The sequence below is a fragment of the Macaca nemestrina genome, chromosome 2, assembly GCF_043159975.1.
Source record: "Macaca nemestrina isolate mMacNem1 chromosome 2, mMacNem.hap1, whole genome shotgun sequence".
Classification (NCBI taxonomy): Eukaryota; Metazoa; Chordata; class Mammalia; order Primates; family Cercopithecidae; genus Macaca; species Macaca nemestrina.
The window spans coordinates 108,437,114-108,581,292 of NC_092126.1; the positions used below are offsets into that span (position 1 = coordinate 108,437,114).

Sequence of the window (144,179 nt, forward strand, 5' to 3'; positions counted from 1 at the left end):
GAGATGGAGTCTTGCTCTGTTGCCCAGGCTGGAGTGCTGGAGTGCAGTGGCACGATCTCAGCTCACTACAAGCTCTGCCTCCCGGGTTCACGCCATTCTCCTGCCTCAGCCTCCCGTGTAGCTGGGACTACAGGCGCCCGCCACTATGCCCGGCTAATTTTTTGTATTTTTTTTAGTAGAGACGGAGTTTCACTGTGTTAGCCAGGATGGTCTCGATGTCCTGACCTCGTGATCTGCCTGCCTCAGCCTCCCAGAGTGCTGGGATTAAAGGCGTGAGCCACTGCGCCCGGCCATATTCCTTTACTTTCTTAATAAACTTGCTTTCACTTTACTCTATGAACTTGCCCTAAATTCTTTCTTGTGTGAGATCCAAGAATCCTCTCTTGGGGTCTGGATGGGACCTCTTTCCTGTAACACCATAACAGTTTACAAATGCCATGGCAATATCAGGAAGTTACCCTGTATGGTATAAAAGCGGGAGGAACCCTCAGTTCTGGGAATTGCCGGTCCCTTTCCCGGAAAGTCATGAATAATCCATCCCTTGTTTAGCATATGATCAAGAAATAAGTAAGCATAAGCAGCTGAGCAGCCCACACCACTGCTCTGCCTATGGAGTAGCCATTCTTTATTGCTTTACTTACTTACTCTTTTTTTTTTTTTTTTTGAGACAGAGTCTCACTCTATTGCCCAGGCTGGAGTGCACAATCTCGACTCACTGCAACCTCTGACTCCTAAGCGATTCTGCTGCTTCAGCCTCCCAAGTAGCTGAGACTACAGGCGTGTACCACCACACCCTGCTAATTTTTGTATTTTTAGTAGAGACGGGGTTTCACCATGTTGGCCAGGCTGGTCTGGAATTCCTGACCTCAGGTGATCCATCTGCCTTGGTTGGGTTCCCAAAGTGCTGGGATTACAGGTGGGAGCCATCGTGCACGGTCTACTCCTTCACTTTCTTAATAAACTTGCCTTCACTTTATGAACTTGCCTCGAATTCTTTCCTGAGCAAGATCCAAGAACCCTCTCTTGGAGTCTGGATTGGGACCCCTTGCTGGTAACAACTATGGCAAAGGAAAAAAAAATTAAGCTGAAAGCTGAGTCATGGAAGAAGCTGCCTTTCCTTTCATTTCTAAGCAGACAGCTACAGATAAAATGTTAAAAAATTTTCACAGGTAGGTATTCTAAGTTCACCTTATCTTATGTAAAGTGCAGATTTACTGAGCAAAAGATGAATATATAATTGGCTATTCCCCTACCTGCTCCCTTTCTCTCACAACATGTGGATTCAGTAATGTGACCATATCCTCCCTTTTTCTCCTCCAGCCTGCTTTCTTCCTTTAAATATCAAAGCCTTCAAAGTCATCTTCGGAGAAAGGCAGAGACCTGCCTGCCGAGCACCCATCCTTAACCTCGGCAAAATAAACTTCTACACTGATTCAGACCTGTCTCAGATACTTTTTGGTTTACAATTTCTTTTCTTTTTTTATTAATTAATTAATTATTTTATTTATTTATTTATTTATTTTATTTTTTTTTTTTAATTTTTGAGATGGAGTTTCACTCTTGTTGCCCAGGCTGGAGTGCAGTGGTGCCATCTCGGCTCACTGTGACCTCTGCCTCCCAGGTTCAAGTGATTCTCCTGACTCAGCCTCCCGAGTAGCTGGGATTACAGGTGTGCACTACCACGCCCGGCTAATTTTGTAGTTTTAGTAGAGACGGGGTTTCTCCATGTTGGTCAGGCTGGTCTTGACCTCCTTACCTCAAGTGATCCGCCCACCTCAGCCTCCCAAAGTGCTGGGATTACTGGCATGAGCCACTGCCCACCACTTGGTTTACCATTTCTACAGCACATCTTCCAATCCGTTCTATCCATGAGCCTGTTAGAGAGGCTCAGAAAACAATAGACTTGCTAGACACTGGCAAGACTGAAATACTTTGTGGGAACATTTATTAACCACAGAATCTTGAGTCTTAATAAGGTTTTTCTGTTTTGTTTTTTGTTTTCTTGAGACAGGTTCTCACTCTGTTGTCCAGGTTGGAGTGCAGTGGCGTAATCTCAGCTCGCCGCAGCCTTGACTTCCCAAGCTCAGGTGATCCTCACACCTCAGCCTCCCAAGTAGCTGGGACTGCAGGTGCATACCACCACGCCTGGCTAATTTTTTGTATATTTAGTAGAGACAGGGTTTTACCATGTTACCTAGGCTGGTCTCAAACTCCTGGCCTCAAGTGATCCACCTACCTTGGCCTCCTCAAATGCTGGGATTACAGGTATAAGCCACCATGCCCAGCTGAGCTTTAACAAGTTTTTTTTTTGTTTGTTTGTTTGAGACAGAGTCTAGCTCTGTCGCCCATGCTGGAGTGCAGTGGTGTGATCTTGGCTCACTGCAACCTCCACTTCCTGGGTTCAAGTAATTACCTGCCTCAGCCTCCCGAGTAGCTGGGATTACAGGCGCCCACCACCACGCCTGGCTAATTTTTTTTGTATTTTTAGTAGAGATGGGGTTTCACCATCTTGGCCAGGCTGGTCTTGAATTTCTGACCTCGTGATCCACCGGCCTCAGCCTAACAAAGTGCTGGGCTTACAGGAGTGAGCCACTGTGCCCAGCTGAGTTTTAACAAGTTTTTAAATGAGGTTTTAATTTTCATTTTATTTTAAAATTGGAGATACATTCTCAAGGTTCAAATTCAAAAGCTGCAAAAGGGTATACTGTGAAAAGTTTTTCAGCCACACAGACTTCTTCTTGAAGTCACACGCTATTCATAGTTTCTAAATTTAACAAGATTTTTTTCAAATTCAAAAAATAAAAATAAAATGAAAACCTTCCCAAATTCTTAGAAGCCATTTGGAGATACTGACTTTGCTCCAACTTAACTCTACAGTGGAGAGGAAGTGATGAGTTCCTTTAAAGGAGTGGTGCTGTTCGTCCAGCCTGGGGTCACTGAGGAAGGTGTCCTTGGGGGAGGTGGGGGTGGAGCAGGGAGAAAATGTTACTGGGAAGGGGTCCCAACGCAGACCCCAAGAGAGGGTTCTTGGACCTTGTGCAAGAAAGAATTCGAGGTGAGTCCATGAAATAAAGTGAAAGCACGTTTATTAAGAAAGTAAAAGAATAAAGAATGGCTACTCCATAGGCAGAGCAGCAGCGTGGGCTGTTCGACGGAGTATACTTATAGTTATTTCTTCATCATATGCTGAACAAGGCGTGGATTATTCATGACTTTTCCAGGAAGAGGCAGGCAATTCCCAGAACTGAGAGTTCCTCCCCTTTTTAGATCATATAGGGTAACTTCCTCATGTTGCCATGGCATTTGTAAACTGTCATGGTGCCAGTGGGAATGTCTTTTAGCGGCTAATGCATTATAACTAGAGTATAATGAGCAGTGAGGATGACCAGCGGTCACTTTCATCATCATCTTGGTTTTGGCTGGCTTCTTTACCACATCCTGTTTTATCACAAGGTCTTTGTGACCTGTTTCTTGTGCTAACTTCCTATCTCATCCTGTGACTAAGAATGTCTAACCTTTTGAGAATGCAGCCCAGTAGGTCTCAGCCTTATTTTACCCATTCCCTATTCAAGATGGAGTCACTCTGGTTCAAACACCTCTGACAAAAAGCACAGTTGTTATGGTTACTTCCAGCCACCATACTGGGAACACTACATCCCTTCACTATACTCAGATGCATGTCCAGCCCCAGCCCAAGTGACCTCTGGTCTGGCTGCCCTGGCCAGGCAGGCACAAATGCCCAGGGCTGCTCTGCACTTTCCTATTCCCTAGCTGCTGAGCCCACATGGCTCACACTGTGATACTGCTTCTCCCAGGAGCATCTAGGGCTGCGCAAATGCCACAGGATTATATGCCAGCTTGCTGGAGTGGACAGCTAAGTGAGTTTAGAGATGATGAGGAGGACAGCATCTTTGAGTTTGACACAACTATCTAGAGAACTGTCACCTCACAGGAAAAGACAGTCAGCTTGCTGAAGATGAAGAGACCAAGACCCCAAAAGCAGACTGTTGGTGGTGTTTTTTCCTGCTCAGTGCAGACTTAACTAATAGCAGCTACTAAATTCAGACATTGTCATGTATAAAATCACTTCTCCTCATCCTTGAAATGATCTTCTCAGGTAGGTGCTAGCATTCACATTCTATAGTTGAGGAACTTTTGGCCCAGCAAAGTTAGATTGCTTGTGTGATCACACAGCTAGTATTACAGCTGCGTCTCAGCAATTCTGAGATCTTCTTTAGTCTGGGGACATATGTTTCCTAAAAATGAGGGCAGGCTGGCCTTCATATACTGGTGGGGCAAGAGGAACTGTCCTTCTACCCATTGAAAGTTAGAGAATTTGAGTCTGTAAAACAAACTGACAATAGATTGACAGGAGAAAAGTAAACAAATTTATCAACGTACAAGTGCACAGGAACCATACAAAGTATAAAACCCAAAGGAGGGCCAGAGGGTTGAAGCTTAAATACCCTCTTCACAGAGAAGAGGAAAGCGGAGGGTGTAGGCACTTTTAGACAAAGAGTAAATGATTTTTAGGGGAGATTAATAGGCCTGAAAGACAGACAATGACCTGGAACAAAGTTCCTCTGGGCTCTGGGGGTGGTGGTGACAAGTCATGAGAAGGTAAAGGGTGGAACTGCACTGTGAGCAAAGATTGCCTTGTTATGCAGATATAGTCAGCCCTCCATATCTGCAGAGGATTGGCTCCAGGACCCCCTGCAGATACCATAGTCACTGGATGCTCAAGTCCCAGATATAAAATGGTGTAGTACAGTTGGCCCTCTGTATCTGTGGGTTCTGCATCTCGGATTCAACCAACTGTGGATAGAAAATACATACAGCTGACCCTTTGTATCTGTGGTTTTCAATCTATGGTTGTTGAATCTGTGAATGTGGAACCTGTGGCTATGGAAAGCCAACTGTAAAATCTCTCAGGTAGCATCTCTCAGAACAGTAAAAAAAAATCTGTCCAGTTAAGTGTGGTGGTGACCTTTAGCTTCTTCGTTGGTGATTAATCTTCACTGGTTAATGAGATTTCAGACAGGAAATTGAAGGCAATTATGTTTCTTTTGGAAGGACTTCCCTCAGTTAGGTGAGGGAGCTTCAGAGAGAGCCGTCCCTGTGCTTGTGGGGAGACACAAGGGAAGATCAGAGACCTTGATTCTGGGGCAACTTCTAAGGCCTTCCAATTTATTTCAATTCAAAGTGCTCAGCATGCCAAAGCACCATGCTTTGGGGTATCATTTTCTGAGCCCCAACAGTATGTACCCATGTACACAAACATCATGGGCCCCCCACCCCACAAACTCCTTGACACAATGGTGGATGAGTGTCTGATGCCCATTTCTGTGGGTTTGCTCCTGGAACACTCTTAGATGAGGGGCCAAGCCACCCACCAGCAGTGATGCCCCCAAAGGCCAGCCCCCTCACACTGGTTCTCTGCGGCCTCTCAAGGAGCAGCAAACTGCTGACTGTGACACAGCTGGACTAGGACTGAGCCTTAGCGCCCTGCTCTGTAAACCAGAGGCCTAAGGAAGGAACACTGACGTTTGTCATTTTGGATTGTTTAGTAACTCTTCCCATTTTCTAATGGCATTCTGGCTTATTTGGGGGCATTTACACCTGTTTCCCACTATGAGTGCTAAAGGGGTTGGATCGCCCCTCTTCCCAGTCCGGCACAATCAGGGGTGGACCCTATGAGCTAGACTCAGCCAACAAGATATCCTCTTGGGGGACCTGGGCTGAGGACAAGGCTCATTCATTACCGTGGCAGCAGGTCCAGTGGACAGTTCTTATGTCAAAGTGTAAGTAAAAAAAGTTAAAAACACAACTCATACAAAATAGGATGGACATGAGTCACAGAGCTTATTTAATTCATTAGTCAATGAGGGAAGCAGTAAGATGGAAAGCTGGTTCTGAGAGCATATGAAGAATTGGGAAAGGCACACCAAAATAAACATTTTAAGTTGTACGCAAACCTGGTTAATGTTCTGTGGGGTAATAAAGCCATAGGCTACTTTCTATTCAGTTTATGACAATAATATAATCCCAAGAGTTAGAGCTAGGATTCCTTATCCTCCTTCTACAGAGGTTGTAAGACCTATGTGATTTTGGTACTCTCTTTCTCTTTTGATGCTGATTATTCGGCAAATCCCATGTGGCTCTGGGTACTATCTTTCTTGCAAGATGTCAGGGGCACCTAAAAACCTGCCTGGGAATTTTTCTGTGCTCATGGGTGGGTGTCACATGTCATGAGATCAAGAACCCAAAAGCAGAGGACGAGATTGCCATGTAAGACCTCTTGGAACCCAAGGCTTCATAATTGGAACATAGCAACATTTGCTGCCTTGTTTTCCCATGTCTCTAGGTGACTGGATACTTATTATAGAATGCTGGTCGTTATGGTGATGAGAGCTGGGGGAAACCAGGCTGGGTGCACACTGTGAATGAAGGTTTAATCTATGTCATCCTTTGTCACAGGTCATCCTGTTGCCTAGGATGAAGTGTCACATAGTTTGAATCCACATTGCTTGCTGACATCATAGGTGAATGAACTTTTCCAAGATTCTGGAAGCCTATTGTAATTTGTGTTCTCTACATTTTCCTGAGGTCCCAGGGATGCCGTGATTACTAAGCTCTATGGTAGGAGTTGGGGCAAGAGGTGAGTAGAGGTGACCAATGACCGGTGCGCCAAGGTCTTTCCGCCCTCTGAGATTCCAGTCAATTCCAGGCATGGAGTTGTGATTAAAAGAACATCAGATGGCATAAGAATGATACAATGGACTTTGGGGACTTGGAGGAATAGTGGATGGGGGCAAGGGATAAAAGACTACAAATTTGGTGCAGTGTATACTGCTCAGGTGATGGGTGCATCAACATCTCACAAATCACCACTAAAGAACTTACTCATGTAACCAAATACCACCTGTACCCCAATAACTCATGGAAAAATAAAATAAAATAATTTTAAAAAAGATTTAAATATAACCTCCTCAGAAAGGCCTTTCCTGACCACTCAATCTAAGATAGCCACCCAGTTATTCTCTATGTCATTCAGTTTTAATTCCTTAATTAGCTCATGCTATTTATTTTGTAATTGTTTGTTCCCCACTCCAGATATAAAACACATCAGAGCAGGAACCTTATCTTGCTCATTGCTGTATCCCAGAGTGCTCAATAAATATTTGTTGATTGAAGGACCGTCTTCTGATTCAGTCACAGAGAGTTGGGCCATGAGGGAAATAAAGAAAAAAGTAGAAACAGGAAATGAAGAAAATCAGAAACAATTTAATACTCTATTGTGTGTAAAAATGAAGTGACAAGAAGACATACATAAAGGGGTTAAAAGAAGGAGAGAGGAAAAATAAATCACTGTTGTGTTTTGGAAAAACTCTTAATTTAGAGGGAAAGGAACTAACTTTATTGAGCTCCCTCTATGCAGGAAACCTAAATTACCAGATGATGTGGGATTTTTGATTTGTTTGTTTGTTTTTGGAAAGATTTTATTTCAACTTAGAGTCATCACCAAAATTACTTTCCTCATTTTCAACCTTTTCTTAGAAAGAAAAGAAAGTGAGTTCTTTTAGTCTATAGAAAGCAAAACAAAAGCCTATTTGTTTTCATCAAGTGAAATTGTCAAGGATGACTGGCAGTGCCATTCACTGAGAAAGAATACTAGAAGTGTTTTGCAGGGAAATCACAAGTTTCATTTTTAACAGGTCAAAATTTAGATATTTTGAAATATTCAAGTAGAGGTGTTGACAAGATAATGTGATACATCACTCAGAGGAGAGATCTGAGCTGGAGATCTAAATCTTTGATGTGTGGATGATAATTGAAGTCATAGGCATGGATGTGAGTGTCTAGAGAGAAAAAATAGCTTATTAAAAAATGGGGTTTCATGGATGTACCTTAGGGAGCTCCAGTATTTAAGGTTTAGGTGGTAGCAGACAAGCCTTTGAAGGAGACTGAGAAGGAATGGTCAGGAGAATATGGTTTTATGAAAACCAACGGAATATACTGTTTCAAGGAGAAGAATGGTCAGCAGAGTTGAATGCTGCTGAGACACTAAAGAGAATGAGAATTGAAAATGTTCATTCCCTTTAGTGACATTGAAGTCTTTGACCTCAGTGAAAGTAATTTTAGCAGAGTGGAGGTGGAGTCTGAGTCATTTTAACATCCACAGTGCCTTTCCATAGAGTAGATATTTGGTATGTTTTTTCGTTTGCTTTACCATGAAATGTATAATTATGCAGAAGAATGTATAATGTATATGTAGTATTTGAAGAACAAAATGAACCACATTTACCCATAAACCTTTAGGAAACAACTTTAGAAGACGCCTGTGTGCCCCTGCCTGCTTGCATCTAGCTTCTTCATCTGCCCGGGTGGACCACTCTTACTGTCGCAGTAAGTGTTCCCTTGCTCTTCTTTTATAGTTTTACCGCATATGAGTGATTCCCTAAACAATACACTGTTATTTTTACAATATACTTTTTTAGTTTTAACTGGTTTTGAACCCTGTATAAATGGAATTAGACTGTATTCATTCTGGAAAAAAAAAAAAAAAAAGAACCTCAGGTGAATCAAGGGTAGTAAAGTGCTGATCATTGTTGAGGCCGAGTGATGGATATATTACGGTTCATTTTACTCTTTCCTCTACTTTAGTGTATGTTAGAAGATTTCCATACTCGAATGTCAAACAATTTTTGAAAGGTTGAAAAAAGCTTTTCTAAATTTTTATTATTTAAAAAAAATTTTTTTTTAAATTTTTTTGAGACAGGGTCTCACTCTATTGCCCAGGCTGGAGTGCAGTGATGTGATCTTGACTCACCGCAACCTGGCTCCAGCCCAGGCCTCCCCCAGCCTCAGCCTCCCGAGTAGCTGGGACCACAGGCTGCACCACCACACCTGGCTTGTATTTTTTATAGAGATGGGGTTTCGCTATGTTGCCCAGGCTGGTCTCGAACTCCTGGGTTCAAGCGATCCACCCATTTCGATCTCCCAAAGTGCTGGGATTACAGACAGGCATGAGTTACCATGCCTGGCTGGAAAACTTTTTTTTTTTTTTTTTTTTAAGAAGAAAAGAAAAAGGAAAGAAAAGGGCACTTTGAAGATCTTATAGGGTCATATTTAAGTGGTAAAACTTCGGAAAAGTGACTGATCTCAGGCAAACCTCGGGGTATTGTCCAGCCCCTTCCCTGCTTTATTTTTACTCCTTAGTACTTATTACCATGTAACAAACTATATATTTTATTTATTTATCTTACTTATTGTTGGTCTTCCAGCTAAATTACAAGCTTCATGAGGCAGGAACTATTGGTACGTTTTGCTCATCCCCATCCCCAGGCCTTGCAATAGTAATAGTACCTGGCACATGGATAGGTTCAGCTTCACGCAACAGAAACCAATAGTGACATAAACAAGATAGAGGCTTTTTTTTTTTTTTAAAACATAAATATATGCCACTCAACAGTGGAACCTAGGCCCCTATCTCTTTCTCCTTCACCGTCCTGACTGTGACTTCTACCATCAAAATTGCCTCATGATCTCATTATTGATGCCAGAGCTCCAGCTGTCACACACATTCCAGGAAGGAAGAAGAGAGGTGGGGCAAAAGGACACCTACTTTTCAACTGAAGCTGTCTCAATTAAAAGTCTTTCTTGTAGTCCAATCTTGTTTCCAATCACCTGCACAAAGATGGTTTGAGTGCTTGGAGCAGCGCTCACTGTTTGGCTATGAGAGTTCCAGGTCTGCACTCGAGGCCATTATCTGCATCCCAGGACTTCGCTTTAGGCCAATGTCAGGAGACACTTACAGAATGAATATGAAACTGATCCTCTGCTCTCTGAGGAGTGGTCCCTAATTTAGCATTTGCAGTTTTAGTGGGTGACACTGAGTCCCTGCAGAGGCACCAGGTGGCTCTGGATTTGGTCTGAGTAGCTTCAGCTCTTGCCCTAGGAGTGCCTGGGATAGTTTCAGATGAGAAACGAGATCCTGGATGGGCACCCCCCATAGGGTCCCCTTTCTGAAGAAAGTTGTCCAAAGATAGGAAGCTTGTTGGAAATGTCTGGACTCCAGTCCAGAGATCCTGCCTCTTTGTGGGGCCCAGGAATTTGCCTTTTATATAAGAAACCCAGGTAATTTGGACACAGGTTTGAGAAACGACACTGAGATACTCCAGGCCATGGAATGAGATACCAACTGGTGTAGGGCAGAAAACATCTAGAAGCTGTTCTTTCCCACTGAGGCCAGAAGGACAAACATTGCACTCAAGTAAGCCTTGAAGAGGCCTTGAGTCTCCACGGACTCAGGCCCTGCTCAGTGTTGAGTAAAATAAAGGTTAACTCAGTAATCTGATGAAAGCTCTCATGTGGATAAACAGTTCTCATTAGCTTGTTCATTGTCCAATGAGCTCACTTGGGTCTCATTGGTGACCATGGCTCTTTTTGATCATCCATAGACTTTCAGTGACAAATTGTACTTTGGGGTTAGTTAATGCTCATAAAATAATAAAATAAAACAAAACAAAATGAAATAGCACCATGTTACAATGAGACTCAAGATCATTTGATGATGTTTTGATGAACTGTGTTTATATTAAATGAGGGCCCTCGTTTGAAGCTTATTTTCATGTTTGAAAAAATTTTTATTTTTATTTTTATTTTTTTGAGACAGAGCTTCACTCTGTCACCTAGGCTGGAGTACAGTGGCACAATCTTGGGTCACTGTGACCTCTGCTTCCCGGGTTCAAGTGATTCTCCTGCCTCAGCCTCCCAAATAGTTGGGATTACAGGCTCTGCCACCATGCCTGGCTAATTCATACATATATTTTTTAGTAGAAATGGGGTTTCACCATGTTGACCAGGCTGGTCTCGAACTCCTGACCTCAAGTGTTCTGCCCACCTCGGCCACCAAAAAGTGTTGGGAGTACAGGTGTGAGCCACCGTGCCCAGCCTGAAAAAATTTTTAAATGCTGAATGACGCTATCTTTTAGGGGAGACATTTCACTAGTACATAAAAAACAGGACAAAACTATCAAAACCACACAGTGACATTTAGAGTGGTCTCTAATCAGCTTAGAAGAGTGAGATGATGGGGCAAATCTCTTTAGAGGCTCTTTCAGTTGACAAGGCAGGCAACTGAGAAAACAAAATTAGTTGTATGAAAACATGTTTGAATGAAGAGAATTTAGACATCTAAGCAAACATGATTTTTGCATTATGCTGGAAACAAATGCTGCACGCTTTGGAAGGATTTACAATCACATTTAAATATAAACAAACAAACACATAAGAAACAGGGACTGAAGCAAAGATGCCAAGTTGCCTGCCTGTATCCTTTCATCTCTTCTCTCATTCCCCTCCTGCAACTGACCTTTATATTGGCAGAGTCTCTCCAGTGTACCTAGAGATAACATTGATAGAGGTGAGGTGTAATTCAAAGTTGCTGAGTGGGGCTTACAAGAAAGTTCTTTTTTTTTTTTTGAGACAGGATCTCATCTCACTCTGTCACCTAGGCTGGAGTGCAGTGGCATGATCATGGCTCACTGCAGTCTCAACCTCCCTGGGCTCAGGTGATCTTCCCACCTCAGTTTCTGAGTAGCTGTGACTACCGTGCGCCATCATGCCCTCCTGATTTTTTTATTTTTTGTAGAGATGGGGTTTCACCATGTTGCCCAGGCTGGTCTTGAACTCCTGGGCTCATGAGATTCTGGTTCACTTTGGCTCCCAAAGTGCTGGTTACAGAAGTGAGCCACCATGCCTGGACTACAAGAAAACTTTTAATGGAGACAGCTTCAGTTGAAAAGTAAGAGTCCTTTTGCCCTACCTCTCTTCTTCCTTCCTGGAATGTGTGTGTGACAGCTGGAGCTCTGGCATCAATAATGAGATCATGAGGCAAATATGATAGTAGAAGTCACAGTCAGAATGCTGAAGGAGAAAGAGATAGGGGCCTAGGTTCCACTGTTGAATGGCATATATGTTAAAAAAAAAAAAGCCTCTGTCTTGTTTATGTCACTATTGGTTTTTGTTGCGTGAAGCTGAACCTATCCATGTGCCAGGTACTATTGCAAATCCTGCAGATGGGGATGAACAAAACGTACCAATAGTTCCTGCCTCATGAAGCTTGTAATTTAGCTGGAAGACCAACAATAAGTAAGATAAATAAATAAAATAGATAGTTTGTTACATGGTAATAAGTACTAAGCAGTAAAAATAAAGCAGGGAAGATGGATATGAAGTGTGGAGGTCAGGGAAAGGCTTGACATTTTAGAGAGTGTCACCAGGGAAGCCACATGGGATTTCATTGGGGGAAATTAAGGTAACATTTGTGTAAAGACCTAGTAAGAGAGAGAGTCAGGGGGTGTCTGGTGGACAAGCATTCCAGGTGGAGAGAACAGCAAATGCAAAGGCTGTGAGGTCAGAGTGTTCAAGGATAGCCAAGGGCTTGGACTGAGTGGAGCAGGATGGTTGACAGAGTACCTGGCAGGAACTGTTGTGAAACAGGTGATGGAACCAGGACTAGCAAGGCCTTGTGGACCATAGGAAGAACTTTGGCTTCTACTCTGAGTAAGATGGGGCCACAGGCAGGTTCTAGGCAGGGAAGTTGCAAGATCTGCTTTATATACAAACAGAAACACTGTGCTACTGTCTTGAGATGAGGCTGAGGAGGGTGAAGGTGGAAGTACAGAGACTAATTTAGGAGGTGACTGCATCATCTAAGTGAGAGAGGATGTTGGTGTGAACCAAGTGAAAGTAGTGGAAGCAGGAAGAAGGGGGATTCATCATATAAGGGAGAACCATTAAGGTCCCCTATGGACTGGATATAGGATGTGAGAGAAAGAGAGGAGTCAGAGAGAACTCTAAAGTTTTTGGAAGGACGGAGCTGCTGTCAACTCCATTTGGAGCAAACTTGTTTCCTCTAGCCTCCCCACCAATCGGAGGAACAGGTTTGAGGGGAACATCAGAAGGTCAGCTGTGGATATTTCAAATCAGAGATGGCCATTAGATGCCAACTGGAAATCTTGAGCAGAGATGGATACATGGTCAGAATTCAGGGCATAGGTCCACTTTGGGAGCCATTGGGACATGGATGGTATTTAACATCATGGGACTGGAGAAAGTCACCAAATGAGTAAGTGTGGAGAGAAAAGAGAAGAATCTGGGCACTGAACCACAGGGCCCTCTGATGTTTAGAGATTGGGAGAAAAGGGGGAACCAGCCATGGAGACTGATAAGGAGAAGCCAGAGGGGAAGGAGGAAAACCAGCAAATCTGAGGCTGTGGTGGCCAAGAGAAGGAAATGTCTCATGGAGGAGAGAGAGAGAGAGATGGTGTTAAATACTGTGTCAAGTAAGATAAGGACTGAAAATTAAATATGAGGATTCAATAAAACTGTTCATATAAACATTTTAGAAGAGTTCTTGGTAAATAGTAATCATTTAATACATAGAAGGTGGCATTACACACACACACACACACACACACACACACACACACACACACTTGCTATATTAGCCCTGTTTAATCGCATTTTCTGTGATGATGGAGATGTTCTATATTTGTTCTGTCTAATACAGTAGCCACTTAGCCACATATAACTACTGAAAGCTTAAACATGTGGCTAGTGCAACTGAGGAACTACATTTTTTTAGAAGGGGGAAGAATTGTATTTTATTGAAACTCAACTCAAAAAAAGAAATACAATGCTGTAGTGTGCAATATATTCACACAAAGCACCCTCAGGTGCACATTCAAGTCAAGTAAGAACTCCATATCCCTTTTCCTGGTTTTCCTACCCTGGGACCTTAGTCTCTTCCATATACAATCATGCACACTTAATTTGAAAAAGGAAACCCAGTGTATTTTGATGTATTCTTTAGCACCAAATTTAATGAAATTTTAATTAAATAAATACTAAAGTCTAAATAGCCACATGTAGCTGCTGGCTACTGTCTGGAACATAGGCAGTTCTATAGTCTGTTCTGTCTAAATAGACCTATTCTGTCTATAGGCCAATTTACAAATGTTCTTTTTTTAGATGATCAGCCTAATGAGTTTTAGCCAGCTTATAAAGGTGTGGCACAGAAGGCCCTTTGATAGAGTTTAAAAATCATGTGCACAGGTGTGGAAAGTGTGGGTGAGCAAGCAGAGGCCAGCACCCTGAAGAAAGAGGCTGATGGAGTTTAAGACACACTAGGACTCAAATCTTGGTCTGTCATTTAGTTGTGAATCCCCAGACAGGTTGTTTAACCTCTCAGAAACTGCCTCATCCTCTGAAAAGGCCTGGCTACTTAATTTGCCAGAGCCCAGTGCAAAATAAAAACACTGGGTCCCTTGTTCAAAAATTATTAAGAATTTTGAACTGGCAACAGCAGAGACCAAGTGTGGGCCCTTCCAAGTTGTAGGTTCTGTGTAACGCATAGGTTACATGACCACGAAGCTGCCTCCTGGGTCTTGAGGATGCGGGCTGGGCAGTCAGAGTGTTGAAAATGGGAGAGGGAACAAAGGCGAGAGTGTTTACTGCTGCTGCACTGCTGCTGGCCTGGGCTGGGCAGAAGGCTGGGGTGGGGAGCTCTTTTCTTACATCAGTTTCAGATTTTCCTGTAGATCAGAAAGAGAGCTACAGGATCTCTTTCTGAGTCCTTGTAGACTATAGCTAATCTTTTCCTAGGCTTGTTTGTTGGCTGGGTCTTAAATGACCATAGTCTAGCTCTTGCAGTTACCTACTGACATGATTTATCTCTGTGTCCTCACCAGATCTCATCTTGAATTGTACTCCCATAATTCCAACGTGTTGTGGGAGGGACTTGGTGGGAGATAATTTGAATCATGGGGGCGGTTTCTCCCGTACTGTTCTCGTGGTAGTGAATAAGTCTCATGAGATCTGATGGTTTCATCAGGGGGTTCTGCTTTTGCATCTTCCTCATTTTTCTCTTGCCACCACCATGTAAGAAGTACCTTTTGCCTCCCACCATGATTGAGGCCTCCCCAGCCATGTAGAACTGTACATCCAATTAAACCTCCTTTTCTTCCCAGTCTCGAGTATGTCTTTATCAACAGCATGAAAATGGACTAATACGGTAACTTGGTACCAGTAGAGGGGGCGCTGCTGAAAAGATACCTGAAAATGTGGAAGTGACTTTGGAATTGGGTAATAGGCAGAGGTTGGAACAGTTTGGAGGGTTCAGAAAAAGACAAGAAAATGTGGGAAAGTTTGGAACTTTCTAGAGACTTGTTGAATGGCTTTGCCCAAAATGCTGATAGCAATATGGACAATAAAGTCCAGGCTGAGGTAGTCTCAGATAGAGATGAAGAACTTGTTGGGAAGTGGAGCAAAGATGACTCTTGTTATGTTTTAGCAAAGAGACTGGTGGCATTTTGCCCCTGCTGTAGAGATCTGTGGAATTTTGAACTTGAGAGAGGTGATTTAGGGTATCTGGTGGAAGAAATGTCTAAGCAGCAAGCATTCAAGAGGTAACTTCAGTGCTATTTAAGGCATTCAGTTTTAATAAGGAAGCAGAGCATAAAAGTTCGGAAAGTCTTCAACCTGACAATGCAGTATAAAAGAAAAATCTATTTTCTGAGAAGAAATTGAAGCCAGCTGTAGAAATTTGCATAAGTAATGAGGAACCGAATGTTAATCCCCAAGAAAATGGGGAAATGTCTCCAGAGCATATCAAGGGTCTTTATGGCAGCCCCTCCCATCACAGGCCCAGAGGCTTAGGAGGGAAAAAATGGTTTTGAGGGCCAGGTCCAGGGTACCCATGCTGTGTGCAGTCTAGGGACTTGGTGTCCTGCATCCCAGCCACTTCAGCTATGGCTGAAAGGGGCCAATGTAGAGCTCGGGCCATGGCTTCAAAGAGTGCAAGCCCCAAGCCTTGGCAGCTTCCACATGGTGTTGAGCCTGCAAGTACACAGAAGTCAATAACTGAGGTTTGGGAACCTCAGCCTAGATTTCAGAGGATGTACGGCAATGCCTGGATGTCCAGGCAGAAGTTTGCTGTAGGGGCAGGGCTGTCATGGAGAACCTCTGCTAGAGCAGTGCGGAAGGGAAATGTGGGGTTGGGGCCCCAACACAGAGTCCCTACTGGGGCACTGCCTAGTGGAGCTGTGAGAAGAGGGCCACTGTCCTCCAGACCCCAAAATGGTAGACCTACTGACAGCCTGCACTGTGCACCTGGAAAAGCTGCAGACCACAGCCTCAACGCTCACCCATGAAAGCAGCCAGGAGGGAGGCTGTATCCTGCAAAGCCACAAGGGCAGAGCTGTCCAAGACCATGAGGACCCACCTCTTGTTTCAGCAAGACCTGGACGTCAGACATGGAGTCAAAGAAGATCATTTTGGAGCTTTAAGATTTGACTGCCCCATTGGATTTCAGATGTGCATGGGGCCTACAATCTCTTTGTTTTTACCAATTTCTCCCATTTGAAATGGTTGTATTTACTCAATACCTGTGCCCCCATTGTGTCTAGGAAGCAACTAACTTGCTTTTGATTTTACAGGCTCATAGGCAGAAGGGACTTGCCTTGTCTCAGATGAGACTTTGGACTGTGGACTTTTGGGTTAATGCTGAAATGAGTTAAGACTTTGGGGGACTGCTGGGAAGGCATGATTGGTTTTGAAATGTGAGGACATGGGATTTCGAGGGGCCAGGGGTGGAATGATATGGTTTGGCTCTGTGTCCTCACCTAGATCTCATCTTGAATTGTACTCCCATAATTCCCACATGTTGTGGGAGGGACCTGGTGGGAGATAATTTGAATCATGGGGATGGTTTTCCCTATAATGTTCTCATGGTAGTGAGTAAGTCTTACCAGACCTGATGATTTTGTCAGGGGTTTCTGCTTTTGCATCATCATCATTTTTCTGTTGCCACTGCCATGTAAGAAGTGCCTTTCACCTCCCGCCATGATTCTGAGGCCTCCCCAGCCATGTGGAACTGCAAGTCCAATTAAACCTCTTTTTCTTCCCAGTCTCAGGTATGTCTTTATCAGCAGCATGAAAACGGACTAATACACCTACACTCAAGGGTAGAGAAGAGGCCGTGCTGGTTCATCCATATAACTCATGGGATCATTAGGAAGTTCTTAAGGCTGGGTGCAGTGGCTCACGCCTGTAATCCCAGCACTTTGCTGGGTGAAAGCGGGAAGATCACCTGAGGTCAGGAGTTTGAGACCAGCCTGGCCAACATGGTGAAGCCTGTCTCTACTAAAAATACAAAAATTAGCCAGGTGTGGTTGGGCACACCTGTAATCCCAGCTATTCAGGAGGCTGAGGCATGAGAATCGCTTGAACCTGGGAGATGGAGGTTGCAGTGAGCCAAGATCATGCCACTGCACTTCGGCCTGGGCAATAGAGCAAGACTCTGTCTCAAAAAAAAAAAAAAAGTTCTTAGGAAGCCTGAGGCTAGGAGAGAATTGGCCAGCAGGAGGCTGAGTTCCACCTTTCTCATTTCGTCATAAGCACGTTTAAAGCCAAGAAATAGCCTTGTGAACCCCCCAAACAGAACAGTGAGCTGTGGGGTTGGGTGTTGTTTGTGGGTTCCCCAGGACTGGCTGAGGATGCCTTGATGTGGCACTGATTAGATATGATCCCAGAGACCACACAGATGTGAACAGGACTCCCCTCTTCCCTGGGGAACAGAAGTCCATGAGAGGCTGGGTCTGAAGGGCAGGGCAAGGGTAAAGGAGACAGGTTTGGCAGCAGCCTCAGGGCTATAGGTGCTTTGCCCTGTGGTTTTAACATCAGACCCCCAAGTATCCCTGACTTGGGGGAGGAGCTGCCTACACAAAGTCCAGACAAGGCAGGGCATATAGGTGGAAGCAGAAATGCCAATCAGGGTGAGTGACAGGGATGAACCAAAGTTGGGTTCAATATTCTGGACCAGGGTGACTGGAGGAATCAAAGCATTCTAGAGTTAGAAGTGGGCTTAGAAGATTTAATCTTGTGCCCAGGACCAGGTATTGTGCTTCAGTGTCCCTGAGGCCTCCTCCACCTCAAACTTGTGGCGTCTTGAAGGAAAGCAAAAGAGGAGACAAACACTATCTAGGAAGCCCTGGGGTCTGCCAGACTCCTCAGCAGCCCCTCTCCTGACTGTGGATCCCAGGAGAATCCAGTCTCATGGCCTAGCTGAGTAGCAGAGCACTGTGGAAAGGCTATATGATTGCTGCCCTGCCTCTTGCTGCTCTGTGACCTTGGGCTCGTGACTTCACCTTGCTGGGCCTTCTCCTCTCACCAGTAAGCTGAAGATAAGCTTTGCTGCTAGGATATTAGAGGATGACATGAGATAAGGTTTGTAAAACACAGGGCACTTGCCTGACATCTACTTCCTCCTTGCCATCTGGAAGCCTCCAGTATAACACCTGCCTGAAGTCACTGCTGAAGTACGACATGTCTCTGATAATTAAATGTAACAGACATAATTTCTAGGGTACCCACTGTGTTGGACAATGTGAGGCAGATGGACCAAGTACAAGACATGGGCCCCTACCTCTGAAAAAAGTAGCATCTTGGTTAAGCAAAAGACAAGCAAGCACAAGCTTTTTAAATAATGAAACTAATACAGCTACATGCAGAAGAATTATGAATCAAAAGGCCTATTGGGATTTAGAAGGAGAGCTTAGCAGAGTTGGAGGGCTTCCTGGAGAAAATGGGCTCTGTGATAGACTTTGAAGTGCTGGTAAGACATGAAAGGTGGGCAGCTTTTGCTGTGAGTTGTCCAGGAACAATGGCATGAGCAAGGGGTGGGCAGGAGTGGATTCAGAGCCCCACTGGAATAGAGTTCTGAGGTCATGGGTGAAGTGGGCAGAGAGAAGTCTGAAGAGGTAAGGAGGGCCAGGCAGTGGACTGGAAATGCCACACCACCAGCAAAAGACCAAGGATTCTGTTCTAAGGGCCAACCAAGTCTGGAGGCACAGATTTCAGAGCGACAGAGTCACATGATGAAAAAGGACTGGTGGAATAGAGGGGGATGTTGGATGGGAGGAGAAACTAGAACAATCAGGGTGAGTGACAGGGATGAAATGAAGTTAGGTCCAATATTCTGGGCCTGGGTGACTGGAGGAATCAAAGCGTTCTAGAGCTGAAAGTGACCTTAGAAGATGTAATCTTGTATAGCCATTCAGAATAGATTAATGCCCTTCCTGGGTCCATGGCAAGTTCTTCCTCTCTTAGTTCTGTCAAGAGCTGGTTGTTGGAAACAGCCTGGCACCACCCCTTCCCCTGCCATTCTCTCACTTCCTCTCTCACCATGTGATTTCTGCACGTGCAGGCTCCCCTCTGTCTTCTGCCATGAGGGGAAGTAGCCTGAGGCCCTTATCAGTTGCAGATGCTGGGTTTCATGCTTCCTGTACAGACTGCAGAACCATGAGCCAAATAAACCTCTTTTCTTCTTAAATTCCTCATGCTTATGTATTCCTTTATAGCAACATAAATGGACTAAGACAGTACCCTCCCTATGGGGCAGTGTGCAGAGAGAAAAGACCAGAAGACCAAAGACTGAACCTTGAGTCATGAGAACAGGATCCAGGAGAAGGGGCAGTCAGAGGTGGGATGCAGCCCAGATGTGGTCATGGTGATCAAGGACGCAGTGGTGAAGGTGGTCAGTGCTGTCCAAGGGCATGACCTGGACAGCTCTGATCTCCCCAGCCCCACTGAAGCCTATTACAGATGGCTGCAAATTCTTTGACACTTCTCCCACTGAGATGGGGAGGGGGAATCTTTGCTTCCTCCACGTAAATCTGAGTAGGTTCTGTGACTAATGCCCCCATAGAATAGAATGGAAGTTTAGCTGGGCGTGGTAGTGCATGGCTGTAGTCCCAGCTACTCAGGAGGCTGAAGTGGGAGGATCGCTTTAAGCCCAGGAGTTCAAGGTTGCAGTGAGCTATGATCTTACCGCTACACTCCAGCTGGGTCAACAGAGTGAGACCCTGTCTCAAAAACACAACAAACAAACAAACAAACAAAACAAAACAAAACAAAAAAAGGAATAGAATGGAAGTAATGTCATGCCAGTGTCCAGGTCCAGCCTCTGAGAGACTGGCTGTTCTGACCTTTAGAATCTGGGAGCACTCAGTCGTGGAACCCAGCCACCATGTTGTGAAGAAGCTCTGTGCAGTAGTCCAAGTGACCAGGAGTCAAAGCTCCCAGTCAACAGCCAGCACTAACTTAGCTGTGTCAAAGAGCCCACTTGAAAGAGGATTCTAATTGTGCTGCCCAAGCTGAGACCACGTGGAGCAGAGATATTCAGTCCCTGCTGAGCCCTGCTCTAATTATAGATCTGTGAGCAAAACTACTAATTTTTAACTAAATTTTGGGGTGGCTCATTACACAGTATCTGGTTTTCTCGGTGGATTCAATCCGGTGTGCTTGAGTCTCCCCTCCAAGTGCATGGCAGATGGTGGGAGCCATGGGAACTTTCCTCTCACTGCCCTCCCTTTACTTTTGTTCTGGTGGCTGGTGACCCGCACGGGGCTTAGAGATCAACTGTCAGTGATTAGGGTGGCCCTGGGCCTCTATGGGGATTAGGTATTGGGAAAGGTCACACAGGGTGGGGCCCATGTTGCCCCACAGGAACAGAACAGAACAAGCCCTGGCCTCTCAGCTACCCATTGGCAATAGCTTCCATTCCTTCCACTTGCGTACAGGGAGACTTGAAAATCAGTGGTGGCAAGACTCCAAGACTATTATTTTTATTTCCAGACAAAAACATCTGCTTCACACACAGAGCGGCATCACACGAAGAGGAAAGAGCCTGTATCCCAAAGCCCAGCTTTCCGCACCATCCACAAATGAAGACAGCATCTGCTGAGCCCACGCTGAGCCTGTCACAGTCAACAACTGGGAAACTGGGGCCTCTACCGAACCAGGGGACAAGCAGCCGAAGCACTTGAACAGCTTGATACTTGTTTTTTGGTACATTTGTTTATTTAAAAAAGCATAGGAAATGAATAAAATGCCACTAAAAAGTATCTGCAATGAATAAATTATTTCCAGTGAAGCACTGCAGATCCACACACACCAGTCCTCTAACCTTTACCAAGGCCATGTCTGGTGGGCTTGTGCTTGTCTCAGGTGACTCTTCCTTGAGACCTTTCCCTTCTGTGCAATGATCACAGCATTGGAGACCAGTCCTGCATGCGCTGGCCTTCCATGTAGGCATGGCAGACCACACGGATGGGCAATGGGCTGGCATGCAGTAGGCTTCAACAAACGCACTTCACTGTTTCCAGTGACCCTGAAATGTTTTATATAAGTAGGGCCTGGGCTTTAAAGAAAAGAGCCAGGGTTCCTCAGGCTAGGCCCCTTCACTGAGGCACAGCTTCAGAAAATACTGGTCTCAGGAGCCAGCAACTTGTCCAGGAGTTTTGAGCCCTCAGTTGAAGGAAAATGGCCATGTGGTGTCCTTGCAGGCAACAGTGATGTCGGTGATGGTGACAAGTAGCCAGCCCAAAGAAGGCCAACCCCACCTTGGGTGGAATGCAGGTCACCTAGTCCTGCTTGGAAGGGGCTAGGAGGTTGGGGAAAGTCGAGAACGGAGGGCCAGGGCTCCACACAGTGAATTCAAATAAGGACTCTTTGGTGAGGGAAGGAAGCTGCAGCCCTCCTTTGGCCCTTTATGGAGGGTCAGCACCTGGGCTCACAAGCACAAGGGTCACTGGGCAGGAAGCAGACTTTTAGAAGGGAAAGGTGCTATAGGCAACGCCAAGGGCATAATTTAAATATCCTGTCCTCTGGAAAGTGTTCAAGAGGTCTTGCAGTACACACCATTTAGGAGATTATAAAATTCCTTTCATTCACGCCATGTGAACAAGTTGAGGCAGTGCTTTTCAAGGTGAATTCATTGAATACAATGAAGTACATTTATTTTTTGAAGGAAGTTTTTGCCACAGAAATATTGAACTTGGGACTGTGCTGACAAGCTATAGCACAATCCCTCTCCTTCCAGATTGGAGCAGGGGTGGCAAAGCAAAAGTCCACAGGCACTGGGTAGATAACTGGTGTAAATGAGGGTGTGGGGCAGGATGTGGTAGCTCACATCTGTAATCCCAGCACTTTGGGAGGCCAAGGCAGGAGCCCAGGAGTTTGAGACCAGCCTGGGCAACATGGTGAAACCCCGTCTCTACAAAAATTACAAAATTAGCTGGGCATGGTGGTTTGCGCCTGTGATCCCAGCTACTTGGGAGGCTGAGGTGGGAGAATCACTTGAGCCCAGGAGGCAGAGGTTGCAGTGAGCTGAGATTGCACCACTGTACTACCCCCTAGGCAACAGAATGAGACCCTGTCTCAAATTAAAGAAAAAAGAGGAATGTGAGCACACATTGGTCTCATGGTCTACTTACCTGATCAGATTAATGCCAGGGGTTCCTTTTCATTACAAGAAATGCAAGCTGCAGGGGCATTGATCAGTAGAAACAAACACTCAGCCTCATTGTGGGAGGTGATAGGGAGTAGTGTGGGCTGTGGTGACCTGGTGAAGTAGACACCCAATCTAAAGGCAGAGCTGGTGCCCAGCTCCAGCCAGTTGTTGCTGGGTGAGAATGTGAGCCTCAGAATGGCCGGTTCTTCTGATCTGGATTGTTATGGGAATTTTTAAATTTTAAGTGTTAGATTCTGCAAGATAAACAGAACATCCCTGTGGGCCAGATCATTTTGTAGCCTCTCCTGTGGGAGTCAGTGGCAGGAAGGTGTGGTAGGCAGAATAACAGCACCCCAAAGATGTCCTGGTCCTAATCCCCATCTGTGGCTATGTTGTCTTGCATGGTAAAAGGCTCTTCCAGTGTGAGGAAGGATGTTGAGATGGAGAGATTATCCTGGATCTTCCTGGTGGGCTTCGTAAGTCAAAGAGGGAAATGGGAGGGTCAGTGACACAGTGAAGACATGTGAGAAAAGCTTGACCAGCCACTGGAGCCTGGGAATGCAGCCAGTTTCTAGAAGCTGGAAACGGCAAGGAACTGGCTTCTCCTTAGAGCCTTCAGAAGGAGCACAGCTCTGCTGACACCTTGATTTTCATTCAAGGACATCCATTTTAGAATTCTGATCCCCAGGACTGTAAGATAATGTGTTGTTTTTAAGTTACCAAGTGATGGGTTGCAGTGGCAACAGACAACTAATGCAGGGGGCCACTGTCCAGTATATATTTAAACATTTTTAGAGGACGAGAATATTCTCTAAATTTTTCTTTAAAGGTCAAAGTATTGCTGCAGCTGGGAGAATCGCACATGGAAACTTAAGGAAATTTCTCTAATTGCTAGGACTACAGGACGATGGGATTCAAGATGAATTTCCACAATGGGATAACCACAAGCCGACCTAGAGAATCAGGAAGTCTCTTATCAAAGCAGATATGTGTCAATGCTGCTCAAACACACACACCCTTTTCTGGCTGGACAGATTATAAATTATTCCCACCTCCCGGGGGACTGGCACACATTTATCTAGTGGTCGATAGAAGTCACAATGAAGACATCCAAACCAGTTAGCATGAGTTGTTACTAAGTCAGGTGAAGAAAGCTAGGTGGTTATACATTTGATCTCTTAAATGCACAGGACCACCAAATAAATAATAATAAAAAGGCACATTGTCATTTTCATCCTGGGGACCCCAGTGAGAGTAGGGATCTCAGGTAGGCTCCTTGGAATTGGAACTGTTGTCCTGAAGAGGGCAAGCCTCTGTTTAACACTCTGAATCCAGGGCTTGCTGCAACCCTATGCTAGGTGACTCAGGCCTCTCTCCTCTCATTACAGGCTGGCTAACCACACAGCCTGAGTTGAGAAGGACATGAGCTGTCATGACCATATCCAGATGAGAATTCATCATTTTCAGTGTCTTGTGCTTAGAATGAGTCCACTGAGCAATGTGAAGTTGGTGGTGTCCAGGAAAATCTCCTGCTGTTCCTTCTATATAATTCCTCTTCTTTAGGATTTCTGGTTAGGAACACGGATGGGTGTCTCAGTGCCCTGCTTTATGAAACTCAGCAAATTCCCTGGAAGGGATCAAGTTATTCTGCTGGCTCCACAGGCTCCTGAGTGTTCAGCAAGGGAATGTCTGTTTCCTTGCTGTTTACATCCCCGTTGTTGGGGTGGGAGAAGGTGTATGGTTCACTCTCGGACTCAGGAGGGGAGCAAGGAGGCAGCTCTTCAGCGGCCAACTTTGCAGTTGGGGCCCTGGAGCATATGGTGGGTGGGGAGGGAGGGCAGACCCCCATGGTGCCCTGGAACGGCCGGTAGGTGTCCACCTCGGGCTGCAGGAAGGACCCGCCGGAATCCTGTAGCAGATGCCCATACACCATGGTATCCTCGATGACTGCATATACGTGGGAATCATTGTCCTTTCGCCCTTTCTGAAACTTTTTTGGCTGTCTTGGCATCTCGGTATTGATGTTGCCATTATAGACACCCACGGCGGGGCCCTTGTTTGTCTTCTTTTTCCTATTTGGAAAAGGAACAAGACAGAAGTCAGAAAGGAAAGAATCTTAGATGGGTACCATTGCTACGGCCCTGCTAGAGCTTGGATTCTTTAGGGTTCTGACCATGTCTTCCCCAAATCCCTCAAATTGCTCAGCACTTGAAACTGAAACTCTGTCCTCAGTGAACATTTAGAAGGGACCTGATTTTGTCTCCAGTTTTCCAAGTGGAAACAGAGATCACAGGTGGCAGAAGAGTGGTTTAGAGAGGGCACCTCTAACACTATCTGTGCTCAATTCGTTTTTGATAAGATATGTGGTATCCAATGGTGGAAACATCTGACAATCCCTTTCCCCTCCTTTCTACCAGAAATAGGCAGTGTCCCAGCCCATCTCAACCACATCAGGCTCAGTCATGCCCAGGTCAACTTTCCCACAATCTTAGCACTTTCCCATAGCTCATGCTTTCTCTCTGTTTTGCCTGGGAAAAGCTCTGACCATCTAGATTCTAAATGGTGACACAAGAGACTCAAGAGTCCAGGTTGTATCTTAGTTTTCAGCATGAGTTGGTGAGAGGAAAACTCAGCATTAGCAGAGAGACCCAGTGCCTCAGCAGTCACCCCCAACAAAGGAAAGAGCTAAAAAGAAGACAAAATTCAGGCTGCAATGCCAGAGTTCTTCAATAACACCATTAGCATTTGGATTTTAATGTTCTTTGGTACTTGGACCTGCACGGGCATTAGTGCTTGCTGCCACAGAAAACAAAGCTTTGCTCCCCATCTTCATGAACCAAACAGCAAGGAATGCTGACTTTTTAGCTGACCAGTGATGCAAATGGAGGAGATTAGCTCAATTAGTGTAATGGACCATATAAGGCACAGGCTGGCAGTTCATGGTTGTGGACAGGCTCTCTGTAGTTTGCTGAGATAAAAATAAACCTGGTACCTTTAGCTTGTAACACTGAGCCCCTGGCCAGGATGATGGGTTCCTAAGGCTCCTGCCTGAAGCTCTGTAATGTTTGTCCCCACTAAAACTCTTCTCATGCTATCCTGAAACCGACTGTTTATTTGCCTGTCTCTTCAGTCCTCCCACCCCCATAGAAGAGATTGTCTTGCTCATCACTGTCCCCAGTACCTCAATGAATCCTAGTGCCCAGGAGACACTCAGGAAGTACCCACTTAGAGAACAAGTTGGATAGCATCGTCTCTCCTCATTCTCACTATACAACCTGTCCGTCCTCCTACACCAGCTTGGGCATGGATAGGCCTTATGCAAACCTGCCAGCCAGCAGCCTCACACAAGCAAGGCCTGTAGCAAGGCTGGGCTGATGATTCTCAGGCTTAAACTGGAGCTATTTCAAGATGAGGCAAGTGCTGGATCTCTTTCCTTGTCCAATTCCCTCCTGATAAGGAAGCTGGGGCCCAGTGTTAATGCCACGCTTCCCCAGCTGGGTGGGCTATTCCATGCACCCCAGATGGGAAAATTCCCTGAGAGAAACAGTAACATGATGCTTCCTTAAAAGCAGTCCTTTTTCCCCATGTGTTATAGGTACAGCCACTTCTCACGGAGAAAAGACTCCTGCAAGCCAGTCCTTCCTCATCAGCAGAGACATTTGCAGACACTCTTATTGTAGACCAGGAATTTCAGTTGTCTGCTCAGGTCCACAGTTAATTTTTGAAAAAGAATTTTTTGGCTGGGCATGGTGGCTCACACCTGTAATCCCAGCACTTTGGGAGGCTGAGGCGGGCGGATCACAAGGTCAAGAGATTGAGACCATCCTCATCAACATGATGAAACCCCGTTTCTACTAAAAATACACACACACACACACAAACAAAAATTAGCTGGGCGTGGTGGCAGGTGCCTGTAGTCCTAGCTACTCAGGAGGCTGAGGCAGGGGAATCGCTTGAACCCAGGAGGCGGAGGTTGCAGTGAGCTGAGATCGTGCCACTGCACTCCAGCCTGGCGACAGAGTGAGACTCTGTCTTAAAAAAAAAAAAAAAGAAAAAAAAAAAAAGAATTTTTTGACGTTGGCTTTTTGGAAAGTGAAATCATGCTAAGGAAAATAGCTCTCTCTCCCATGACTTTAGTCAGAAATATGAGCAGAATTTATACAGTTTGGTGGCACCATGGACTCTGTTTAAAAAGGTCAACATTTTCCTTTTATAAAATAGAAGCTTGGCCTGGTGCGGTGGCTCATGCCTGTAATCCCAGCACTTTGGGAGGCCAAGGCGGGTTGATCACTTGAGGTCAGGAGTTCAAGACCAACCTGGCCAACAAGGTGAAATCCTGTCTCTACAAAAAAATACAAAAAAATTAGCTGGGCGTGGTGGTGTGTGCCTATAGTCCCAGCTACTTGGAAGGCTGAGGAAGGAGAATCATTTGAACCCAGGAGGTGGAGGCTGCAGTGAAATGAGATCATGCCACTGGCAACAGAGCTTATAATAAATTATATATATATATAAAATAAAATATAATAAATAAAACAGAAGTTGTCCTCCTGAGGGGATGGAAAGAGAGACTGAGGCAGTTAACTGGGCCTTCCTTCCTCTTGGCCACAGGCCTGCCGTCTGTAATATACCTGGAGCCGAATAGACAAGGATAAAGCAGTTTGCTTAAGAAACTGCAGGAGAACAAGCTGGGACAACACACATTCATTCTCCTTAAGGTGACGGAGGGAGTGGTTTAAGAGGCACAGTCTGGCAGAGCCTAGTGAGCATTTTCTTGCCAAGATCACCCCTGCTTGATCAATCTACTAAGCAAACAGCACACTGCTCGCAGGGGACTTGTGCTGAGGCAGCTGCACCATGAACTACAGGTGAAAATGTCACATGTGATTTTTATCCCCGCCTCACCCCCAGGCGTGGATAAAAATCCCAGGCATGGGATTTTTTTTTTCTCCTGAAAGCATGACTCACATCTGGCAATACTGTTTAACATTGATCTTTGGGGGAAAAAATGGGAAGCAAGAAAACAAAGTCAATAATTAACAATCCACCCAGTCTGTGTGATCTGAGGAGGCGTCAAATCAGATAAAGAGAGTAAGAGATTCCACCTACTTCTTTTTCACACAGCAAATGATGAGTCCGAGGGCAGACAGCAGTAAGGCTCCACCTCCCACCACTGTGATGAGGATGACAGTCAAGTCTGTGAGCAGAGACATGAAGAGACAGATGAAGAGGCAGCTGGGGTTAGCTCTACAATGAATTTGAGGCATCTCCAAAAGCAGCTGTCATCTTTCCGAAGGTGGAACGCCACACATGTGGCTCCTTGTGTGCATTTGGGGTGCCTCACATCACGAAGTGCTTATTTCCTGTCCTTTTGGATCTGGGTCAGCCAATAGAAGGCAACTGTGCCAGTTCTGGGCCTAACTTTTAAGAGGATGACAGCTTGCACTTTCTCTCTGAGAGACAGCCAGCCATTATGTAAGAAGTCTGACGATGCTGAGACCACCATGCCGTGAGGAAGCCCAAGCTAGCCATGTACAGACCCCACTGGGGAAAAAAACCAATCTAGTGAGAACCAAAGGCCCTAGACATATGTCTCCAGTAATTCTCCAAGCCATCCTCTCTATGTGTTCAAGGCTTCTGGTTGGGGCCCCAGATACCCTGGAGCACAGATAAGACACACTGCTATGCTCTGTCTGAATTCCTGATCCACAAATTGTGGGTAAACAAAATGGCTATTGCCTAAGCCACCACATTTTGCGGTAGTTCGTTTATAGCAATGAACAACTGAAACAAACTGAGGGACCTACCAGATCGACTCCAAAGGCTACTCCTGGCCTACACCAGGTGTGTTCCACCGATTGCCACAGTCTGTCTTGGAGAAGAGAAGAGCAGAGGAGGATAGGAGAAAGCAGGGAGTCAAAAGTCAGAAGTGAGGCAGCTAAAGGGAGGGTTGTTTCCTTTGTGCTGTCCTTTTCCTGCAGCTTCACAAACGAAAAAGAAAATAAATCAGAGGGGGAACCCTGTACCAAACAGAGATTTAGAATATCTTGCTTGTTCACCAAGAAAGCAAAAGGTGAGATCCAAAGGAAAGAGGAATGGAAAGAAATGACAGAAAGTGAATCTAAGAGACGAAAAAAACCCAGGAGGTAACCTATGAGTGTGGAGAGGTTTTCACTTGTGGCATTTGGCTCCCACCAGTTCTTTTGAGGCTAACCAGTTGTGCGGCTTGGATGGATCCTCAATCACACTGACTCCCAGAAAGGGAAAGGGAAAAAAGCAGCCTCCACGGTCCCTTCTGGTTCTGACACTGTGATGCTCTGTGCCTTCACCGAGTAAAGGGCAGACACGGCCTCACCACAGCCTGTCTTGCCACACCTGCATTCTGTTGCTTGATACCCTTCAGTGGTGCCCACGACTTTGAGGAACAAAGGCAAACTCATCATCCTGGCTTCAAGGCCTCCCATGGAGGGTATTTCATGGATTCCAACGTTTCACTGAGACTCAATAAAAAATCATGTACCTGTCAGACTTTTCAGGTCCCCATATTTTAATTCATGACACTGAATCCCATGGTACTTTTATGAGGTGGCTATTATCTACTCTCTGTGGATGAGGAAGACCACAGGTGTGGAGAGACTTCCCCTATGCAAAAGAGAGATGAATGGTAAAGGATGCTGGCAGACTGACTAAAAAAAATCTAGGCTGGCCAAAAGAATGCAGTTGAAGGGATGGCGTGAGTTCCTTTAGAGTATCAAAAGACCTTATATGCCTCCTCCAGTCTCTTGTGGATCTCTCTGCCTCTGCCATGAAAACAGCCCAGGCTGAAGGATAAGAGACCATGTAGTGTCAAGCCAAGTAATCTCAGTTGTCTCAGATGATCTTAGCTGAGCCTCAGCTTTTTGAAAGCACCAAGCTAAGATCAGCAAAGTCCTCTAGCCAACCTGCAGCTGCCAGCAGGTGCATGAATGACAGAGCCCAGATAAGTCCAGCTCAGACCAAAACTGGGCCCAGATAACGTTGGAGCAATAACAGATGGCTGCTATTAAGCCACTATGTTCTGGGATGGTTTGTTACTCAGCACTATTGATGCAATAGCTGACTGATACATGGACAGCCAGGACTCAATCTGTGTTTCTGACTTGTCTCCAGGCTTGCTCCCTATCCTCCAGCTGACAATTTCCTGTTTATCACTATCCCCAAAGACCCTGAAGGCCCTTACCCACAGTCCTTGGGGTAAGTGTCACCCAGAAGAGCAGGTCTAGCTGCTTGCCGCTCGCGGGGCTGCAGTTAGAAATGTTGACCCAGAAGCTGTGATGGTGGAATCTCGGCTTGGGGAGCGCATCCTCGTCCAGGCTGAAGATCTCCTCAGCCCGGGTCCGCTGCTCCTGGATGATCATGAATGCACGCCCTGTCTGGCACACCACGCCGGTCCGCTCCTTAAAGAAAGTCAGGCAGGCCACCTGGTCTCTGGGCACGCTGATGTTCCAGGACACTGAGGTGAGGGATGGCAGGCCCCGGTCCCAGTTGGGGGTCCTCAGATAGACCTTGCTTTTTGTGTCGGGGGTCACCGTGAAAACGCCTTCCTCTGCAGGAAAGGGAGGGAGATCCAGACAGATGTTTCATTCAGTCAACATGGAGAGGAAAGGGAGCGGTGGGGGAGATGAAGTCCAACTGTCCAGACTGGGGCTGTCTAACAACTTTCTGCGATGATGGAAATTTTCTGGATCTGCACCGTCTGATAGGGTAGCCACCAGCTACACGTCTGCTGAGCCTTGAAATGTGCCCAGCATGACCAAAGAACTGCATTTTAAATTTGTTTCATGTTAATGTATTATTATTAGTTATATTTGAGATGGAGTCTCACTCTGTTGCCCAGGCTAGAGTGCAGTGGCACAATCTCAGCTTACTGTCACCTCCACCTCTCAGGTTCAAGCAGTTCTCCAGCCTCAGCCTCCTGAGTAGCTAAGACTACAGGCATGAGCCACCATGCCTGGCTAATTTTACGTACTTTTAGTAGAGATGGGGTTTCACCATGTTGGCCAGGCTGGTCTTGAACTCCTGAGCTCAAGTGATCTGCCTGCCTTGGCCTCCCAAAGAGCTGGGATTACAGGCATGAGCCACTGTGCCCAGCCTCATATTAATTTAAATTCAAATAGTTACATGTGGCTAGCACCACTGTATTGGTCAGTGCTGGATCAGTCTCAGTCAGAGTAGGTACTCAGGACTTTTGAAAAAAACAAAACAGGCAAACAAAAACCAGGCTAGTTTCCCAAACTGGTGGTTATCTCAGCTTCCCTTCAGAAATGCTCTCAACGTAGCTACTACGTTCATCTACTGCCCTGCTCCAGGGTGGGGCTGGTATAGACTGATTTCTGTTTCGGAGATTAAAATATCTTCAGGTTCTGGGAAGAGTTCTGGAACTGCAAAGCTGAAAGAGCTCCTGACATGTCAACTAATCCCTTCCTTACCTTCAGGAGAGATAAAACCCACACATTCCACACTGATGAGAATGTGTCTTATTTGCAAAGACTCCTTGGAAGCAGTTTCTCTGGTAACCTTGGAGATATCAGGCAGCCTGGACCCACTTTGACCTTATGACCAAAGATTCTTCTCCCTCCCACTCACACCTCGGAGAGTAAGAGTATGAAATAAACATCGAACGAAGGTCTTGGTCAATTTTAAAATGGCCTCTAACTTAATGTGCTTGGAGCAACTTGTAATGGTGACTGTGACTTTTAAAGTCAACCATGTAGAAGTCACATTGTGAGCCATTTAGACCTCATTTATTGCCTCAGAACATGGAGACCACATGCCAGCCTCCCAGGAGGGTCGCGTCTGCCCAGCCGTGCTGCTGGACTCTGGCTCCGGAGACTCACCTCCCTCCCAACGCTCCACCTTCTGGGCTCTCTGCACTGCATTCTGAATTGTAAAAGCAGAGTCATAAAAATGTCTGCCTAAGGATTTTTATGTCACTACCTTAAAAATCCGGGACTGGGGAATATTTGGCTATTTCTCATTTATGTCCTGCCTGCTTCCAAAAAAGACTCAAACCTGATTATGTGTTTTGCTGCCTACCAACCATCGCCTCCCACTGTCAGAAACATTTTTTATTTCTAATCTCAGGAATTTTCCATGCTAGGTTAATGGTAAAGTCAGGATTAGGACTCACTATCTTTCAAATTTCTTGTGCAAGGACCAGCATACTGAGCTATTCCTTCTCTCCAAACTCGTAACTTAATTAAGGTGATCGCAAAACTAAAATAAAACGAACACTTAAACTAAGGGGGCATGGAGATGGGGGAGACCCCCCTTACCTTTGAAATAAGGTATAAAGGACACTGTCAGGCCCTGCCTGGAGGCCTCTTGTCGGAAGCTGGGGGCAAAGGTGCGAAGGGTCACTGAGATGTTCTGCTTCACCTGGATCTGCTCGATAGAGCCTCCCGGGCAGAAAGAGCCGAAGTACAGGTCCTGGCTGGGTATGGCACTGGCCACGAGGTAGCTGAAGCTGGTGTTGCAGGGCTTCTCATGCGTATGCTGCTGCAGCTTCTGGGCTGGCACCAGCACCAGGCTGAGCCTGTCTTTGGGCACCAGCAACTTCCAGGAGAAGTCATGCAGCTCCACAGGCAGGTGGAGGATGTCACTGGGCACCTGGAGTGAGTAGGACTTCCTTTGGCAGTACCGGTGGTCTGTGCAGCCTGGAAGAAGTGGGGCATGCTAGCCATGGACACAGGAGACCACAAGTGCACCCTCCCCAGCTCTCCCGTCAGCCTGAGGTTGGGGGTCTGCATGCTGCCCTGCGTTTCCCTTCCATCTCTATTTTCCCACCTTGCCCTCCACTTCTGGCTCCTCTGTGTACCTTTTGTAGCGGTCCCTCTGCTCTCTCACATTCTTACTGTTTACTAAGCTGGCAAACAAACTTCTGGGTAGTACTCAGGGTCGAAATTTCCTCTCCTTTTTTGCTTAAGTTCTTTCTTCTGTGTATTTGTGTCTTAGATGCTAAGTGTCATGGGGCGGGGCACAGGTTTCACTCCACCCAGACATGTTGCCCAGGAGGCAGTTCCGGGCAGTGGTTGGAGCTGTGAGGGGTGTTGGGGAGATGTCAGTTCGTCTTCTGACTCTGCCACTTCCTAACAGGGTGTTCTCGGGCAGGTTACTTTGCCTCTTGTGGCCTTAGTTCCTGCATTTGTAGAGATGCTAAGAGCACACATCAGAAGTCATGGTAGCCCAGCAGGGAGGTGGCTGTTGGTTTACTGGCCTTCAGTCATCAAACATTTTTTTTTTTTTTTGAGACGGAGTCTCGCTCTGTTGCCCAGGCTGGAGTGAAGTTGTGCAATCTTGGCTCACTGCAACCTCCATCTCCCAGGTTCAAGCGACTCTCCTGCCTCAGCCTCCCGAGTAGCTGGGATTACAGGCACCCGCCACCATGCCCGGCTAATTTTTTGTATTTTTAGTAGAGATGGGGTTTCGCCATGTTGGGCAGGCTGGTCTGGAACTCCTGACCTCAGGTTATCTGCCTGCCTTGGCCTCCCAAAGTGCTGGGATTACAGGCGTGAGCCACTGAGCCTGGCCGATCAAACATTTTTTAAGTGACTAGTGCATGTCTAGCACCGGTAGGGGCTACCTGGATGAAAAACAGAACGAGCCAAAGTTCTTGACGTCAAATCGCAGTCTTGTGTGAGAGAAGACAAGAGGGCAGTGAGTATGGAAGTGGGGGTGTGGGGTGTGGGGTGTGGGGGGATGGGGATGGGACAGGCTGGAAATCTGAGCAAAAGAGGAGAGGATCTCACAAGAGGAAGATTGGAAGGCTGGGCAGAGAGACATAAGCCTGAAAATGGGGCAGTGTGACATACTTCTGAGGGCTGCAGGCTCCACCTGAGGCTGGTCCCAAAGGGATGTGTTGACACTCTGCTTGCCTCTTGGTCACCCTTGCTCACTTGCACTGTGGGTGGGTTTTTTTTTTTTTTTTTTGAGTCTTACTCTGTTGCCCATGCTAGAGTGCAGTGGTGCAATCTCGGCTCACTGCAACCTCTGCCTCCCAGGTTCAGGCGATTCTCCTGCTTCAGCCTCCTGAGCAGCTGAGATTACAGGCACCTGCCACTACGTCCATCTAATTTTTGTATTTTTAGTAGAGAAGGGGTTTCACCATGTTGGCCAGCTGGTCTTGAACTCCTGACCTCAAGTCATCCACCAGCCTCAGCCTCCCAAAGTGCTGGGATTACAGGCGTGAGCCATCGTGCCCGGCCAGATGGGCCTTTTTGATCATATGATTTACAATGTACCGAGGGAACCCCACTAAGGCAAGGCAGGGAGAGAAGAGCTGGTCACAGCCCAGGACAAATACACTAATTCAGGGGCGTACTTATGTTTTTTTCCACATTCATCCACAGACGTGTCAGATTATCACAAAGGAAGGAGATTTTGTGTTTGGAGCCAGATGTCAGGGTGAGGTTGGTGCTGCAGGTCCGAGATTCTAGACACACGAAACAGCCAGGGACAAACTTGCGGCTCTGTTTGACGGGCCGTGGCTCGATGGTAAGTGACGTGGCTCGCTCATTACTCAAGTCAACCACGTAGATTTTATCTGAAACCACAAACAGAAAACAGGCATGAAGCATGGATCAGCAGCAACCACGGGAAACGGCTAAAATTGGTAGAAAACCTCTCCTGAGGAAGAAAAGGGCATATCAGATCATGGATGGATAATGCTGGAAAAACATATTATTAAAGCAACATTACAATAACTATAAAATAAAATTAAAAAGAAAAATAACGGACTTCACTGCAATAAAAACAAAGAGAAAATCATCATAAATGTGGAATAAACACAAACTATAAAAGTTAAAAAAAGATTAAAATATCCGTCTGATGATAGGTGCTACAAATAAGGTTAAAGGACAAGGCACACAACGGGAGAGAGTGTTTGCAATATAGAAGGATTGAGCAGCTCTCGGAAAAGGAGACATAAATGACCAAATATTTAAAATACAGAAAGTTCTTAATGTCACTTGCAATTAGAAAACGCAAGTTAAAACGAAGTGTTACTGTATCCCACTCCTCAGATCTGGGGGAAAGGTAGCTGTCTGGCAATATTGAAAGCCGGGGAGACTACAGGAAACAGGCCCTTTTGTACCTGGCCGGTGGGAGCCTGGAACAGCCTGTTACAGAAACATGGGAATTAGTAAAAGAATGAACTCTTGTCCCTTCTGGGAACCAAACAGTGTGACATGGCCATGTGTGCCCACGTTTAACTGCAGCACTGTGATTGTGGAAAACTAGAGACCACCTTATATTGGAATAGATAAACTATGGGGACATTCACAAATGGAATATTACGCAGCTGTTAAAAAGAATGAGGGAGGCAGGGCACAGTGGTTCACAGTTGTAATCCTAGTACTTTGGGAGGCTGAGGCGGGCGGATCACCTGAGGTCAGGAGTTCAAGATCAGCCTGGGTAACATGTTGAAACCCCATCTCTACTAAAAATATAAAAATTAGCCAGGTGTGGTGGCACATGCCTATAATCCCAGCTACTTGGGAGGCTGAGACAGGAGAATCACTTGAACCCAGGACGCGGAGGTTGCTGTGAGCCGGGATTACGCCACTGCACTCCAGCCTGGTGACAGAGTAAGACTCCGTCTCAAAAAAAAAAAAAAAAAAAGAGGGAGGTTTGAAAACCTAAATATAATATTGAGCAAAACAGCAAGTTGTAGATAATATGTAGAATATGATACAATGCAGATGGTAAAATCTCTCTGTGAAACAAAAATAGCTATTTATGTGTACAGACTTATGTATGCAGGTGAAGAGAAAAAACATCTGGAGAGAAATATGACAAATCTGTGACTGTGGTTACCCCAGAGGGGGAACCTGGGAGTGAAGACAGACTGGGTCGTCAAGGAGGATTTTAGCTTTGCCTATAATATTTAAATTTCTAACAAGAACATATTTACCTATTTCTTGTATCATTTGGAAAACTGCCAGATTACTGGTCATTTAGGTGATTTCTATAATTTTGCCATTAGAAATAAATGAATAGTGCCAGGCATGGTGGCTCACACCTGTAATCCCAGCACTGTGAGAGGCTGAGGCAGGTGGATTGCTTGAGGTCAGGAGTTGCAGACCAGTCTGGCCAACATGGTGAAACCTTGTCTCTACTAAAATACAAAAATTAGCCAGGCATGGTGGCGGGCACCTGTAATCCCAGCTACTAGGAGGCTGAGGCAGGAGAATCACTTGAACCCAGGAGGTGGAGGTTGCAGTGAGCCGGGATCACGCCATTTCACTCCAGCCTGGGCAATAGAGCAAGACTCTGTCTAAGAAAAAAAAAAAGAAAGAAAGAAAAGAAAAAAAAAAAAAAAGAAAGAAAGAAAAGAAAAAAAGAAAGAAAGAAAGAAAAAAGAATAGGGATACCTTTTCAACTCTTCAGAATAGATTACCAGCTTGGTTTATAAAAGAGTCATTTCACTTTTTAATGTTATCCCTAGAAAGTTCTATACCACAGATGCCTGGGGATCAACTTCTACAGAGTTGCTTTTGAATTTCATTCATTCTTTTGTTAAAAAAAAAAAAAAAAAAGCATCAGATTAGGAAGGCACCTGTGCAAAGTGGTGCTAACTTTGCAATTCAAGGGTGTTGGCAATATCACCCATCAGCGCCAGTGAAGGAGTTCAGTTCTAGCTGGGAAAGCTCTGTTTCCAAAGAGGCCTGCTAAACTTCCTTCTTCCTCCTAACAGGAACCATATAATTGATGGAATCGCTCCTTTTGAACTGGCTGCAGGGAAGCTCGGTGTCAAATTAGAAGCACAATTAGGAAAATGTTTTATGGCTGTCATATCTGTTAATTACCTGCCGTAGTTCTTACTATTTCCCATGTAAATTTTGACATCATATCCAATAGTGCTTTAATTAGAGAGACGCCATGTCTAGAGCTGAAGTATATATTCTAATGCTGCTAACTTAAAATATAATTCGATTTAGAAAATAGTCAGCTTTTCAATCACCTAGCCCCACATCCAGCTCATTTCTACTGTCTTTCAAAACTCACCTTCATTGTTACCTCCAGGACACCTCCCCACCCCAAAGCTGTGTTAGGAGCCCCTCTGCTTCTGCAGTCCCAGCTTACCTTTACCAAAGCCCAGCCACACAATGCAGCAGTCTCCCCACCCGCTCTTCCCTCATTTCCATCTTACCAAAGCCATGCATGCACATACTTTAAAGCAGAGATTCTCAGCCTTTATTATTATTATTATTATTCTGGGGGACAAAGTCCCACCCTGTCACCCAGGCTGGAGTGCAGTGGCTTGATCATGGCTCACTGTGGCCTCAACCTCCCAGGTTCAAGCCATTCTCCTGATTTAGCCTCCTGAGTATCTGTGAAACAAAACAGCTATTTATATGTACAGACTTATGTATGCAGATGAAGAGGAAAAAGATCTGGAGAGAAATATGACAAATCCGTGACTGTGGTTATCCCAGGGGAGGAGCCTGGGATAACCACAATAAAACACGCTCTGTTCTATTGCTGCCTATGGATCTTTCAGTTTCAGGCTTCCTACTCAGGAAGATGTGGATTTCCCCTCCTTACCCCACACCCCCTCCACACCCCACACCTCCACAACACAGCACAGACTAGCGAGCACTCACACCACACAATTCCCATTCCCATTTCCCCATCTTCCTGATAGCGTCATATTTTCAGCTAGATCTTCATTCTGTGTTTGTGTAATCGTGACTATGTAATAATATTAACGGTGTTTAGGTAGACTATATTGCATACTATAATTATTTTTCCTTTCTGCATACAATTTTGTGTTCCCTGGAGTGAATTATTGTCATTTTAATCATTTCCTTAGTTTCTATGTACTTATCAGTAACTTGATACCCAAACTCTCTCCCACTTGAATAAATCGCCTTTCAATAAATTTGAAAACATTAGGTACTTCCTCAACTTCTGAAGAACTCTCTCTAGAGTCTTTTCAATGCTCTAATCTAAAGGGGCTGCTCTAGACGCCTGGTGCCCAGATGTGGTCCTGGATCTCTTTCACTGTCATCGTGGGATTCCCTTTGCTTCTCCCTTGGACTAGATCCTGGGCTTCCTGGATCCATCTTTTCTTTCTTTTTTTTTTAAATGTTTACTTTCTTTTTAGGTGGATTACAGCCTTCAGGTGCTTCTCGAGAAAGTATATATGGGGGTCAATTTTTTAAGATCTTGTATGTCTAAAAATGTCTTTATTCCACCTTCACACTTAATTGTTTGGCTTGGTATAAAATTCTAGGTTGGAAATAATATTCCTTCAGAACTTGAAGATCTTGCTCCATTGTTTTGTAATACTCAGTGTTGCTGATAAACTTTATTGCCATGTGGTTTCTTCTTCTTCTGTATAAAACTTTTTTACCTCTTCTCTAGAAGCTTGTGGGGTCTCTGTGTCCCTGATGTTCGGAAATTTTACAAAACTGTGCCTTGGTGTGGGTCTGCTTATATCCATTGCGTTTGGTGGTCCCTTCCAGTTGGCAACTGATATCCATCAGTCCTGGCAAATGTTCCTGAAATACTTTGTGATGATTCCCTTCCTTCTATTTTTTCTGTCTAAAACTCCAACTATTTGGATATTGGGCCTCCTTGATTGGTCCTTGAGTTTTATATTTTCTCTTCCTTTCTATCTTGTTGGCTTTTTCTTCACTCTACTTTCTAGGAGATATCCTCATCTTTATCTTTCAGCCCTTTTGACTCTTTCATTTCCGCTAACGTATTTTTAATCTCCAAGAGTTCCTTTGAACTCTTGGAGATTAAAAAGGAGCTTTCTCCTGCAAGCCCTTTTTAAAAATTACAACCTGTTCCTTTTACATAAATGCAGCATCTCTTCTTATTAACTTGAGAGTCTTGATAGCTGATTTTGTTTTAGTTTTTTCTTCCCCTATAGTCTCTGTTTCCTGCAAGTGGCTTTTCTTCTATTCATTTGTTTTAGTCTTTGTATTTTTCATTAGCCTTCATCAGATGTCTGGGGATCTATACACTGCTCTTATTTAAAGTGAGGCACTAATGCTATTTGGAATAGCTCTGCTTGTTGACTGGGCTTCTCAATAGAGTGATATGGTCAGATTGCTTCCTGGGGAGCCCAGAACATCAATATCTTTGGGTCTCTTCTCTTAGGTTGGTCGGATGCCCTCAGAGAAGAAGTCATTCTCTACCAAAGGGAAGAAACACATCCATGTGTACCAGGGGTGAAGGATGAAGTCTCATGCTCAGTACTTCAATTTTACTCAATCCCCCGTGATCAGCTTAGTACCTCCACCTTCAATGTGACTGGGATCTTTGGTTCAGGGACTCTCATCTCAGAAAAAGAAACTTCTCTCTTCTGTCAGCTAAAGGAAGAACAGTTGTTTGGCTGCTTGTTGTCAAGGAGACCCTCTGGGGCTCCAGTGGCTCTTCCCACCTTAGCCCCACATTTGCCCCCAGTTCTGGAGGAGACTTGCTGCCAATTCTTGAGGCTTTGCAGGATAAAGCAGATTTCTTCTTGGTTTTTCCCACTGTTGCCCTTTCACGTCTGCTGGATCAGTTATCACCTTTCTACTTTACGAAATGTTATATTATTTCCTTTCCATTTCTCTTTTTCCTTGAATTTTATGCTTTTAAAAATATAAAAAAAACTGTACCTTAAAAATGTTTTAAAATACTTTAAAAATGTCCTAAGAAAACCCATTATTGTAGGGTGTATGAAGGGGGTAAAGCCATCTTTAACGGGAAGTCATGATTTTCCTTTTACTCGTTCATCTTTCCCACCAGAATGTGAACTACATGGCTCCACATAACTGGTATATGGTAGAGGTCAATTACAATGTTAGGCTGTTCATCCTCATGATATGCTTGAGAGGGAGTGTGTAAATCAGCTGAGGCTAAATTATGCTGCAACAACAAATGATCCCCAAATCTGAATGGTTAGAATAACAATGGTTTATGTCTTGTTCACTTTACATATTCATTGTGAGTTGGCTGCAGCTCTGGCTTATGTCTTCTGAATTCCAGATCCAAGTTGAAGAAGCCTCTATTTGTGACACAGCAGTCTTGCGACAGAGTTTGAAAACCTGAACCACATGATGAGTGCTGAGGCTTCTCTCAGAAGTGGCAGGCTCACCTCTGTTCACATCTCATTGGCCAAAGCAAACCCACCTGGCCAAGGCTGTGGTCAATGCAGTATCAAGTCTAATCCTCCCTCAGGAGGGGTGGTGAATATTTTAGAACAAAAATGCAATCTAGCATAGTAGGCATTATCACTACCGTTTCGCAGACAGAGAAACTAAGGCTAGGAAGTGGTGAGACTGGCATTGAAGTTGACATCTTCCTGATCACAAAGCCTGTGCTCTTTCTACGATGCTCACTGCTTCCTGAGACCCAACTGCCTCTCCTCTAGCCTGGTGGCTGCACTGAGGAGACAAGAAATTGTGTGGGCCCTGGGACTGGCTTCATGCAGCTCACTTATAGATGACACACTCATGGAAAAACTCTGCCAACTGCCATCCAGTTTCAAGACGATAGTGAAGTTGTTCCTTGATGTGCTGTAGAAGTGTATTAAATGTGTCATGTGCCGGGTGCAGTGGTTCATGCCTGTAATCCCAGCACTTTGGGAGGCCGAGGTGGGCAGAGCCTGAGGTCAGGAGTTCGAGATCAGCCTGCCCAACATGGAGAAACCCTGTCTCTACCAAAAATACAAAATCAGCCGGGCGTGGTGGCACATGCCTGTAATCCCAGCTACTCAGGAGGCTGAGGCAGGAGAATCACTTGAACCCGGGAGGCGGAGGTTGCAGTGAACCGAGATCGCGCCATTGTACTCCAGCCTGGGTGACAGAGCGAGACTCCATCTCAAAAAAAAAGAAAAAAAAATGTGGTGATGCTTGCTTTTGTTCAACAACCGTTCATCAAATATGTACAGAGGGCCTGTTTCTACTTTCAACACTATGCTCCAGTGTTGGTACACACAATAAATAGACTTTTCCTTAGAGAAGGTTGCAATTTAAATGTGCATTAGGTAATACTGTTTTTATTATCTTTTTTTTTTTTTTTTTTTTGAGATAGAGTCTTGCTCTGTCACCCAGGCTGGGGTGCAGTGGCGCGATCTCGGCTTATTGCAACCTCTGCCTCCCAGGTTCAAGTGACCCCCCATCTCAGCCTCCCAAGTAGCTGTGATTATAGGCACTCGCCATCATGCCTGGCTAAGTTTTGTACTTTTGTAGAAACAGGGTTTCACCACGTTGGCCAGGTTGGCTTTGAACTCCTGACTTCAGGTGATCCGATGCCTCGGCCTCCCAAAGTGCTGGGATTACAGGCATGAGCCACCATGTCTGGCACATCTTCATTTTATAAAATACAAATTTAAAGCTTAGAAAGGTTAAGTAGTTTGCCCAACTTACACAGCTAGCTAGTGGGTAGTACCCAACATCCAAACATACCATCTTAACCTTTCCTTTTAATATCTTCCCTTGATTAAAAAAAAAAAAATATTTGCTGGGCATGGCGGCTCATGCCTGTAATCCCAGAACTTTGGGAGGCTGAGGTAGGCAGATCACTTGAGGTTAGGAATTCGAGACCAACCTGGCCAGTATGGTGAAACCCTGTCTCTACTAAAAAAAAAAAAAATTATTATTGTTATTTTGAGACATTTTCACTCTGTCAACTCTGTCACCCAGGCTGGAGTTCATGGCTCACTGCAGCCTCCGCCTCCTGGGCCCGAGTGATTCTCCCACTTCAGTCTCCCAAGTAGCTGGGACCACTCCCTAGTAGCGCATGCCACCACACCCAGCTATTTTTTGTAGAGACAGGGTTTTGCCATGTTGCCCAGGCTTGTCTCAAACTCCTTTGGGCTCAACCAAATGTGCCTGCCTCGGCCTCCCAAAGTGTTGGGATTACAGGCGTGAGCCACCACACCTGGATTTTTTTTTTTTTAACAAATAAATTACACATAATAAAATACACGGATCTTAAGTGTTCAGTGTGATGAATTTGTACAATTTTGTAATATCCATTGTATCGATCACCCAAAGAAAGATCTAGAACATTCTTATCATCTGAGAGTTTCCTTTGTGCTCTTTTCTAGTCAGTTTCCCCCAACTTCCCATCCCCTAAAAGGGAAGCATTTTCTCATTTCTATCACTGCAGATTCTGGCTGCCCTGGAACTTCACAGAAATGGAATTGTACAGTACATACTCTTTTGTCTATGGCTTTTTTTCTCTCCGCAGAATGATGTTTTTAGGGTTCATCCATGTTGTTCTGGATATCGGTCATCCTTTCCCTTGTTATTCCTGAGCAGTACTCCATGAATGAGCATATCACATTTGTTTATCCATTCTTCTATTGGTGATTTAGATTGTTTTCAGTTTTTGACTTTTATGGATAAGACTGCTATGAATATCCTTTTACAAGTGTTTCAGTAGACACATAGTTTCCTTTCTCTTGAGTAAATACCTAGGTGGGTCATAGGTAGGCACTATGCTTTGAATATGGCTTTTCCCCACCCAAATTCATATTGAGGTGTGGTCGGTCCCCAGTGGGGCAATGTTGGGAGGTGGTGCCTTTAAGAGGTGATCAGGTTGTTAAAATAGATTAATCTCTTTCTCACAAGACTAGGTTAGTTCCATGGGAGTGGATTAGTTTTCACAAGAGTCGGCTGCTATAAAGCTAGGCTGCCTGTCATGTTTTCATCTTTTTCACATGTGCCCGCTTCCCTTGCTACTCCTCTGCTACATTATGGCACAGCAAGAGGCTCTCATCAGAAGCTGAGCAGATGCTGGTGCCATGCTTCTTGGACTTTCCAGTCACCAGAATCGTGAGCCGAATAAACCTCTTTTCTTTATAAATTACCTAGTCTCAGGTATTCTGTTATGGCAACACTAAATGGACTATGAGAGTAGGTATAAGTTTAACTTCATAAGAATCTGCCAGCCAATTCTCCCAGGTGGTCATACCATTTGACACTCCCACGAGCACTCCATAAGAGCTCTGTTGCCCTCCATTCTCACCATCATTTGATGTTCTCAGCCTTTCTTGTTTTAGCTATTCCAGTGGGTGTGAAATGCTATTGTGGTTTTACAGTTTATGTTTCTTTTGAAAATTTTTGTATAATAATCAGGTGGACTGTGGTGAGACACCTCATGTCCCAGCTAAAACAGAAGTGCAGTTTATTGATTCTGGGGGCAAGACAGACCTCCTGTTATGAGGAGGCTCTCCGTAATAATCACACTTCACTCCACTTTCTATTTTGCATTTGCACCTCATTCATTAGTCATTTTACACATGTTCTTTCCACATTTCTTTTGGTTGGATCTCAAAATAACCTGAGGAACCTGAGGGGTAGACGCAGTTAATTTCCCTGCTGCCTACAGAATGTTTTCATATGTGGCTTCAGCAGGCAAAACAGGGTGGAAATATGCAGCCTTCGCCTCTCATAGATGGGTGTTTTAAATGTAAAATTACCTATTAACATTCATAAATCTATGGAAAGACAAGACAGATCTTTACTCAGTGTGTTCTGTGTGCTTTGACAAGTTGCCTTATCTTACCCTCACAACATGGGGGGAAGGAGGAATGACTATTGTTATTTTACAGCTGAGAAGGTTGCAAATTAACCGCTCAATGTTCCCTAATAAAGGGGCAGATCTGTGATCTGGACACAGTTTCCTGCCTTGAAAGAATCCCATAGTTTTTCCACAACATTGCAGATGCCTTCATATAAAAAACATTTGAGGCCGGGCATGTGGCTCACACCTGTAATCCTGGCACTTTGGGAGGCTGAGGCGGGCAGATCACCTGAGGTCAGGAGTTTGAGACTAGCCTGACCAACATGGAGAAACCCCATCTCTACTGAAAATACAAAATTGGCTGGGCGTGGTGGTGCATGCCTGTAATCCCAGCTACTCAGGAGGCTGAGGCAGGAGAATCGCTTGAACCCAGGAGGCACAGGTTGTGGTGAGCTGAGATCGTGCCATTGCACTCCAGCCTGGGCAATAGGAGCAAAACTCCATCTCAAAAAACAAACAAATAAACAAACAAAAACATTTGAGCCTGACATTTAACGCCCAACCCCCACCAAAAGAAAACCCTTCACTATTTAATAGTTATGGACACTGTTTTAAAAGCCACACTGGGGACCTTTGAAGGGATTAGGTTACTGACTGATGTTTCATAAAGGCCCCTAGCCATTTTTGTGGTATCTATAGATACACATTTTTTTTTTTTTAATGGACTCCATGGGAATAAGTCAAAGGCCATAATACCTGTCAGCTCTGGCAGGACAAATTCATGGAGCACAAGTTACCCAACAACAACAAAAAACAAGAAGCAAAAACAAATCCAATAATTATTTAAGGTTCCAGGTGGCTTCTGGAGGTTATAAAAGCCAAAAAAGGAGCAATGTATCTGCTTCTACAACCAGCATTTACCCAGAGTGGTTAACAAAGTATCCTGTGTAACACACTGGAAATGCACATCTGCTTTTCATATGTGACTCATGGTCACCCAGAAACCCACCGGTTTTGAAGATAATTGTTTGTTTGGTATATTCAGGAAAGCAAACAGAGTTTCCAAAAGCTAGAAGAGGATGCATAAAACAGTAGGCTAGTAGGCTAGAAGGCTCTCCCTAAACAGCATAATATAGATGGGTAGAATACTGTGTCATAACTCATATAATCATTATCAGCAGGGCCACTTGAACCTTTAGAAATTACACAAAGAGAGAAACAGGCTGCCTGGTGAAAGTGGTAATAACATCAGGCATGACATGGTAATATTGTGCTATCAAAAAAGAAAGGAGAGGGTGCATTGTGGAGCACTTAAAAACAAGATTTGTTTGGTGAACATGAACTGAGCTCTCAGACATCCCTGGTTTGCACATTGTGGGCAGCTGAAGCCATCACTGCTTACAGATGTGGTCACAAATGGCCACATCAGTTATTCCTCAGTTCCTGGGTAATTGTACATGACTCAACTTAAAACACAAGATGTCTGTGGTCAAGCCATGGAAAAATATTCCCTACAGGAGTTCTCTGGGTCTAGTTTGAACCTACCTGATGTTTCTCAGCTACGTAGAGAGAGGACTGATAGTAGATATTTTTATTTTGTTTTTTGGACAATTAGGGTCAAGGTAACATCTGTCTGTTTTTTTTGTAGCCTGGGCCCACTGTGCTCAGGTCCTGCTGTGGATAATGAGGGGTTTGGGCTGGCTGTTGCCTCTTAACAGCTTTCTCCATCCCTGCTGAGGCTCTGGCTTTCTATGGTTTCTCTTTGGCTTGAGAAGGTCTTGAAGCTCTGCCTTTGTTCTTATTTCTGATGCTCTTCTCCTTGTCTGCAACACCCCAAGCAGCTGCTCCCATGGGTACCCCACTTCACTGTATCTGCCTTGCCCCTTCAGATGGGCTGTGGATTCTTATGGTACATCTGGCTCTTAAGCCACTTTGGACAAGATGCTGACTCCTGAGATTGGTGCAACACGGATTTATGCAGGGCCTGGAATGTACCAGAAGCTGTGGTGGGAATAGAAAGAGCAATAAGATAAGATTCTTGACTGGAGGAGTTTGGTGAGATGTAGACACGGGGACAGATAAACCCATGTTGTGTGAAGAATGCAAACCACCCATGTGTGTACTCCTGGGGTAGTGGCTTTGGTCTGGGTAGTTGTTCCCCTGCTTCTGGGGACAAAGGAAGGTCAAGTTAGGGCAAAGCCTGGGTAGGACTCAGAGAGGTGCAGCAGTGAAGGAGTCGAGGGGGAGACTAGCCCCAAGAGGTTTCCTCTAGCACTCACAGGAGAAGCAAGGGCAGACGCTCTGACCCAAAACTCAGTCCCCTCTCCCAGCTTCTTTCTCAGTTCCAAGGCTAAGAAGGCAGGAGCAGCACATAGAGCTCTTCTAGCAGTCATGAGTGGCATACACCATCAGCATAGATGGGGCCTCCTGCGCAGCCTGAGAAGGGCCAGACTCCGCCCAGTCTCCCCTTGGTATTCCTACCAGCCTGCGGTCCTTCCACCTTCACCATACACCATTGGAACTCCCTCTATGAGTGATTTGCTGCATCCTACCAGTCATCTCTGGGCCACAGCCTAATCTCTTTGCTGGAACAAGTGTTGTGTCTTTCTTTTCTTCTCTCTCTTTCTCTCTTTCTTTCTCTCTCTTTCTTTCTTTCTTTCTTTTCTTTTCTTTTCTTTTTTTTTTAAGACAGAGTCTTGCTCTATTGCCCAGGTTGGAGTGCGGTGTGGCCCAATCTCAGCTCACCACAACCTCCGCCTCCCGCGTTCAAGCGATTCTCCTGACTCAGCCTCCTGAGTAGCTGGGACTACAGACATCTGCCACCACGCCCGGCTAATTTTTTGTATTTTTAGTAGAGACGGGGTTTCACCATATTGGCCAGGCTGGTCTCAAACTCCTGACCTTATGAGCTGCCCACCTTGGCCTCCGAAAATGCTGGGATTGCAGTCGTGAGCCACCGCGCCCGGCCCGTGTTGTGTCTTTTCTAACCCTGCATGCCTGCCTTGACTTAGAACCCTGCAGGAAACATTTAAAGAGCGCTCACTACCTGCCAGGCACTGTACTACCTCACACTGTCCTCACAACACCCCGATGAGGACAGTCTTACCACTTCCACTTTACAGATGAGCAACTGGGTCACAAAGAGGTGAAGTGACTTGCTCATGATCAAAGTAAGTGGGGGAACCAGATTCAAATCCACGCAGGCCAACTCCAGGTCATTCCCCTTAACCATGGGGCTATGCTGCCTGCAGTACAAGCTGCCCACAACAAACTTAGCGAATGAGAGAGAATAAAGAATGGGAGCTGGGAGTGGTGGCTCACACCTGTAATCCCAGCACTTTGGGAGGCCGAGGCAGGCAGATCACTTGAGGCCAGGAGTTCAAGACCAGCCTGGCCAACATGGTGAAACCCCATCTCTACTAAAAATACAAAAAATTAGTTGGGTGTGGTAGCAGGCGCCTGTAATCCCAGCTACTCAAGAAGCTGAGACAGGAGAATCACTTGAATCCAGGAGGTGGTGGTTGCAGTCAGCTAAGAGCCAAGGTCATACCACTGCACTCCAGCCTGGGTGACAGAGCAAGACTGCCTAAAAAAAAGAGAATGGGTCAGACAAACGTAGGGGCACAGGACTGGTTTCCTTGGGCTAGCCCTTGAAATTTAGGGTCCACATGGGGGTTCAGAAGATTGAGATGAAGCTGCCCAGAGATCAGAGTTCTCAGGCAGTCCAGCCCAACCTAAGTTTATCCCCAAAGGTATTTCTGCCACCAAGTCCACTCACTCCTCTAGAAACAGTGCAAAGTTAGAGGCCTTGACACCGCTAAACACCTCTCAATGGCAGTTACTGCCCTTTAATCTCAGCGCTAAATCCATATCCTTCTTGACACTGTTTATAGCATGTTTAACAATTTGATTAGTTTTAGAAATCAACCCAGCTGATGTTACAGTTAACAGAATTAATCTGAGCTTCTAAGCAGCATTCCACCATGACCATGGCTGGTCTGGGACTCCTGACCTCAAGTGATTTGCCTGCCTTGGTCTCTTGCCAAAGTTCTGGGATTACAGGTGTGAGCCACCGTGCCTGGCCCCATGTATACATATCTATACATACATATACATACATACATATGGACGTTTCCAGGGCAGCACCAGTTGGGCAATCCCTCTAGTGGATCCCACACTGCCATTTTTCTGATGCTTATCAGCCCTACAAAAATCAGCAGCATGCCACTCCACACTCCCACTTAATTTTTCTGGCTGGCTCTGCCTACTTCCTAGAAGTAAATAATAGTAAAAGCAACAATGAGAATCAGCGCTCTGGACAGCGCCCATCCTCAGCACACATCAGACATGTCCTGGTTCAAGACCACTTGCCACAACTCACTCCTTCACATCATACATGAGCCCCAGGAAGAGCCACTCTGAGTTCATTTTGTATCTTTTATCTCAAAATCTGTACTACACCCCTCAGGGCCAAGACTGGGGTGAGGCAAGCCAGGCACCCAGGGAGCAAAGTTTAAGGAGGTGCTCACTCTCAGGGGCTGACCTTGCAGTTACACAACCCCGGGAGTGGGTACCTCCTCAAATATTGCACCCTGGGCACTTTGCCCCACCCTAGTCCTGGCCTTAACTCCGCTCCTCTATGTTCATGGCATCTCAGCAACATTTGTGGAATGATGTCCAACCTAATTCTCATCACCTTAACTGGGCTTCAGTATGGGCCAGAGCACAGGCTCAGGGCTCAGAGCTTGCTCTGCTCTTGACAAGCTGTGTGATGTCAGGCCAGTTCCATAACCTCTCTGAACTTTCTGGTTTCTCATTAGTAAATGAAGATAATTCCCACCTCCCCTACAGAGTTGCAATAAAGATTAGCTGAGATTGTGTAAGCGGCACGCTTAACCCAAGATGACATGCAGAGTATGTGTCCATAGTAGGGGAGCTGAGCCATAAAACTGTAAGTTCCCATCATCATTGCTGATGGTGCGGGTACATCCTCATTCACATTGCGGGGTCAAGACATAAGATCTAGAACATGACCTTTCAATGCCTTGGTTAAAAACAATTTAGCATCTTGAATGCAAGATTGCTTTTTATTGTGCTGAAATGGAACTACATACCAGGTGTTCACCAACGAGCCTGTCTTACTGCCTAGCAACCCACTTCCTGAAACTCTTCCCGGGTCCAGAGTCTAAGTGTTTCAGAAGCCACAGGCGAGAAACAGGAAGGGAGCCTCACCCCAGGCGGACTACCCAGGAAACAGCGAAGGTGCTGGAGGAGGAAGAAAAAGGAAAGTAGGGCTCACTCACTGCTTTCATTTTGTGGATGTTGGACCAAAACTTGGAACTGCAGCCGGAGGATCCCTGGGTTTTGGGCATCTTGGTCACAGCCTTGCAGGGAGAGGTTGAAGTTCCCCGCCATGTTCCCAGGCTGCTTGTCCTCCAGCTTGAACACCTCGGGGTTGGTGGTGGAGCCCGGGATGTAGTACTCAACCCGCTCCTCCTTCCTCTCGCAGTTGGAGAGGTTGAAGTTGAGGAAGGAGACGCTGGCCCGCAGGTGTGCAGGAATGACAAACTGCCACGTCATGAGCTCATCCTCAGGGAAGCCTTCTGGGTAGTTGGCAGACATCAGGGTTGCTGAGCCTTCACCCTCAAACACAGACTCGATGATGCACAGACCTATTGGGAGTGGAACCCAAACCAGAAAGAATAGGGGGCAATTAGACCCCATCCTGGTTGTCTGCAGCCGAGGGGTGGGGATACAGGAAAAATGACTGCAGTTCTCAGATCCTGAGCAGAGGGTCTGGATACGGTATATTTGGACTCAAGGCAGAGATTGGGAATGCAGACACATCGGTGGTGTGCGAGTAAATATTTAATAAGTGGTCCAGTGGTAAAGGGGAAAGCCCTGACTTATAGCATCTGCCCACTTCCATAATGGATGTAAATACTCCCACCATGGCTGATTTCAAACTACCAACACCAGGTGATTGAATGTGGAGTTGGGTAGTAGCACACCTTTATGTTATTCCCTCTATACAGATACGATGATACAAATAACCCTGACAGCACAGGCAACATTAAAATAATTAGGAAGTGATGAGTTTTGAGTATTTATTATCTTTGTTTTTAAAATAATTCATTTAATCATAAGTTAATTTAATTTTATTTTTTATAACGGATCTGTTTCACATCAGCTCACAAAACGCCTGAACACTTAACAGTCAGCTCTCTGCCAGGCACAGTGGCTCATGCCTGTAATCCTAGTACTGTGGGAGGCCAAGGCAGGAGGATCACCTGAGGTCAGGAGTTCAAGACCAGCCTGGCCAACATGGTGAAATCCTGTCTCTAATAAAAATACAAAAATTAGCTGGGCGTGGTGGCGCATGCCTGTAGGAGAGCTGCTTGAACCTGGAGGTAGAGATTGCAGTGAGCCAAGATAGTGCCACTACACTCCAGCCTGAGCAACAGAGCGAGACTCTGACTCAAAATAAACAAAAACAAAAAACAGCTTTGATGAGCCAGTGTGAGTGAGCTCTGCACATCACTGATACGTTTACAGAAAATGTGAAAGAGATGGAAGACAAAGAAGTCAGAAATGAAGCAATCAAGGTGGGTCTGTGAACCAATCCTTTATCATTTTTCTGAAAACAAGTATCACATGCAAAAAGGATAAAGAGAATCACCCCGTTTGTTTAACAGAGAAGAGGGGGTTCACACTAGGAATGAGTGACCCATGTCATTTATAGAAGAGCAGGATCTTCCTTTATGGTATTTAGATCGAGTCTTAGAGATTTGCTGACATTTGGCCATTTCTGACCTAGAACAATGATGATTTTGTGTGTTTTAATCTAATCAGATAGTGGGGAGGGGCTTGCTCACGTTTTATAGATGAGCGGTTTGCAATGCTGAAGCCGGAGACATTTCTGGGGTGGAACCATGGTAGGTGTAAGGCCATTTTCACTCCTTCTTGCATCTTGATCCGGGACACAGTGCCATTGCTGCAGAAGGTTCCGATCCTGACCACGGTGGCATCGATTCGGCCACTGATGGAGTAAGTGACTCCATCTGGGCAGCTCTCACCTGGACCAATCTGCCTCAGGCGAGGGATGGAAAACTGCAGCTCTAAACCGATGCTCTTATGGGCTTTGACGTCCCAGATGAAAGTTCTGTTGAGGGTAGGCAACAATGATGTTGAGGGCTGAAGCTGAACCTCCCCAAAAGGACATGGGCCCGACATACAGTCTGAAAAACAGTCACAAAAGCAATTTTGATCACAGATGCTCCAAGGCCCCACACCACTCCTCCTCCACCACTTAGCCCCCTGTAGTAGACTCTCTGGGGCTCTGCTCAGGTGGCCTTTACCAGGCAGGGGCACCCAGGCTCCAGGTTCTGTGAGTCTTAGTGGCCAATGGCTCACAGATATACAGATATACCCTCCTTCAGGGAAGTTCCTCAGCTGGGGGGAGCTGCCTTGAACCAGAAAAGCCTGAGAGGTGTTGCAGCCCCTCACGCCCATCCCAAGGGAGAGGTGCTGTCTATAGTCAATAATGGCCTCCTGCAGGAATTAAAAAGTCTGACCTCTTTGCTTCAAGTGAAATAACCTGGGTATGCCATTCATACTCTGGAGCCCCCATGGGGTCAGGCTGAGGCTACCCTTCAGCTAAAACCACATCTAAACTCAGCTACATGCCCTGCTCTATCCTGCTTTCTTCACTTCTGAGACCACTTTCTTGATCAATGACTTAAACAAAAAATCCCTGTCTCAGGCTCTGCTTCCAGGTCACCAGACTTGAGACATCTCTTAACTACTGTGATTTCCAGATTAAGTTCCTGGGGTCCAGTGGGTGAAGCCAGAAGGAGGGCATTTGCAGCAGAGTCTATGCTTTGGGATCTCCTACTTCTCCTGTACTGAGAGAGTCACGATTTCACAATTTGTAGAGCACAGTGCCAAGAACCATCCTTTAAAACTGGTTTTCCCATCAACACATTCATCAACATAGCGAATACATTCTGAACATGCAACTCCGCTGGACGGCTGGAACCTGGCGGCGCCATTTCTCTTCCTGTGCTGCTTTAATGCTGGTATTTTATAACCACTGCAGTTGAATTTCTTTTTTTAAGGCTAACAGCTAATGACATCCTTTGATATATTTGTTTCCTAAGCCTTTTAAAACAAGGCAAGAAACATTGTCATCAAGGAGGAAACAAGAGGAAGGCGAGGGGAAGAAATAGAAAGTAGGCAATGTAACATCAAGGTTTTGTTGTCTTGAGCAGGGGGCATCTGAAAGGTGTGAGGGACTCCGGCCTCCGTAACAATAATTTGTGAATCTTTACTGCCGTTCTATTGGGGTATTTGAAAGTACTGTCCACTCAAAATAGAATTATGGAGAATTTCAGATCAGTCTTAGATGTCTGAGGTCATCCAGACCTCTGATTTTTGCAAAGCAGTCATGGATCCAGGTGACTTGGGCTGGCACTTGCAGCAAGTACACGGCAATCCCAGATCCCAGGACGAAAGCTCAGGCTGTGTTTGGTTAACTTTTTCTTGTCAATGCACTATGCTGTCTAACCAATAACACAGGGTTAGATAACATGGTGACTAAGGTGACTAAAATTAGACTTTGCATGTTGGTAAAGGTAGTACCTATTTTAGGACCTCATGGAAACTTCGATGTTTATATCAAGCCACCTCTTTCTTTCAAAAGCTGGCCTCAAGTGATTTTCCACTCACACCTCCAGTGTGCCCAGGGCAACATCAGTTGGCTCTGGCTAGGTTCTGTACTCTTGTGGGAACACTTAACTCTAGTAAGGCAGTGACTCTTAGCTCTGGTTCTACCTACAACTCACCTGCGGGCAATTTAAAAACTACACATGGGCCATCCCAGGGATTCTGATTTAATTCTATAGCAAAATCTGGAGTCAAAAAGCCCCATCTGCCAACCTCAGCTCTGTCACCAGCCCTGTGACACTGCAAGATCAGGTTATGAAAGCAATTTTTCATGTGATGCTAAGAGCTTTGTTTTTTAGGATGAACGCACAGGTAAGAGTAGTCGAAATGAGCAGCATGTCTCAGAATCTTCTCCTGTACTCTGTCTGGTGCAAACATTTTGAATAACTAAAAAGATTCCTGTCCAGAGGATGGAGAAGTATTATTTCTGAAGTGATTCACAACTCATTTTTCCCAGCAGAGTTCTACTTTCATTAACTCTTTTTTCTTCCTTTTTTTTTTCTTTTTGGAGATGGAGTCTTGCTCTGTCACCCAAGCTGCAATGCAGTGGCACCATCTTGGCTCACTGCAATCTGTCTCCCAGGTTCAAGTGATCCTCCTGCCTCAGCCTCCCAAGTAGCTGAAACTATAGGCATGTGCCACCATGCCTGGGTAATTTTTTTTTTTTTTTTGTATTTTTAGTAGAGATGGGGTTTCACTATGTTGGCCAGGCTGGTCTTGAACTCCTGACCTCAGGTGATCCACCTGTCTCGGCCTCCCAGAGTGCTGGGATTACAGGCACGACCCACCACGCCCAGCCAACTTTCATTAACTCTCATGGAACTATTCAAGAAGAGATGAGAACAGAGATGTCAAATTTTATCTGATGTTTCAGAATGACTGTTCAGAGAAGGCAATGAGGGGCAGGCAGGCGGACCACTGGACCTGATTCAGTGTCTAGATTTATTATGTTAGAAATGGATATTTTCATACGTTGTGAGCATGGGTTTTTACTACATAGTAAGCCATGTGGGCATCCTAGGATTGAGAGACCAATTGCATTCAAAGGGTTGACTTGTGAAATGTGTCATTTGTTACATTTTTCCTTTTTCAAAGTGGAAGTCACTTTACTGGTTTAACTGATTATAAAAGTAATGTATAGTTGTTTTAAAAACAAACAAAAAGACAAGTAGGTGTGGTGGTGTGTGCCCAGCTACCCCAGAGGCTGAGGTGGGAGGATCACCTGAGCCCAGGAGGTTTGAGGCTACAGTGAGCTGTGGTCACCACTGCACTCCAGCCTGGGTGACAGAAAAAAAAAAAAAGGGTGGGGTGGGGTGGGGTGGGGCAGGGAAGTACAGAAAAGTATAAAGAAGAAAATATCACCTGTTCCCCTCTGCTATCCCCTATAGAGCAGTATAAAGTTAGAATTTTGGAGTTTTGGAGTTTATCCTTCAGACTTTGGGTTCTGTATGATTGTGTGTACATGTTTGTGTGCGTGTATGTAAGTGTGCATATGCACGTGTGTATTTAATGGAGTAGCATCAAACTATATAAACCATTGTCCTATTATAAGCTGCATTGTTTTTAATGGAACAAAACTATTTTGGGCATCTTTCTATGTCAAATACACAAACTTACTTCATTCTCTTAGTAGCAACACACCATTCCACTGGTTTCTTAAATACATCAACTTTCTGTTTAGTTCTGTAAAAGCTTCATTAAAATTTTAATTATAATTGACTTAAATTGATAAATTAATATAGGGGAGAGTTTACACTTAAAAATATGTAGTTTTTCTTTTTTTAAAATTTTTTTTGAGACAAAGTTTCACTCTGTCACCCAGGCTGGAGTGCAATGGCATGATCTTGGCTCACTGCAACCTCTGCCTCCCAGGTTTGAGTGATTCTCCCACCTGAGCCTCCCGAGTAGCTGGGACTACAGGCACGCGCCATCACGCCCGGCTAATTTTTGTATTTTTAGTAGAGATGGGGTTTCACTGTGTTGGCCAGGCTGGTCTTGATGCCCAGTTAATTTTTGTATTTTTAGTAGAGATGGGGTTTCACTGTGTTGGCCAGGTTGGTCTTGAACTCCTGACCTCAGGAGATCCACCTACCTCAGCCTCCTCAGTGCTGGGATTACAGGTGTGAACCACCACGCCCGGCCTCTCCTCAACCTTCTGATTCTTTTGTCTTCCATATCAGCCAGATGTTTTTAACACACAAGACGAGCATCACAGACCTGAAGATCTGTAGCTTGTGGGCTTCCGTAGTGCTGCCTGAAGAGCCCATGTGCACAGTGGCTAAGTGCAAAGACTCGAAAGCCAGAGTACCTGGGTTCTTCTCCTGAGCTGCTGCTTACTAGTTGTGCCCACTTAGGCAAGTTCCTCTCTCTGTGAACTTCTCATAGGGCTGTTTTAAAGATGAAACAAATTAAGCTGTGTAAAGCATTTAGAACCCTAACTGGCCACATCGGAGCTAAATTAACTGCAGAGTTTCAGAATAGATCTTACCTCTCTAGCATTAGAGACTGACTTAGCACAGGAAAGACAGGAGGGAGGTGTAGACATTTAAAAGACTTTGTCAAACAGCTCACGAGTGCCTACTTACCAATATTTTTCTGGATCTCTATGACAAAGTGATTCTCAGGACTCTGGCAGCTAAAGGTAAAGAGTATTCTTTCTCCAGGCTTGATGGACAACATGGTTGTATGTCTTTTAGAAATGACGATGTAACAGGGTTTTGCCAGCAGAGTCGGGGTCCCCAGCTTTATAAGAACTGTAATGTTGCTTTCTCGTGGCAGAGCAATCTCAAAAGCTTCTGAAGGAAAGAAGGAAAATGAAGTGAGCAGGATGATTTAGGTCTGCAAACTGCTGTGGCCCCCGACCCCAGTCTGATTTAGAGAGGATGCCCTCTCTGATCACTTTGTTCTTTCCCTCCTTTTCTGAGAAGGAGGATGGTACAAAATGACAGTCCTGACCTTAGCAATCAAAAAGAACCATGACGCTGCCGGCTGGTCACTGACGTGTGTTTCTTGTTTGCGCTATCAATTTTGCTACAAATTGAAAACAGTATACTGCGTTCTAGATGTCTTGAGCAGTATGCTGTTAGATATCCCATCTGAGCAGTATTAAATGACAACCAGAGTAACCACCACACCTTTTCTCAACATGACTGTAGAACAACGTCTACACACAGAAACCATCCGTCATAGGGAGACACATTTGTCTGCAAAGGGCTGCTGTCCCTTGACCTGGGTGCTTTATATGCCCAGCACATACATACATACGTATGTACGTACGGTAGTGGGGACTAGAAAAACATTAGCAGAAATTAGATATAATCATATTGTATCGATGAACTCAGAAAGTTAGAGCAAAACAATGCTATTATCTCAGATTGGGGTTTAGTAAAAACACCTGAGCAAACAATATCAAGCAAGTGAGGTGGGGGTTGATTATTAAACAGAATTGTACAAATGTCAGGGTAGGGCTCTGGTTCACAAACAAGCTTAATCTCCTTCCCATTTGCTTTGCTTCATCGATTAAGTGCTCTTAAACCAAGAAGGGAGAGCCACTTTCTCCTTAGCAGCCACTGCCTCTGCCCTTTCTTGGATTCTGATTCTGAGTCTCCGGGCAGCTGATGGCCTGGGAACAGCGGGTGATGGGAGGATCCTCCGTAGGTGAATCCTGTGGAGGGAGCCTAGGGGCTCACAGTGCCTCTGTAGTACCATGTTCTGGTACAAACAGCTGGTCGGGATCTGTTATCGTGCTGGCACACAAATGGTGCTTGATAAGCAGTTGGTGAATGAATAGCAATCTAATCAGAAGCTTTTGTTTCCCATCTATTCCTTTTTCCCTCTTTAAAAATTTATTTTTAAAAAATCAACCTTATTGACAGTAATTTACACACATTAAAAAGGACCCACTCATTTTAAGAGTTTTGACAAATGTATACACTCATGTGACCACCACAATCAAGATATACAAATATTTTCCTCACCCTCAAAAGTTCCTTCAGTGCCCCTCTGCAGTCGACCTCCACTCTAAGTCCTCGAAAACTGTCAATTAGTTTGTCCTGCTCTGGAACAAATGCAAATGGAAGCCTGTAGTACTTTCCCTTTTGTAGCTGGCTGCTTCTGCTCAGTATGCTTGTGAGATTCACCCACGCTGCTGCATGGGACAGTTGTGTCCTCCTCAGCTCATTTGATCACAAATCTTTTAATAAAAATTGCTGAGTACTATTCCATTGACAGACTAGGCCATGATTTATTTATCCATGCACCTACTGATTGACATCTGAGTCCTCTTCAGTGTTGGACCAGCCATGCACTATAATTTTACCGTAACTGCTAGCCTGCACAAGACTGGATGGACTTCTGCCAGCCGCCATGAGTGAGCATGCTGTATTCCCACAGCTCAGCAGCTGTATGTGATCACACATGTGGATTTCTGTCACCCTCCTCTTGTGCCTCTCTCTCTATCCTACACTCTGCTCCAGCCCCGCTGGCCAGCTGCTCCTTACATAGTATGGAAATTGATCTCCCAACCTGTGATATGAGTGATATGAACTGTAAATATTTCCCCCAGTTTATCATTTGCCTTTTGACCTCACTTAGAATGGTTTTTCAGGTGCGAACTTTGGGCCTCTGTTCTTTCATTGTAAAATGAAGGGGTGGGGCTAGAATAACTCTACACTCCCTGCCGGCTCTGAGTCTATGACCAGTACCTGAGTAAGTAGGAAGCGACTTTGTAACTGGAAGCATTCCCAACTACTGCTCAGAAGTGACATGTCTCTCTGGGCACTAGGGCACCGTCATGGACAGTTTTATGACTGCAAGAATGCTTAAGTTTCCATTTTTGGAGCAAAACTTCTTGTCTTTCTGGCTTCTGCGTGTAACCCTCTCCACCTTAATCGCTGTGTTCAGGCCACCTTTGCCTTCTTTCTTGAACACACCAACCTCTTTCCCACCTCAGGGCCTTTGCACGTGCTGGTCCTGACACCAAAAGTGCTTTCTCTAGAAAAAGCTGGCTCCTTTCTGTCATTCCGGTCTTAGCACAAAGGTCGCATTTTCCGAGAGGCCTTCCCTGACCAGACCTAAAATGCTCCTCCCCTCACTACCTCAGTCCTCCTGAATCCTGTGCTTCATGTCCGTGAGCTCCTACAGGAGGCGGCAGGAACTTGCCTGTATTTTTTAGTGGTAGCCCCAGGACCTAGACAGTGCCTGATCCCCACGAGGAGGCAAAACATTTCAAGCCCCAAAACAGCTCCATATAAAACTATTAGTCCCTGTGTTCTTGTCTTCACTGCATTTAATTTCTCATAGACATACCACCATTCCCACATTTTACTTTGGGCTAATAAATCCTGGCAAGAACAAGGAACTATGAATCTTTTAATTAATAGCTTGAGAGAGAATACATTCTCCGAGGCAGAAGTTTTATTTACTCAAATGCTTGGTCTTCAAGCAGTGTGGTCATTTAGAATCTTCTGAGGCTGAGGAGTTCTTTAAGACGTCAGATTAAAAATGAATCCAGATTTATGTTCAGAAATCCAGTTGCCAGATTTATATCTGAGCTGTATATTACAACTCTTGTGTTCTTTTTCTGTAATCATGAAAACGTCTGTGTTATTTGTAAAAAAAATTCTTGGAGCACCCAGTCTCTCCAAGTTGGGCTAATTTACCATCGAGTGAAGCTGAGTCCAATCTGAGGCTACAGCCCGCCTAGCTATGTTACCAATTTCTTTCTCATTCCCATTTCCCCTTCTGTCAGCTTTTTTACCCTTTATTTAAACATTCCTGCCCCCATGATCATTATTTTAAATCAGTGCTAGACACTAAGCAGAGCTGTACTGCCTGAAGCTAGAGATGGGGAGAGGAGATGGAGCACCAGGGGTCCAAGCAGACTGTGTAGGGTGAGGGGACTGTTTTGTATCTTGACTATAGCAGTGATTACACCTTGTATACAAATGCCAAAATTCATCAAACTGTACACTTAAAATTGATGATGTTTATTTTATGTCAGCTATACCTTAATAAAAAGAAAAAAGTGTTCAAAAGATCATGTTTTTACACAAAGTAGGCATGTAATAAATTAATAAAATAATACTCATTACCACAGTTAAAATATGGTTTAATAATAACTGGGGGGGGGCTAGGTATATGTAATATTTTAAATCTCTTTAACTTAGATTCAGAGAAGACCAAAGTCGATCTCACCAAAATCTCTCCACTCAGTTCTCCTGTGTTGTTTAGCCAGGTTAGTACCCAAAATAATTCTGGGTATATGGCAAGTTATTCTATTATAATAACAGCCAAAGAAAAATGTATAATCTCTCTCTCTTTTTTTTGAGATGGAATCTCACTCTCTTGCCCAGGCTGGAGTGCAGTGGCGCAACCTTGGCTCACTGCAACCTCCGCCTTCTGAGCTCAAGCTATTCTCCTGCCTCAGCCTCCTGAGTAGCTGGGACTAAAGGCACGTGCCACCATGCCCAGCTAATTTTTGTATTTTTAGTAGAGATGGGGTTTCACCATGTTGGCCAGGCTGGTCTTGAACTCCTGACCTCAGGTGATCCACCTGCCTCGGCCTCCCAAAGTGCTGGGTTTACAGGCATGAGCCATTGTGACCAGCCAGAAAAATATATAATCTCTTTTAGAATTTTTTTTCTTTTCTTTTCTTTTTTTTTTTTTTTTGAGACAGAGTTACCCTCTGTTGCCCAGGCTGGAGTGCAATGGCATGATCTTGGCAACCTCCGCCTTTGGGACTCAAGTGATTCTCGTGCCTCAGTCTCCCGAGTAGCTGGGACTACAGGTGTGCCCAAACCTGGCTAATTTTTGTATTCTGTAGTAAAGAGGGGGTTTCACCATGTTGGCCGGGCTGGTCTTGAACTCCTGGCCTCAAGTGATTTGCCCACCTCGATCTCCCGAAGTGCTGGGATTACAGGTGTGAGCCACCACGCCTGGCCTAGAAATTCATTTTTTAAAGAATTTTGGAAATGATGTATTCATTCAACAAACACTTTCTGGGTTTATAATCTATTCTAGTGACACACTTGGTGCAAATGCCTTAATGATAAAAACAGCCAGAGTCCCTGCCCTTAGGGAATTAATAGCCTAGACTAAGGGCTTACGAATGGTCTGTGATAAAGTTCTAAGCCCCAGTAGGTGTAACAAGGACTCTGGGAATCTGTACTAGTCTATGGTGAGACGTAGGTATTTTTTTTTTTTTTTTTTGGTCTATGGTGAGAAGTAGGGATTCACTTCTATTTTTTTTCCATATGGAGAGTCCATTGTTCCAACTCTCAGCATTGAATATACCAGTCCCTCCTTCATGAATTACTAATGCTACTTCTGTTGTTTATATTTTTTATTTAGGGTCTAAATAACCCAGATTTTCATGCAAACTCATTTTGCAATCAAGGAAGATGAAACCTTATGAAGGTTAAATGACTCACTCCTGGTAGATGTTTAACATCTTAATATGTTTCTTTGCCCTGGCTGAGATGATCAACCCAGCACGTTCTACTATCCAGCTGTAGTTTGTAACTATTCTTTGGTGTACCAGACCAGAGAATTTGGGCTTGAGTAATCCCCACCTGGTGTCCAGCTCATAGTTCAGAGGAAACAACTAAGCTAAAGACACATGATAGGCAAAGCTGAATTTAGCTACCTTTCCATCAGGAGATGACTTATAGGCTCTTTTCTAGGGTCACAGCCAAGGACTCATCATCCACATGGCTGTCATTTTTAATGGTGCCCCCCATCCTAAATGATAAATAAGTTAGCCAGAAGGGGTGAACAGGAGCAAGAAGATAATGATTCAACCTTGTACACACTTGAAATATGGGTTCTCTCCTGACTCCCACCAAGTCTACCACTCTAGAGGCACTTATTTCACTGCAATAGAAACAGTGATAAAATCCCCACTGCTTAAGTAGAGTAACTTGTCAGCTCATTTGATCACAAATGCTTAGATCACATCTCTTTCTTTTGCCTCCCCAGGAATTTGGTATTTCATTGGTCTAATATTTCAGAAAATCATTACCCAGGTTCAGAGAAACTCAGAAATGCTCCAGATTCTGGTGTGACTTTGAGGTCTTATGGGCTGAAAGACATCCAAGCTTTCACTATAGCAGTGCGTGGGCTCCCGGGCTTGGCGCATTTGGAAAAGCTTACAAGGCACAGGCTTGGGGTCCTGAGTCACACACAGCTCTTTTCTTTAGCTCTCCTGCCTCCTGACCTCTCCTTATTAGGACACCTTTGTGAGTATCTGCTTCACCAGCTCCTTCCTGGGCAGGCAGGGATGGGGGAAGAATTTCCATTTGTTTTAATCATCATTCATGATTCATCATTCATTAATCACCATATCACACATCCCTGTTATTTGTTCTCCCTGCCATTCTATTTCTTTGCAATTCTTGATTCTAGTAAGGGAAACTAATGTAGGGGAGGGAATTCCATGTGATAAACACCAGGAAGTCGTTTTTCTCCCAGATCTGTCAAATACAGTTTAAAAGACTGGCAAAGTACTGGCAACTCATCTAAAATTTGTAGATGAATTGGAACAAGTTGCCTCAATTCTGGGTGTGGTTGCCTATGGGACTTGGCTCTCATTCACTTTCTCCATCCAAGGAAGATGGACTGAGCAGCTCCCAGCCAGTGCTGGGCTCAGCCTGGGCACCAGGAGATACATATTAAGATGCATGGTGCCCTGGAGGAGTGCCCAGGATGCCAAGGGAGGCAGACTCAAACCAAGAAGTTTGTGGCTGATCCGTCACGGCTTGCATGCGAGTCAGGTTCCACTTTTGGCCAAAATAGCCCTGTCCTCTCTTAGGAAGAGGTCACATTGCAGACCAACATTCCACTCTCAACAAGTCCAGCAACTGGTGTTTCCTCCATCCATGGGGCAGATCCCTGCTTTTCAGACTGAGCATCAGGTAAGTCATAATTTGCTTTTAGGGGCCAGGTTTGCAAAATATATTTCATTAAATTGTGGATGTGCACACCATGAGAGCCTCAGGATGTCCAGCAGACTGGCAAATGTATACCCTACCTCATATCCACCCCGAGGGGACACACACACCATTGAAATGATTTCTCCCAACCTTTATTCCCTGCAGGGAGCAAGTGTTGAATTCACATACATTGAATGTACATTTGCTTGTCTACCTGTTCATTAGACCCAGATAGTAATTTTGGGACACCAGGGAAGTTCAAGGTACTCTGAAGATATTGAGGGTCTGCTATCAACCATCTGGGGGTGGTGGTCAAGGAAGGCTTCACAGAAGGGGCATGACTTAAGATGGGTCTTAGAGAATGGATATGAGTGTGCCAACCAGGAACAGTGAGATGAGTGTCAGGAAGGATAGATGGAAGGAATAGCAGGTGCAAAGATGCCAAAATATGAAAATCGTGGCTTCCTTGGAGCCACTCTGGAGAGTTTGATTTGGCCAGAGTTTTGTTTGGGTGGGTAGAGGAGGCTGGAGAAGTGGGAAAGGGCTTGGTTGTTGGCCATGGAGTTTGGGCTTCACCCACTGGGACCAGCACACCTCAGCAGCTTGGTGTGGTGGTGAAGAGTACAGATTCTAGAATCAGACTGTCTAGGGTCAATTACTGGCTCTACCACTCACCCAGATGTGCCCCCCTTGGGCAAATTCCTTAGCTTCTTGGTGCCTCACTTTCCTCATCTGCAAACAGGATAATAATGAGATTCCTTGTAAGGCCTAAATGAGTTAATACCTACAAAGTGCTTAGAATGGTGCCAGGTGGTCAATCGATATTGGCTGTTAGTATTGTTGATATTATCAATGATAGCATATTACAACTACTACTAGCAGTGATGGGGCACCATTGAAGGGTGTTAAGCAGACAACGATAGCAGCAGTTTGGCTCTGAGTCTAAAGCCTACAGTCCTGTCTGGCTGGGTGGGGACTAGGTAAGGCAGGCAAGGCACCGAACAGGCAAACCTTAAGGAGGCACTCACTGTCAGGGTGGTGCCACTTAAGGAGGCAAGTGTGGGTGCCTCCTTAAATACTGCACACCTTATCTGCCTCACCTAGCCATGGCCCTGGCCCTGATCATTGGCTATTAATAGGCCCTTCTACTTGTTGACTCATGTGACTCCAGCACCTTCACTGAGACTCAGAGAAGTGACCTCACTTCTCCAAGTTTGCTGAGCTCAGGAGGCAACTGGGACATTCTGGTTCAACCCTGGCACCTCTGCAGTCTCCACCCATCCAGGGTACCACACTGAGCTGCCCTCATAGAAGCTGCCAAGGCTGGTCAAGTCACCCAGCAGAAGAGGAGGAACTGCTGCCATTCTTTATTTCCCCCCTTCCTTCCTTCCTTCCTTCCTTCCTTCCTTCCTTCCTTCCTTCCTGCCTGCCTGCCTGCCTGCCTGCCTGCCTGCCTGCCTGCCTGCCTCCCTCCCTCCCTCCCTCCCTCCCTCCCTCCCTCTGTCTCTGTCTGTCTCTCTCTCTTTCTTTTTTTTGTCTACCCTGGAGGTGACAGAAACTGCCATTCTTATTAAGTGAATGCAGTTGTTGGCTGATTCCAAGAAGTAGGGGGTCACCTCCAACAGAATTCATTCTAACAGTGCCTGCTGTGTGAGGGGTGGGGGTGCCAAACTGTCACATCGCCTAACTTGGAGTCTTCCTAGTCCAGTGGACCTGAAGCAGTGAGGCCTAAAGGAATAGAGAGACAACTGGTTTAGACACTCAAAATCCATGTGTCATTGACTTGGCCTGGTCCATTTACAGACTGGTAAATTGAGGTGTAAGTCTTGCCAACAACAGGAAGACCACTGATCTGCCTACCTGGAAATAGTTCATTTCCACCTTCACATAAGAAAGAACTAGAACATGAATTGCCATTTCAAGGGCTAATCATTCTCTCTTGGATGGGAGAAAAACCATTGGAATCTAGACACCAGGCCTGTCTAAATAGCAACAACAACAAAAATTTAATGATTCCTTAATACGAGGCAGCCTCCCTGCATATGTTTATAAGTATTTATAAATCCCTATAACCACTCCATAAAGTAGGTTCTAATATTAATCCCCATTATACAGATGAAGAAACTGAGGCTTGGGCAGTTTAAGTAATGTGCCCAGGCATATATGATTAATAAGAGGTAGGGACAAGTTTTGTGCCCCAGCTCAGCTCTGACCGGTGCCCGGGGCATGATAAATGACTATTCAGCAGAGCTAGCCCCACCTGAAGAATTCCATACACAACGAGGAACTTTCTGATGGTGGTGGGTTGTTCTTACCAACAAAGTCAATCAAGGTAGAATAAAGTATTTCCAAGCTGCTGGCTCTCCAGGATATCAAAAGGAAAATATATTTGTTTTAAATGGTCCAACAAGCATACTGCATTACTGCAAATCCTCCTTCATGTCAAAGTAATTTGAAAGTATAGTTGGAATTTAAGCTTAATATTTAAATTCCACAGAATTTGAAATGTTTGCGGCATGGTTGTTCTTTTGTATTGTTCTTTTTTGGCAGTGCCAGGTGTAAGGTTCTAAGAAAGGGAACTGGCATGGTTCTGCTGCTGATGGCTCCACAGCTTCATCAGGTCTGCCCAGGGGGTGTGGGCATGGGAGGTTAATGTGGCCGAGTTGGTGGCAAAAGAAAAGCAGCCATGATTCTAGAACAAAGTACTGAGACTGAAAGGCCAGCGCCAAGTTTTAGCAGAGAAGCATGCTGTAGAAGCCCTGGCCTGCAGGACTCGCTTCTCTAGACAGCTGTCAGTGAGACTCATGGGAAAATCCGATGCAAGTTTGAGTCAATTTCAACCAGGCTTCTTGCTTGGCTTGGCAGGAAATGCTTCTTCCTAAAAGAGACCCCGACCTGTCGTTCTGGGTATCTGGCTATAAAGCCTTCCATCCACTGGTTTGGAAGTCAAGTAGGACCTGCCAAGACCTGCCAATCCCCTTTCCCCACCCCACTCCTTCCACCTTATTCCCATGGCTGGTTTCAGGGAAGAGCCTGTCAAGATAGCAGGGCAAATCTCTCATTCACCTTCTGAGAAGTAAAGAGATGTGAAATGATGGCTGCTTACCACACGTCCCTAGAAAGAAGCTGGGGCAAGGTACAGCAGTCAGGCCAAGCTGAGGAAATGCCTTCAGGCTACTGTTGCATGTCTGGAGAAAGGGATGGGTGGCAGGGCAGGTAACCATCCCATTCCCCAACCCTAATGGCAGGTGCACCTCCCAACTAAAGATACTGTGCCACAGGTGGCTATAAGAACTTGCCTGCCATTCTACCATTATAGGCTCTCCAAAGGAAAGGACCACATTAAACACTGCAGTGATCAGTCAACACCCAGGAAGGACTGGACATAGACCCTAGTTATCAGTAAAAGACCTGGGGAGTGATCAAGCACAACCTCCCACCCACAGTGGGACTGGGACACAGGACTGCACTGGGAGGTCAGGGCAGGGAAGAAGGCCCGAGGGAATTGGACAAGGGCATGCACAGTGCAGGTGGGAAGTGCAGAGACAACGTGCTGCAAAATGTTGATGAAGGCCGACTCTGGCCACACCTCTCAAGATCATTTTGCCATAAGTTACCCTCCAGGCCAGGTGCTGGCATACAAAGATGAACAAGGCTGGGCTCCGACTTTCAGACTTACATCCAGGGACCTCAGGGCTCAAGAGACATCAGGGTCCCATCCTCTCAGTGAGAGACACACATAGTTCCCATTAAAATAGTTTACTATTTCCACAGCTCTTAGATTAATTATGGAAAAGAGTAAAATGAAGTTCCAATAGCAATGTTAAAAAGAACCATGTGCAGCTTAGTCAATTCAACTTGTTGGAACAGTTTATCAACACAGGGGACTGCGGTGTACATTCATTCACTCCTGACTCTTAATTCTCAAGGTCCTCAGGGAAGAAAATTACATGCAATGATGCAAGTTATTTCTTTTATTTCTTTTACTTTTTTGAGATGGAGTTTCACTCTTTTGCCCAGGCTAGAGTGCAGTGGTACTGTCTTGGCTCTGCCTTCCAGGTTCAAGCAATTCTCCTGCCTCAGCCACCCGAGTAGCTGGGATTACAGGTGCCCACCACCACGCCCAGCTAATTTTTGTATTTTTAGTAGAATGAGGTTTCACCATATTGGCCAGACTGGTCTGAAACTCCTGACCTCAGGTGATCCGCCTGCCTTGGCCTCCCAAAGTGCTGGGATCACAGGCGTGAACCACCGCACCCAGCCAAGTTATTCATTTTCTAAAGTAACTGAACCATTTCCCAAAAGCAATGCTAGCAGTTCACTGTCTCCAGAGCTTATGCTTTGAATCATTTTTCTAAAGTGGTGACAGGTTTGCACAGAACCATCCAAACTCTTCTGTTGCGTTTTTCCCTTTTATGATCAAAGACATGCCATAGGAAAGAGGTGGCCCTGTCTGGGTCACAGTCTGTAGCGAACAGACACATCTGCATATAAACCCCTCTGAGACTGAGGCCATCTTAAGGCTCCTTGTCAGTCCAAAACATGGAGGTTAACATTTAATTCCAGATTGAATCACACTGTATCAGTGGACGAACGGTTTCCAAGAGGACCACAGAGGTAAGAAAGCTGCATAATAACAGACTTTGAACATGGGAATTGCAGAATTAAATAACAAATATAACTCAGCTTATGACCACTGTAAATAATTCATGCAAGATGCTAAAATGCCACAAGGCTACTTTAAATCACATTAACATTTTATGAAATGTTAACAAGATTTATTTTGTTAGACCTTGAAGTGTGAGTCACGAGGACCATGAAAGTCACTGAGGATCACAAGGATGGCTGGAGAAGAATCAAAGGAGTAGATTTAAAAACCCATCTGTATGTACACTCAGGGACACACATGCAAAGGCCCACAGCCCCTCCCTCACCTGCTAAATGTTTAGAAGTTACTGAATTTCCAGTGTCTTTAGTATTCCCCCCAGAGTACCTCATTCCAATGGTCCAACCTTGCCATCAGAGATTAAATAGTTGTTCAAGTTCTTCTGACAAAAAGTCAGCAGGGGGATGGTTAAACAAGAATCCACACAGACAAAACCAACTGTGCTTGTATAAGTCAGAATAGTGAACCTACGGTGGGGAAGGTGGGCAGGTGATTAGAAAGGGGCAAGAGAGAAAATTCTGCAGTACTAGACACACACGCATGACACACACACACACCTAAAAATTATCCAGCTATACACTTAAGATTTGTATACTTTAGTCTCAATAAAACAATTTTTTTTTTTTGAGACATAGTCTCATTCTGTCACCCAGGCTGTAGAGCAGTGGTGTGATCTTGGCTCATTGCAGCTTCAGCCTCCCAGCTCAAGCAATCCTCCCACCTCAGTCTCCTGGGTAGCTGGGATCACCAGCGCAGGCCACCATGCCAGACTAATTTTTTAATTTTTGTAGAGACAAGGTATCACTATGTTGCTTAGGTCTTGAACTCCTGGGCTCAAGTAATCCTCCTGCCTTGGCCTCCCAAAGTGCTGGGATTACAGGCTTGAGGCTGTGTCCAGCCACAATAAAACAATTCTTAAAACTCAGAAAAACCATTGCTAGCTATGTGAAACTTTCTTGTATGCTGAGAAGCTCCTCTCCCGCCATCCTTCTGGGCATACACCAAACCCCTTCTGAGTCGCTCTTTGTGCCTGTAAGGTCCTGGGCATAAGGTCTCATCCACAGATGATTCAAAGTCTCTGCCCTCAAGGTACTAGGTTCTTACAGGGCTTCACAGTTCTTGTTACAACAAATTGTTGTTTGCACAACTCTGAAAATTGAGGAGAAAAACCTGTTGGTCCTTCCTCATGATCTGAACCCTAAGTGCAGTGAGTTATGCTTGGGGCAGTTGCTTACAAGTGTTGTCCCTGGGCCTTGTAAGGGGAGGAGCCTCCTAAGTGTGTCAAGCCTTCCTTTTTAGCAGAGACAGAGTCTAGCATTAGAAACCAATAGTACATTTACAAAGCTAGCCATAGAATTGGAAGGTATGTTTCATTTCTTTTTCTTTTGGTGACAGGGCCTTGCTTTGTTGCTCAGGCTGGAGTGCAATGGCACAATCACAGCTCACTGCAGCCTTGACCTCCCGGGCTCAAGCAATCCTCCCATCTCAGCCTCCTGAGTAGGTGGGACCACCAGCGCATGCCACTATGCCTGGCTAATTTTTTTGTTTTTATTTTTGTAGAGACGGGGGTCTTCCTATGTTGTCCTGGTTGGTCTTGAACTCCTAGGCTCAAGCTTTAGCCTCCCCAAATGCTGGGATGACAGGTGCATGCCATCATGCCTGGCCTATGCTTCACTTCTTTAAAAAAAAACATTTTTTTTTTAATTGTGGTAAAAAAAAAAAAACCCCAACTCGATAAAATAGAAAAGGGAAAAAACACCTATGAATAAACCCTGCAAATATTTCTTTTTGCTTTTTTATTATAGTAAAACATACATACACACACTTTATCATTTCAACCATTTTTAAGTGTGTAGTTCAGAAGCATTAAGCACATTCACATTGTTGTGCAACAGTTACCACCATCCACCTTTGGAATGTTTTCATTATCCTAAACAGAAACCCTGTGTCCATTAAATAATAACTCCCATCTCTCCCCTCAGCCCTGGTAACTAGCATCCTACTTCGTCTCTATGAATTTGACTACTAATCTAAGTGGAATCAGACAGTCCTTGTCCTTTCGTATCTGGCTTAGTTCATTTAGCATAATGTAGGTGAGAATTAATTGCTAATTACTAATTTGCATGCCAATGAAAAGTTGACTGAAACTGCATAGCCTGAAATTTATATATATTCACAGTAATCCCCTGGATTACTGTGGAAGGGAGGGAGAGAAACTTGTTTAAACAAAAATGATGTCATAACTAGAAAACTCAAAAGATGGCAAAAGGTCATGAAAAATAAGAAGGATTTCCCTGATAAGTGAAAAACTGGTTAGCACTTCATGCAGCCCATTGACCACTGCATTCAGAGACCTTACTTTGGTCTCTGTAGGCCACGCACTGAATGAGGGACACTGCTGGGGGCAGGCCTGCAAAAAATGTTCTGATAGGACTGCACTTTTTTGGTGATTAAAAGCCATGTAAGGCTGGGTGTGATGGCTCACACCTGTAATCCCAGCACTTTGGGAGGCCAGGGCAGGCGGATCATCTGAGGTCAGGAGTTCGAGACCAGCCTGGCCAACATGGTAAAACTCTGTCTCTACTTAAAAACACACACACACACACAAAAATTAGCCAGGCGTGGTGGCACATGCCTGTAATTCCAGCTACTCAGGAGGCTGAGGCAGGAGAATCACTTGAGTCTGGGAGGCAGAGGTTGCAGTGAGCTGACATCACACCACTGCACTACAACCTGGCAACACAGCGAGACTCTGTCTCAAAAAAAAAAAAAAAAAAAAAAAAAAAAAGAGCCATATAAAAGAAAACGTTCTTACTTGTCTGAACATAAGCCATGAGCTGCTTAAACTAAAAATAAAGTTCAGTTTAAAATGAGCTTTTCCAGAAGGTTATATCTGGCTATTTCTACCTTACCATTCATCATCCCTCAAAGGATAACACTAGAGACGTGGTAGCAGGGAAACACTTCACTACCAAAATGTTCAGCTCTAGGTTAGTTCAGCCTGTAGTTTTGAAGATCCACTCACTGGGGAGGAGCAAAAGGCAGCAGGAGAAGAGGTTCTATTAAGACAGAGACCTGTTCTGTGGCCCCCATCACCTGACCTCACATGTGTAATCCTCCCTGTCTTGTGTGCCTCATCACTTCAGTCACTTGGCTGGGCCACTAGAAGCCACCTGACCTCTCTGAACCACAAGTTTCCCATCTGCAGCATTTGGCTAAAAACATCAACTGTGCAGGGCTTTTACAAGCATTGGAATGAGACCACATGTGCAAAGCCAGGCACATGGCCAGCCCTCAAAGAGTGATGGCCATGATCATTACCATTCTGGCAGAGGGGGCAGAGCCTCTGTGCCACGGCACCCAGGGGCTGCCAGAATTCTAAGATGCCCTCCAGTGACTCACATCCTTGTAGAATCTCTTCCACTAGAGTGTGGGAGGGATGGGATATCACTCGCCTGATTAGGCTATGTTCAATGGTACTGTTAACTTTAGGAAAGGGAGACTATCCTGGGTGGGTGTGGCCTAATCAGCTGAACTCTTAAAAGAGGCTGGGCTTTTCCTGGAGAAAAGGAGTTGACATGTGAAAGGAATTCAACATAAGGGAGAGTCTCTGTAGCTAGTGTTGAAGACGGGTCCACATAACAAGGAATGCAGGTGGTCTCTGAAAGCTGAGAGCAGTGTTGGTTGAAAAGCAGCAAGGAAAGGGGGACATCAGACCTGCAGCCACAGGAACTGAATTCTGCTACAACCAACATGCTTAGAAGAGAACCACAAGCTCCTGTTGAGAATGTAGCCTGGCCAAAATCTTGATCTTAGCCTTTTGAGACCTTGCGCAGAGAACCCACCCATGCTGTCGTCAGAAGACCTACAGAACTGTGAGCTAACAGGTGTTGTTTTTATGACACCAAGTTTCTGGCAATTTGTTATGCAGCAATAGAAAACCAATACAGAACTCTTGGCCAGGCGTGGTGGCTCATGCCTGTAACCCCAGCACTCCGGGAGGCCGAGGTGGTGGATCACCTGAGGTCAGGAGTTCGAGACCAGCTGACCAACATGGAGAAACCCCATCTCTACTAAAAATACAAAATTAGCTGGGCGTGGTGGCGCATGCCTGTAATCCCAGCTACTCAAGAGGCTGAGGCAGGAGAATCGCTTGAACCCAGGAGATGGAGGTTGCAGTGAGCTGAGATCGCATCATTGCACTCCAGCCTGGGCAACAAGAGTGAAACTCCGTCTAAAATATATATATATATATATATATACTTTTTAAAAGAAGAAAACCAATACAGAACTCTTAATTAGATGGGGTACCAGGCAGGGAAAGATGGGGTTGTTTTTGTGGACCTGCCGAGCTGCTCAAGGAAAGAAGTTTGGACAAATACAAGGTATTGTTTGGGAGGCTGAGCCTCCCCTTCTGAGCTGAATTACCAGATGGAAGGTGTTATATAGATAAGCCAGCCTTTATGAAAATATTAGATCAACAAAGATGTCTAAAACATTGGATTTACTGTAAAACTTTAACATCCAGATACTGGAAGGTGACAGGAGGGAGGCAAATGAGTGGGTCAGAAAGAAGGTGACGATATGGCCAAGAGAGTTTATGGCTGGTCATCTCACCTAGACCTGTGGGCTGAGCAAGAGCCCCAGACAAAAACCAGAGATCAAAGGGCAACCCGGTGGGGAGCCTGGCTTTAAAATCCAGAATCCAGAAGAGGTAGGCTGTGTAGGCACCGGCCAAGGCTGAAGGCAGGTGGGAGAGGGCGACTAGGAATGACGGCAATAATTTAGCAGCTCCCATTTGTTCAGCCTCTGCCATGTGCCGGGCACTTTCTATATATTTTCTTTAGGTAAACTGCTTAAATTCACACTGGGAAGACACACAGCTGAGCTTCAAACCCAGGCCTGCCTGATTCCAAAGCCCATGCACCTTCTGCTCCTTTAAGGTCACAAGCTGGGCAGCCTGGGACCAGCTAGAGAAGAGCAGTGGTTAGAGACGCATTTCAGCTTGTACCATTCAACACCAGCAGCAGAGGAGTGCCAGAGATTTCTGTCCTAAACGCCACTCTGACTGTCTGCCTTTCCCTTTACACTAGTGAAGGGGCTGCAGTGGCTCCAGAAAATGTTCTGTAGGTAGGAAAGAGACTAGCAGGCCTCCAAGATGAGAGTCTCTCAATAGCGTGGGCCCTTCCCTTGGCCTATAATCTTGCCTCTGAGTCCCCCGAACTCTTCCTCATTATCACAAGCCCTGGGCAATCAATCAGGAACAGCACGTGCTCCTCCCTCATCTCTGTTGTCCTCACCACCTCCGTCACTGACTTTACTTCCGATACTTTGGCAGCAATCCATCCTCTGCTTCACTGTGGTCTGAAAGATGACCACCAGCTGACTCACTCCCTGCTCCTTTCTTGCTGTCCTGGAAAGACAGATTGCAGCACCCACCCACGGCAGCCAGGATGTGAGAGGAAGTGACCATTTGGGATGTCAGCTTCCACCAAGTACCCGCTGAGCAAGGGGAGAAACCCATGTTTTTGAGGCCTTAGAGCTACTTCTTTTTTTTGGGGACAGAGTCTCGCTTGGTCGCCCAGGCTGGAGTGCAGTGGTGCGATCTCCGCTCACTGCAAGCTCTGCCTCCTGGGTTCACGTCATTCTCCTGCCTCAGCCTCCCGAGTAGCTGGGACTACAGGTGCCCGCCACCACACCTGGCTAATTTTTTGTATTTTCAGTAGAGACAGGGTTTCACTGTGTTAGCCAGGATGGTCTCCATCTCCTGACCTCGTGATCCGTCCACCTCGGCCTCCCAAAGTGCTAGGATTACAGGCGTGAGCCACCACGCCCAGCCTAGATCTACTTCTTTCTTAACTGCAAAGCCCCAACCTCTTGATCATTCCAGGGGACTTGACTGGGGAGTGTGGGTGTATTGCCATCCCAGGGGCCAGGGCAGCCAACCAGGAATACATCCCTCAGTTTAAACCTTCTGTTTTAGGGACTAGGGATTAACACCATTTCTGTTGCTGTTGTCATGTCCAGCAATCTTAAAGTGGGGAATGGGAGAGCAAACCACACAGCCTGAGATGGCAAACAGGTTTCTGAATGAAGCCCTTGCAAGCGACCACAAGCCAGGTCAATAACATGATTCCACAGCAAACCAGGCAGCCCAGGATAAACAGATCAGCAACACAATGCAGCACACTCCAGGAGATCTTCGGGGCCAGTCAGACACATGCCTTCCTCACCCAGAGGGCCCAGGGCAGCCTCCAGGAGGTGTTATGTCAATGAGGATGGCCATTACAGACCATTCTCCAAAATAACCTACATCAGAAGTACCTTTGGAAGGTGTTATGTCAATGAGGAAGGCCATTACGGAAGATACTATATCAACAAGGATAGTCATGGTGGAAGATACATCCACAAGGGTGACTGCAGTAAAAGGTACTAATGTGGAAGGTGTTAAGTCAATGAGGACAGCTATTATAAAAGATGTTTGGGCATCATAATGAAGTTACAGGAACAAGGACAGTCATTATGGAAGGTGTTACATCAACTAGGATGGTCATTATTGGCAACAAGACAGTGTCAACGTTGGGACCAGCCAGTGATCTTAAGATGAATATGCCAAAAATTCAGGGATATGAAAAACTAAGTTGAGGCACCAACAATGCTGAGATGGGTTTGAGAAGCTTGGCTCCAAAGCACATTGTGTGGGTGGATGGAAGAAAAAAACCAGATGGTTCTTCCTGAAAGGGAGAGCGATTGTGGGGCAGGGCACTTTCTATGTTCCTTCCTTACAGTAGAAGTTGGCCCTACTGCTAACAGCTATTGCCAAGGGAGAAAAAGGAGGCTTGGAACAAAACCCAAGCTAGAAAATTTGGAGTAATCAAGAATTTAATCCTCATTAGACTATATTCTGCTTGCTTTTGTAGGTGATCTCTAGTTATAAATCAGATATTGAAGAATTAACTCTGAATTGCTTCTTTCCAGATAGTGGATCACTTAGCAAGTTGTCATTTCAGAGATGATGGGAGATGCCATTTTAAATATTAAAAAAAAAAATTGTGAGGTTATTGGTAATTAATAACAGAGCTATACTTCTGCTCCAGGGCCAAACTCAGGGTTTTGTTAAGGATGTCCGACAGACCTCAGGCACCAGGAGAATATCTTGTCCTCCTCTTTCTCTTGTCTTGCCTATAGAAGCTTATATTGCAATTCTAATACCTACATCTTTTGCTGTACTTATTACACTGGAAAGTGTCGCAAACCCAAATATGAAAGGCAACATAGGGAAGAGAGTCTTTGTTGAATCAGAGGGTGCCAGCTCTACCAAATACTTTGTAATTTAGGTTTTTTCAAAACATACAAAACAGAACTAGGCCAAGCCCCCCAGGCCATCAATTTGTAGCCCCTGGTTTACATGTTAGAATCCCTTCCAGATGGTGAGTCCTTGGAGAGCAAGGGATAAGGGTGCACAGAGCTAGATGCACAAGGGGCCTCCAATATCTCCAGAATGAACAGAATTTGTTACCAAAATGACCTTGGACTGGGCTAGATCTTTTCAAGACCTTCTAAGAATTCAGGGATGTGAAAAACTAAGTTGAGGAACCAAGAATGCTGAGTTGGGGGTTTTAAGAAGCCTGGCTCCAAAGCACATTGTGTAGGTGGGTGGAAGAAAAAAAGCAGATGGTTCTTCCTGAAAGGGAGAAAGACTGTGGGTCAAAGTACTTTCCTTTTCATGAACCATATTCCTTCCTTACAGTACAAGTTAGCCCTACTGCTAAGAGTATTGCTAAGGAAGAAAGAGAAGGATGGGAACAAAACTCAGCTAGAAAATTTGGGGCAATGAAGCATTAATTCTCATTCCACTATATTCTGCTTTGCTCTTATAGATATTCTCCAGTTATCAATCAAATAATAAATCAAATTTTCTAGGCCTGCTCAGTGCTAGGCCCTAAAAGTAGATAGGGAAAAAACAAAACAAAACAAATCACAGCAAGTTGCTCTTCATGAAAAACTGCTGCAAGTCGAGAAGGCAGTTTTTTGGTCATCAGCTCCTCGATTCCTAGCAACTTAACACTTCTACTCCATCCCTTCTATACAACCAAATTCCTGCAGGAAGTAACTTCAGGCTTTTTTGAAGATGGGGTCTATACTTGAGAAATTTGTTTTAATGCAACAAAAACAGTGAGTCCTATATTAATACCTGGCTTTAAATTGTTTTTATTTTTTAAATATTTTAAAGGCAAAACTACCATGATAGAAGGCAAATCAGTGGTTGCCAGGGGCTAAGGGGTATGGGTTTATTGCAAAGGAATCTGGAGGAACTTTGCAGGGTGATAGAAATGTTATACCATGCACTTGATAAGACCCATTGAATTATACAATTGATACTGGTAAATTTGATGGTATGTATATTGTATCTCAGTAGAGCTGAAAAATACTTTTACATTTAGATAAATAATACATGAAGCACAAAATAAAGTAAAATAAAATGTAAAAAGTCATTCTCTCACCCTTGAATCTGGTTCTGTTCCTATAGGCAACCACTATTACCAGATTTTGTGCACTCTTCCAGAAGTAATCTATGAATATGTAAGTGTGTATTTATATACCATCCCTATTTCATTTTATTTTGCCAAAAGGTTGCATGTCATACATACTGTTCTGATTCTTGTGTTTTTCTCTCTATAATATATCTTGGAGGTTACTCCACATTAGTTTACAGAGAGCTACATCATTCTTTTAAATGGTTGCCTAACATCTCATTGTTTGGATGTAGCATAATTTACCTAACCTGCTTCTAATGATGAGTATTTGGGTTGTTTCCAGTCTCTAGCGACTAGGGCAAGGAGGGGAAGATGCCAGTGGGACATACCTTCCCACCAGCATTCCAGGTTCCTGCCTGGAACTTGAGTTGTATTCCCCATAGAGGCAGAGGCCAGTGAGGCTAGAAGAAGTTATATTGAGGGTTTGGCACCATTCAGGTTGTGGTGAGCTTCTGCAAGATGATCCAAGCATTGTTTACAACTTGAAAAATGTCTTTTAGGCTGGGCACGGTGGCTCACTCCTATAATCCTAGCACTTTGGGAGGCTGAGGTGAGCAGATCACCTGAGGTCAGGAGTTCGAGACCAGCCTGGTCAACATGGTGAAACCCCATCTCTACTAAAAATACAAAAAAAAAAAAAAAAAATTCAGCTGGGCATGGTGGCACGTGCCTGTAATCCCAGTTACCCGGGAGGCTGAGGTAGGAGAATTGCTGGAATCTGGGAGGCAGAGGCTGCAGTGAGTAGAGATCGTGCCACTGCACTCCAGCCTGGGCGACAGAGCGAGACTGCTTTAAAAAAAAAAAAAAAAAAAAAGTCTTCTATGTTCTACGAAGATAAGAATGTGGCCCTGATAGATGTAGCCCAAGGCTGAAGTGCCTGATAAGACTGTCAGAAACTTCCGAGCCAGTTCCAGAATAATCCTCCATCTCTCAGCAGAGATTAAAGGCCAGAGCCCTGCCAGGTTTCCCTCCACGGAGATCTAGCTCTGGTTTCACAGACTGGCAAACTCCAGCCCAGTCTTGGCTAATAACACCTGGTCATGAAGATAGCTGCAATCCCCAGGAGACCACTTGGGTGTTCTCATTCCCATCTCAAGTGTAATTGAGCATGATACTTAAGTTGTTATAAAACTGGTCCAGTCAGTTCCTTGGCTAACAGGAAATTCATGTGTGTGCAGGCACTTGCTCACAAAATATTTTTTAAAACTTGTTCTAGTGTGTTTTAGAATAACTTCATACAGCTTTTCAACAAGCAGCTTCACTTCTAGGAATTTCTTCCACAGATATCCTTACACATCCCCAAAGTCGACTGCACTGGGATAATAACCAAAGCACAATGTGTAGGTGGCAAAAGTCTGAAAACAATCTTAATGTCTCCCACTGGAGACCTGGTTATACAGACTACGATAGCCTATTAATTTTGGCCTAGGTTGTCTGCCTGTTGAATATCTAAATGTTCTTCCTGGACCTGACTCAAATAATCAAAGTGTCTTAGTTTGTTTTGTGTTGCTATAAAGGAATACTTAAAGCTGGGTAATTGATAAAGAAAAGAGGTTTGGCTGGGTGCAGTGGCTCATGCCTGTAATCCTGGCACTTTGGGAGGCTGAGGCCAAGGCGGGTGGATCAACTGAGGTCAAGAGTTCAAGACCAGCCTGGCCAACGTGGTGAAACCTCATCTCTACTAAAAATACAAAACTTAGCTGGGGGTGGTGGCAGGTGCCTGTAATCCCAGCTACTCGGGAGGTTGAGGCAAGAGAATCGCTTCCTAGGAGGCGGAAGTTGCAGTGAGCTGAGATTGTGGCATTGTACTCTAGCCTGGGCAACAGAGCAAAAACTCCATCTCAAAAAAAAGAAAGAAAGAAAGAAAGAAAGAAAGAAAGAAAGAAAGAAAGAAAGAAAGAAAGAAAGAAAGAAAAGAAAAGAGGTTTATTTAGCTCATGGTTCTGCTGGCTAAAAGGTTGAAGACTGAGCATCTGGTGAGGGCCTCAGGCTGCTTCCACTCATGGCAGAAGGCAAAGGGGATCTGGTGTGTAGGGATCACATGGCGAGAGAAGAAGCAAGGGCAGGGGGTTCGTGCTGGGCTCTTTTTAACAACCAGCTCTCTAGGGAACTAACAGAGTTAAGAACTCACTCACTCCTGAGGGATCCACCCCCATGACCCAACACTTCCCATTTTGCCCCACCTCCAGCACTGGGGATCAAATTTCAACATGAGATTTGGAAGAAACAATCATCCAAACTATAGCACAAAGTCATGACAGTTCTCACTAACTGGGGAATTTGTTCTAGGCCAGACTAGTGCACACATCATTTCATTCAGACCACCAGCCAGCCTCAGGGTGCTGCTGTCCCTACAGGTCACACAACTTGCCCAGCTCACCTGGTTAATAAGCGGTGGAGGCAGGATTTGAACCAAGCTTTGACCAACTCCAAAGCTTGTTTGAGTGACGCTATCTCCAAAAAGCTGGAAAGGCAACTCTGAGTCCAGTGAGGTCTTTGGCTCCAGTCCTTCCATTTCTCTGCCCTCCTCCCTCCACCAATTTCCAGCTGGGAAGCTGAGCCCTTTGGGATGTACAGTCTGAGGACATGGGAAACGTAGCAGTAAGCAAGAACTCAGAGGCAAAAGAGAGCCTGGTGTTTGTATCCTTGAAGGTGGCCCAGGATGCAACTCCAGCGAGACTTGTCAGCAGGGCAGTTGATGTGAAAATAGCCCATCAGCACAGGCTGAACCCTCCTGACACAGTGTCCCTGGGCAGACTCCAGCAGAGCACAGACTGCCAGTATGAGCAGCAGTGTGTAATAACTCGTCCCACTATGTTGTTTGGTTTTTGGTGTGTACCTCTCCACTGTGGCTGGTGGTCACTCTGTGTAGGAGTTGAGTGTCTACCTGTGTCCAAGAGATGCCGTGAGTCCTTCAAACTCAGAGGCTTCATCTTACCACCTCTGCATTCTCTGTGATGTCCCAGAAACTGCTTGCCTGCTCTGAGCTGTTCTCGGAGTTAAACATTGCTTTAGCCAAATGTCCTTGTTTGAGATGGCCAGATGTTCCTGCCTTCAGATCAGTAACAGAAGATAAGGCATCTCTTTGGATGCACATGGCATGTGCCTGGATGTACACCATTCTAGCTCAGCTCCCAGCTGGACCACACATTGTCAAGAATTGAAGAAGCCCTCTCATGGCTCCAAGGGTTTTGTGACATGGCAGATGCCAAGGAATTAGGCAGACCCAAAATAAAGACAACAGCCCGACTTCAACTCTATATAACCTTTGGACTCAGGGAGTTGATAAAACTCATTTCTGGAGACTGTATTTACCCAGGAAAGGCAGCAGATTGTCACCTTGTACATTTTTGCATTTGGCACATTTCATCTGGAACCCTTTGATCTTCTGTCATTGAGGGTAGGATCATTTGACTTCATTTAAAACTTAAAGAAAGCTATGCCATCTGTGCTCAGGGAACACTTTTAATTTCCTTTTTCAAGACATTCTCAAATTTATGATTTAAGAATATTCACACCCTGAGGGGAGGCATTTACTGGCCTTGTAGTCCTATTACTGAGCTGGGTTCTGGAGTCATACTCCTGGGGCTGCCAGTTCAGCATCATTACACACCAGCCAGGGAGCCCTGGCAAGTCACGTCACCTCTCTGTGCCTACTAACAGGAAGTTTAGTAAGAGTACTTGTTTGAGGATGGAGAATTAAATGACATGCAGACCTACTCAAGACCACTTCCCCCATTTACATTCTCTCAGGAGAAAATAGCTTCATTTTTATCGTTGAACACTGTAGAACTTATGTTTCATCTATCAAAGTTATTTTTGGCCAAGGTCTATTTCAGAAATGTGTATATTTACATCTCTAACCTCAACACATTCTAAACAAAATTATGTGCAGAAAATCTTAACTTATATTCCAAATACACTAGGATCAAGAATGTCAGGATCTGGCTGGGTGTGGTGGCTCACGCCTATAATCCCAGCACTTTGGCAGAGCGAGGTGGGTGGGCTGCTTGAGGCTAGGAGTTTGAGGCCAGCCTGGCCAACATGGTAAAACCCCACCTCTACTAAAAATACAAAAATTAGCTGCGCATGGTGGTGCACGTCTGTAATCCTAGCTACTCGGGAGGCTGAGGCATGCGAATCACTTGAACCCAGGAGGTAGGGGTTGCAGTGAGCCAAGATCATGCCACTGCACTCCAGCCTGGGCGACAGAGTGAGATTCCATCTCAAAAAAAAAAAAAAAAAAAAAAAAAAAAGAATGCCAGGATCAAGTGAGGACACCCCAAGTGTCAAAAATGTCAACAAAGGGAGGTGCCCTACGTTACTGCACACAAAGCAACTGTTTGCAAACAACCATGTAAATGGTTTGGTAGTCCTCAAGTGATGTCTTACGCACTTTATGCTTAACAGGATTGGTTAATTATATACAGGTATCTTTCTGTGTTTTATCACGCCTTCAGAAACTGTTAGAGGTTTTGTATTGCTGTGCAGTGGATTGTTATAATTTTTCCCACACAAAATAATGAGATGTATAGTGTTGCTTAGTGTCTTCATGCAGAATGTCTGGTTTTCAGGAATGGATTACTGATGTTAATCAGATGCTTATGTGTAAAATCCTCAGAGGAGTGGCTGGCACAGCAAATGCTCAATGTATTGGCTATTACAAGCAGCAGTAGTAGTTAATACTTTTAAGAACTGATGGACCAGATACAAACCCAAGGCTACAAAGAGGTGAGGGAAGGAACTTGGCTCTCCTTACCTGGCTGTCTAGAATGCTGCCAGCTGCCCGGGAGATGATGGGCAAATTACAAGGTTTTGTGAAATAGTTTGAAATAATTTGATTGTGGCATACTTTTCATAATTTAGAATGATAATTAATGGGTATAAACTTTTCTTTTTTCTTTCTTTCTTTCTTTCTTTCTTTCTTTCTTTCTTTCTTTCTTTCTTTTGAGACAAAGTCTTGTTCTGTCGCTCAGGCTGGAGTGCAGTGGCATGATCTAGGCTTACTGCAACCTCTGTCCCCTGGGTTCAAGCGATTTTCAAGCCTCAGCATCCTGTGTAGCTGGGATTACAGGTGTGTACCACCATGTCTGGCTAATTTTTGTATTTTTTAGTACAGACGGTGTTTTGCCATGTTGGCCGGGCTGGTCTTGAACTCCTAACCTCAGGTGATCCTCCCCCCTCAGCATCCCAAAGTGTTGGGATTACAGGCGTGAGCCACCGCACCCGGCCGGGTATAAACTTTTCTTAACCACCAAGGCAGAGAACCCTAACCACTGGTCCCCCACATCAGTGGTCTTATTATCTCCCACTGTCTTACCCACCCTGACCTCAATCAGGGGTCTTTCTGACCAGCAGACTTCTCTCCCTACCCACTTTCCATCTCACCCCATCCCACCCAAACCCAAGTCAGCACTGCCAGGCAAAAACGCAGGTGAGGCTTGTGCTATAAGCCAAGGGACCCAGTTCTGTTTTCTTTCGGCAAAAAAGCACTGGTGAGCCATTAGTACCATCCAGCTAGGGTGGTGCTTCTAAGACTCTTGAGTCTCTACCAACACTGTCCAGATCCTATTTGCCAAATTGGAGGCAGAAAAATACTTCTTCCGTAGATGCTGGTGAAACAACAGTGAGCCTGGGAGAATGTGAGAAACAGGCACTAACAAACTGATGGCTGGAAGGTACACCAGGACAGGCTCTCCACAGGCGACATGGAAATACGCATCCAAAGCCCTAAGAGCCGCTCTACTCTTCATCCTAGCAACTCTGCTTTCAGAACAGGGAAATACGCATCTAAAGCCCTAAGAGTCTCTCTGCTCTTCATCCCAGCAACTCTGCTTCCAGAACACGGAAATACGCTTCCAAAGCCCTAAGAACCTCTCTACTCTTCATCCCAGCAACTCTGCTTCCAGAATATGGAAATAAATGTCCAAAGCCCTAAGAGCCTCTACTCTTCATACCAGCAACTCTATTTCCAGAACTGTAGCTGGACAAAATAGCTAAGAATGTGCAGAACATGGGCGTGGTGGCTCATGCCTGTAATCCCAGCACTTTGGGGGGCCGAGGTGGGCAGATCACCTGAGGTCAGGAGTTCAAGACCAGCCTGACTAACATGGTGAAACCCCGTTTCTACTAAAAATACAAAAAATTAGCCAGGTGTGGTGGTGTGCGCCTGTAATCCCAGCTACCTGGGAGGCTGAGGCAGGAGAATCGCTTGAACCTGGGAGATGGAGGTTGCAGTGAGCCGAAATTGCGCCATTGCACTCCAGCTTGGGCAACAAGAGTGAAACTCTGTCTCAAAAATTTAAAAAAAGAGTGTGCAGAACAACACAGCCAAAGAACACATTCTCAGATATATCAAAATGGGATAATCCAGTTCATACTGTTTTATAACCTCAGCAACATGAGGATAATGGTTCATCCTTTCATGTCATTTTCTAGTCTGCGCTATGTAATTTCAAGTGCCTTTTCCCTGAATAGACCTATTAAAATTGATACAAGCAGCTGACTATTGTTGGACATGTTCTATTTTTAATAAGAAAAACTGGAAGCAACCTAAATGTCCAACAACTGGGGACTGGTTAAAGCCATACAATGGAATGATCCCATGTTTGGTTTGCGCACATGAGCGTGCATGCATACACGGGAAGATGACTGCATCAAAGTGAATAAGGCAGCTTGCCTATAGATAATTTTTTTCATTTTGGTTATATTTATTGCCACTTTTTCTACAATAACTATATGCTACTTAAACCATCTTAATTATTAATTTCCTTCCCCCACATTGATAGTCAGGGAGAACGCCCAGAAGAGTGTGTGTGTGCACATGCAAGGCGTGCAACCATCACAGATGAAATGGCAGCATCTGAGGTGAGCCCTAGGGCTAGCAGGTCTGACTCCAAGTCATGCAAATCTGTGGGGATGTGGGGGAGGAGCTGGGGGAGACTCATCAGCCCTGCCAGTTACACATTCCAGACAACAGCCAGTAGCTCCTCATTTGAATCGGAAACAGAATGAACACCCACACTCGCCCAGGGAGTGTGTACACATCATTTGATCTGTCTGCTCACATTTTTGGCAAGAGACAACGGTGGCAAGATTGGGGTCACTGACCCAGACTCTGGTATCTGAGTGGTTCTTAGAAAGCAACCAAATTGAGGTTTTCAAAAGGCTATGATCCCAATGTAACCAGTGTTTCACTCTTGGAAATGGGGGAGTTGGTGGGGATACCAAAGTCACAAAAACACACGACACCAAGACACAAACTTTCCTTTACTCTTCATCTCTGCAGTGACACCAAGTTCATTTTTACTCTGCTGAATCTTTCTTTGTTAAGAGACTTCACAGATTTATAAAACAAATCCACGGTGCCGGGGCTCTGGCTTTCTGCATCCTTTCAGGACAGTCTCCAGGAATTTCTCAAAGGCCTTTGCCAGTTAGATCCTCAAGACTATATAGGCAACTGCTCCAACCACAAAAGCTCTCAGTTCAGCCTGATGTAGCCTCAAAGGGCCAGTTCCTGAGACCATAGGGAGGAACTTAAGAAAGTGAAAGGGAAAGTTCCTAGGCCTCTACGTATTTATACATTGAACCATGAGACAGGGCTCAGCCAGTCAAGGACTTCCTGGAAGGGACTCCATTGGAGCTACTCGACCAAAATGGCAGCTACCCCAGATCACAGGAAGAAATGAGACCAGAAACAGAGGCTCTCATTATTAGCAATACGTTGATTTACACCCTATTCTTACTGGAGGAGTTCCCCCACTGTTATCACAGAAAGCCAAAAACATCTCAAACAATTCTCAGAGTTTCAATATAGTTCCAAGATTGGCAGGCGCACATTTTTCTCAGCACACATTTACACATATTTTCACTTCCTTTTTATTCTTTTTCTTCAAAGGGAATCTTGAAAATTCAGTCCTAAGAAATTATAGTAAATATTCATCAGCCGGGCACAGTGGCTCACATCTGTAATCCCAGCACTTTGGGAGGCCCAGGTGTGAGGATCACTTGAGCTCAGGAGTTCGAGACCAGCCTGGGCAACATAGTGAAACCCTGTCTCTACTTTAATATATATAATTTATATATACATATATATATAAATCCATGCCATGGTTTAAATGAAGTTTTAAATTTTCTATCTACTATGTAGCAATATGTCGCCTGTTGTTGGAGAATGAACCAGGAAGTATTCCTGGAGCTTATATTGATATTTTACAAGCTCCTGTCTTGTATTTGTAATGATGGTAGTCACCGGGAGGCCCAAATTCAACCTCACTTGTGTCCTTTTATTCCTTAATCTAATTTACACCTGCCAAACACAAACCCACCTTAGATGCAGCAAGGGGAATCAAACCCACACGACTTCCTGGAGAGCTCTATTTAAAAAACACAAAACCTATACTAATCTCGCGAAACCTGTACTAGCCTCACATCAAGTTCTTACATGAAGAAACCAAGTTATTTACTATGTTCTAATACATCTAGGGCCCACAGGGCATTTCCTGGCTGGCACAGGTTGCTGGGACATGGCGGTCCCTTTCCCCAACCGAAACAACTCGAAATTCACACACATCCCCGGAACAACAGCCTCCTGTCGTCAAAGTCCACTGCCAAGAAGTGCGAGGGGCGCGGGAATGTCCAGTCTCTGCGGCGGCGCAGATGCCTGGCGGCTTTCTCTGGGACCCCGAAAAGAAATCCGGGCGCTTTCATTTTTGCACTAATTTCATTTTTGCTCTTCAGCTTTAGGAGAGGGGGGATGCAGCGTGCGGACGGGAAAAAGGGGATCTGGTGGGAAATGCCGACATGAAAGCACTTTTCTTGCACCTTCTCTCTGGACTAGGCGAGGAGGTAGAGGGCGAGCCTGGAGAGGAAAGATCCCTTCCTACACCCTGCCTGGGTGTCCTCAAGAAGCCCGGCAAAGACCCCGGGACCCACGGCGCGCCACCTTGGACATGTCGCCTGGGATCGGCTACAGGGCGCTCCTTTTCCCGCCTTCTCGGCCAGCACCGGGCTCATCTTCCCGGACCGGGAGGCTCCCGGATTGGGGATACTCTCACGTGCCGAGGGCGAGGTTGACTCCAGGAGGGCAAGGCCCACGCACCCGACGCGGCCCGCGCAGGAACCGGACAGTCAGGGGGACCCAGAGCCACAGGCGCATTTTGATTATGCCGCCCCCGCCCCCCCTCCGCACCCTCCGCAGCCTCCGCGCCCAGCGTCCCTCGGCCGCGTCTCCGCCCGGCGTAGGCTGGCTGGCTAGCTCACCACCCCGCGCCACCCGCCTCCAAAGCCCGGCACTTACCTGCCGCGCGCGGCAGGCGCGCCGCACCCAGCAGCAGAACCCCTAGCAGGGCGATAGTGACCCCGCAGTTCAGACCGGCCATGACTTCGGGTCGCCTCGGCCTCGGTGGGGAAAGCGACGGTGGGGAGCGGCGGCCGCAGGCGCCCAAGCCCGGCGCAGCTGCACTCCGCCCTGGCTCGCTCACCTGCGCGCGGGCGGACCGGCCCGAGCCCCGCCCTGCGCAGCAGGAGCGCGAGCTGACCCGGTGCGTCCCTCCTCTCTCTCCTCCTCCTCTTCCTGCGTCAGCGACCGCCTCTGCTGCCCAGGGTGAAGGGCTCCCGGCACCGGGTTGCTGGGTCCCTACCGAGTTGCTGGGTCCCTACTACTCACCATTGCGGCGTTGGGGCGGACTTGTCCCCACCTTTCCGGGCTTAGTCCTCCTTCCCAAGTCTGAGAACGATCAAGTCTTTTTGTCCAGAGTCGCGAAGGTCGCCCATAGAGGAAGCCAGTCTACCTTCCCTTTTCTGTCCAGGAGACAAAGATCATTATGCGCCTCGTTTTGGAGGAGAATCCTATTTGTGGGCTACCCAAGCCCTGGATCCTCTGCTACCTGACTTGGGCCAGAGGTCTATTGGACTTTAAAGCCGGTGGTGGTACAGCTAGTCTTTGCAGGACGGTGAGCCTGCAGCCTACTCCACACACATCACCTGCAGTATTTCCAGACACACAACGTGCCCAAGGTCCCCAGGGTAGCTAGAAAATTGGAGGCAGATGCACCACTTTGTTGAATTGTGAGTAGAGTCGTATGTATGCTTTCCCTGAGCTGCGGATGGAATAGTATATGCCCTTCTCGAGTTGTATTATAAACGGAGTAGTGTCTGCAGTGTGGGCGTGAAGCATTCAGGTCAAACGTTGGGCTGGAAAATGAATGAAAAATGAATGGCGCTGGACTCCTTTTCCAAATCCTTCCAGCCGCAGGTGTGCCACCTGCCTGTCTCCAGAGGCCCTGTGGGTTCTCCTTCCACCCTGCAGGCCATACACCAAGTCCAGGCCACAGGGAGAGATTACCGATGGTTCAGGAGTTCTTAGCTAGCAGACCTGGGTTCTGCCAAAATGACTCCCTGGGACTATTTGTGTTCATGGATAGCCAGAAGGTGGGCCAGAGTCACCCAGAGCAACCTGGGAGGCTTGGGACAGGAACCAAAGCACGTGCGACAGCATCAGTTTACAGTCCAGTCCCAACTTCTGCTTAATTCTTGGGGAGGCTGAGCCTGTCCAGGCTGCCCCAATCCTTCTTGTGGACAAGAGTGGGAAATCATCTCCTAGGAGCGTCACACCTTCTTTCTCCGTGTCCTTAATCATGAGAATAGAGGTAGCTCTGCCCTCTGGGAGCCCATAGTCCATCAAGGGAGGCAGAACTTGGAACATGACCCTGCTCACACCCCCACCTCTGGGAGGGCCTGTAGTGTGAGCTAAAGGGGACCTGAGATTTAATCTTCTAGTCCACTTCTGTCCTTGTGCAGACAGATGGGAAAACTGAGAACTAGAGGGAAGGGAGAGGATGAGAAACAAAGGGAGGCTCTTGGTTCTCCCCCACTGAATCGAGGACAAATTCATCAAGAGAAAGAAATCTTGACAAAAAGCTAAACACTCTTTAAAAATATTTATGCTGACCAGGAGGGTGAAAGCAGATTTGTCTTTTCTCCTCATTCTAAGCAGGTATATATATCCCAGCATCTTTTCCTAGCATCCATAACACCATTGTTTCCCACATAGAGTAACACCCACAACAGTACTAGAATGGCAGTGTATTGAATGCAAAATATCAGAAATATTGCTTGACAAGTTAAGCCTAAGGAGCAAGTTATTTCATTACTATTTCATCTCTCTGAAGTTTGCTTAGCTGTCTTTCTTGGGATAGTTGACACCAGCTTTGTAAAAATGGAATGAGGGTCACTAATTCCCAAATATGAAGTATTAGCGAGGGTTCCAGAAAGTAGCAGCAACAAGAAAGAAGAAAAACAGGGAGGCACTTCAGCATCCTTTGCATGACAGCCCAACTATATAATTGAAGTAAAGATGTCCTGACATACTGTCCTGGTCCTCCAAGTGGAGTGTGAACAAAGCATTGCCAAGGATGGACATGTTTTGTCTTTACAAACATGGCTGAATGGAAGGAGTAAATTTTAAAGGTTATGTCTGAACTGGAAAGCAGTGTAGGTAACTATAATCTAGTGCTAGAGAAAAATGCCAGATTGAAAGGTAAATTTTCAGCTGGGTTCAGTAGCTTATGCCTGTAATCCCAGCACTTTGAGAGGCCAAGGTGGGTGGATAACTTGAGGTCAGGAGTTGGAGACCAGCCTGGCCAACATGGTGAAATCGCATTTCTACTAAAAATAGAAAAATTAGCCGGGTGTGGTGGTGGGCTCCTGTAGTCCCAGCTACTCAGGAGACTGAGACAGGAGAATTGCTTGAATCTGGGAGGTGGAGGTCGCACAGAGCTGAGATTGCACTATTCCACTCCAGCCTGGGTGACAGAGTAAGACTCTTTCTCAAAAAAAAAAAAAAAAAAAGAAGAAGAAGGTAAGAAGGTGAGTCTTAAAACAGACTGTTCCATCTAATTTTGACCTCTTCTGAAAACCTGCAAAGGCTATAAAATAGGGATTTAAAAAAAATTACATAAGCCCACAAAGGTGAGAAGAACAGAGAGAAGACAACAGCAAAAATCACCCTGGAAGCTAGACAGCAGTTGGACTAGTGGTCTCTGCCTTAGAAGCCTGGAGATGGCAGAACCCTAAGCCAGTAGTGGGGAAACTGAGAAGTAACATGATTAACATAGAAATCCTCAAAAAAGATCCTCAGGAAACGGCAGCACAAGGTATTCTGGAACTGGAGGGTGAAAGAGGAGTTAAAACAAGAAAGGCTGGGAGAAAGCTGTTTGAGAAGTACTGTAGTTAGATCCCAGAACCCATCCACCATTACCCCTGTCTGGGCAAAAGTCCCTCATCCATCCAGCTTCCAGTGTTGTTCTTGAGAAATCCAAAACCATTCCCATTTTTGTTATTTTCTGTGAGACCCTTTTCTTGCCTCTAAAGCTGTAGAATCTTCTTTTTGGTCATTGGTTACTGAAATTTCACCATAATGTGCCTTGACATGAGTCTGCCTATATTATCCATCTTTAGATCTTGACAAGTTAGAGGGTTGGTAAGTTTAACAACTTTAGTGTCGTTTTCTGGAGAGATTAAAACCTAGGGATGTGGGCTGAGGGATGCCAGGCATAGCTGAAGGTATAGGAAACATTGTAAAAGTAGGTAAATAAAGGGAAGATATGCATTCTGATATCTTCCTGATATCCCCAGCTGTCTGGCCCCACCTGCCTCCGAGGATGAGACAAAAGGGCTTTATTATCCATATTGGGGATGGAAAAAGTCTTCTTCTGGGGAGTCTGACCAGCACAGGAGGAAAGACCCAAATATATGGACATTTGACCCTCATAAACAGGCCAACCAGCTTCCTACCATGAAGCTTTCAATTGATTAAGCCCCACCAACTTAGCTTTTTAATATCTCATTTTAATTTTAATTTCTATTTATTTATTTTTTTGAGATAGAGTCTTGCTCTGTCACCCAGACTGGAGTGCAATGACACGATCTTGGCTCACTGCAAACTCCGCCTCCTGGGTTCAAGTGATTCTCCTGCCTCAACCTCCCAAGTAGCTGGGACTACAGGTACACACCACCATGCCTGGCTAAGTTTTGTATTTTTAGTAGAGATGGGGTTTCACCATATTGGCCAGGCTGTTCTTGAACTCCTGACCTCATGTGATCCACCCATCTCAGCCTCCCATAGTGCTGGGATTACAGGCATGAGCCACTGTGCCTGGCCAATATCTCACTTTTACACATGAGCAATCAGGATTTCAGGATATCTGAGGAGAGCTTCTAACATAATAGAGTCAAAGCCAACCAAGTAACCAAACTGGAAAAAAAAAAAAAAAAAAAAGAAAGAAGTAACCTGAAAGAGACTATACAAAGAGAAGAAAATAAAAGGAAGCAAAACAAAACAATTACTAACTCTTAGAGTGATGTAGGCAACTATAATTTGGTGCCAGACAACATTCTCTTTATGAAGCAGGAACAGCATGTTATAAAAAAAAGCAAGGCCGAGCGTGGTGGCTCGTGCCTGTATTCCCAGCACTTTGGGAGGCCGAAGTGGGTGGATCACCTGAGGTTGGGAGTTCGAGACCAGCCTAACCAACATGGAGAAACCCTGTCTTTACTAAAAACACAAAGAATTAGCTGGCATGGTGGCACATGCCTGTAATTCCAGTTACTTGGGAGGCTGAGGCAGGAGAATCTCTAGAACCCAGGAGATGGAGGTTGTGGTGAGCCGGGATTGCTCCATTGCACTCCAGCCTGGGCAACAAGAGCAAAACTCTGTCTCAAAAACAGAACAAAACAAAACAAACAAACAAAAACCAATTCAGAGAACCACAAAAGAATTCTTGGAAATGAAAAAAGTGATTGTAGATAAAAAAAATAATAATAAATACACAGAAGAGTTAGAAGTGTTCCCAGAAAGTAAAGCAAAAAGACAAAAGACATAAAAAGTAGAGGGAAAAGTAAAGAAAATTTGCGGTCCAGTTCAGAAGATCCAATATCTGAAAAATATGTTTGCTAGAAAGAGAGAGCAGATGAAACAGAGGAGGCGACATCATCAATAATGTAATTCAAGAAATTCTCCAGGCCTGAATGACATGAGTTTCCAGATTAAAAGACTCATGGAGTGTCCTGCACAATGGATAATATAGGCAGACTCACGTCAAGGCACATCATGGTGAAATATCAGAAACCAATAACAAAAAGAAGATTCTAGGCTGGGCGTGGTGTCTCACGCCTGGGTAATCCCAACTATTCATGAGGCTGAGACACGAGAATCACTTGAACTTGGGGGGCGGAGGTTGCAGTGAGCCAAGATTGCACCACTGTACTCCAGCCTGGGTGATGGAGTGAGACTCTGTCTCAAAAAACAAACAACAAACAACAAAAAAGAAGATTCTGTAGCTTCCAGAGGCAACAAAAGGGTCTCACAGAAAATAACAAAAATCAAAGTGGTTTTGGATTTCTCGAGAACAACATTGGAATCTGGAAAACAATGAAGCAATACCTTCAAAATTCTGAAGAAAGATAACTTCCAAATTAGAATTCTATACCCAGCCAAACTATCAATTAAACAATACGGTAGAAAAAGGACACTTTTAAACTTTCAAGATCTTAAAAAACCTCCAAACCTCCTACATACCTCTTCTCAAGAATATACTGGAAGAAGTGTTCCATTAAAATCAAAAAATGCATGCAACACAGGGAAGAGTGGATACAGGTTTTTTGGGGATAAACATAATCACCTTAAGAAAAATAATACAAAATTGCAAATAGAAAATCAAGTGTGGGGCCAGGCATGGTGGCTCACACCTGTATTCCCAGCACTTTGGGAGGCTGGGATGGGCAGATCACCTGAGGTCAGGAGTTCAAGACCAGCCTGGCCAACATGGCGAAACTGTGTCTCTACTAAAACTACAAAAATTAGCCAGGCATGGTGGCACATGCCTGTAATCCTAGCTACTTGGGAGGCTGAGGCAGGAGAATGGTTTGAACCTGGGAGGCAGAGGTTGCAGTGAGCTGATATGGCACCACTGCACTCCAGCCTGGGTGACAGGGCAAGATTCCTGTCTTAAAAAAAAAAAAAAGGAGAGAGAGAAAGAAAAGAAAAGAAAATCAGGTGTGAAAAATGATTACAGGCCGGGCGCGGTGGCTCAAGCCTGTAATCCCAGCACTTTGGGAGGCCGAGACGGGTGGATCACGAGGTCAGGAGATTGAGACCATCCTGGCTAACACAGTGAAACCCCGTCTCTACTAAAAAATACAAAAAACTAGCCGGGTGAGTTGGCGGGCGCCTGTAGTCCCAGCTACTCGGGAGGCTGAGGCAGGAGAATGGCGTAAACCCGGGAGGCGGAGCTTGTAATGAGCTGAGATCCGGCCACTGCACTCCAGCCTGGGTGACAGAGCGAGACTCCGTCTCAAAAAAAAAAAAAAAAAAAAAGAAAAAAAAAAAAAGAAAAATGATTACTGTGTTTAGACTGAGGAAAGAAATCTCAATGAATTACAAATGGAAAAATATAAAAAATGTTCCAAAATCCAGAAAAAATAACACAGTATTTTTACTGTTAATTGCCTGGTTCAACTCTAAGTCATTCTCCAGGTCATTTTGCCAGATGCATCAGATAAGATGCAACTGATATGTTGAGATGCGTAAGACATGTGAATTCACATGCAGAAATACTCCCTGTCCAGAGAACCATTATAGTTTTGTGCCCTATAAATACAGAAATTCCTATAAATTCCATTTGTGTGAGTCCTATTAACTATAAAGATCAAAATAGTATAGTGCATTCAAAATAATACTGCTGATTACCAATTTGTTTCTTACAGAAAAAAAAGTCCATCATTTTTGATAAGCCATGATGAATTGCATGTTCTGCTTAAAATTTTAGCTTTGATAATTGGAAAAATTTTCCACAAACTAGCTTCTTCTGGATCTGTACATTTCACTTTATTCCTCTTCCTCCACTATGCACATACTCTGGGTGTTGGACACTGTAGCACAGGTTCATAATGTAATACCACCTCTGGCCTTGCTCCTTCTGGTCACCTCACCTTGTGAGTCAGCCCAGTGATTGGGAGGAGTATTCCTGGAAGCCATTACTACAATGTGAGAACAAGCAATGGCTTAACTACACATGAGTGTGACCGTGAATCAAGTAAATATATCCCACCAAACCCTAATTAAAATTAATGTGTGTCTGAGTTAACATCCCTTTAGCCGGATCCCAAAATGCCCACAGCCACTCAATGCTACATTGTATAAGGGGGAGTTTGATGGAGAGAAAGTGGAGGGAGGGCTTTTTTTGCAGTCAAAATACGTGCCTTTGCAAATTTGACAAAGACCTATGACCAGGGAAGCACACTGGAGATTTAACTTCTTGGTGTATTTGCCTCTAGATATATGAAGTACAAATACAGCCCAAGGGAGAGTCAAAGAACTCCCAGGGTGATATGCTGCAGACTTAGAGAGCCCAGCATCCAGACTGAGTCAAGCCATAAACATACGGCCAACTATGCAGGGCCCGGAATTCCATAGCCACCCTTCTCTCCCAGGTGAACAGATGGGCGGAGTTAAATCAAATGGAGCCATTGCTTTTAGTAATGAGATTCTCAAATAATAATGCTGCTTGGTCAAGACCACCCCCCGGCCCCCGACACAAACCTGTGCTCTGCAAATACCCTTGAGCCACATACACCTGAGCAAGCACAGAGAAGGAGCCTGCACCAGCCCTGGATACCTACTTGGCTTTTTACATGAGAGAAGAATAAACGTGTCTTTGTTCAGTTTCCAGCCTGAACCTCATCCTAAGGCAGGCATAGGAGATTTTTCTGGTGCTGTGGAAAATGTAAGGGAGAGCAAACCCATATGATTCACTGCAGATACAGGACCTGACCTAAATGGGTGAGATGGAATGGCTCCGCGACTGTCAATGCGAATTCTGCAGTCAGATGTCCTGGATTCAAACACTGTCTCTTGCCAGGCGCGGTGGCTCACGCCTGTAATCCCAGTGATTTGGGAGACTGAGGCCAGCCTGGCCAACATGGTGAAACTCCCTCTCTACTAAAAATACAAAAATTAGCCAGGCATGGTGGTATGGTCCTGTAGTCCCAGCTACTCAGGAGGATGAGGCCAGAGAATCACTTGAACCTAGGAGATGGAGGTTGCGGTGAGCTGAGATTGCACCACTGCACTCCAGCCTGGGTGACAGAGCAAGACTCCATCTCAAACAAAAACAAATACAAATATTGCCTCTGCAACTTTACTGGCTTATGCCAACTCCTTTCACCTATATGTGCCTCAGTTTCCTCATCCATGAACTGGGTCCGTGAATAGGGTGTTGTAAAGATTAATGAGGTGTTATATATATGTAACACATTTAGCACAGTGCTTTGCACATGGTAAACGCACAGTAAAGTTAGCTGAGATTGCCTGTGTCGTGAGCAAAGGATGAAAAGAGTAGGTATCAGCTTAGTGGGGAGGGAAGCTGTGGAAGTGGAGTGCAGAGTTCTGGAAAGAGAAGGCTACAGACAAATTTCTTCACAGTCTCATTCAAATCTGAAAGTGTCAGCTCCTCAAGGCAGGAAACTGTGTCTGTTTTACTCATCTTTATATTTCTGGAGCTGAAGATAGGGATTGAGTAAATGCTTAACAAATAGTTGGGGAATGAATGAACTCATTAGCCAAGGATGTGTGGATTACCCCACCAATTGGGCCACTGAGCCCAGGGAGCTCTTTGAAACTTGTGACCCTGGAAAGATGAATGCACAGTTCATTTTAAAGAAGGGGTAGGGCCCCTGGTCGAATGAGGTCAGTGTGGCCTTGTTGGGTGTCTATCAGCCTCCCTGGCCTTGTAGGATGGGCCAGAGTCCGGTGGGCCAGGACTTTATCAGTTTGAACAGAGGGCGGAAGAAACACATCTGTCCAAATCAGGTAACTTCCTGGAAACTTTGCTTTCCAGTTATTAAGCAAATTAATAAAGTTAAAGTTCTTTCAGTGCACAAATAGCTCTTAGTGTCACTGTCAATGTCAACTACTGTTTGAAGGAGAAAACTTCCCATTCACAGTTTGAGCAGAGCTTCTTTGTGAGCCTCAAAACAGAAGAGTTTGCCATTGTCTCAGAATGAGATAGAAGTTCCTTGGGAATGACTGACTTTGCCAAGTAATTTGCCCAACGGTAACCACAAGGTATAATTTCAGTCTTAGGATGAGTAAGACAAATAAGAACAATCCTTGCAGAGCAGCTAGTCATGCTGTCGTGGATGGGGTCTGAAAGAACTCAGTTCTGCATGACTCAGGAACTCAGCAGCAGGCAGCTGAGCACCTTCTGAGGTCACCCCAAAGCAACCAGAGGCCTGGGATCCATGCACCATCACCTCCCCAAACTATACCATCTAAGAGGTCAAGCTGAAATGCCCAGGGGCAAAAAGAGAGGAAGAGTATAGCTGTGTACTCTTTTCTTAAGCTTGTGCAACCAGCTCTCAGTAAGTCACTTGCCCACAGGGTAGAGAGGGCCATACCCTGCCCATCCCTGGAGTCTGCACCACCCTCGGATATGATCCATCCCCATGTCAGGCCTCTGCTTGCCAGCCTTGCTTGTTTCTTTTCTATGTGTTTCCTTGAAATTTGGGAGGAACACAGCTTTAGTAGGGATCTCAGGGATTTTCCTCCCCCTGGAGAGGGAATTGAGTCATATCATTGTTGAGCAGGAGGACTTGGAGCTCATCTGGTTGACACCTCCCTGATCGATGCAGGCCTGGGAAGGGTGACACAGTTGAGTCAAATAGAAGGTGACCTTCAGAGCAGAAGCCAGGTGTCCATCCAGTAGTTCATGAGCTTTCCTTTCTGAAAAATCTTGGTTCCTGGCTGAGTGCTCTGGCTCATGCCTATAATCCTAGCACTTTGGGAGGCTGAGGCAGGAGGAGAGCTTGATGTTAGGAATTTGAGACCAGCCTGGGCAACATAGTGAGATCCTGTCTTTACAAATAAATTTTTAAAATTCACCAGGTGTGTGCCTGGTCCCCTTTTTAAAAATTGTGGTAGAATACGTATATAACATAACATTTGGCATTTTAACCATTTTTAAGTGTGCAGTTTAGTGGCATTAGTACATTCACATTGTCTTGCAGCTGTTACCACCCTCCATCTCCAGAGCTTTTCCTTCTTCCCAAGTGGAAACTCTGTACCCATTAAACTATAACTCCCCTTCCCTGCTTCCCTCCAGCCCCTGTCATCCACCACTCTACTTTCTGTCTCTGTGAATTTGCCTATTCTAGGTACCTCACGTAAATGGAATTGTATAATATTTGTCCATTTGAGACTGGCCTACTTCACTTAGCATAAGGTCCTTCAGATTCTTCCATGTTGTCGCATGTCACAATTTCCTTCCTTCCTAAAGCTGAATAATATTCCATTGTATGGATACACATACACAACACAATTTGTTTATCCATTTATCTGTCAATGGACACTTGGATTGTTTCCACCCTTTGACTGTTGTGAGTAATGCTGCTCTGAACCATGGTTGTACAAATATCTCTTCAAGATGCTGTTTTCAGTTCTTTTGTGTATATACCCAGAGTAGAATTGCTGGATCATATAATAATTCCATGTTTAATGTTTTGAGGAATCCCATATATACTCTTTTTAACAAGCATAATACAATGCCATGGTCACTCCTACAAATAAATGAATCATGACTCCTTAATCGCTTTTAATATCCAGTCACTGTCAGGTTTCCGATTGTCTTATCAATGTTATTTTAAAAATAGTTTAGGCCAGGCATGGTGGCTTATGCCTGTAATGCCAGCACTTTGGGAGGCTGGGGCGGGAGGATCGCTTGAACTCAGGAGTTCAAGACCAACCTAGGAGACATTGTAAATCCCGTCTCTACTAAAAACACAAAAAGTAGGCAGGGGTGGTAGTGTGTGCCTGTGGTCCCAGCTACTAGGGAAGCTGAGGTGGGAGGATCGCTTGGGCCTGGGAACCTGGGAGGTGGAGGCTGCAGTGAGCTGAGAATGCACCACTGCTCTCCAGGCTGGGCGATAGAGCAAGACTGTCTCGAAAGAAAGAAAGATAGATAGATAGATAGATAGATAGATAGATAGATAGATAGATAGATAGAAGTTTCATTGTTTGAATCAGGATCCAAATAGAGTTCCTATATTACAATTGGTTGGTATGTCTTTCTAAAAAAAATAAACTTAATTTTGGAATCATATTTACAGAAAAACTGCAAAGGTACTACAGAGAACGCTCATGCACTTGTTCTAATGTCAATATCTTGCATATTGCTGTATATTTGTCAAAACTAAAAAAGTAATATCAACACTTTACTATGAGCAAACTGCAGACTTTATTCAAATTTTACTCCTTTTTCTATGAATGTCCTCTTTCTGTTTCAGGATCCCATCCAGGACCCCATACTGCATTTAGTTATTGTGTCTCAGACTCCTGCCATTGGTGACAGGTCCTCAGGTTTTGTTTTTCATGATCGTGAAAATTTTGAAGAGTGGAGGTCAGGTATTTTGCAGAATTTTCCCTCAATTTGGGTTTATCCAATGTTTTTGTAATGATTAGCTGGGATTAAGACACTTTGGCAAGGCCGGGCATGGTGGCTCACACTTGTAATCCCAGCACTTTGGGAGGCTGAGGTGGGTGGATCGCTTGAGGTCAGGAGTTTGAGACCAGCCTGGCCAACATGGCAAAATCCCATCTTTACTAAAAATACAAAATTTAGCCAGGTGTGGTGGTGCATGCCTGTAATCCCAGCTACTTAGGAGGCTGAGGCACGATAATCACTTGAACCTGGGAGGTGGAGGGTGCAGTGAGCCGAGATTGCACCACTGCACTCCAGCATGGGTGACAGAGTGAGACTCTATCTCAAAAAAACCCAAAAAAACAAAAAAACCTAAAAAGAACTATTTGGGAAGGATCTCACAGAGGTGATGTGCCCTTCTCGTCAGAGTGCATCAGGGGTACATGATGTCCCCACAACATCTCTGGTGATGTTAACCTTCATCGCTTGGTTAAGGTGGTGTCTGTTAGGTTTCTCTACTGGTAAGTTACTAAATTTCCCTTTTCCGTACTCTGTTATTTGGAAATGAGGCACTAAGTCCATGATATGTCTGTAAATCTATTTTAATTTATAAAATAAAGCCTGTATAGAGGGGAACCTTCTCTTTCTATCTTTTCTTTTCTTTTCTTTTCTTTTCTTTTTTTCCTGAAATTTATTTGTTGAGGAAATCAGGTCATTTATTTGTCTCGTACTGTGTCCTGCAGTGTGATGTATTTTACACCTTCCCTTGCCCTCTGTATTTCCTATAAGCTGGTATTTGGAACTGGAGGCCTGATCTCCTTCCTGTTTCACTCCTTCAGCAGGACCACTTCCTGAGTAGAGTTGTGGGCTTCTGTCAGGAGGCTCCTGGTATCTCTTTTTTGTGAAGTTAGCAGCTATTGATTCTCAACGTGTTGCTTTGATTCTAATAACACCTTTGAGTTCCCTTAGGACTTACCTTATCAAAGTACTTTTGTAAGTGAAGACAGCTCATTTTCTCCCCCCATTGCACATAGTATCTTCAGGAAATTGAAGTTACTGCCATGGTAAAGAACACTGTTATTTTATATACAATTAAGAAGAAAAAAGCACTGCAAATTAATCTACAATACAATGCTTTCTTACATTGTCAGTATAATTTTGAGGCAAACTGAAGAATACCAAGGGTGAGTTACCATTTTCCTTTTTAACTAAACTCATAGTTTTATTTTTCCCTCAGTTGAATCTCATTTTCTAGAAGTCAAGCCAACATCAGTGGGAAGCCTCTGCTGATGGATGCCTGGTGTGCTGATGGCAGCCTGTGCAGCATGGGCGTGGGTCACACCAGCTTTCATGGCATGACTTTGGCTCTTCCTTCATCTACCCCACGGATTCAGCAGTTTCTCCTGTCTTTCCTTGCATTGCTTGGTGTGTGGTCTGTTCTTCTGCCTGCTCCTCTGTGACGAGACAGCTTATTCTAATTCTGTGTCTTCGGCATTCTTGCCTAAGTCCCATAAGCACTTGGTTATAGCTTTGCAAGAAAATATAGAATTATAGCCATTCCTCTAGTGACAAATATTTGCTCTTCTCCTATTAAATATCTGCCCCACTGCTGCATTTCCATGCGTCACTGCACCCACACCAACTTTTAGTTTCCTTATTGAATCGGGTTACAATCTTTTTGATGCTATTTTATTTTAGGTTCAAGGGGTACATGTGCAGGTTTGTTACATGGGTAAATTGCATGTCGTAGGGGTTTGGTGTACAGATAATTTTGTCACCCAGGTAATCGGCATAATGCCTGGTAGATAGTTTTTCAATCCTCACCCTCCTCGTATTCTTCACCCTCAAGTAGGCCCTGGTGTTGTTTGTTCCCTTCTTTGTGTCCATGTGTACTCAGTGTTTAGCTCCCACTTCTAAGTGAGAACACCTGGAGACCATGGATTTGGTTTTCTGTTCCTGTGTTAATTCACTTAGGATAATGGCCTCCAGTTCCATCTGTGTTGCTGCAAGGAACATGATTTCATTCTTTATTATGGCTGCATAGTATTCCGTGGTGTATATGTACCATATTTTCTTTATTTACTTCACCGTTGATGGACATCTAGGTTGATTTTATGTCTTTGCTATTGTTAAGAGTGCTGCAGTTAACATACATGTGCATGTGTCTTTACAGTAGAATGATTTACATTCCTTTGGGTATATACCCAATAGTGGGTTTGCTTGGGTCAAATAGTGGTTCTATTTTAAATTCTCTGAGAAAACTTCAGATGACTTTCCACAGTGGCTCAACTAATTTACCTTCCCACCAGCAGTGTATAAGTGTTCCCTTTTCTCTGCCATCTCGCCAGCATCTGTTATTTTTTGACTTTTTAATAATAGCAATTGTTTGATGATTTTTTTTTCACATGGAAGTTTTTAGTTTATTAATCTTCTTGTGAAAAACCCACAACGGCCACAGATAACATCATTGCAGCACCTTTACTCCTTCGGCTTTTTGCCAGCACTAACATTGGCCTTTGCAGTCCTCCTACTTTTTTCATTCTGTTCTTGCGTTCCTTTCGTTGCTTTCTTGAAGTCTTTTTCTTCTCATACAGGCCATGTCTTGCAGGTCTATGTTTGGGTTCATTTTTCTTTGCATAATCCAGGGAATCGTAAATCTTGCCAAAGCCAGTTGTCTTGCCACCACCAAAATGAGTTCTGAATCCAAATACAAAGATGACGTCCAGTGTGGTCTTGTACATTTTGGCTAGTTTTTCCCAAATTTCTGTGTTAGGCACTGTCACCTTCCCAGGGTGAATGACATCAGTGGCCATTTGTTTCCTCTGAAGTCGTTGGTTGGTCATGAACTTGCCAGTGCGGATGGTTACTGTGTCGTTCATGATGGCGGTCTATCCTCAGACAGCCAGGGAAGAAAAAAGCTGGTGATACTTTAAATGGTAATGAAGCTCCATAGCTGTAGAACCAACCATGCACATACTTCAATTGAAGGTGATGCCAATATGAATAGTTATGGTCAAAGGTCGGCACACACTGTCATAACAACCATGTCAGAGATGCCCGACTGTGAAAGGCTGCCCAATTTCAGATGTGTTACAAGTTTTTAGGCCGGGCATGGTGGCTCACACCTGTAATCCCAGCACTTTGGGAGGCCAAGGTGAGCGGATCACTTGAGGCCAGGAGTTCAAGACCAGCCTGGCCAACATGGTGAATCCCCGTCTCTACTAAAAATACAAAAAATTTAGCCTGGTGTAGTGGCGGTCACCTGTAATCCCAGCTACTTGGGAGGCTGAGGCAGGAGAATCGCCTGAACCTGGGAGGCGGATCTTGCAGTGAGCCAAGATCATGCTACTGCACTCCAGCCTGGGCCACAGAGAGAGACTCCGCCTCAAAAAAAAGTTTTTAAAATGTGCATCTTACAATCGATGAAATACAGGTTTCTGGTTATGTGGGTGACGAGAACCCTATTTTGTTTATCTGGGTGACCTTCCCACAGCATGTAGCTCAGTGCTTACATGGGATTTCAAAAATATTTGTTTTTGGAATGAAGCCAACAGTTAATCAATATATATATTTATTGAGCATTTACCAGGAACAAGATCTACTTGAAATGCATATTTGAAAACCCAAACCCATCCCTTTTTCTTAAAATAGTAATTTGATTCTCCTCATCCTTATTGCATTTCTGTAGCTGTTCTTAGCCAAACTGAAGTCTACTGCTATGTCAGTGGGCTTTTTGTTTCTTTTCCGCTTAAATAATAGACGCACCCAACTGGCCATCTTAGATTTTGGAGAGTTGCGCTCCCTCTCCTTGAGGGTGGAGTTTAAGCTTCTCTTTGAATCAGCCTCCTGTGTTTTTCTCCATCTCTTCTTCCCTTCCTGCCTGTGCCCTCGCCTTAGTTCCCACCAAAGGTCTACCTTCTGAGGTCTTTCTTCCAATGTGTGCTTAGTGTTTCTCTCTTCAGATTTAAATACTCCCAGGTTTTGGGCTCAGTCCCCTGTATGCACCCCTGTTTCTTAAATCAGTTTCTTCCCAGCTGACTCTACAGAACATGTTCTTTCTGGGATGCTCTGGTAGAAAGAGGTCTGTGGAAATGCATGCAGCGAACAGCTCATTCCTTGCCCCCTCTTCTCATCATGCATGTAAGTATATTGAACACTCTGACAAGTCCTGTGTTAAGGAGGCCTGTCAAACTCAAAGATTTCCCAAACGCATTTCACCTTGAAGCCTTTTGCCACATTGTATTGATTCAGTGACACTTTCTTCCTCTCACATTTGAACATTTCTGAAATTGGGATGCGTATTATAGCTGATCAGATAAGAACACAGTGGCCTGGTGCAGTGGCTCACACCTGTAATCCCAGCACTTTGGGAGGCCGAGGCGGGGGGATCACTTGAGGTCAGGAGCTTGAGATCAGCCTGGCCAACATGGTGAAACCTCATCTCTACTAAAAACACAAAAAAATTAGCTGGGCGTGGTGGCGGGCACCTGTAGTCCCAGCTTCTTGGGAGGCTGAGGCAGGAGAAAGGCGTGAACCCGGGAGGCGACAGAGCTTGCAGTGAGCGGAGATCGCACCACTGCACTCCAGCCTGGGAGACAGAGCGAGACTCCGTCTCAAAAAAAAAAAAAAAAAAAAAAAAGTAGCTGGGCATGGTGGCGCACACCTGTAATCCCAGCTACTTGGGAGGCTGAGGCAGGAGAATCTCTTGAACCCCGGAGGCAGAGGTTGGAGTGAGCTGAAATCATGCCATTGCACTCCAGCCTGGGCAACAGGGCAAAAAAACCCAAAAAAACAAAAACACTGTGTGTGTTTTTTTCTTCCCTAGAGGTACTTGCAACAGCGGTGTAAGAGACATTGATGGTATTTGAGATGGGTAGGGTATTCATGCTCCATCTGTGGATATTCTTTTGAGCCAGTGATAAGAGTACTCTGTATTAAGAAACCCAGCTGTCAGATCCTGAAGCCCTATCTCTCCCTACTGCATGGCCTTCTTTCAAGGTATTCCTCAGCGTAGTAAGAAGCCCACATTCATAGATCTTGCTGCCTGGCCTCCTCTGCTTTAGACGATAACCTTAACACACCTTTAGTAATGGGTGAAAGTTATAGTCCATTTATGGAAACCGGACCTGTCCATGGTCTAACAGTGTTTAAGGGATCGGCACAAGGCTTATATTCATTCTTTCCAGACCTTTCCAAATTCACTCCACTCTTTTAAGAAGATGTGCTTTAATGGGCTGTTTTAAAAAATAAAACTGACAGTTCTTTTGAGATTGAATTCACATACCATGAAGTTTACTCTTTTGAAGTGTACGACTCAGTAATTTTTAGTATGTTCACAAGGTTGTGCATCAGTGACCACTGTCTAATTCCAGAACATTTTCATCACTTTATAGGCTACTGAGGGAAATCAAAATATTTCACCCCACAATACACTTCTTCGACATATTTTGAGATGGCTGTTCAGAGGGTCTGCAAACAGAAGTAGCCCTGCAAAGCTGTCATTTGTGGTGGAGATTTGCATCCTTAGAGAAAATTTACATTGATGCAACCAGAGCCACCATTCTTTCTACAATCTCAAGATGGTCTATAAACTTCTGCACCCCATGGTGGGGGTTGGGAATGGGTTTGGGTAATCACGCTGTGATTCCCAACCCCCACCATGCACCCTAATACATTTCTATGCTTTTTCTCTTGTTAATCTGCCTTCTGTGAGTTCACTTTTTAGCAAAACTTCAGAGAGCAAAGGGGATGTTTCTTCCTTGGCTCCTATACTGCTTTGTTTTTTTCTTTTTTGGGCTGTCGTTTGATTTTTTTTTTTTGGAGACAAGAGTCTCGCTCTGTCCCCCAGGCCAGAGTGCAGTGGTGTGATCTCGATCTCAGCTTACTGCAACCTCTGCCTCCTGGGTTCAAGCGATTCTCCAGCCTCAGCCTCCCAAATAGCTAGGATTACAGGCATACATGACCACGCCCAGCTAGTTTTTGTATTTTTAGTAGAGACGGAGTTTTGCCATGTTGGCTAGGCTTGTCTCAGACTTCTGACCTCAGGTGATCTGCCCACCTTGGCCTTCCAAAGTTCTGGAATTACAGGCGTAAGCTACCACTCCTGGCCTGAATTTTTCAAGTAATAAAATATACTTGAAGGGTCCAAGGCTAGTCCCAAGAAAAGTGCCAAGAAAGAAAATAGCATAAACAAGAAAGTGTTGGGGAGGAAAACTCATACCACCTCCAAGGGGGGTGAGGGAGATGGGGTGAACTTCATCAGTGTCAGGGGTAGTTTTTTTCTGGGAGCGTTTGTCTGATTGGGCCCCCTGGGGTTGGATGGGGTAGGCCAAACCAATCTCGTGTTTGCTTAGAAGTCAAGAAGGGTCTCCAGGCCAGGGGAGGCTCCACTGCTCCTGTGATGCTCAGAGCACTTGCTGCAGTGTGCTGTTCCCCAGGAGGGACTGACAGGGGAGGTTTACTGAGATGGGCATGAGTCTTGGCATCGGGCAGGCCTGGGTCTGAATCTGCCAATGACCTGCTTTGTGACTTTGCACAAGTTACTTTGCAGCTCTGAGTTTCAGTTCCCTTATTTATAAAGTGTTCATCAGAGTGTCTGTTTTGCAGTATTGTACTGAAGATTCAAGAGAATACTTGCAGGGTACAGATAGAACCCTACAGTCGAGGCTGGAGGATACACCTATACATGACGGCATCATGGCCATCCACAGAGCAAGCCATAAAGCTTCCTTCGAAAGCCTGGAACAGGCGATTTGGGCAGCACGAAGGCCAATTAGGAAAGTGCGGGCTCTGGGAGAGGTGGGGATAGGTTCCAGTGTCTGAAGGGCCATTCTCTTGAGTCAGGACTGGAATTCTTGCTTGTATCTCTACAGAGCGGAGCTCTGGGCATGGTTTGGACGTCACAGGAAGAGGACTTTTAGCTTAGTTCAAGGAAGAGCTGTTTGTCCAAAGAGTTACTTGGGGTGGAGAGAACCATCTCTTGCACTGTGAAAAGTCTGCAACAGATTCTGGGTGACCGTCACCTGAGACCACGCTGGCCTATTCTAAGACACTGACTCTGAGCTGCAGAAACTCACAGCCAGTTGGGGCCAACTCTGGAGCAAGCCAGGAAACACATGATGTTTGTCCATCTTTGAGTTCTCTCTCTAAGGCCCCTGTTCCCTGGCCCACTGTATCTCCCACCAGAGCTGGTCCTCTCTGGGGCTGGCCCTTGTGGGCCATACACACCCTTCCCTTCTCTGCTATACACACTCACATTGCTTTGGTGCCTAGATCTCACCCATCATGAGGGGAATCAACACCAAAATTAATCCACACTGAAGTGTGAGAGACTGACAGGGTCTTATGGCTGTTACTCATCCCACTTCCACATGCCAATATTAATGTAAAAGAGAAATAACCATTCCCTTGGACCTACTGTCCCGTAAGGACATTCCTGCCCAGAAGTAGTTCTCAACCTTAGCCACCCATTAGATTTACCTGGAGTTTCGAAAATATGAATGCCTGGGTCCCTTTGGGATCCAGGGATGGGATTTCACTGGGGGAGGGGAGGACAGCAGGGAGACTGGGCATTGGAAGTAACTGAAAACTTGTCAGGTTGCTAACATGCAGGCAAGGGTGAGGGCCCACAGTGCTGGAGCATCACCCTTGCCCCCAGACACTTTGGGTGCTGCAGCATGCTCTGCTCAGAGGTTGGTGGCTTTTCTCTCTTTGGGGTGCAGGTGTCCTCTGCTCCTCTGTGAAATGCGCTTCAGGGCTCCACTCCCCACGGCTTCTGGTGCTGCCAAGTGTGAGTGGCTAAGATAGTCTCATTCAAGAATGATGTATTAACAAGCCCCACTGGCGACAGATCTAAGCCAAGTCCTCCAATCAGCTGTGTTAGTAATGAGATGAGTTACTGTTCTAAGGGTCACACTCGAAGACCGCCTGCCTTCGAATCTAGCCTACTGTTTGATCTTTACCTTCCATGAGCTTCAGTTTCCTTACATATAAATTGGAGATAAATAACTGCATCTACCTGATAGGGTCATTGTAAGGACCAAATGGGACCAAATCATGGAGCATTGTGCCTGGCACTCAGTGAGTACTTGGAAACATTAGCTATTACTATGAACACAATTTTTTTTAATTAGTTATCTTTGAGACGGAGTCTCACTCTGTTGCCCAGGCTGGAGTGCGGTGGTGCAATCTCGGCTCACTGCAAGCTCCGCCTCCTGGGTTCACACCATTCTCCTGCCTCAGCCTCCCGAGTAGCTGGGACTACAGACGCCTGCCGCCACGCCCGGCTAATTTTTTGTACTTTTAGTAGAGATGGGGTTTCACCGTGTTAGCCAGGATGGTCCCGGTCTCCTGACCTTGTGATCCACCTGCCTCAGCCTCCCAAAGTACTGGGATTACAGGTGTGGGCCACCGCGCCTGACCACAATATATTTGTTTGAGACAGAGTCTTGCTCTGTCACCCAGGGGGAGTACAGTGGTGTGATCTTGGCTTGCTGCAACCTCCACCTCCCAGGTTCAAGCAATTCTTCTGCCTCAGCCTCCTGAGTTGCTGGAACTACAGGCACCCACCACCATGCCTGGCTGATGTTTGTATTTTTAGTAGAGGGGGGTTTCACCAGCTTGGCCAGGCTGGTCTCAAACTCCTGACCTCAGGTGATCCACCACCTCAGTCTCCCAAAGTGCTGGGATTACAGGCATGAGCCACTGCGCCTGGCCGAACACAGTATTTTTATCTCTGTTTCCTGTGTCCTGACTCATTTTTCAGGAACAAAAAAAAAAACACTTGCAGACACTGACTAGCTCAGTCCCTAATGGTGGCAGGAAGCAGCAGGTAGGTGATCAGAAGAGAAATTTCCTATAGCAAATCAGGGCCTGTGATCAGGCCGGCCCCGGCTTGCTACTCAGTTTTACTGACCCCAGCCAGAAGATGGGAAGGAGGAATCAAGGAAGGGAGTGCCCTGGAGGCAGCCCAGCCTCTTGAGTGGAACAGTGATATGGCTTGGATTTGTGTTCCCACCCACATCTCATGTCAAATTGTAATCCCCAGTGTTGGAGGAGGGGCCTAGTGGGAGGTGATTGGATCATGGGGGCAGTTTCTAATGGTTTAGCACCATCCCCCTAGTGCTGTCTTGTGCTAGAGTTCTCTGGAGATCCGGTTGTTTAAAAGTGTGTAGCACTTCTCTTTTTCTCTCTTTCTCCTGCCAGTCACGTAAGACATTCTTGCTTCCCCTTCACCTTCCACCATGATTGTAAGTTTCCTGAGGCCTCCCGACAAGAGGAAACCTGTACAGCCTGCAGAACCATGAGCTAATTAAACCTCTTTTCTTTATAAATTACCCAGTCTCAAGTATGTCTTTATAGCAGTGTGAGAACAGACTAATACAGGGAACTAGTGTCAAGATGCTGGCAGAAGATTCTGAAGCGGTAGAGTTGAGGCCTCAGGAGCCTGGCTGGCCTTCAAGGGTTCCTGCTTCCTCCTGTCATGTGTGTCATCCTTGGGCAGGGCTTTCTGTCCACTCCATGTTCTCCTCGTGGTTCTTAACTCCTCTCCTTGTTATCCAGGACATCTGCTTTATATGCATTTTCTCCATGGAGAAATGGCTCTGTAGCAAAGATTAATCCTGACATAAGTAAGAGACATCTGGAAACAATTGACCCTGCTGATTCTTCTCTTCTCTCCTAGGGCCTTAGGGTTTTCAGTGGCTGTGCTCCAAGGCCTCACTGGGGAGCTGGAGAGGCCCATTTCAGTGGGTGAACAGATGGAGGCTCCTGGGCTGAGTCCTTCCCAGAGGCTGGGTGGTGGCCAGCCATGGTCATGGGCCTAGGTCACTTGTTATTGTGCTGGAAGGACAGGGCTAGGACCGGAGGTCAGGCCAACCCAGGGTCTCAAGACCCATTCCAGGCAGGACCGGTCCCAGCAATAGGCTGCCGTGCTGCAGCAGCCCTTAATTTTCTGAGCTGCTCAGGGTAAGGACATCCTGAGAGGGAGGCTGCCTTTAGAGAATAGGACCATTAAAAGCTCATCCTAAAGGAAGCATCACCAAAACTCCTCAAGATCGTCATGGTTGTTCAAAAGATGGTCAAAGTTTCTTTCTTTTTCTCACTCCATTCTCTCTCTAGCTGTACCCCTTGTCTCCCTTCTCTCCCTCTCCTCCTTCTCTCTCCTAATTGCATTTCTCAGGGTGCCTGCATCTGACTGCCTGTCTGCCATTGGAATGGGCACAGGTGTTGGGGGAGGATGTCTCCACCACAGGTCAGCCTGTGTACCAAGGAAGCGTTTCGGGAACTGGCTTCTCTCCTTCCACCGAAGCCTATGTCACTTTTCAACCAGTGCAGTGAACAAAACCCTGAGTCACACAGGAAGTACAGTAATTGTCTGAGGAACAGTAAGTATCCACTCTGCAGTTGCCAGTGGTGACTACATAGCCCTTCACTGGCGTTGAGCTCTTTATTTTGGGGGGACCGGGGGTGGTATGTGCATATCTGGCTCTCTATTTTATTTTTATACAAACGATAGCATACTATTTGTTTGTCTTGCCCTCAGGTTTGGTTTCTGTTGCTCCTGTTGCTTTCTTTTCCGACATCATAAGCCTCTTGCTTATCTTTCCATGTCTGCACACAGGAAGCAGCATCACTTGTTTTTCACGTCCTATGCATCGAGGCACACTTTCTGCTCCTCTTTGTGCCGCCAGCCGGCCCAGGCCCACAGACGGTAGGACTTGTGCCCCAGGCTGCTGCGTGAGTCAGTCAGGCAGGAAGCAAATGGCAACTTCACTGCAGTGACTGAGGAATGCTTAAGGCGCCGCTGCCATTGACAACAGTGTGGACTGGTAAAAGGAAACAGTCGGGAACTCTGCAGCACCTGTGCCACCGCCGTTTAGTATGACTGTGCATTTGACTAAGTCACAAGAGGCCAGGCCTGTGACTTGTCCGAGGGAAAAAACTACCAGAAAACCAGGTGTCTGGGGTCCCAGTCAGGAAGCTTCGTTGGGTTGGCTTTGATTGTAAACAAACAAACAAAAAGCTTAGTTATTTAAATTCCATTCATGAATCTAGGAAGGAGCTTAGAAATTAGTCTTTTCCACAGTCAAGACCAATTAGTCAACTCTTCTATTGTAAGTTTTCATCATTGTTCTGTTTACCCAACTTACAAATTGCTTTTTAAGTCATAACTTGAAGATTTATTCCTGGCAAATGTTTTTAAGAGCAAAAATTTGGAATCAGTGTAAGTATCCCCAAATAGGATAATGGGAAAGTAAATAAGGATACATCCACTCAATGGAAAATTATGCATTTCTTAAACCGTATGAAGAGTTTGCAATAAAGTGGAAAATACTTAGCTGTTATGTTCAAGGAAAATTATGATGTCTAATTTATTTACAGTGCCATCATAATTATGCTAATTCACATAGGCACTAAAACAAACAAAAAACCCTAAAACTTACATAAAGAAAAATAGACTGGGCCGGGCGCGGTGGCTCAAGCCGGTAATCCCAGCACTTTGGGAGGCCGAGACGGGCGGATCACGAGGTCAGGAGATCGAGACCATCCTGGCTAATGCGGTGAAACCCCGTCTCTACTAAAAAAAAATACAAAAAACTAGCCGGGCGAGGTGGCGGGCGCCTGTAGTCCCAGCTACTCGGGAGGCTGAGGCAGGAGAATGGCGCAAACCCGGGAGGCGGAGCTTGCAGTGAGCTGAGATCCGGCCACTGCACTCCAGCCTGGGCGACAGAGCGAGACTCTGTCTCAAAAAAAAAAAAAAAAAGAAAAAAAGAAAAATAGACTGGAGAGGAACACACCAACATGTTACTTATAGTGATTATCTTTTTCTGGGTGAAATGTGGTTGATTTTTATTCACTTCTCTCAATGTTTCCAAATTTTCTCCACTGGTCATCTGATACTTCCAGAATAACAACAGCACTAACTACAAGATCACAGTTCAAAGAAACAAAGGTCACTGAGATAATTCGACAAGGGGTCTATATCCAGAGCCGTTAATGTAACCACAACTTCTGATCCAGTCATTTATCTTAGGAATCTGTCCTAAGTAAGTAATTCTGCTTTCAGAAAAAGCCCTAGGCAGGGAGATGTTTATTGCAGGGGAAAACTAGAAACCACCTAGATGCCAAACACTGTAAAAATAGTTAAATAAAACGAGGTTCAGCCGCTTGACACCACTATGTATTCATTAGGAAAGAAAACGATGACAAAAACATGCACTGCAACACTAAATACAAAACTCAGCATTCACAATTAAACATGCAGTATGATAACAGGGTTTGTTTATTTTTGTTTATTTTTTATTTCTTTGAGATGGAGGCTTGCTCTGTCACCCAAGCTGGAGTGCAGTGGCGCCTTGTAGGCTCACTGCAACCTTTGCCTCCTAGGTTCAAGCAATTCTCCTGTCTCAGCCTCCTGAGTCGCTGGGACTACAGGCACACGCCACCACACCTGGCTAACTTTTGTATTTTCAGTAGAGACGGGGTTTTTGCCATGTTGGCCAGGCTGGTCTCGAACTCCTGACCTCAGGTGATCCGCCTCCCTCAGCCTCTCAAAGTGCTGGGATTACAGGTGTGAGCCACCGCGCCCGGCTATAACAGAGTTTTAAAAATGCTATAGGTGTTGAAAAAGATACTCAGAGAAGACGAGATGAATGGTTCTTGATGGTGGGGCAGGGTGATGAGATTGTAGTTTCTCTTCTTGATTCAGCATTTTCTGTAATGTACTTGCCTTGCATTTATAACTTTAAAACATAATGGGTAATTGAACAATTACTTGGTTCCAAACTACAGAGTCCAGCAGGGAAGGCTGGTGGAGAGCAAACCCCTTTGTCGGCAGTAGACCAAGAGGGAAGGCTGCATCGAGGAGGGACTGATGAGATCTGACTAAGTCCAGCACTAACTAAGCAGTGAGTGGGTGAAAAGAAATTGCTGGGCCTTGCAGGGGTCGAGGTGGGGAATGGAAAGATAAGGAATACAAAATATACAGTTCTGTGGAAATCACTGAACAGTCAACAGACCACTTCTGATGGACAAACATCAAATTCTGTCAAATCCCACCTACCCTACAGGTCAGGGAGAGGAGAGCTGAGGGCAGTCTCTAGGCAACCTGAAGAGAGGACACGCCCAGTGGGACATAGGAAGCCTGAGTGCAGGGGTCAGCACTGCCAATCTTTAACAGAGGATGCTGGGGTTGACCAGAGCGTCCTGAGGCCACAGTGTCCAGCTCACAGTGCCTGTGATTTGCATTGTCCTTTTCTCTTGAAATTCTCTTCCTCATCCTCCGGCTTCCCCTCGGAGCCCTGCCTTCGTTTCCCCTGCCTGGACGGCACATCGTTTATATGTGAGTCTCCAGTTCGCTGCCACAGCTCAGAATTGATTTTGTTCCATCTGAAAACAGTGGAATATACACCTGTCAGCTGAGGAATGTTTAGGATGTTCCAGATACTGTGCTTGGTTCCCAGTTGTCCCGGGTTGGGTTAGAGCCTGGGTCTGTGTGTTTGTGTTCCAGTTACTTCATGCTGCATAATAAACATTCCAAAATGTAGGGGCTTTATTTTGCTTGCCTCTGTGGTAACAGCTAGGGCAGCCAGAAGGCTGGGGCAGGAATCTTCCAAGGCTTGTTCACTAATGGCTGGTGACTGGTGCTGGCTGTCAGCTGGGACCTTAGCTGGCACTGCTGACTGGAACACCCACGAGTGTTCCTCCCTTTATAGCCCGGGCTTCTTCACAGCATGGTGGCTGGGCTCCAAGAGAGAGAAAGGGAGAGAGAGAACACATCAGACAGGAGGAAGCTGTATTTTCTTTTATGACCTAGCCTCAGAAGTCACACAATGTCACTCCCCTGTGTTTCATTGGTTAGAATCGAGTCACTAAAAGGGACTCATAGTCAAGGGAAGGGGAATGAGACTCTACCATTTCCTAGGAGGAATGCTGCAGACGGGTCTTCAACCCCCACTGTTGGCCTTTGTTGCACGCCTCTTCTTTGTACCTAACATAGAGCCCTGAACAGAATATTAGGCAAAATTGCTGGTTGAGTCAAGTTGCCTTTTAGATTGGTACAGATCTGGGTGCAGAAGATAGATTGGAATGAACCCCCTTCCTTCCCATTAAGTCATTCAGAAACACAAAATGTTTGGAGAAGTCAATCATTTTCTGCCTCCAGCTGCCCACAAGCTTGGGAGTTGGGTAGGTCAAGGTTACTGTCTACATTCTGTCCCCAGTTTCTCTACCCAGGCTGTCCTCCACTGTGGCATAATGTCAATCCCATGGTTTAATCAGACGGGTACCCTCACGGTCTCCCAGCAAGGATGCTGCAGTCCTGGTCTAATCAGATGGGTACCCAGAGCCTTTGCTCAGCTGGTTTCCCCTGCCTGGGATGCCCTCTCTGCTTCTCCCTACTTTCTGTTTTTTTGTTTATTTGTTTTGTTTTTTGTTTTTTGAGACAGAGTCTCACTATGTCACCCAGACTGGAGTGCAGTGATGTGATCTCTGCTCACTGCAACCTCTCCCTCTTGGTTTCAAGGGATTCTCACGCCTCAGCCTCCCAAGCCGCTGGGATTACAGACACGCACTATCATGCCTGGCTTATTTTTAAATTTTTTGGTAGAGATGAGGTTTTGCCATGTTAGCCAGGCTGGTCCCGAACTCCTGGCCTCAAGTGATCCACCCGCCTCAGCCTCCCAAAGTGCTGGGATTATGGGTATGAGCCACCATGCCCAGCCTTCTTACTTTCTCACTCCTATCCAGTCTTCACTACTCAGCTCAGAGAGCTTTCTTGGCATTTCCCTCTCATCACCGCCATTAGCTCCCCAACCTTTGCCTCAGTAAAAAGAAGTGACTAACAAACTTGTATTCCCAAAGCCACAACCCTGCACCCGTAAGGGAGCTCAGGGCAGCAAAGCCAAAGACCCTGGCCCCAGGCAACAAGGCAGAGTGGGGCGAGCCGGACCACAGGAATGACCAAAGCAAGAGGAGGCGGCTCCTTTTCGTGACAGCCAATGCCACCAGAGGAAATTGAAGGATAGATTGATCTCTTTAGAGAAGCATAAAAAATACAAAATTTTATGTGAAATTCCTTAATTTGTAGAGGTTGATAACTTAATTTAAAAATTTAGGCTGCAAATGAATCCCCTGGGCCACATTTGCCCCTCTCTCCCCTTCACAGGTTTTGACTGGAAAGATTTGGGGCTGAGAGAAAGGGTTTAGGGAGGGCCTTGGGGTGTGTGGGGTTTTCTCTGGAGGCTAGAAGCTAGAGAGGGCCAGTGTGTTGAGGATGGAACTTCTGGAGGGTTCTTGAGAGGTCTTGATGCAAATGAAGCTCCCAAACTTGGACTCTGCTCCAAAGGAGGTGTCTACCAGCAGCAGAATGGGGCTTCAGTGGAAGTTGGGTTGAGTTATAGAAAAATAAAACCTTAGGCAGGGCGCAGTGAGTGGCTCATGTCTGTAATCCCAGAAGTTTGAGAGGCTGAGGTGGGTGAATCACCTGAGGTCAGAAGTTTAAGACCAGCCTGGGCAACATGGTGAAACCCCGTCTCTACAAAAATACAAAAATTAGCTGGGTGTGGTGGTGCACACCTGTAATCCCAGCTACTCGGGAGGCTGAGGCAGGAGAATTGCTTGAACCTGGGAGGCAGAGGTTGCAATGAGCCAAGACTGCACCACAGCACTGTAGCCTGAGTAACAGAGCAAAACTCCATCTCAAAAATAAATAAATAAATAAAAATAAAAATAAAAAAATAAATTGGGGTCAGGAGAACCAAGGGATGCCCCAGTGGACGACCTGAGTGCCAAACATTCTTGCCCCCGTTGTATAATCAGCAACCCTGCTTTCTCCTGATGACCGGGGTCCATTACCCACGATGGGATGGTGGCTCTTTTCCCTTCCTGTTTGTCTCTCTGCACAAAGAGCCCAAAGTGGACTGGAAAGCAGCCATAGCTAGGAGTTTGATGGAATCCTCAGAGTGTCGCTGGTGGAAGTGTATCCTCCTCTGGGAACCAAGATCTCTAAACCACAGACCTGTGGGAATGGGACATTGAAACTGATTAATGTCCCATTCTATATCTCTGTGGTTTAGAGATCTTGTCCTGGAAGTGATGGTAAGTGGGGCCACTCAGGCTTTCACCCCTTAATTTCCAGGCGAACCACTCGTCTCAGGGGGTGGAGGCACAATACCATACAATGCCTGCTGACTTAGAGTGTCAGGATACATAGTGCCCTCTCCAGCTGGTGCTTTGGCTGCCTGGCCCTTCAGTGACCATTCCACCTCAGGCTGGCCTCTAGAGGATGAGGATGTGGTATCACCAAGGACCTCATGGTCATTTGCCTTTGCAAAGTAGGTCTCTTTGTCTCAATGCTACATGGGATCCTGTATTGGTAGACCACATATTCTGCAGGTGCTGGTCAAGGTCTGTGGGCATAAAAGGTGAATCCATGTCCACAGTATGGGTTAATTTCACTCAGAGTGAATTGCTGCTCTTTCTAAGGTGGAAGGGGTCAAATGTTGAACTAGCCACTGAAAGGCTGGCTCGGCTCCCTAAGGGTTGTTGCCGTTTCATGGCCTCAGTGTTGGTCTCTGGGGCTGTCAGGTTAGACACTGGATAGTGGCAGTTGCTGCATCACCTTGGAGAGTGGAAGGCTGTGGTGTCCAGCCCATGCACAATCCTCCATCCGTTCTGCCTTGATGGGTGTGAAAGAACCCAGCTCGTGGTAGCATGTGCTGTTCTGTGGTGACTACTCTGTTCATGTACCCATGTGGCCAGTGATGGAGGCTGGGAAAGTCACTCTGACCGTGTGGCTGTTCAGTGCCTTTCCTGTAGTGGGTGCTCTGTGTGGACATTGCTGTGTGATACAATTCGGTGCCCATTCCTGTGGGTCCATCCTCTTGTCTTGCAGGTCATACTCTGTGCCCCTTCCCAAGGGTGCATCCAGGTGCCTCTTTCCCAGCCCTCCTTGGTCTCTTTCTTCCAATTTTTCTCTTCTAGGCCCCTGAGGAACTAGCACAGCCATTTTCTGCTGCTTGCACACTGGTGTAAATTCTAATTTAAGACCACTTATCTTTCTACGGGAAGGGTCTTCTTTCACTGCTGCTTTTCAGGGCTGCCCCTGGATGGAGTTGCGGTCAATTTTTGGCCCTCACCCACAAATTAGGCTGAGCTGTTTGTGAATCGAATGTAGCCTTCCACCCAAGCCACCCAAGCCTGAAGGAGGGAGGGGGTGGTCCTGGTGCCAGAGTGTGCAGATGACACGAGATCTGGGCCATCTGCTTGTACAGGTGACTTGTGCCCTCAGGCCCCGCTTGCACCTGATCTTAGAGGTGCCACTTCCATCTTATGATGGCTTCCTGCTGAGTCTGACCTTCTGCTTTGGTGGATGTGAAAGAACCCAGCTCATGATGGCGGCCACGGCTGTGTAAGGGAGGAAACATTTCACCTCTACTTCTTTAGAGTGTTTTGGCTGGGCCTGAGAATTAAGTTGATATAAGATGGATCGGTAGGAGAAAAGTATACAAATTTATTTAATACAAGTTTTATGTGGCACAGGAGCCTTCATAAGGCAATGAAGGCCTAAAGCAGCAGTTAGAGTTGAATGCTTATGAACTGAATTGAGCAAAGAATAATAACTTGTAATCAAGCAACTAAACTACGTGGGGAGGCTAAAAGAAGGTAAGTGATTTTCACTAGCTTTGTTCAGAATTCTCTCAGTCTCAACTTCTCATCCTTGAGGATAGCACTGTTACTTTCCTTCTAGTATGGGGAGGGCATCTTTCATAGGGGAACTTCATGTGCTTTTAAGAAACAGCATGGAGCCTGGAGTGATATTCTTGCATCTGCGTTTTTCAAGTGCCTTTCACTCAAAGGAGCCGACATGCCAGGGTGGAATACTTTGGGGTGGCATGTTCTTACTTGCTTTAGCTGTGTAGTCACTTTAAGTCCCATGGCCAGGGCCCAGGAGCTTGCTAAGTCCTGTTTTTCAGAAAGTATGTAATTCTCCGCTGCAGATGGCATGGCCTTCCTGCAGAATCCTAGTCAGCTACATTGATTCTTCTATTGAGACTTGTTACAAACTGCAAACAACATCTTTTCCCACCACAGATACCTTTAATACCAGAGGGTCTGCTGGTCCATAAAGCCCAAGTGGCTGGGCCCCTTGGGCTGCCCCTGGACCTGCTGCACGGCTCTTTCCTGCTCAGGGACCTGCTCAAGCTGGCCCTGGGCCTGCCCATCAGTACCTGGTTCCAAGCAGTATTCACGAGTGTGTCAAATGCAGCCTTTGAATCTGAAGAAGCTGACCAGGCATTATACATTACACTTCCTTCTTAGTGGGAGGTACAAGGAGCCATAATGTGCTCCTTACTTAGGAGGGGTGCTCTGGCATGCCTCGGACCCCCGGGCTCCTAAACACTTGCCCAATCTGGTGGGTGCCTGAGTCCCCACAGGAATTCTCTCCCATCCCCTGGAATGCGCATGTCTTATTGACATCTCTAACATGCTAGTCACTTCTTGATCCTCTCTTCCAATGACATCATCTCCTCAGTGCAGTGGATCAAGGATGCTCTGAGGGCTGTCGATGTGAGATAGGTCCCCACATTATGACAGAGGGCAGAGAAGTTAACATAGCCTTTGGGCAAGGTCAGCAATGTGCACTGCTGCCTATCCCAAGGGGAAGTGACTTGTTTCTGATGCCGTTTTCTTAAGAAAATGTAAAAAAAAAAAAAAAGGAAAATGCATTTGCCAGACTATGGCTGCATACTGCGTATGTGAGGCCTTGTTAATCTGCTGTAGCAAAGAGACTACATTTGGCAGCAGCCACTGAGGCTATGACTTGGTTAAGTGTGCAGTAGTTCCTTGTCATCCTCCAGGACATGTCTTTTGTAAGGGACCACCACCTCTGCATCTTTTAGAATGTTTAACAGTAGAACTAATCTTTGCCAGTCCTCCAGGGATGTGATGTGGTCTGGGAGCGGTGGGGCGAGGGTAGTTTCAGGATCTTCCGTTTGGCCCTTTCTACCATGGTAGCTCCCACTCTATAGCCAGGGAACCAATAATGGGGTTTTGCTTCCAAATATCTCCATTAGTGTTAGACATTTAGGGATTAGAGGAATGACCACCAATCCTCTTCATAGATGAACCATGTAGACCTCTGTGAGCTGGGCTAGGAATCCATTTATTACCTCAGAGGTTGTTGTTAAGGTCAAATAAGATAATACAGGAGATGGCCGGGCGCGGTGGTTCATGCCTATAATCCCAGCACTTTGGGAGGCCGAGGCAGGCGTATCACCTGAGGTCAGGAGTTTGAGACCAGCCTGGCCAACCTAAAGAAACCCTGTCTCTACTAAAAATATAAAAATTAGCTGGGTGTGGTAGTGCGCACCTGTAATCTCTGCTACTTGGGAGGCTGAGACAGAAGAATCACTTGAACCTGGGAGACAGAGGTTGCAGTGAGCTGAGATTGTGCCTCTGCACTTCAGCCTGGGTGACAAAGCAAGACTCTGTATAATAATAATAATAATAATAGTAATAATAATAATAATAACAATAATAATAATACAGGAGAGGAAGATTTGTAATATGCAATAAGTGACAGTTGATATTTTTCACTTATTCATTCAACAACCATTGATTGAACACCTACATTGTACTGGACACTGTGCCAGGTGTTGAGGTGTTCAAAAAGGTGTACATGATTCTATGAGGTGAAAATTTCATACCTGTGAGCTGGGATGAGCAGCTGTGCACTGATGCTTAACAGACAGTAAATACTGCACAACTGAGGCAGGACTCAAGCTAGGAAGGAAAACCCAGCACACTAGTAGCTCAAGACCTCAACTCCAAGACTTTGTGACAATGCTTCCTGCTGGTCTAGACTGCAGTGGAGAAAAATGAATATTGCTCAGAAGTTACCTGGAAGCTCTGTCAGGGAGGGGAAATGCACTCTAGGGGGAGATCCTGGGCTTTGGAACCAACTTCTCTGGGCTGGAATCCTGCCACTGCCAGATGAAAGGATTGTGTGCATCCCTGAGCAGGTTACCATGCCTCTGAGCTTCAGTTTCCTCATCTACAAAATGGGTATAATGACTCCTGCTTTGCAGAGTTATAATTGTAAATGAGCTGCTATAAAACATGTAAGTACTTGGCATATTTCCAGATACAGCTTTTCCTGAAGGCACGCTTTGTTTTATCAAGAATTCTTCCCTCTATTCCTCCATAGGGCCCCTTGCCTTTAGGACTGATGGAGCTTTGACCAAGCCCCAAATCAGCTTTTTGTGAGACTGTCAAACCTGGGTCCTCCAGGACTTAATTTTGCAGCTCACTGGGAAGACCCCCTACCTCCAAATGCAGCTCTTCCTCTGGCCTGCATGTGCTTGACATTCCACCAAAGCCAGTTCTTTCCACCTTTTTCATCTCCAGGAAGCCCCTGTCCATCACTGACATCTGCTGATTGTGTGGCACTTGCTTTATCCTGTTCAAACTACGTTTTAGTCTTTCCAATTGCCTTGGGAAGTAAATTGGAGATTTCTTCCAAGGTTACTCAGCTGGAAAGGGAGGAGCTGGGACTTGAACCTAACATTCCCTGTGAAGTTCTCAGCTAGAAGCAGTTTGAGTTCTTAACTCCAGGCACTACTGTGTTGTCTTGTGAGCCACATGCTACCACTCTAGGTAAGGTACAAACAGGTTAATCATTATCCATTAAAAATAAAATATTAAGGGCCAGGCACAGTGGCTCACACCTATAATTCCAGCACTTTGGGAGGCTGAGATAGGAGGACTGCTTGAGCCTAGGAGTCTGAGACCAGCCTGGGCAATATAGTGAGATGCTGTCTTTACAAAAAAATAATAAAAATTAGCCAGGCATGGTGGCATGCCCTGTAGCCCTAGCTATTTGGGAGGCTGAGGTGGGAGGATCATTTGAGCTTGGGAGGTCAAGGCTGCAGTGAGCTGTGATTGTGCCACTGCACTCCAGCCTGGGTGACAGAGTGACACCCTGTCTCAAAAATACATACATACATAAAACATTAAGAGCCCTCCCTCCCAGCACTTTGGGAGGCTGAGGCAGGCGGATCACGAGGTCAGGAGATTGAGATCATCCTGGCTAACACGGTGAAACACTGTCTCTATTAAAAATACAAAAAATTAGCCAGGTGTGGTGGTGGGCGTCTGTAGTCCCAGCTACTGGGGAGGCTGAGGCAGGAGAATGGCGTGAACCCAGGAGGCAGAGCTTGCAGTGAGCTGAGATTCCACCACCACACTCCAGCCTGGGAGACAGAGCAAGACTCCATCTCAAAAAAAAAAAAAAAAAAGCCCCTTCCCTGTGTCTCAAGTGCCCTGTCTACATCATATCTACCCCAGTGTCTCCAGACCTCAAAACAGTGCCTGACCCATAGAATTTTATGAGATTAGATAGATAGATAGGTCACTGTCCTTTATGCTTCAGGCTGTCTGCTAAGTGCTTGACATCTAATTTGTCTTCTTTAGTCCTCCTAGCGGCCTTCCAAGGTGTCTCTGGCTCCATTTTACAGACAAGAACAAGGAGAAGTTGAATAACTTGCCTACATTCATACATTTGTTTGGCAGTAGAGCCTGAAATAGAGCCCTGGACACAGGATTCCAGGGCCTGATCCCAAGCCCTTAAGCACTACGCCTCACTGCCATCCACATGAAAAATAGTCTAGGAAATGTGTATGAGATGAAGCATGGAGAAGTCATTGTAGACAAGGGAGCCAGCCTGAGGACAGGCCTAAGGGGTGAAGCTGCCCTGTGTGTTCAGAGTCACTGGAGCACAAAGCGTGAGAGAGGCCACACAGGTGACAGCAGGGGCGCTGCCTCTGGTGAGAACACCCTCCAGGGAGTGTGCAAGCTGGAGCTTGTGGCGTCATTTGAAAGCACTCTTCTTGGCCCTGCCTTTGAGGAACAGTATCCAGGTTCCAGCATCACCACCAGTCACCTGTTACCACCAGGCCCAACTGCCAAGGGATCGGGCAGCGCTACTGCCTCCAGCATCTGCCTGGGAGGTGCTGGCAGGGAGGGCTGCCTCTTCTGTGGAATGTCTGTGGTTATAGTGGTAATCAGAGAAGTGGGTTTGTGTTTCTGGGTTTAAAAAAACAAACAAGCACAAACAGCTCCTAACCTGCCTGGATCTGGGAAGACGTGAGGGGCACTGTGTACCAGGAACGTGGCTCTGGAGTTACAATCTGAGGAAGAACCCCAGCTTCCCCACTTTCCTCTCCTGTGGGGCTTGGGCTGATCTCTTAACCACCTACTGAAGGTACAATTTCTCAGTTTTTCCAGTTGTAACTTGGCACACACAATACTCTTTGTTGACAGCTGGCTCTAACGGCAGCGGGCACAGCCCCTCTCAGTATCACATAACTTATAATGGTAACTTTTGGCATAACACCCTGGAGGTACTAACCAGTGTGCTCCCCCAGTCTCAGGACAGATTCCCCAGAACCTAGGCCAAGCATGTGGGTACCAGCAATTTTTTTTCTTTTTTTGAGACAGGGTCTCACTCTGTTACCCAGTCTGCAGTGCAGTGGCACCATCTCAGCTCACTGCAGCCTCCATCTCCTGGGTTGAAGCAATTCTTGTGCCTCAGCCTCCCGAGTAGCTGGGATAACAGGCATGTGCCACCATGCCTGGCTAATCTTTGTATTTTAAACACAGATGGGGTTTCACCATGTTGCCCAAGCTGGTCTTGAACTCCTGGCTTCAAGCGATCTGCCCACCTTGGCCTTCCAAAATGCTGGGATCATAGGCAAGAGCCACTGCACCTGGCTGAGTGCCAGCAATTTATTAAGGGAATCTTCCCAAGACAGCCCAGTAAGGGAGGGAGTGGGGAAAGCAAGTGAGGTAAGGGGAAGAAGCCTGGCAAGGGGAAGGTTTCAGAAAGGACAACCTCAACCAGCTCCCTGGGGAGCTCTGGGTTTGTCTCGCCTGAAGGCACAGGAGCTGGTGTTTGTCCCTGACATTAGTCAGTTATTGGCCACAGGCTGCTGAAGGTGGAGCGGGGATGTAAAACTCCCAGACTCTCCACAAGGGCCCGGTGGCTCTGGTGCCCGGGTCTTGGGGGGTCGGTCCCAAGGAGCAAGCACACAGAAGCTGGGGAGGGACCACGCAGCTGTGAAAGGGGTTGGAAGAGATCTGCATGAACCTGAATTTCCGCACTTGTGTTCTAAGGTCCTTCTCCAAGCCCAGGTGACTGGGACCAGGACTCACGACTTTGCCAGAGAGTAAAGTTGACAAATCTTGACGTTTAAGTTTGAAAGCCTTTATCAAGTGTAAGACAGAAGATGTCTGGAAGAAAACATGACCTAGTTTCTTTCCCCAAGATAACTGGCTGGCCTGGGGAAGGGCCCCTTCCCTCAGGGCACCCTAGTTGGCTGGATTTGAGGCCAGGTTGGAGCTCTCTCCAGGATATGAGGATCAGACAGTGTCTTCTGGCTGCTGTTGGGGGGCAACCAGAGAGAAATGATGCTCAGAGGGGTTAGGTACCTTGCCCAAGGACATGAGCAAGTAAATGGAGCAGGGATTTGAACGTGTAACTGCAATGCTTGTATTTGTTATCTATTGATGCATAACAAATTACTCCAAACTGTAGTGGCATTAAACAACAAACATTTACTATCCCACAGTTTCAGTGGGTCAGGAATTCAGGAGCAGCTTAGCCGAGTGGTTCTGGCTCAGGGTCTCTTGTGAAGTTGTAGTCAAGCTATCAGGCAGGGATGCAGTCATCTGAAGGCTCAACTGGGGCTGGAGGATCAAATACCAAGCAGGCTCACTCACACCCTTCACAACTGGAGGCTTTGGTTCCTTGCCACTGTGTTGTTCCTAGGACTGCTTGATTATGCCCATGATTTGGCAGCTGGCTTCCCCCAGAGCAAGAAGCCCAAGAGAGAAAGCAAGTAGGAAGCCAAAATGCCTTGTATGTCCCAGTCTTGGACATCACATACCACCTCTTCTGCACATTTTATTGGTTAGAAGCAAGTCACTAAGGACACCTACACTTAAGGCAAGGGGAAGTAGTCCCACTCTGTAAAGGGAGATGTATCAAAGAACTTAACGGGCTTGTTTTAAAACCCCACAGTCTACACAGCTGCTCCCTGGCTTGCAGGTGGACTCAGGAGTGCTGCTGATTAAGGACCCCTGTGTCATTCTGCCACTCAAGGGGACTCTCCCCTACTCTCAATCTGCACACCTCTTGCCCAGGCCTGGAACTCCTGGCCAGTTCTGCCCTCCAAATCTCCTCTCAGCTTCTCCAGGCATCTCAGTTCTATTTCCAGGGATGGGTGAGAGATGCTCTGAGACCTGTGGGACTTGGTATCTCAGAAGTTCACATTTGTGGAAAAGGGGTTCAATTGGCCACATCCACCAAGCATTGTTGAGGTGTCTCTATAGGGGTGAGGCAGAGTGTCTCTGACCAGAAGATCCAGTCCCCATGAAAGACTCATCCAGCACTCAGCATACAGAACCTTTTATCTGAGGACCAAGAAGTACTTGGTCTCATCACCTCATTTATCTCTCTAGGTTATCTGTGAGCCAGCTGGGAAAACTGGGGCAGAGGTGGCTTTTCCTAACCTTGTTTCAAGGAAGTCAAGCTGGGGCTAGAACACAGGTGACCACTGGCAGCCTCTGCCGAGCCTTCTGCCACTCTGGGCTTTGCACTGGGATGTGGTGGCATGAGGGTTCGCCTTGCGGGCCTCCAGCTACGGCAGCACAGCTGGCCCAGGGCCCCACCCCTGGCTCTAGAATCCACCCCCTGGTTTGTGCTGACATCAAGACGGAGTGCAGCAGGGATACTAAAGCTGCCCCAAGTCTGGAAGCTGGGGGATTCCTCCCTTACCTTTGGCTCAAGTATTCCCCGATGACTTTACTGAACCTCCCCTAGACAGCACAGCAGTCCAGGGCGCTCCTACTCAGCCTTTCACTGGGAGTCAGGGTTGCCAGATACAACACAGGACACTCAGGAAAATCTGAATACTAGATAAACAAAGGATTATTAGTGTAAGTATGGCTCAAATATTGCATGGGATATTCTTATACTAAAAATATTATTTGTTGTTTATCTGAAATTCATATTTACCTGACTATCCTGGCTATTTGACAAATTTGGTGACCCTCCTTGGGGTCAGACTCACACTGCAGCCTGGTCTGCTCCTTCCTACTTTCTGTCATATATGCATTTCCTCCAACAAAATCTTTGCCTGTTTAATCCTTTCTTAACCTCTGTTTCTCAGAGGACCGGGACTAACACAGTGGGGACAGCAGGGCGGGGCGGGGCTGGGCGGAGGTTTGCAATGTGGGCAGGCTTGGCTTACAAACATCCAGTTTCATTAGAGCTGGCATGGTCATGGGAGAGGGATCGTCTTTGGCTGCTCAAAGTCACAGTACTGAGGGAAAGGGGAGATACCCTCCCAGAGTCCAAGTTGGAATGCAGCTTCCCTTCCAAGCGTAAAGAAGTTCTGAAACAGTTCTCTAACTTTAGGATGCCCAAGAATTCCATGGGGAATACAAAGGAAATGCAGCTTCCAGGGTCCGTCCCCTGAGAGATTCCATTTCTGTGAGTCTGGGGATGGGATCAGCAATTTGCATTTTTGCAGGCTCCACAGGTGATTTTGAAACCATCACAGAGAAAATAACTCTGCATATGTTATAAAACTTTCCACGGACGCCACTGCCCATGCTTATTTGATGCTCTCCCCAGCTGATAATTGATTAGTGTTTAGTAGTGAAGGTGTCAAGGCTAGGAGTAAGTTTGCTTTCCTTTCTTCCCTCCACTTTTTTTTTTTTTTTTTTTTTTTGGACAGAGTCTCATTCCATCACCCAGGCAGGAGGGCAGTGGTGCGATCTCCACTCACCACAAACTCTGCCTCCCGGGTTCAAGTGATTCTCATGCTTCAGCCTCCCTAGTAGCTGGGATTACAGTGCACCACCACACCCAGCTAATATTTGTATTTTTTAGTAGAGACAGGGTTTCACCATGTTGACCAGGCTGGTCTCCAACTCCTGACCTCAGGTGATCTGCCCGCCTTGACCTCCCAAAGTGCTGGGATTACAGGCATGAGCCACCGCACCCAGCCTCACACTTATTTTTTGAAGCCTTTCTCTAGGTTAGAAAAAAATGGTTAAGAGTTTTGGTGCCTGAGAAGACATGGTATCCTTTTTAATATCTGATAAAGAGAGCATCATAAACCATTTTCCCCCTTGCCTCATAAGAGGCTCAGTGCAAGATTTTTGTGTAAATTATAGTATTCTTTCTAAATCAGGACTACTTTTCTTTTCTTTATCTTTCTTTTTTTTTCTTTTTTTTTTCTTTTTGTGGAGAGGGGGTCTTGTTCTGTCACCCAGGCTGGAGTGCAGTGGCATAATCATAGCCTCCTGCAACCTCGAACTCCTGGTCTCAAGAGACCTTCCCACCTCAGCATTCCAGGTAGCTGGGACTACAGGCACACGCCATGCCTGGCTCATTTTTTTAGTTTCTGTAGAGACAAGGTCTTGCTGTAGCAGGCCAAGCTGCAGACAAAACCCCTCAGACACCAAGTTAAAGAAGGAAGGGCTTTATTCGGCTGGGAGCTTCAGCAAGACTCACATCTCCAACAACCGAGCTCTCTTGAGTGAGCAATTCCTGTTCCTTTTAAGGGCTCACAACTCTAAGGGGGTCTGCGTGAGAGGGTCGTGATCGATTGAGCAAGCAGGGGGTATGTGACTGGGGGCTGCATTCACTGGTAATTAGAGTGGAACAGAATAGGACTGGGATCTTCACAGTGCTTTTCTTATGTAAATAACTAATTAGGTCAGGGGTCGATCTTTAACTACCAGGCCCAGGGTGTGGTGCCCGCTGTCTGCTTGTGGATTTCATTTCTGCCTTTTAGTTTTTACTTCTTCTTTCTTTGGAGGCAGAAATTGGGCATAAGACAATATTTGGGGTTCCTCTCCCTTATTGCTATGTTGACCAGGCTGGTCTCCAACTCTTGGCTTCAAGCCATCCTCCCGCCTGGGCCTCCCAAAGTGCTGGGATTACAGGCTTAACTCATCCAGCCTGGTTTAAATCAGGATTCCTGACACAAGGAATTCTTGCCTGCTGCCAAGCAAAGGCAGATGGACTTCATTACACTGTTACTGTTCTTCCATTCCAGGCCTTGCTAGTGGATTGTTTCTTTGTTTCTTATTGTAAACAGCAGCCTCCAGTTGTTTCAGAAGTAAGCACTGTAAAAACCAGTCCTCACTTATCTGACACCTGAGAGTTGGAGGTGCTTCCAGTGGATCAGGTTAATCTGTTTCTGTGCTTCCATGGGAGGCTTAAAACTGCAGAGAGGGTGGGGCAAAACAGGTGCCACCCTTGCAGGGAGAGCTGTGTGGAGGTGGGGTGGTGTAACCAGTGTGTTTGGAATGGGTGTTGGCTAATTCTGAACCCAGGCAGGCAGGCGAGGTGAGGCAGAGAAGGAATGTGCTGACTCATGCACTTCTCAGTTTCTCTTAGGACAGAGGGCTGCCCCCAGGTGAGCTGGGGAATCTGGAAAGAAAAAGATGACAGTGGAGCGTAATATGAAGCCTGGGAGAACAAGAGTCCCAGCCACAAAAGTTCAAGGCCTCTTTCATTCTAACATTCCACCAGCGACCGTGTACTAAGGACCTATGAAGTGCAGACCCTGCCCTAGGGGCTGGATCTGGGGCCATCAGGTTATCTGCCACCCCCGACACTCAGGCCATCAAGTTCTTAGTTTTGGATCTGCCTTTGAGGACATCTGCCTGAGGCTGAAAAGATCAGGCTTCTTTCTTTTTTATTTCCCAGCATCTCCACGCAGCTGATCTTCAGTCTCAGCAAGGTGACATGGGCAGGTCACTTGAGCCACTTCACCTGTAAAATGGGTGCTGGGGGTTGGGATGGAGGGCAGTGGGGCTCTGAATCCCACTGTCTCCCCTCTTGTGTGCTGGCGTAAGCTCCTCTGCCTCTGGCACTGTGATGGCTGCACATTCTGATAGAAGCCCGGCGGGGACAGAAGTCCTGTCCCGGGGTGCTTTATGCACCTAGCCCTAAGTACTGGCTCAGAGCCACCTCCAGAATGGGTTAACCCGCTGGGTGTTTGTATCATATTTCTGCTTTTTGTTAAGGAAGTACCAAAAACAGTTCACTCTATGGGCATGTAGTTTTTCTTCCAAACACAGCTCCAGTTCTAAGGGGCTGGGTCCAGAAAGCAGAGGCTGAGTTCTGAGCATGCTCAGTCCACCTTCTGGAGGGGCCCCAAATGGGATTCACCTAAAAGAGAGAGAGATATAGAGAGAGACAGAGAGAGAGCCTCCCTCAAACACTAGACTTCAAAACATGAGGCCAAAAGTGATAATACAGCCCCCTGTATACCAACAGGTTTTTATGCCCAAACCAAAGGTGGCTGGAGGATATTGCCTGCAAAACAAAGCCCTGGCCCAGGTGACCCCAGCCGGCATTAGGGACAGGACAAATTCTGGCCCATAGCAGCTGGAAGACTGTGGGCAAGTCACTGGCCACCTTGGAGTCTTCCAGTCCTCCCAAGTAACATAGGGAGAATTCTGTCTCCCGTGGAGTTGTTTGGAGAGATGCAGATGTGAGTACTCCAGAGACCAGGGACCAGGGAGTGTGTGGTCCTCACTGCTTTCAGCTCCCTTCTGCCTTCCAGGAAGATGAAGATGAGGATCTTGGGACGATATTCTGCAGGGATGATAAGGAGCCATTTGGGGCCCTGCCAGGTGCATTTTTGGAAACTAAATCATAGACACATGAGCACTCTTCAAAAATTACCATTTCAGAACCTGGTGAACTTCAAGGCCCTCTAACTCCACAGTGTGGGCTTGCTTCCAAATGCTACCCACCCTTGTAGGGCAGACAATTTCCTGTCCTTATTGAAAAAGTAAACGGAAACTTACTGAACCGCAGTGAGTGGGTCTCTGAGTCTGTGATTACTTCTCTGACTGGTGAAGGTCACTAATTAGCTAATGCCAAAGCCCACTGGGGCTCCTAAATGTTGTCCTTGTCCTATAGGGGAAGAGAATAAATGGAAGCATGGAGGGGCCTGTCCGGGTCTGCAGGAGAAGAGTGAGCTCCTAGGGAAGTCCTGCCCCTTTGCCGAGGCTCACTTGGTTTCTTGGGACCTGGGTTAATGAGGTCACTTCAGAATGAGAGATTGCAGCTGGAATAATGACCTGAGCTGCAAACTCCACTTTCCAGGTGCTTCTAACCCTTCTTCCCTCTCAAATAAGTGCACTCAGCAACTTTTGTCTTAAAAATGTGGGCATATTCTTATTCCCAGTCACTGGCATGGGGGGAAAGAAAGCACCTTTGCTGGGTAGAGGTGATACTTGGCCTGATGTGGGAAGGAGACAAGCCCATGGACTGTTCCAGAGGGGAGCAGTGGAGAGGAGTGGGGAGCTGAAAGAGAGGTGCTGCCAAGCAAGGGAGGAGTGGGGCATGGAAGGCTTCCCAAACCCTGTGAAGTAGACTTTCTCTTTCATTCCTCAAACTCAAGCAAGATCTAAGGAAATCATGACATGCTGAGTGTGGCTGTGTTTTCCTGTGTGTGTGGAAGGAAGCTGGGGTCCAGCCATGGCCTGTGCATGAATTGACAGGGGATAAGATACAGTAGGAAGGATGGATGAGGGCACTGCTGACCTCTGGCCGGGCCTAGCCAGAAGGACCATCCCTGCCCTCAGGGAGACCCTATCTTGAAGAAGAGAGGCTACTGACTTAATGGCTGCTTTGGTGGCTTTGAGGCTGGGTGATCTTCATGGAGATCTCTATTAATTATGACTTGCCCTTGAAAAGAGAGAAGAAAAGGCCCTTTCCCCCTTGCCCTGAGTTTATGTTTTAAGGGTCTGGCCAGGACTGTAGAGTACCTGGAGGGGCCAGGCAGGGGACTGTGAATGAGAGCCAGGCAGTAGGAAAAGGGAGAGCTGCCAGGTCCAGTCCTGTCCAAGGGGTCACTGCTGCCTATCTCTCCCCAGCATTGTCCCAGGCCCCAGGTTGCAGAAGCGGATTTATTTTATATTTATTTATTGGTTTATTGAGATGGAGTCTCGCTCTGTTACCCAGGCTGGAGTGCAGTGGTGCGATCTCGGCTCACTGTAACCTCTGCCTCCCAGGTTCAAGCTATTCTCCTGCCCCAGCCTCCCAAGTAGGTGGGATTACAGGCACCCGCCACCATGCCCAGCTAATTTTTGTATTTTTAGTAGAGACGGGGTTTCACCACGTTGGCCAGCCTGGTCTTGAACTCCTGACCTTGGAGTCCTGGCCAACCTCGGCCTCCCAAAATGCTGGGATTGCAGGCGTGAGTCACCTCGCCCAGCCAGAATCCAATTTTTGAAGTGTGACTGGACATCTAAATGAAATCATGGGACATGCAAACATTGATGGCTCACTAAAAAAAAATCGTAGAAACAATTTTTTTTTTTTTTTGCAAAGTAAAACTCCATCTGTATCTATCAGTGGTTGAATGGATCATAAGTGTGGTCTATCCGTACAATAGAATATTATTTGGACATAAATAAGAATGAAGTTCTGACACATGCTACAAAAATAAAAACCATTATGAACCTAAAAAAATTATGCTAAGTGAAAGAAGTCAGACACAAAAAGCCACGTATGGCACATTTCCAGTGTAATGAAATATCTGGAATAGGTAAATCCATAGAGACAGAGAGGAGGTTGGTGATTGTCAGGGGCTAGCGGGAGGAGAGGTGGTAGGGTGAGTGTTTAATGTGTAAGGGATTCTTCTGGAGTGGTGGAAATGTTTGGAAGTGGATGGAGGTGATAGTTGCACAATGTTGTGAGTTGCACAACTTGTTGTCACTGAGTTTTCATTTAAAAGTGGCAAATTTTTGGTTATGTGAATTTCACCTAATCCTGCCCCCCAAAAAACTCCAGCTGTCTGCCTCCATTACACACACACACTGGAGCATTCTCTCTTTGCTATAGGGCTCAGCTGGTGAGGAGCCTCACTCAGGCCATGCTTCCTTTCCAGGAATGAGTCCGGCAGTGTCTGTGGCCCAAGTCGGGGATGGGGAGCTGGTTCCAGGGTGGCTGTGAGGTTGGGCACTGAGTGTGGGGGACCCAACAGCATGGGGTGGCTCCCTGTGCAGACCTGCTGTGATGGGCATCTCTGGTCTCTGGGAGCTGCAGTGCCAGGTTAGGGCTGGGGAGAAGCACTTGACAATGGTCTTGGGTAGTAGAAGGAACCACGGTGACGCCTGTGCCCACCAGGGACCAATATTGGCCCTCTCCCTGTTTTCTTGGTACCACACACACTCTGAAATTTTGGTAGAATCCAAAGGAAGTGTGGAAATGACTGCTCCTGCACATCCTCCAGATAAAGGGACACAGAGTCACATTTAGTTTGATTTAGAAAAGAAAAAAAAGTACTACTCCCAGGGAACCACACAAAGAGCTTAGGTAACCAGGGGTCTGCAGGGAGGCAGGAGGGTGGATGTACTTATCCAAGTGTACTTACCTAACCTTTTTTGGGTGAGAAAGACCAACTAACTGTGTAGAGAAAACGTGGGCATGGGCATGGTTCAGGGAATAATTGGCTTAAATAACACGAGCATCCCAGCGTAGGCCACCGTTGGGTGCACTCTTACTAGGGTGGAATGCTGCTGGGACCTGTGGTTTGTCTTTCTTCCCTTCGTATTCACTCCACTCTCAGGTGGGCTCTCTCCTGTGATCGCTAGAAGGCGGCAGCAGTCTCCCATGTCTCTCAGCAGCTGTTTCTGACTCAGCAAAAGGGGCCTTGAGTCTTGTTGTCCTCAGTTCCTGAAGCTATCACTGTGTATCAAGGGAGCCCGGGGCAGCCCGACACTGCATCCCTAGAGCAGGGCTGGTCTCAGCTTTGCTTCAGCACATGGACTGAAACCAGGGGAAAGTATGTGGTTTTCGAGTGAAATTGGGGGATGTCCCTGGAAGGAGGGTGGATGAATGCTTGGTGGTCACATAAGCAACCACAAAGTTCTAGATGGGAAGGCTTCCTGGAGGAGGTGAGGTCTAAGCTGAAGGATAGAGATATCTGGGCCTTGGTGGTGAGACTGCCTAGTCAGAGCAGCATGTGTGCATCTCAGAGGTGAGCCAGAGCATGCTTAGAGCCCAGGGAGTTCAGGATCCAGGGGCACGTGGTGCATGTGGGAGCACGGTGGGAGGGGCTGTTCCCGAGGTCTGGAGAACCATCCTCAAGGCCTGTGTTTGCCAGGCCAAAAGGGCATCAGCTTATCCTGAAGACAATGGGGAGCCATGGAAAGCTTTTCAGCAGGGAACAAATATGGTCAGATTTGTGTGAAACAAAGACCACTCCGGGTGCTGTGGGCAACCCCCCAACATCTGTCATCTATAGAAAGTCATCAAGTCATCCTCTGTTAGCGGCTTACTATACCCACCCTGGGAAAGACTCCTTTAATCTACTGATTTCCATCTACAAGTTTAGGAGTGTTTTTTTTTTTTCTTATTTTAAATTATAAAATATTTTGAACATAGAGAAAATTAGGTACCACTTACTCAGATTTAACAGAAGTTAACTTATTGCTGCAGTTGCTCAGATACTATTATTTTATTTCAGAAATAAGAAGTAACACACATAGACACATTTATCTTCCTGCCTGCCCAGAAAACCACTACCCCAAAGTAAGTTTCAATCTTTCCCATGTATGTTTTTACACTTTTGCTATAAACATCTTAATATGTATACGTAAGTGTGCATTGAACACTTGGTTTTCACTTTTCCTTGAAATACACTTAAGAATTCTGTCTTTCTTAATTGCTTACAGCACAAAGACCAGGTCTTCATGAGTAAGCTGAGATAGAGCATTGACACTGATATTAGGCTAATGTACGCCCACAAAATGCTTTGGCCTAAACTATTCTGAGAAGCAAGGAGAACATCTGCCTTACTTCAAAAGAGCTGTTCATAAGCACAGTCTCCCACTTAATTGCTTGATAGGGTCTTGGCTTAAGCCCCAGAAAGATCAAACAAATCATCCATAGCTCTATCGGAGTTTACCTCTTTCAAGAGAGTCTTGAGTCAGTATTAAGATCTTCTGGGATCTCAGATCTTAGCTTCCTTTTATCTCATTTCCCCTACAACCCCAAGAACACTCCCTTAAATCACCTTGGTGCTTCCTTTCTGGGCTTCCTGCAATAGACATTTTCAAGGCCTGTTTGTGGCAGCCGTACTTGCTGAGACCTTTCAGGCAGGCAAGGAAGACACATCCTTGGAATATGTATCAATTCTGTACAAGATTAATCGCTGTCCTTCTTGGGTAATTAACTTCCCACCAAGCAGTTGTTTGGTCTCCTCAAGGGATAATACCATGTTGGAGCCTCAGAGTTAATCTCCATTGCTGGCAGGTAGGATACTCAGCAGCAATAAGAGCTAGAGGAGTCTGGGTGAGAGGTGAGCCGTGCTGTTGGCCTCTGCTTAGACTCCATCTCTACCACCCTGGCTACTCCATTTATGAGCCCACTGTGCAAACACTGAGTGTTTGAGGACAAAGACTGATGTCTACTGTTCACTTAGTTATTTAGTGCCTATTCTTGTTCTTTCTTTTTTTTTTGAGATGGAGTCTTGCTCCGTTGCCCAGGCTGGAGTGCAGTGGTGTCATCTAGGCTCACTGCAACCTCTGCCTCCCGGGTTCAAGTGATTCTCCTGCCTCAGCCTTCCAAGTAGCTGGGATTACAGGCACCTACCACCACGCCCGATTAATTTTTGTATTTTTAGTAGAGAAGGAGTTTCACCATGTTGGCCAGCCTTGTCTCGAACTCCTGACCTCAGGTGATCTACCCACCTCAGCCTCCCAAAGTGCTGGGATTACGGGGGTGAGCCATGGTACCCATCCTTTAGTGCTTATTCCGCAGCAGATATTCTCTGATGGGCATTACCATGCAACACAGAGATCCTCACAATTTGTGCATACTCTCATAGATCCACCATCTGTCTTTTCTCCAGATCTTGTCCCTGGTCTCCCAATCTTGTTGGTTTAGGCCCCTCATCAACCAGCTCAGCCATTCCTCACTGCTCATGCATGTGTGTATATTCTTATTTCAGGCCACTCTCTTTCCACACAAAGTGGAGGGCCAGTGCCCAAAGCCCGGCCCATTAGGAAGATTTCCTTGCAAGATGCCTTTCGGGGTCTCCCATGTGGGGCTGTGATACCGCAGCAATCCATTTCAACTGGTACCTACATATCAAGCCAACTCACTCATGAACCAAGCTCTGACTTCTCCCATCCTGTGTCAGCAGGTCATAGGAACTTCTTGTGGGGTCAAAGAGGTGGGCGGAGGGAGAGATGTCAGTGCAACAGTGATGGTGCCATGTGGGGCTGCCACCTCATCATGCGTCCCACTCGTGTGCTCTGCCCTTTGTACACCTGATCCTGCCTCCATGGCTTCCATCGTTTGAAGAATTGCTGCTGGGCCTGCCAACCTTATCAACTGGTGGGTCTGACATTACCCAACTCATGACGGGCAGGTCTGGCAACACGGTCATTTGATGTCCCACGGTCAATCTCCCTCAGGGGAGAAGTGGACAGCTTTCCCACTATGGGGTGATGGCACTTGGGCTAGGTCTGATTCGAGTCTCTGATTTTGATGGGGCTGATAAATTAATGCTCTGAAGTTCTACTATTCTTACAGTTGGGTCCTAAGGTTGCCCTTCAGCATGGTCTGCCTTTTGGCTATAACAGATGAGCCTTTAACCACTGCCAAGGAAGCCCTCTGACTTTCACAGTTTGAACTGATGATGACTTGTCCTTGCCTGCTATTTTCTCTCTTTAAAGCACGAATGGTGGTTAGCAAGAGCTGCCCAATTTCACAGTCCTTATAATAATCCTTTTTCCCTTGATTTTTTTTTTTTTTTTTAAGAGATGGAGTCTTACTCTGTCATCCAGGATGGAATGCAGTGATGTGATTGTAGCTCATTGCAGCCTTGAACTCCTGGGCTTAAGCTATCCTCCCACCTCAGCCTCCTGAGTAGCTGAAACTACAGGCATACATTACTGTACCTGGCTAATTTTTTAAACATTTACAAATTGGGGTCTCACTTTGTTGCCCAGGGTGGTCTTGAACTCCTGGCCTCAAGTGACCCTATGGTCTCAGCTCCCCAAAGTGTTAGAATTACAGGCGTGAACCACTGTGCTTGGCCTCCCATATTTTCTTTCTTTCTTTTTTTTTTTTTTTTGAGACGGAGTCTCATTCTGTCGCCCAGGCTGGAGTGCAGTGGTGCAATCTCAGCTCACTGCAAGTTCCGCCTCCCTGGTTCATGCCATTCTTCTGCCTCACCCTCCTGAGTAGCTGGGACTACAGGCGCCCGCCACCATGCCTGGCTGTTTTTTTGTATTTTTAGTAGAGATGGGGTTTCACCATGTTAGCCAGGATGATCTCCATCTCCTGACCTCATGATTCCCCCGCCTTGGCCTCCCAAAGTGTTGGGATTACAGGCATGAGCCACTGCACCTGGCCTGCCTCCCATATTTTTAAAATGCCAGAGCCATTGTATGATCCAGTGCATCCCCTTCCACCTATATCTTATTCCAGTTAACCGCACACGAGGGTCTTTGCCTTTGTGTAGCTAGAGCAAACCAGGCAGAGAAAAAATGGAAGTGATTTGTCCAGTTCACCCAGTGAGTTAAAATCCAAGCCAGCACTAGTAGTCCTTCTGGGCTCTACAGAGTAGAGAGTAGAGGTGGGGCTCTCTAGATTCCAAGAAACATAAACTCCCTCAAACTACCTCAACTAAGAGTGAGCACAGTTATTGCAAAAATCCTCACGCTCAGGAGGGCAGGGAAGCCTAAGATCCAAGCCTAGGAAACTGCAGAACTAGGTCTACCAAGGCCAGATCAGTGTAGAATGCCTGTGGGACCACCATGGAAGGAGCAGGGACTCTCCACTCTAGAGCTGGGGGCTTGCTGTGGGCTTGCCCTCCTCTCTTCCCTCCATCCACTGGCCTTTTCTGTCCACACTTGAGAGCTAGGAAATCGGATTAGCACAACTAATCACTGTTACTGCTGGGAAGAGCTTTTACCATCAGACCACATCCTGGGCATTTGACCAGGCTGCCTCAGCTGTCATCAGACCAAGCAGGAGGCGGCAGAGCCACTGGGTGTGACCAGAGCCCTGGAACTGAGTTGCCTGGTTTTGCATCCTGGCCCCACCACAACAAGCCATATGTCTTTGGCTAAGTCATTTAGCCTTTCTGCAACTATTTCTCATTTGTAAAATAGGGGATGATAGTAATAGCTACCGCACAGGGTTGTTAGGAGGGTTACATGAGTTAAAATTGCTTAAAGCCCTTAGAACAGTGCCTGGCACATAGTCCATAGTCTGTGTTTGCCAAAAGCAAAACACAAACACGTACTGTATGGCAGAGTGGGAGTAGACAGGAAAGTAGAGAAAACCTGCAAAGGGAGGAGAAAACTTGTTAAGGGAAGGTCAGGCTCCTGGAATTGTTTCAGTTGCCAAATTTCTCATTTTCACTCTAGTCCATGTATTTCCTATAGGAAACCTATTTTCTATGAAATAGTCTGAGTTGGTTTTCTTTTTCTCTTTGCTACCAAAAAAAGTCTTTCTGAAGCAAATACCCTTTTTTTCCACTTCCACACATTTAAGCCCCACCCTCACTTTAAAGTCTCACTTGACCCTTCCTTCCTCCATGAAGTCTTCCCTTATTGGCCAAGTCAGGAGTCTCCTCATCCAACCCTCTAGCATAGTCTGTGTCTCCTTTATGCTTCTTAGTGCTTTCTACTTTGCATCATGGGCATTTGTGTGCATACTTTTGCTCCTCTGATAAACTATACAGTGTCTGCAAAGTAAGGCGACATAGGTCAACATACATAGCATCATCAAGAGCTTTTCAATCTATACAAAAATAAAATATGATCCACATCTCCAAACTTTATGGCCACACCATAGATGCTCCTAGTACACACAAACCTGTCTTATTCCACTTTGAAGGCACCCTAGCAGGTTACTATTACATCCTGATATGTTACATATTGTGATAGTATACATTATACACTATTATAGCCTGTTATAGGGAGAGCGGGGCTTCTCAGGCTGCCCTGACACCTAGCTCCTCCTAGGGGAGGAAGAATTGGTAACATGAGTGGTCAGATCCTGAGACATGGATTGGGTGGCAGTTTACCAGTGGGTTGGGTCACTGAGTGTCAGAGGTGAGGGCACACTAGAGAGTTTCCCCTTGCCCTTCCCATCCGCGTGTGGTAAGTATAAATAAGCAAAACTTGTCTTCTCCGTGCAGGCCCAGCCATCCTTTTCTCCTTCACTTTCTGTTCCATGTAGTGCACACAACTTGGCAAGACTTACCTCTCTTTCTAGTCTACTTTCTCCACCTAAGGTTGGAAGCTTCAGATTCGGGTACCTGAGATTCATGGGGAGTCGGGCTGGTGCGTTAGAATCAAGGGTTCTTTTAGGCTTTCTAACCTGAACTGCTTACTCCACACCAGCTTGTACCAGAACTCTGTGCTGGGATTCTCAGTAGGGACACCATACAACTCATGATCCAAACCAGGCATCTTGAGAGTGAAGAGAGGGCCAGTTATTAACATGGACACTGAGAAAATAGGCACAAACTGGGCATGTTTCCGTGACACCAGGGCATATGGTCACCCTAGTTACTGGGTCTTCCTCCGTGTTCATGCAGCACTACCTTATTTCCAATTTGGTTCTCATTCCTTGTGAGTACGGTCCCTTTGATGAGAAATCCCAGGGGTAGAAGAGAGGAATGTCAGAATCTGAAAACCAAAACCCAACCTTGAATATCTTATACATATAATAGACTCTTGATTAATATGGGTGAAAGAATAATGAATGTAGCTGAATTATTGCAAAGTTATATTTAATAATGAAAATAGGGGCTGGCTGCAGTGGTTCACACCTGTAATCCCAGCAGTTTGGGAGGCCAAGGCAGGTGGATCGTTTGAGGTCAGGAGTTTGAGACCTGCCTGGCCAACATGGTGAAACCCCATTTCTACTAAAAATACAGAAATTAGCTGGGTGTAGCGGTGCGTGCCTGTAGTCCCAGCTACTCGGGAGGCTGAGGCAGGAGAATTGCTTGAACCTGGGAGGCGGAGGTTGCATTGAGTCGAGATTGTGCCGTTGCATTCCAGCCTGGGCGACAAGAATGATACTCCGTCTCAAAAAAACACATAATAATAATAATAATAATAATAATAATAATAATAATAATTGAAGTCAATATTATGGCAGTACCAGTTATTAAGAAAAATAACATTTAAAACATTTTTCTTTCCTTTGATGGATCTGAGTCAGAATAGGCTTGGGATCCCAGCTCATCCCTTAGGAACTGTGTCATTCTGGGCATGCTGCTTAACTCAGGGCTGTGTGTGTGTGATCTGAATGTCATTTGGGGGTCTTCCTGCCCTTGGAGATTTAGGAAATTTGACTTAAATACAGTGTGTAGTGGGTTAAGTAAACTCAGAGTTTGCCTCACAGTTTCTGCATGTTCTAATTCCTAATCCTTTTTTAAAAACTTTTTTGGGCCGGGTGTGGTCGCTCACGTCTGTAGTCCCAGTACTTTGGGAACCCAAGGCAGCAGGATCACTTGAGCCCAGGAGTTTGAGACCAGCCTGGGCAACATAGTAAGACCCCATCTCTACTAAAAAATTTTAAAATTAAAAAAAAATTAAATTAGCCGGGTGTGGTGGTGTGCATCTATAGACCCAGCTACTCAGGAGGCCGAGGCAGGAAGATTACTTGAGCCTGGGAGGTCAAGGCTGCAGTGAGCCATGATCATGCCACTGCACTGCAGCCTGGACAATAGAGCAACACCCTGTCTCAAAAGACTTTTTTGTTTGTTTTTCTCTGCCTTCACCCTGTATGTCTGTGTGTGTTGCCTCACAGCAAACCCAAATTTAAATTTTAGGCCCCACCACTCTTTTCCATAGGAAACCTAACCTTTCTCAACATTTCACGAGTTTGGTGAATTCCGTGACTCTTGGAGGAGCTATGCAGAGAGCTCACCACCTGCCATGGGCATCTACCATCTGGTTGCCTGCAGCCCTTCTTCCTTTTTCCACTTGGTTATTTCCCAAAGTTCCTCTCTTCCCCTTTTCATTCCATAAACGTTTGTGGAACACAGTCCAGCCTCTTTGTGACTTCTCCCATAAGAACAGCATGTGCCACCCGCCCTGCCCCACTGCTTTCTTCTAAAGCCTTCTCCTGATTTCTGGTGACCAAATTTTTCTCCTTCCTATTTCTCGAGTAAAAAAGCCTAGATGAGGATGGGCACACAGCACCATGAACAAACCTTAGGCTGTGGAGGTTCCCACTCATGATTCCAAAGTCCCTCTGGAAGCTTTAGCATCTGGGCACATTCGGGTGTGCATGTGCACTTTTCTAATGAGCTACCTCTTGGCTCTTATCAGATTTCCCCCTGCAGAATTCCTTCCTTCCTTTCTTCCCTTCCTCCCTTCCTCCCTTTCTCTCCTTCTTTCTTTCTTCTTTCTTTCCTTCTGAGTCTCATGCTGTCACCCAGGCTAAAGTGCAGTGGTGCAATCTCAGCTCACTGCAACCTCCACCTCCCGAGTTCAAGCAATTCTCCTGCCTCAGCCTCCCAAATAGCTGGGACTACAGGTGCCCACCAGCATGCCTGGCTAATTTTTGTATTTTTGGTAGAGACGGGGTTTCACCATGTTGGCCCGGCTGGTCTCAAACTCCTGACCTCAAGTGATCCACCCGTCTTGGCCTCCCAAAGTGCTGGGATCACAGGCGTGAGCCATCACGTCCGGGCTTCTTATCAGATTTTCAAAGGAATCTGTGACCCCTGAGAAGTAGAACAATTCCTTTGGAACATGTTGTGTCATTTAACTTTAAAACTTCGGGGTTTCTCTTTCTATGATACAGGTGCAAGGTTGAACTGTCTCTTAAACCTATCAGCAATTCTTATAGCTACCTTTGGGTTCACAAAAGGAAGAAAAAGAGAAAGGAAAAATATAGAGACAGAGAATCCCTAAGCTTCTTTCTCCAACTGGGCAAGAGCTGGAAGAATGGAGGAAGAAGTAAGTTCAATGGTTATATTAGTTAGGATATTTCCAGATACAAGCAACAGAAATACCAACTGACAATGGACTAACCAATAAAAATACCCAGGCCGGGGTGTCTCCAACATTGATAGTTTGGCAGCTCAATGACATGACCAAACCCCTGGATTCTTTCCCTGTTTTTGCTCTTTTATCATTAGGTTGGCTCTTCTTAGTCCCAGAATGGCCACCAGAGTTCTAGCATCATCAGCAGACCCAACAATGCCTAAGTGATAAAAGGGAGAGGCGCCTCTTTCTGTATGTCTCTTTACCAGTAAAAAATGATTCCCAGGCCAGGCACAGTGGCTCATGCCTATAATCCGAGCACTTTGGGAGGCCAAGACGGATTGTTTGAGCCTAGAAGTTTGAGACCAGCCTGGGCAATATGATGAGACCCTATCGCTATTAAAAAACCAAACCAAAACAAAAATCGTTCCCAAAAGCTCCCCATAAACATTCACTCATATTTCATTGGCCAAAATTGTATGATATGTTCCTGCCTAACCCAATCACAGGTGAGGGTAATGGTGCCACCAACATTGGCTTACACCAATTAGCACCCACTCTTTGGGAGATGAGGGTGGGCTCATCCCCTACAAATCATATAACTGCCATGGAGGAAGGCAGGTACAGAACAAAGCTGGGATCTTGTTGGACAAGTGGTTGGGTAGCAGCCATATGTCTGGGAGTGGATTGATCCATGAGTAGTGGAGACAGAATAAAGGAGGAATGGGCTGAAGGCGGGCACCCGTTGCCTGGCAGGGGAGGAAAGAGATGGTGGGTCAGACATCTCTGTGGCAGGGGTGAGGTACTGCTGTTAGTCAAGGACGTTTTGGTGATTTTCTGAAAAGCCTCAGGGTGGGTAGGAGTTGGGGAAAGTATTTTCACAGTGGCCATGGTGAGTAAAAGCTCCTTTGAATATGTTGCTTCTCACCTTGGGTGATTCTCTGGTGAGATGTCATTTGTAGTCTGTGATAATAGTGGCTCCTGCTTCAAAATTTCCACTCCATCTTCTTCTGCACTGACATTCACTAACACTGAACTTCTCTTTCCTGTTGCAGACTCTTTAAAGCCATAGCTTTTCTTTTCATTTCTTTCCCATGTCTTTAATTTTCATGAAGTCTCAACAAATAATTTCCTCATCTTTAGTATCCTGTCTAGAGACTCCAAGTAGGTACACAGCTGAGAGCTGCAGATTTCAGCTCAGATTCTGTTCTGCATGGTTACAAAAATGTTCCATACCACCAAAGCGGTCCTTTCAGATTCCCAGTGACCTGACAGATGTACCCATCTATTAATGGATCCCACTAATCATGTAGACCAGGACTCTGGGATAACCAGCTCTTAGCTGATTTCAGGTCTATGGTGTAAAGCCTGCACAGCATAATTTAAACGTGTTTTTAAAGCAAAGTGGTTTGCAGAGAACCTCGTGTTATGATATGTTTCCATAATGGCACCAGTGTCTGCTCAAGTCTGTAATGAAACGTGCAGTAATACTCCCACAAAATCCACCAGGAAACATTCCCATAAGTGGAAGAGTTTTATTGCCAGCAGGTTTTATGTCTTAATTCTCTCACCCCCATTTCTCTGAAATGTAACTTAAATAGTCCTTTTTAAAATTTTTGACTCTTCAGAAGTCAGATATACCCTGTGGAGATGAGGCTGTTGGTTGAGATGATTCCAGTTAGGAAGCATTTTTGGTGGATTGCACAGGGCCCCGATGTGTAAAAACCACCCCGTCGCAACCCAGCTTCTCTTTGTATGCATGGGATCTTTTTAAAAATATTTTTTGAGATGCAGTTTCACTCTTTTTTGCCCAGGTTGGAGTGCAGTGGCCTGATCTCAGCTCACTGCAACCTCCGCCTCCTGGGTTCAAGCAATTCTCCTGCCTCAGCCTCCTCAGTAGCTGGGACTACATGTGTGTGCCACCACACCCAGTTAATTTTTGTATTTTTAGTAGAGACAAGGTTTCGCCATGTTGGCCAGGCTGGTCTTGAACTCCTGACCTCAGGTGATCCACCCGCTTCGGCCTCCCAAAGTGCTGGGAGTACAGGCATAAGCCACTGCTCCAGGCCTGTATGGAATCTTTTGATCTACAGTGAGGGGAAGAGGGATCAGTTTTATTTGGAGGTTGGGCTGGAGGAGACAGAAGGACCACCAGAGGGATGCTATGGCATCTCTTCTTTGAACCATAATAGAGAAAGGAAAAGGGTTAGAGACTGAAGTTGCTCAGATGAGATTTTTGGAGACCCTGGGCCCAAGCACAACTGCTTTAGGGTCCAGGGAGCACCTTGGGGCACTGGTTGTGGTCAGGACTGGTTACCTTGCCTCAGTGCCAGAACCACTGATGACATGGCAATGGGAAAGCTCCACCAAATGACCCTGTGGGCAATGTCCTGGCCAGGAGGGGGGCAGCTGGGGCAGGAAGTGGGGCAAAGGAGAAGCAGAAACTGCAGTGTGTCCACAGGCCTGAAAGGACACTCCATGTGACTCCTAGAAGCAGCAGGTTGAACCACAGGGTTGCTGATAGCCAGTGGTCAAGATGATGGGGCCTGGATCTTTACTATGCGGTTATAAGGAAGGAGGGCATCATTTTTAGGCCATAGGCTGGTGAAGGTGCCATTGATTTATTCCAAAATGCTTTGGCCTAGAAAATCCAGAAAAGACAAGTAAACGTGTTTCTTTCTTCAGATGATTTACAATGACTCCACTTTGTTATCTTGCCCAATATAGAACTGGCCAGAACTCCTGCTTAGCTAGCTAGTGCCATAGAACAAATCACCTCCCAATTTAGTGCCTTACAGTGGTCATTGTTTTGTAATCTATCAGGATTTCTGTAGATTAGGAGTTTTGGAAATGCTTGTTGGAGTGGTTCTCGTTCCAGTCATTCGTGTGGTTACTCTCGGACAGTGGCTGGAGCTTGGAGAGCCAGGGTTGAAGCAGCAGGTGGCTGGCTGGGTACCTCTGCTTCTTTTTATGGTTTCAGGGCCTCAGTGGCCTCTCCATGTGGACTGGTTTAGGCTTCCTCACAGACTGATGGCCTCAGGAGAGTCAAAATGCTTACCCAGGGCTCAAGACTTTAGGAGTGAGGATCACGGGGAATAAGATGGAATATGGGTCCGTTTTATAGCCAAGCCTCTGAAGTCACACAGGATCACTTCAATGTCATGCTGTTAATTGAAACAATCACAAAGAGGCTGGGCACGGTGGCTCATGCCTGTGGTCCCAGCACTTTGGGAGGCTGAGGTGGGCAGACTGCTTGAGCTCAGGAGTTCAAGACCGGCCTGGGCAACATGGCAAAACTCTGTCTCTACAAAATATACAAAAATTAGCTGTGCATGGCAGTGCATGCCGGTAGTCCTAGCTATGCGGGAGGCTGAGGTGGGAGGATTGCTTGAGTTTGTGGAGGTCGAGGCTGCAGTGAAGCTGCAATCGTGCCACTGCACTCCAGCCTGAGTGACAGAGTGAGGGTCTGTCTTAAAAGACAAACAAACAAACAAACCAGTCACAAAAGCCCACCCCACATCAAGAGGAGGGGAATTGAACTCCACCTCTTGATGGAGAAATGATAAGGTAATAGAAAAGCACGGCGTTGGGGAGAGGTGGGAGATACTGCATTCATCTTTTAAAAATACAACTGCAACCATCTTTTCCATGCAGGGTGAAATCATCTTCGCAAGCCTTCCTCGAAGGCTAGCTCTTTTCAAGACTTCCTCTGTGACTCTCTTTTTTCCTGCCCAGCATTCAGCCACCTTTTCTACCTGTTTTAATCTCCACTCTTCCCCCAACCCAGCCCCTCAACTGTGTTTGTCATCTCTTCCTGATTCCCACTTATTATGCAGACCAAAACCTCTCCAGCTCTCCAGCTGTGTGATCCTTTCCTAAAAAGGCACTGAACGAACAGTTCTCATGAATGGAGTACAGAAACCCATCGGAACATGATGACTAAGACGCAGGGCAGCCCCGGGACAGCCCCTGACTGAAACATCCCTGAGTTCTCTGAGCATCAAACACGCCTGTGAGATCCTTGATTACACTGCGGGTAAGCAGACAGGAGGACAGATGATGTGTAAGGTTGGAGAACGCCAGGAAAATGAATGGACTTCAAGACAAGGAAAGGCTTTCAGGGAATACTTTCCAAGCCCGCAGGAATGTAAGGACGCTCCCACATTGCTGGTAAGTGAGTCATCACCAATCACCGTCCAGTTAAGAATCACTGTATGTAACAGGCTTAGAATCAAAGATATATATATATTTTTTAATCGACAGAAAAGAGAACCAATTTAGAAGTCTGGAGAATGAACTAAAAGGACAGGCTAAGATGGGAACACTTGGAGGCAGGACAGTAGAAAGACAGGGACGCTCCTGTGTGACTGTTGGGAAGAGCAAACTCATAGGGAAGCAAGGAGGCACTTGTCAGCTGGAACCTGCTGGTGTCATCATCCAGTTCCCCTGCACTCACAAGCAATTTGCTACCCTTCAGGGGACTTCATCACCATGTGCCACTCTTCTCCCTGGGGCAATTATCCTTTTTAATTATGTTGCAGTGATATAACTGGGCCCCACATTTGTCAGGTACATTGGTTTGTTTGCAATAGCTAGAGGAGGTCAGACTCAGACCCAAGTGAGAATTCTGGCTCTGTTACTGTCCAGCCTGGTGACTTAACCTTTCTGGAGCTCTGTTTGCTCATGGAAACTGTAAAATGGGGATTATTACACCCTACCTTTGTGTCACAATAATAAAATGAGATACAGTGAGTAAAATGTTTAGAATAGCCTCAGACCCCACTGGTGCTTAATCAAGTGTGTTCTGTTTCTGGTTCCCTCTTAATTATTCAACACCATTAGTGAGCATCTTTTTTTCCCTTTTGTAACCAGCCTCAAACCTGTTTATTTTTCCAGGTGTACATTGTCACTAGAAGCCAGGCATTTAAAATAAAAACATGGTTATAACAAAGGATAGGTCATATTACACAGTAATTATTACTCTAGGAGGTTCAGCAAAGGAACGGCCCTTTTCCACAGCTTCCTCTTCATGTATGGGCCTTCCAAATCAATTTTTCTGCAAGAGGCCCCTTTTCTGGTGAGTTAAAAGCCAGCAACTCCCTCAAAGATCAGATGTAGGCAATGAGATGCTACCGAGCAGGGCAATACAGCCCACCTAGCATCCTGGCTCAGGTCCTTGGGTCCAGGATCCTAGATTTCCCAGTGGGTCACCTGTTGCCACCACAGGTCTAGAAAGAGGATGTTTGGAAGTTTTGTTTTGGAATTTGAGCCCCTGGGGCACATAGAAGCCTTGAAGGCAAACTGTAAATGTCCCCATTCAAGCCCAGTCCCTTATAAGCACAAACCACAGATCACCTATTCCCTCTCCCTGGAATAAAACACCCTCAGGCCAGGTGTGGTGGCTCACACCTGCAATCCCAGCACTTTGGGAGGCCGAGGTGGGTGGATCACCTGAGGTCAGGAGTTCAAGACCATCCTGTCCAACATGGTGAAACTCCGTCTCTACTAATAATACAAAAATTAGCTGGGCGTGGTGGTGCACACCTATGATTCCAGCCGCTCAGGAGGCTGAGGCAGGAGAATCACTTGAATCCGGGAGGCGGAGGTTGCAGTGAGCCGAGGTAGTGCTGTTGCACTCTAGCCTGGGCGACAAGAGGGAAACTCCATCTCAAACAAACAAACAAACAAACCAAACCCCCACCCTCCATCCCTATCAACCTGAGAGCTCTCATACAGTTGCTTAAGATCCAGTTCCTAAGTATCTCTCTTCTTCTGCAGGCCTTCTCTCTCAAGCAGATGCACTCTTCTCCTTTGAGGCTGCAGATGCCCGGAACACACTTCCACTGCAGCAGCATCAAGATGACGGGCACACTATCCTCCCGACCAGGCCCCAAGCAACATGATCATTTCTCATTCCTAATTCCCAGGAAACCATGGCGCAGAGGGGGACTCAGTGAGTATTTGTTGACCTGAGTCAGATCAATGAAAGGCAAGACTTCAGACTTTGCAACCCTGATATTCCATGATGAATTAAAAAAAACAACAGGGGCAGTTAACTTTATGTTCAGAGTCCAGTTAAGTCTAAAATATATGTTTTAGAGTTGAAATGTTCACATTACAACTTGGATATACATAAACAATTTGCTGACAATTTTTTCTCTAAGTGATTCTTACTTTAAAAATTCATTTCTTTCTACCTAAAATTGTCTTTAAAATTCAGTCTCTGCAATAGGCAAAGTTTTCTTAAATATAACACAAAAGGCATTAAGCATCAGGGGAATTTTTGATAAATTGGGCTACATTAAATTTAAGAACTTCTGACCATCAGAAGGTAAGAGTATGAAAAGGATGTCACATAGTTGAGAGGGCATTTGTGATAAATACATCTCACAGAGGATTCACAGGACCTAAAGAACCCCTCCATGCCAATAGGCAATGTCAACAGCTCAGTAGGGAAATGAGCAAATAACCTGAACTGGCAGTTCACAACAGAGAATGCAGTCATGCACCACTTAATGACAGGGGTATGATCTGAGAAATGGGTTGGATGATTCTGTCATTGTATAAATATCATAGAGTGTACTTATACAAACCTAGATGGTATAGGCTACTACACACCTGGGCTATATGGTGTAGCCTTATTGCTCTGAAGCTACAAACCTGTTCAGCATGTTACTGTACTGAATACGGTAGACAGCTGTAACACAATAAGTATTTGTGTATCAAAACACACCTAAACATAGAAAAGGTATAGTAAAAATATGGTATTATAAGTGTATAATGTAATATAATTGTTGTATGTGCAGTCTGTCATTGACCAAAACATCATTATGTGGTGCATGACTGTATTTAAGTGGCTAATAAAGATATGAAATGCAGTTCAATCTAAAACCACAATGGATTACCACTACACACCTACTGGAATGCCAAAATTAAAAGGCTGGCCATCTTAAGTGTTGGAGAGAACATAGAACAACGGTAACTCCCTATCTACTCAATGAGAACACATAAAGACTCTATGACACAGACACACACTCCTGGGTATGCAGTAAACCCAAAGAATGTGTGTGATTACCGAAGATAATGTGCAAGAAGGCTGGGCACTGTGGCTGCCGTCTGGAGTCCCAATACTTTGGGAAGCTGAGGCAGGAGGATCACTTGAGGCCAGAAGTTCAAGACCAGCCTGAGCAACACAGGGAGACCCCATCTCTACGAAAAATTTTTTTTAGTCAGTCAGGTGTGGTGGCACACATCTCTAGTCGCAGCTACTCAGGGGGCAGAGGTTGGAGGATTGCTTGAGCCCAGGAGTTCGAGACCAGCCTAGGCAACAGAGTGAGAACCCATCTCTATAAAAAACATAAAATTTAGCCAGGCATGATGGCACGTGCCTGTAGTCCCAGCTATGTGGGAGGCTGAGGTATGAGGATCACTCGAGCCTGGGAGGTCAAGGCAGCAGTAAGCCATGATGGTCCTTCTGCACTCCAGTCTGGGTGATAGAGTGAGACCCTGTCTCAATAATAATAGTAATAATAATAATAATAATAATAATATACAAGAATGGGCATAGTAACCCTATTTGAAATTACCAAAACCTGGAAACTGCCTACATGTCTGTCATCAGTAGAATGGCACCTCTACTCCATGAGATGCCATGCAGCGATGCGAAAGCATGAACCATGATGGCGCACAACAGCATGGACACATCTCACAGACATGGTAGTGAGCCACAGGAGCCAGCCAGAAAAGAGTACAAACTGCTTGGATTCATTGCATAAAGTTCAAAAACAGGCAAAATGCAAAACTATGCTGCTTGACACTTTCATTGACATACATCATACCTGTAGAAAAGTCTACAACTGACCTGCGGTCGTGACTGCAAGGGAAATTAGTGGGGCTGTGTGTGCTGGTAAGTTCTGATTCTTGATCTTGGTGCTGGCTAGACAAGTGTCTTTAACTTATTATGAAAATTCATCAAATTGGGAATTTTTGATTTGTGCACTTTTCTAATCCTTCAATAAAAAAGTTATAAAAAAAACCTTTACATAACTTTGCCCTTCGGCTGGTTTGGATTGCACACTCCCTAATGGGGCCCTTTCTTCTCCTGAAGGCATCTTCCTTAGACTTATAGAAGAAGCCAAGGAGCTGAGAGCAGCAGAGACAAGAAACAGAGGGAGAGTGAGAAAGTCCAGAGTAAGTCTTGGCTCTTGCCTCTCTCGGAGCCCAGCTGCAGGCCCCCACTTCCTGCGATTTGGTTACTTAATCCAGGAAATTCCCCTTTTGGCCCATGCTGGTTTGAAATGGGTTTATGCCCTCAACAATCAACAGAGTCCTGACTAATAGGCCCACTAGAGGTTTTTCCCAAAAGAAACCAACTTCCTTCAAAGGTACATTTGAACTCCTGGCTCTAAGAAAGCAGAAAAATGTGTTTACATTTATTTATTTATTTAACTTATTTATTTAAGACAGGGTCATCCTCTGTTGACCTGGTTGGAGTGCAGTGGTGCAATCATAGCTCACTGCAACCTTCACCTCCCAGGCTTAAGCAATCCTCCCACCTCAGCCTCCCAAGTAGCTGGGACTACAGGTATGCATCACCATGCCCGGATAATTTTTTTATTTCTTGTAGAGACGGGATCTCATCATGTTACAGAGGCTGATCTTCAACTCCTGGGTTCAAGTGATCCTCCTGCCTTGGCCTTCCGAAGTGCTGGGATTACAGGCACGAGTCACTGTGCCCAGCTTATGTTTAAGTTTTAAAAGAGCAGTACCCATCTCTTCACCCACTCCCCTTCTGATCATCAAGGATGTCAAAAAGAAGGCTCAATCTCAACTTGGGCACCTATTCCACAAAGATTAGGACTAAGCACTTAGCTGATGGCCCATACATAGGTGTTAACTCAATGAATAGGTGAACTAGATATGGCACAGTAATACAGTAGCAGGAAATACACATCAAAGCCAGGACACATCACCTTAGATGCTGCCTTATGTTTTATGGGAATGATATAGTATTTCTGGGAACCCTTACAGAGCTAACAAATAATCAGTCATTCGTCAGGAAGGTGGAGTAAGCTATTTGATTGCAGAGGTAGTTTTCAATATTTTCCTCATGGTTACAGTTCCAGAGCTTGATGACTTATTTGAGTGCTTATAGAAATACAACCTTTCCAGGAGCAGCTCAGAGAGCTTGTTGCAAGCAAGAAGTCATCGTAATGTGGATATCACTGCAGGATGTGACATGACATACCAGTGGAAAGATGCAGCAGGCATCATCGGAGGAAGTAGAGTCACTTTAATGATGAAGGCTGTGGAAATGTGTGGAAATGGTTACAGACAGCAGGAGGCAGTCCAGCTGTTTCACAGTGGGCAGGTCTATGCAAACCTGCCACAAAGTTTGAGGAAGCTGAGAAGCCAAAGAAAGAGGCTGACAAATCTGGTTTCTCATATATATATATGTGTGTATACATATGTGTATATATGTGTGTGTGTGTATATATATATACACATATATATTATTATTATTTTTTCTTAACAGAGTCTTGCTTTGTCACACAGGCTGGAATGCAGAGGCACTCTCGCTCACTGCAACCTCTGCCTCCCGGGTTCAAGAGGTTCTCCTACCTCATCCTCCTTAGTAGCTGGAACTACAGGCATGCACCACCACCACACCTGGCTACTTTTTGTATTTTTAGTGGAGAGGGGGTTTCACCATGTTGGTCAGGCTGGTCTTGAACTCCTGAGTTCAAGTGAGCCACCTGCCTTGGCCTCTCAAAGTGCTGGGATTACAGGCGTGAGCTGCCATGTCCAGCTCATCACTCATTCTTTTGTTTGTTTGTTTGTTTTGAGATGGAATTTTTGCTCTTGCTGCCCACGCTGGAGCGCAATGGTGCAATTTTGGCTCACTGCAACCTCTGCCTCCTG

At 45.7% G+C, this 144,179-nt stretch overlaps 1 protein-coding gene, 1 long non-coding RNA gene and 1 pseudogene across 2 annotated transcripts; 1 reads left to right on the forward strand and 2 right to left on the reverse strand.

Annotated features, from left to right (window-relative positions):
- The first annotated feature begins 6,501 nt into the window (after positions 1–6,501).
- LOC105480327 (uncharacterized) lies at positions 6,502–20,842 on the forward strand. The gene is made up of 3 exons (XR_986415.2): positions 6,502–6,658; positions 8,320–8,406; positions 20,701–20,842. It is a non-coding gene; the product is annotated as an uncharacterized lncRNA (long non-coding RNA).
- On the reverse strand, positions 19,831–83,222 carry LOC105480326 (CUB domain containing protein 1). The gene is made up of 9 exons (XM_011739002.3): positions 83,018–83,222; positions 54,172–54,381; positions 49,738–50,100; positions 48,166–48,534; positions 33,714–33,935; positions 31,669–32,049; positions 29,574–29,939; positions 27,464–27,551; positions 19,831–24,429 (listed from the first exon to the last, which is right to left on the reverse strand). The coding sequence occupies exons 1-9, from the start codon at positions 83,097–83,099 to the stop codon at positions 24,000–24,002; spliced, it is 2,511 nt and encodes an 836-aa protein (XP_011737304.1). The 5' UTR covers positions 83,100–83,222; the 3' UTR covers positions 19,831–23,999.
- Positions 83,223–96,671: 13,449 nt separating this feature from the next.
- Positions 96,672–97,072, reverse strand: LOC105480328 (small ribosomal subunit protein eS24-like; annotated as a pseudogene).
- Positions 97,073–144,179: the final 47,107 nt, after the last annotated feature.

What these genes read in the sequence shown, in the direction of transcription:
- LOC105480326 (XM_011739002.3), bottom strand. Translation starts at nt 83,099, where the DNA reads ATGGCCGGTCTGAACTGCGGGGTCACTATCGCCCTGCTAGGGGTTCTG. An exon ending in AAACCGCTCATCTATAAAAC is followed by an intron (nt 48,535 to 49,737) that starts GTGAGCAAGCCC and finishes CACTCCCAATAG; the next exon opens with GTCTGTGCATCATCGAGTCT. An exon ending in GAATGTGGAAAAAAACATAA is followed by an intron (nt 32,050 to 33,713) that starts GTACGCCCCTGA and finishes CACTTCTTCCAG; the next exon opens with GCTGCACAGACCACCGGTAC.